The sequence below is a fragment of the Oncorhynchus keta genome, chromosome 26 (assembly GCF_023373465.1).
Source record: "Oncorhynchus keta strain PuntledgeMale-10-30-2019 chromosome 26, Oket_V2, whole genome shotgun sequence".
Taxonomy (NCBI): domain Eukaryota; kingdom Metazoa; phylum Chordata; class Actinopteri; order Salmoniformes; family Salmonidae; genus Oncorhynchus; species Oncorhynchus keta.
The window spans coordinates 11073056-11187751 of record NC_068446.1 but is presented as its reverse complement, the minus strand read 5'-3'; the positions used below and the strand labels follow the sequence as shown (position 1 = coordinate 11187751).

At 43.3% G+C, this 114696-nt stretch overlaps 5 protein-coding genes across 10 annotated transcripts; all 5 read right to left on the bottom strand.

Annotated features, from left to right (window-relative positions):
- Window positions 1–5931: 5931 nt before the first annotated feature.
- On the bottom strand, window positions 5932–20195 carry LOC118358919 (trafficking regulator of GLUT4 1-like). 4 transcript variants are annotated; one of them, XM_052480227.1, is made up of 6 exons: window positions 19850–20108; window positions 10848–10921; window positions 9603–9852; window positions 7615–7901; window positions 7193–7325; window positions 5932–6279 (listed from the first exon to the last, which is right to left on the bottom strand). In XM_052480227.1, exons 3-6 carry the CDS (start codon window positions 9769–9771, stop codon window positions 6263–6265), a joined length of 606 nt encoding a protein of 201 aa, XP_052336187.1. In that variant the 5' UTR covers window positions 9772–9852; window positions 10848–10921; window positions 19850–20108; the 3' UTR covers window positions 5932–6262. The 4 variants fall into 4 exon arrangements, with proteins under 4 accessions (XP_052336187.1, XP_035592824.1, XP_035592822.1 ...); XM_035736931.2 differs by lacking the exons at window positions 10848–10921; window positions 19850–20108 and adding an exon at window positions 20115–20195; XM_035736929.2 differs by lacking the exon at window positions 10848–10921.
- A 1133-nt stretch (window positions 20196–21328) lies between these two features.
- On the bottom strand, window positions 21329–42395 carry LOC118358918 (major vault protein). 2 transcript variants are annotated; one of them, XM_035736928.2, is made up of 17 exons: window positions 42230–42395; window positions 38858–39027; window positions 38333–38528; window positions 36469–36592; window positions 35551–35682; window positions 35307–35401; window positions 34043–34279; window positions 33720–33845; window positions 33302–33502; window positions 30719–30954; window positions 30284–30481; window positions 30005–30149; window positions 29590–29801; window positions 28759–28875; window positions 22617–22743; window positions 22241–22429; window positions 21329–21878 (listed from the first exon to the last, which is right to left on the bottom strand). In XM_035736928.2, the coding sequence occupies exons 2-17, from the start codon at window positions 39025–39027 to the stop codon at window positions 21756–21758; spliced, it is 2628 nt and encodes an 875-aa protein (XP_035592821.1). In that variant the 5' UTR covers window positions 42230–42395; the 3' UTR covers window positions 21329–21755. The 2 variants fall into 2 exon arrangements, with proteins under 2 accessions (XP_035592821.1, XP_035592820.1); XM_035736927.2 differs by lacking the exon at window positions 42230–42395 and adding an exon at window positions 41767–41933.
- Window positions 42396–48346: 5951 nt separating this feature from the next.
- Window positions 48347–62708, bottom strand: LOC118358917 (ceramide synthase-like). Of its 2 annotated transcripts, none has more exons than XM_035736925.2 (7): window positions 61918–62708; window positions 59609–60260; window positions 59279–59362; window positions 55644–55869; window positions 55126–55221; window positions 54619–54728; window positions 48347–51971 (listed from the first exon to the last, which is right to left on the bottom strand). In XM_035736925.2, the coding sequence occupies exons 2-7, from the start codon at window positions 59731–59733 to the stop codon at window positions 51695–51697; spliced, it is 918 nt and encodes a 305-aa protein (XP_035592818.1). In that variant the 5' UTR covers window positions 59734–60260; window positions 61918–62708; the 3' UTR covers window positions 48347–51694. The 2 variants fall into 2 exon arrangements, with proteins under 2 accessions (XP_035592818.1, XP_035592819.1); XM_035736926.2 differs by having other exon boundaries at window positions 62008–62708.
- A 720-nt stretch (window positions 62709–63428) lies between these two features.
- Window positions 63429–88828, bottom strand: LOC118358915 (serine/threonine-protein kinase NLK2-like). The gene is made up of 11 exons (XM_035736922.2): window positions 87259–88828; window positions 86948–87077; window positions 86376–86431; window positions 85964–86070; window positions 80928–81013; window positions 79480–79689; window positions 74037–74138; window positions 66950–67036; window positions 66600–66798; window positions 66362–66455; window positions 63429–66246 (listed from the first exon to the last, which is right to left on the bottom strand). Exons 1-11 carry the CDS (start codon window positions 87567–87569, stop codon window positions 66198–66200), a joined length of 1431 nt encoding a protein of 476 aa, XP_035592815.1. The 5' UTR covers window positions 87570–88828; the 3' UTR covers window positions 63429–66197.
- A 199-nt stretch (window positions 88829–89027) lies between these two features.
- Window positions 89028–99936, bottom strand: LOC118358916 (myc-associated zinc finger protein-like). The gene is made up of 7 exons (XM_035736923.2): window positions 98810–99936; window positions 98093–98243; window positions 93941–94308; window positions 93510–93778; window positions 91316–91379; window positions 90465–90636; window positions 89028–90285 (listed from the first exon to the last, which is right to left on the bottom strand). Exons 1-7 carry the CDS (start codon window positions 98840–98842, stop codon window positions 89960–89962), a joined length of 1383 nt encoding a protein of 460 aa, XP_035592816.1. The 5' UTR covers window positions 98843–99936; the 3' UTR covers window positions 89028–89959.
- Window positions 99937–114696: the final 14760 nt, after the last annotated feature.

Below are 114696 nucleotides of genomic sequence, written 5' to 3'. Positions count from 1 at the left end.
CTAGATTAGACTATTGCAATGCTCTACTTTCCAGCTACTCGGATAAAGCACTAAATACACTTCAGTTAGTGCTAAACACAGCTGCTAGAATCTTGGCTAGAACCCAAAAATGTGATCATATTACTCCAGTGCTAGCATCTCTACACTGGCCTGCTGTTAAGGATAGGGCTTATTTAAAGGTTTTACTGCTAACCTACAAAGCATTACATGGGCTTGCTCCTATCTATCTTTCCGATTCGGTCCAGCCGTACATACCTACATGTACGCTATGGTCACAAGATGCAGGCCTCCTAATTGTCCCTAGAATTTCTAAGCAAACAGCTGGAGGCAGAGCTTTCTCCTGTAGAGCTCCATTTTTATGGAATGGTCTGCCTCTCCATGTGAGAGACGCAGACTTGGTCGCAACCTTCAAGTCTTTATTGAAGATTCATCTCTTCAGTAGGTCCTACGTTTGAGTGTAGTCTGGCCCAGCGGTGTTTTATTTAAATTTTATATTACCTTTATTAGGCAAGTCAGTTAAGAACAAATGATTATTTTCAATGACAGCCTAAGAACAGTGGGTGAACTGCCTTGTTCAGGGGCAGAACGACTACCTGGCCTGGTGACTCCTTGCTGTCTCCAGTCCACCTTGTCGTGCTGCTGCTCCAGTGTCATCTGTTCTGCCTGCGGCTATGGAACCCTGACCTGTTCACCAGACGTGCTACCTTGTCCCGGACCTGCTGTTTCGATTATTATTTGACCCTGCTGGTCATCTACGAACATTTGAACATCTTGGCCATGTACTGTTATAATCAGAAGAGGACTGGCCACCCCTCCGAGCCTGGTTTCTCTCTAGGTTTCTTCCTAGGTTCCTGACTTTCTAGGAAGTTTTTCCTAGCCACCGTGCTTCTACATCTGCATTGCTTGCTGTTTGGGTTTTTAGGCTGAGTTTCTGTATAGCACTTTGTGACATCGGCTGATGTAAAAAGGGCTTTATAAATACTTTTTGATTGATTGATTCACAAGGTTCCTTTCAAACTTCATCATTAATCATACACAATCAGAATAGGATCAAGATCAATACAGAGTTCTTTATCAATATCTTGGATTAACATAGTAGTGTACATACATACTCATACTGTATGTTTGTAAAGCAGTCAATTAAGGCATGCACAGTCAGGCAAGTCAGCACAGATGTCTGATTCAGGATTATAGTATAGATCCGTAACCAACGACAATAAGAAGAACAACACTGATTAACTAAGTGGGCCAATGGTCTGGAACCACCGGTGCTGCAGTCTGTGGATACCTCCCAAATGGCACCATATTCCCTATATAGTGCACTACTTTTGACTAGAGCCCTGGGAGTAGGGTGCCATTTGGGAGTTACCCAAGATCCCTTCTCCAAAGAGATAACATATCAAACAGGATATAGATTATATTGGACAGGAAGTAGCACATAACAAACGTGAAACGGGAGCAAATAGATAATTGTAAAGTGATCCTGTATGGCTCAGTTGGTAGAGCATAACACTTGCAATGCCAGGAATGTGGGTTCGATTCCCAACCATATATAGAAACGTATGCACGCATGCCTGTAAAAAACACTTGAAATAAAAATGTCTGCTAAATAGAATATAACAATATAATAATAAACCTATAGAAAATAAAAAGGCGAAGAAGAACATTCATTGGTTGGGAATAATTCTGAATGAATGAATTAGTAGGAGAAAGAAAGACCTGAGAGATGAATAGGAAATGACTAAGAAGACATGAAGAAAAGGTGGAGATTACTCACCTGGTGGCTTGAAAGACTATTTATGTCTGCATATAAATTATCTCATGAACTGGTTGGTCATGATCGTTGTAATCACACAAGGTATCTACCGTCGAAGCATATGAATTGTGTAAATAGCTAACTGTAAACATGCTTTTTTTTTTGAGCAGTTTTCTTGTCAAGGAAGCTCACAATCAACCGGTTGAATAACAGCGAAGGCCATTATCGAACATTGTTTCCTGCTGTTCTCGTGTAATGTCATCAAGAGAACAACAACACTAGTAGAAATAACAGTGAAAATAAAAATAGTAACCATAACAATGACAATAGTAACACTAGTGAAATAACTAGTGCTACAAACAATAGCACTAATAGCTCAATAACAGTCCATATCAAACCAAAGGCATAACCAGGTATATAAATAAATATATACATACATCTACAATATAGTGCAAGCAGGTTAAATATCCATAGTTGTGCACAACCACTGAGAAATGGAAATAAAAGAAGCCAAAAGTCAGCATTCACTTTCAGCTGAAAACATTTTTGCATATGTGGTTAGTACAAACAGACATGCAACACTTTTGGCGTGAATGGGGTTACAGGAGACTTCGACAATATCTTCTCCTTCCTCCCAAAGTGTGCACTTGTTAAGTTCCCTTCACTGATTTGAAAATAACTGGTACAATAAATACTGTAGAAACTGCCTCTAGCCAATGCCTTCAGGGTGGGGGAAAAAAACAGCCACCAGATTTTGGCATTGGCTGGTAGAATGTCTATTGTTACCAGCCACATTGGTGGCTGATCACACAGAGCATTTGGGAGAAGTTTTGTTTTTGCTCAACAAAGCGCACATGTAAAAAATTATTTTGAAATTGTGTGTGTGTGTTTATCTATTCTTGTGGGGACTTCTGGTCTAAACAAACAAAAACTGGGGACATTTTGTTAGTCCCAATGAGGTCAAATGCTATTTCTAGGGGGTTTAATGTTAAGGTTAGGGTTAGTGTAAGAGTACAGGTTAGGGTTAGGTTTAGAAGTTAGGGAAAATAGGATTTTGAATGGGACTGAATTGTGTGTCCCCACATGGTTAGCTGTAGAAGACATTGTGTGTGTGTGTGTGTGTGTGTGTGTGTGTGTGTGCGTGCGTGTGCGTGTGTGTGCGCGTGTTTTCTGTGGCTGGTGGACGAAAAGCTTTATTTCCAACCCTGCATGCCTCCACTAATCCAATGCTTTTATATTTTTTGGAAGTAGTGAACGAGTGTACACTTCAGTAGAAATGCAATATTATTGGGACACACCCCCTCACTACCCCTCCAAACCTCAAACCCTGGCACTGTCAGAGTGGAACATCCTCACTCGTCATTCCCAATGGGAAACCTTCTTTGGTTTTCAACCTTATTGTTGCCTTTCTATGGTAGCTAGTCTAGCCTTCACGGGTGGTTCGGAGGAAGTGCTTACAAAACGGTCGGGTGGAGCAGAGTCACAAAATAACAAATTGACATGGATTATTCTTGACTACTCAAACAAATCTAAGTGAAAAAGTCAACTTTGGACGTGAATATCATGTGTCATCATGGCAAATAAATATGCATATTATTTATTTACAATGCGCTGCACAAGTCAACAAGTCTCTCAGCTACATAAAGATGTCCTTGGTGTAAAAGCATTAGAGTTAACCTATCCTCCATTAAACTCCTAAGTATAACACACTGTAAACGATACTGTAAACATGCACAGGGGACTGGGCTCGGGAAGTGAAGGGAATGTGTGTGCCAAGTAGAATATGATACCTTTAAACTGAGTGGGAGGGGACTGACTCACCTGCTTCTCCATAAAAACAGCATCCAGGGGCAGACACACACGCACACTCTTAAAGACTATCTTTAACACACACACACACACACACACACACACACACACACACACACACACACACACACACACACACACACACACACACACACACACACACACACACACACACACACACACACACACACACACACACACACACACACACACACACACACACACTGCATTTCTCTCTCACACTCTTTCGCTCTCTCTCACACACACCGACAGAGCACTTAGCCGGAGTCAAGCCAAAGACTGCCTGGCCCCTACTGTACGTGGCTTGGCTCACATTCCAGGCTTTGGCACAGTGACACACTGACTGACTTCCAAAGGGAGAAGAGGTCATTCTGCTTTGTGAATAACAACCAGACAAGGGCAAACACTAAGCACATAGGAGCTGATACTGACCACGGTGGAGAAGGAGTACCAACTGACCAAATACCCCAGCAAGGTATTTGCATAGAATTTTAACAAAAGAGGCAACCATTAAAGATAATTACATATTAGATAGGTGAAAGGTAAAGTGGGCAATATATTTGCAATACTGAAGGGAGAGGAATGGATTACAACTGACCAGAGATGGTAGACTATGTTTAGAACTGTGTAAATACTGTCAAGCAGGCTGTCATAACATTGTTGTTGTGTAATTGTGAGATTACATGGCTCCCTTGCAAAAGAGACCTTGGTCTCAATAGGACACCCTGTTAAAATAAAGGTAGAATTAATAAATAACGTTACCAATAAATGGTAGATAATATGGTGGTAGATACTGGACAGAAGAGGGGGAAATGAAGAGTAAGCAACAAAATTAAAATTACCGCTTGTCTTTTGTGTTTATTCTGTAACCAGCTCTGCTCTGTTCGTTTTTCCAGTCTAGTATCCTCAGACTTTTTATCCAGCATCAGTAACAAGCACCACACCATCTCTCTCTCTCACACACACACACACACACACACACACACACACACACACACACACACACACACACACACACACACACACACACACACACACACACACACACACACACACACACACACACACACACACTCTCTGTGCCGCCATCTGTGCCAAACAAAGGACTGCAGCCCATGCAGCTATCCCTAATCCTCCCCTCCCTCTCTCCCTCTTCTTCTCTCCTGTTCTTTATCTCCCTCTTTCTCTCAGCCAATGAGAATCAGTCATTCTGACACTATGTGTATGGATGATTGTGTGTGTGTCCGTGTGTGTGCATGTGCTCGTGTGGGGAGGGGTGTAAGATAGTGTGTTTGAGAGTGCATATGAGTTACCAGCCCAGCCTCAATCCCAAACCCAGAGTGGCTCATTCTCCCCAGATTCCAGTTATTTTTAAACGAAAATGACGAAGCAAAGAGATGGAGACCCCAGGTTTGTCCCTAAATTAAAGTACAGATGGTACCATCTGTCTCTAACTCCTCCTCCTCCCTCCCTTCACAGAAAATAACAATCTGGAACAAATTCAGAACTAAAAAGAACCCCCCCCCATCAACATCATCCCTCTCCCTCACCATCCCTCTCCCTCCCTAACTCTTCCTTTGCCATCTTTAACATGATCCTATAGGGTGGGCTGGTTTTGGCGTCACAGTTAAAAGGATCCCTTGGTTGTGTTACAGAGGTGTGGACTGACTGGAGATTAATGATTCAGTGGAAGGAAATAATAACATTACAGAGAAAACCAGATGTCCTTTCCGGCAACAATAGAGACACTTTGTGTTTTGTCACATTGGAACAGCCTGGGAGGAGCAGCCTGGGAGGAGCAGCCTGGGAGGAACAGCCTGGGAAGAACAGCCTGGGAGGAACAGCCTGGGAGGAGCAGCCTGGGAGGAGCAGCCTGGGAGGAACAGCCTGGGAGGAACAGCCTGGGAGGAGCAGCCTGGGAGGAACAGCTTGGGAGGAGCAGCCTGGGAGGAACAGCCTGGGAGGAACAGCCTGGGAGGAACAGCCTGGGAGGAGCAGCCTGGGAGGAGCAGCCTGGGAGGAGCAGCCTGGGAGGAACAGCCTGGGAGGAACAGCCTGTGAGGAGCAGCCTGATCCCGGAAAATCATGCAGAGACTTTAAATACATTCTGAGACTCAGGCAAGCAGGAGATCATGGCATCGTTGACCAGAGTTAGACTCGTTAGACGCATCTCTCTCATTCAGAGGAACCAGTCTGTTTGTCGCTGTCTATCCCACCTCAGTGTTGTTCTACCTGAAGCCTTCGACCTTCTGAGTGATGGTGGCAGCCAGTGACGAGTGGTCAAAAAATAGATGGGTACTGTAACTCCTGATCACCGTTGACGGTCAATAAAGTAACGCCCCCTATACTTTCAATGCATTTGTCTGCAAAAGGTGGATAAACACAGGAGCAAAATGTGTGTAAACGACGTTTACGTACGTTTACCCTGCACTACACCACTGGTGGAAGGTGTAGGAGGTGTAGGAGGTAGAGGTGACGGACTTGTCTATCTGTTTCAGAGAACATATTACAGGCCATACATGATAGTGCAGCAAAAAAGGGGTCCAAGGGGTATGCTGTAGGTTGCAGGTGCTTTTGTAGAATAGTGTTTTGATCGTAGGAGAGGGGAAAAGTCTGGTTGGGATGGTTGTTGGTGTGCTTGTCTTGTGATCTTGCTCCTGGTTTCCATGGTGACCCTCAGGATTTTATTATACCTAATAATAAAGAGAAAGCACAAGGGTGTTTGCAAAAATGTCATCAATAATGTTATACAGTACAAACACTGAAAACGGTCTAACTCAAACCAACCACAGATGGACGCAAATTAGGAACCAGACACATCAAACGCAGGTTGGCATTTATTGGGATGAATCTTGTCCTGGAGGCAGCTCTGCAGGGTAGCTGGCCAAGCCACAAAGTCATAAACTCAGATTTTAAACCCACACCCAGGCACCGACCTCCTGGGGCCCCCCACCCCTCCCAATTATCTTTTTGGCCCCCAAACCCAAAATAAAATAACAAATAATAATAATTTGGTTGGGGGCCCCTTAGAGGTCGGGGGCCCAGGGGCACGTGCCCTGTGTTCCCATTCTGTAAACTGGCACTGCCCTAACTTTAACCCTAACCTTAACCTCATGCCTAAGACTAACCTTACATTTTTTTCATTGCTTTTTTACAATATAGCCATTTTGACTTTTTGGCCCATCTAGTGGAAACCGCTCAGCTCTGCCTCCTGGACAAGATTCCTCCCAATAAATTTCAACCTGCACAAAAATAAAATCTGGGATTGAATCCGATCGCATTTGTAGACAATGCAGCTTTTAAAGGCAATGATCCATCGATTGCATTAACGGTAAACTCGGCATATGTCGACTCAATAGGAAATTACCTTTAAATGGAGCGTTGTTGACACAATCAGATTGAATCCCGGGCCAATATGTGGGGGAAAAAACTAAACAAAGGTACAACAATGGGCACTAACCTAACCAACCACCAAAAATCAAGCACAAACATGACCAAAAGCAAGACAGAACACACACAAACAAACAGACAAAAGCTGCAAGTAACGACAGACACAAAATGGCACCACAACAAGAACTTGAGAGCTCAGCCACTTTGACCACTCACTTCCCCAGTTTAAGACGATGGCTGCGATGATGATGATGACCCCGCCAACTAGTGAAACGATGGACAGCACCATTGCGTTCCGGCCCAGACGCCGCGCCCCGTCTATGTTCCCCAGCTGCAGGCTGTTCCTCGACTGGAGAATAGGGTGAAATGTTATTGATTAGGTTACAAAATGCTGGTTAAAACACACTGTGAAGACAATAGATTAAAAGCAGTGGGTGGCAATCCCATCTCTTCTGACCAGAACATTGGCCATCATTTTCTGTTCATTTCCCAGCAGGTGATCACTAACACACAAGCGGCCAACCACTGTTTTTAGCTGTTCTTCTTTGTGGTGTTTCTTAGATATCACACGCACGCACGCATTCCTTCACAGACAACACTTACAAACCACATGTCAACTACTTAAAAGTTCCACTCGCCATAACAGAGAAGACGAGAGCCACAATGTTGATCGGCCACAAGGGGCAGAAGCAGGACAGGATGGCCAAAATTAGGTAGTCTCTAGGGGGCTTGCCGTCGTCCTCCTCTGTCACGGTGCTGGGCTGACGGCTGATGGAAGGCCTGGGAGACCCTGCCCCATGACCCAGCAGGGACCCAGAGCGGCTTCCTTTCCGCGCCCGGCCGTTGGTTGGTTTGGCGTGTTGCAGTCGCTTTGGGGACGAGATGGAAGATGTGGGCGAGAAGTCGGCAGCACACATTCCATTACCTGTAGTAGGGTGGGTATAGGGAGGCAAGGAGAGGGAAGGAGGGTGAAAAGGAGGGAGGAAGAAGGAACGAGAGAATGTCCTCATTGTTTCGTCACCAAAATCGGGAATCCTGACATTATTCAACGTTTATAGATGGGTTGGCTGGAAGGTGTGTGTTGTTATGATTCTGAACGGTCAGATAACCAGCAACAGTGCCAAGAAGCTGCCATTAGCAACGTACATGGCCCGCTCACCTGAGGATCTGTCTTTTTCAGCCATCTATTTCCTGTGTTTTGAGTGGTGCAAAATCTACTTGTCACTTAAAATCTCACTGGATTGATTGCTTTCATATTACTAGTGACTGTACACTGTAACGTTACTGCAAAATTGTAGCTGGCTTACAAACGCGTTAGTTATATTAGCTATGTTGACTATGATGTTACTTTAGCTAATATGGTGACAATGATGTAGGCTGTGTGTAGCGTTTATAGTATGGTTTGGCTTGGAAAGGTTTTTTCGCCTGGTAAGGCGAAGGGAAAAGGTCAGAGGAGGAGAGCAAATAGCTGCGAGAAGGAATGTTATGGCTGTTGGCTGTTATGATATATGGCTGTTATGAAAGTGAACTGTGTTTACGCGTGATCAGGGGTGTATTCATTCTGCAAATTCTGTTAGAAAACGTTTCTTAAACGGAATAAAATGGGGATAAACATACTCTGGTTTGCAACTGTTGGACTAATGATTACACCCTATATCAGCTCGATGCAGGCAAGAGTGTGCAAGGCGGTATTGAATGGTTCACTGTCTGTCCATGTGATACGGTCTATCTCCTCAAACGTTTCTCTCAACCTGTGTGCACCTACATTGTAAACTGTCATTCATAGACGAGGTTGTAGCAACCTCATGATGGGTATTGGAAAAATTAGAGTATCATATAGTAGCCTAAACCTATCGCTGTTACATTGAACTGGGTGAATGGAATATGAATGACAATAGAATGTAATAGAAATAAGGCCATGCTCATGATGACACTGATCGCCATTGATGTATAGATAGGTGTAATCTAGAGCTCTCTCTCTTGCTTCTCCTTCATTTAGGAGGAAATGAATTAGTTCAAAATTGTTCTAGAGCGTGTTGATTTTTAATCTGAAGGTATCCCGTTATTGACACACTTGTTGAACTATGCTGCACAACAACAGTAATTAATCAATATATTTGTACAATTCTCAAAAGGCTCTGAAACCCCTTACAAAAACATACTGCAGTCAGAGTGTAAAGTATCACAGTTGATTGCAGTTACTGCACTTTCTTTTTTTTAAGGGCACAAGGGATTGACGTATTGTCTGGTCAAGCCAATAACCTAAATTGACTTTTAGTTTGGGGGGGGGGGTGTAATTGAAAGACTAGAGAAGGGAGGTGGGGATTGAGCCATTGAAAAAATAAAGGGTGCTGAAGAGAAGGCAGCTATCTGTAGATCATGCATCTGTCTTAAGTGATTCCTGGACAGACAGGGCCAGACACTCAGGGAAATGAGAAGGGGAAGTGAGGGGACAGCTCTAGAACATAAACATTCGTAGAGTTGTAGATCACAACAACAGAGATGAGCTCAACGTGTTGAGAGGGATGTTAATTGTAAGTTGGGATGGATAGGGTTGAGAAGAAGGAGAGGGTGGAAGGGGGAGGGTGGAGGACGATATGGGGGAGGTTGTCGAATATTTATTTACTGGTCTCCATCTTCTCGCTGATTACTGCCAAGTGGTCTTTGGATTCCGATTGGCTGGAGTCAGGGGCTGTCTCTTGGTGCTCAGCGCTGGTTGGCTGGGAGGTGATGGTCTGCTCTGGCTGCTGTTCTCCCTCCGCTCCACTGGGGGCAGCACTGGTGTTGGAAGACATGGCGGAATGCGGACAGTTGTTTCACTGGTAGTTTGGGCCTTTTTGATGATTGGTCTTGATTGGACTTTTGATCTTCTTCAACTGAAATGAATGGGGGAAATCGGGAACATAATACATTTTACTGTTACTTGCATTGTGGTGTTATCAAATGACCAGTTTGTTAGCATGGAAGTCTTACAGATCATGCAATGTTCTGATCAACCATACCATATACTATAGTCTATTGTTTATAAAATGTTTATACAGGTATACCAGGAACCAGCCAGGAAGCTATGGCTTTCTTCATTGGGGGACTGCTTAGATCAATCTTGACATTTTACCAAATCGTAGTCAGCTAATCATCTGAGGGGCGGGTCAGCAACATCCAGGGACCATATTGGAAGGAAACTGCTCAGGAAACTGCTCAGCCAATGGTGACTTTAAAACAGTGTAAAACTCAGGCTGCATTAACATTGTAGTTACTCCACAACACTAACCTAATTGACAGTGTGAAAAGTCAGAAGCCTGTAAAGAATACATTTTTTTAAATGTATGCATCCTGTTTGCAACAAGACACTAAATTAATACTACAAAAATTTGGCAAAGCAATTCACTTTTTGTACTGAAGACAAAGTGTTATGTTTGGGGCAAATCCAATATAACACATTGCTGAGTACCACTCTCCATATTTTCAAGCACAGTGGTGGCTGCATCATGTTATGGGTATGCTTGTAATTGTCAAGGACTAGGGAGTTTTTCAGGATAAAAAAAATGTACAGAATGGAGCTAAGCACAGGAAAAATCCTAGAGGAAAACATGGTTCAGTCTGCTTTCCACCAGACACTGGGAGATTCACTTGTCAGTGGGACAATAACCTAAAACACAAGGCAAATATACACTGGAGTTGCTTACCAAGAAGACAGTGAATGTTCCTGAATGGCTGAGTTACAGTTTTGACTTAAATATACTTGAAAATCTATGGCAAGTCCTGAAAATGGTGGTCTAGCAATGATGAACAACCAGAGCTTGAATAATTCTGAAAAAAATTATGGGCAAATGGTGCAAAATCCAGGTGTGGAAAGCTCTTAGAGACTTACCCAGAAAGACTCACAGCTGTAATCACTGTCAAAGGTGCTTCTACAAAGTATTGACTCAAGGGTATGAATTCAGGCTGTAACACAACAAAATGTGTAATATGTCAAGGGGTATGAATACTTTCTGAAGGCATATACTGTAAGGAATAAGGTACCTTTTGGGATGTAACCAGTATGGTCCATAGAGACTACTGCCAATAAACATTGTACCTGCTCTGTTAATAATACACTGTTGCCGGTAGCAACCGACTGACAGATGAGAATATCTTTCCACATAGGTATGACAGCCTCTGGGAATGTGATAGATGTTCTTCAAAGAGAGGACATTTTTTGAAGAGAACATGTTTGTTACAACTATGCAATACAATAAAGCAATAACACAGCAAGGAGTTGGCTATGACTGAAGACCCACAATGTTAAATTATTGGAGGAACAAAACCCAAACCAAAAACGAAAGTGATATATACTATTCCGTAACAGAACCATTATTTTAAATGCATGGTAAATGGTTAATAACTTTCTATTAAGCTCCGGGATTTTTGTTTCCAGTCCCACAAAAATCGCAACAAACTGCCTATGAAAAGCCCTCACTCTGTCACTTAGAAACATATTCCAGCATGTGCCTGCCAGCTGTAAATGGCAGACTACAACCCCAAAAGGTGTATTGCCGCTGCCAACTGGACGGGTTGAAAAAACAGGGTAAAAAGAAAATCTGATCTATGTGGTTCCAACCCCTGGTTATAATGCCACAATATCTAGGTGTTGACCATGACAGGAATTGTAAAAATATGAGCTCCCTTGTAGGATGTCATGAAGTATCTGACTCCTCAAGATAAGCCACACCCACCAAGCCCCACCCCCTCGAACCTTTATGCCACACCCCTCCTATCTGCATACCTCTCTCAGTCATTGTTTCCAGGTCTAACTACACAACGCCTTGATAGGTGTTTTAAATATCTGCTAACCACATCATATAATAGAACAATCTAATGCCTGAATGCCCAGTCGATGACATGGCACGCAGCCATTGATTGGTATAACGCAACTTCTGCAATGTAGTCGGCCTGGAATGCGACCAAAGTCTTCCGACAGGTGACATCACACCTACGTAGCCTTATTCCCTTACATAAGTTACACAACCTAAGTTAGCTAAGTTAGACAACCACATATCACAGTCACTTGACTGACCAAATCTGACATAAGACAATTCTGTCAACCCTCTTGTCGTTCTGAATAAGGGTTAGAGTGAGGATTAGACGTAATAAGGATCAGTCCGTATCGAACAGAAAAATATCAAAAAATATCTAGTTAACAGAAGAAAGGAAGACAAAATAAGGACAAAAGAAGGACAGAAGAAAAGGAAAAGAAAGAGGACAACAAAGTGAAACAGTCAGCACTTCTATTGCAACTTCGTATTTCGTCGTCCTAACGTAGTCTACACTGCTATCTGCCCAGCAGCTAGCCAGCTAGCAAACGTCCACCGTCTACCGAATAGCAGCACTGTAGAAACTATTACACTCAACTGAACGACTTGATTAGTGTAGTGTTAGCTCGCTACATAGTTGTCTTTGCTGTCTTCGTATCCAAGATAATTGTGTAGTTTAGAGCGTGTAGTCTTAGAGTGATTATCTTAATTTACCGAGGTTAGCTAGCCAGCTATTTGTCGTCCTTAACGTAGGAGACACTGCTAGCTAGCCAACAGCTAGCCAACGTCTACTGAATAGAACTTCCGCACTCAACAACCCGGTCGCATTCCGCTTCGCTCCACAGGTAGTATCACATTTTCATTTAATTTCATTACAGCACAACGGTTTGATTTGTTTGATCGTAGCTAGCTACATAGCTAGCTACATAGCCGTCTGTGTATCAAAGATAATTGTGTAGTCTAGAGCGATTTTCTAGGTTAGCTAGCCAGCTATTGTCGTTCTTTTAACGCAACGTAACGTAATCAACACTGCTAGCTAGCCAGCTAGCCCCGAATAGCAGCACTGTAGAAACTATTACACTCAACGGAACGACTTGATTAGTGTAGTGTCAACAACGCAGCCACTGCCAGCTAGCCGACAAAGTCAACAACGCAGCCACTGCCAGCTACCCTACTTCAGCAGTACTGTATCATTTTAATCATTTTAGTCAATAAGATTCTTGCTACGTAAGCTTAACTTTCTGAACATTCGAGACGTGTAGTCCACTTGTCATTCCAATCTCCTTGCATTAGCGTAGCCTCTTCTGTAGCCTGTCAACTATGTGTCTGTCTATCCCTGTTCTCTCCTCTCTGCACAGACCATACAAACGCTCCACACCGCGTGGCCGCGACCACCCTAATCTGGTGGTCCCAGCGCGCACGACCCACGTGGAGTTCCAGGTCTCCGGTAGCCTCTGGAACTGCCGATCTGCGGCCAACAAGGCAGAGTTCATCTCAGCCTATGCCTCCCTCCAGTCCCTCGACTTCTTGGCACTGACGGAAACATGGATCACCACAGATAACACTGCTACTCCTATTGCTCTCTCTTCGTCCGCCCACGTGTTCTCGCACACCCCGAGAGCTTCTGGTCAGCGGGGTGGTGGCACCGGGATCCTCATCTCTCCCAAGTGGTCATACTCTCTTTCTCCCCTTACACATCTGACTATCGCCTCCTTTGAATTCCATGCTGTCACAGTTACCAGCCCTTTCAAGCTTAACATCCTTATCATTTATCGCCCTCCAGGTCCCCTCGGAGAGTTCATCAATGAGCTTGATGCCTTGATAAGCTCCTTTCCTGAGGACGGCTCACCTCTCACAGTTCTGGGCGACTTTAACCTCCCCATGTCTACCTTTGACTCATTCCTATCTGCCTCCTTCTTTCCACTCCTCTCCTCTTTTGACCTCACCCTCTCACCTCCCCCCCCTACTCACAAGGCAGGCAATACGCTCGACCTCATCTTTACTAGATGCTGTTCTTCCACTAACCTCATTGCAACTCCCCTCCAAGTCTCCGACCACTACCTTGTATCCTTTTCCCTCTCATCCAACACTTCCCACACTGCCCCTACTCGGATGGTATCGCGCCGTCCCAACCTTCGCTCTCTCTCCCCCGCTACTCTCTCCTCTTCCATCCTATCATCTCTTCCCTCTGCTCAAACCTTCTCCAACCTATCTCCTGATTCTGCCTCCTCAACCCTCCTTTCCTCCCTTTCTGCATCCTTTGACTCTCTATGTCACCTATCCTCCAGGCCGGCTCGGTCCTCCCCTCCCGCTCCGTGGCTCGACGACTCATTGCGAGCTCACAGAACAGGGCTCCGGGCAGCCGAGCGGAAATGGAGGAAAACTCGCCTCCCTGCGGACGTGGCATTCTTTCACTCCCTCCTCTCTACATTTTCCTCCTCTGTCTCTGCTGCTAAAGCCACTTTCTACCACTCTAAATTCCAAGCATCTGCCTCTAACCCTAGGAAGCTCTTTGCCACCTTCTCCTCCCTCCCGAATCCTCCTCCCCCTCCCCCTCCCTCCTCCCTCTCTGCAGATGACTTCGTCAACCATTTTGAAAAGAAGGTCGACGACATCCGATCCTCGTTTGCTAAGTCAAACGACACCGCTGGTTCTGCTCACACTGCCCTACCCTGTGCTCTGACCTCTTTCTCCCCTCTCTCTCCAGATGAAATCTCGCGTCTTGTGACGGCCGGCCGCCCAACAACCTGCCCGCTTGACCCTATCCCCTCCTCTCTTCTCCAGACCATTTCCGGAGACCTTCTCCCTTACCTCACCTCGCTCATCAACTCATCCCTGACCGCTGGCTACGTCCCTTCCGTCTTCAAGAGAGCGAGAGTTGCACCCCTTCTGAAAAAACCTACACTCGATCCCTCCGATGTCATCAACTACAGACCAGTATCCCTTCTTTCTTTTCTCTCCAAAACTCTTGAACGTGCCGTCCTTGGCCAGCTCTCCCGCTATCTCTCTCAGAATGACCTTCTTGATCCAAATGAGTCAGGTTTCAAGACTAGTCATTCAACTGAGACTGCTCTTCTCTGTATCATGGAGGCGCTCCACACTGCTAAAGCTAACTCTCTCTCCTCTGCTCTCATCCTTCTAGACCTATCGGCTGCCTTCGATACTGTGAACCATCAGATCCTCCTCTCCACCCTCTCCGAGTTGGGCATCTCCGGCGCGGCCCACGCTTGGATTGCGTCCTACCTGACAGGTCGCTCCTACCAGGTGGCGTGGCGAGAATCTGTCTCCTCACCACGCGCTCTCACCACTGGTGTCCCTCAGGGCTCTGTTCTAGGCCCTCTCCTATTCTCGCTATACACCAAGTCACTTGGCTCTGTCATAACCTCACATGGTCTCTCCTATCATTGCTATGCAGACGACACACAATTAATCTTCTCCTTTCCCCCTTCTGATGACCAGGTGGCGAATCGCATCTCTGCATGTCTGGCAGACATATCAGTGTGGATGACGGATCACCACCTCAAGCTGAACCTCGGCAAGACGGAGCTGCTCTTCCTCCCGGGGAAGGACTGCCCGTTCCATGATCTCGCCATCACGGTTGACAACTCCATTGTGTCCTCCTCCCAGAGCGCTAAGAACCTTGGCGTGATCCTGGACAACACCCTGTCGTTCTCAACTAACATCAAGGCGGTGGCCCGTTCCTGTAGGTTCATGCTCTACAACATCCGTAGAGTACGACCCTGCCTCACACAGGAAGCGGCGCAGGTCCTAATCCAGGCACTTGTCATCTCCCGTCTGGATTACTGCAACTCGCTGTTGGATGGGCTCCCTGCCTGTGCCATTAAACCCCTACAACTCATCCAGAACGCCGCAGCCCGTCTGGTGTTCAACCTTCCCAAGTTCTCTCACGTCACCCCGCTCCTCCGCTCTCTCCACTGGCTTCCAGTTGAAGCTCGCATCCGCTACAAGACCATGGTGCTTGCCTACGGAGCTGTGAGGGGAACGGCACCTCAGTACCTCCAAGCTCTGATCAGGCCCTACACCCAAACAAGGGCACTGCGTTCATCCACCTCTGGCCTGCTCGCCTCCCTACCACTGAGGAAGTACAGTTCCCGCTCAGCCCAGTCAAAACTGTTCGCTGCTCTGGCCCCCCAATGGTGGAACAAACTCCCCCACGACGCCAGGACAGCGGAGTCAATCACCACCTTCTGGAGACACCTGAAACCCCACCTCTTTAAGGAATACCTAAATAAATAAAATAAAATAAATAAAGTAATCCTTCTCACCCCCCTTAAAAGATTTAGATGCACTATTGTAAAGTGGCTGTTCCACTGGATGTCATAAGGTGAATGCACCAATTTGTAAGTCGCTCTGGATAAGAGCGTCTGCTAAATGACTTAAATGTAAATGTAAATGAACAGACAAAGGCTGGGATTCATTCAAACCCGCCATAGAGACAGAATCATTGCATCACTTGTTTCGGTTTTTGGTCGCAGGTTCAGGAATGGCTGAAGAATTGCAACATTTACTTCGAGCTAACTCTTTAGATAGCATTGCTGGGTGATTTGAAAAGTCATAGATCAAACAAAAATATAAATGTAAAGCGTTGGTCCCAAGTTTCATGAGCTGAAAAAAAAGATCCCAGAAATGTTCCATATGCACAAAAAGCTTATTTCTCTCATGTTTTGTGCACAAATTTGTTAACACCCCTATTAGTGAGCATTGAGTGTCTGCGTTACCAGGAGCTAAAATAGAAGTTGCTTCTATTTGTGACTCTGAAGTTGATGCAAGTCCTGCCTCTCCCATAGGCTTTTAGAAGCATATACCCACGTACCCTCGATTGTGGTAATACACCTTGTTATGAAAGTCCAAAGAAAAAGCATGGAAGGAGAGATGACTGGAAACGATTCGGTTGACCGTTTTATGTGTGGATTAATTGTCGGGAGTAGAGGACCCTGTGCATTTCAGGTAAAATAGCCACGTTTAAATCCCAGGACAAATGAGCTAGCAACAGCAAGCCAGCTAGCTAAATAGGACAGGGTAGCTAGCGACTGCAATCTAGCTAGCTAAATTGTCATACATATTTAATGTTTTTCGGCCTGTCCCCAGATTAATATAGTTGGTTCAGAGTTTGTTTTGATATTTCAGCCTGCGTGCAATGATCGCGTTTGGTGGGGGACAAAATAGAATTGCGCATGCGCGGTTTGAGCATGGTGTAACATTGTCTCGCTGCTCCCAAAAACAAGCCAAGTTCCCCGTAATAATTTTGTTGCACATCTGCAGAGCTGATATAATCACTATTTTAGTAGTTCATCGAAGTAGGTATGGCATACTTTCAAGACTGCTACAACTATCAATTAGGGTAGTATAACTATGCCTCCCGAACTTCTCTCTCCCTCTCATTGCTGTGTTGACTACATTCCTCTCCCCTGCGGTCTGTGCGGGTCTGCCAGGAAGAATATGCGCAATGGATTCTGGTCATTGTAGTTAATTACCACATTTTCTGCGCTGAACTTGGCTTAATATTTGCCTATTGAAAACTAAATTCCCTGCAGTGTTTTTGATTTGATATCTCGTGCTTGATATGATTTCTCTCTAGAGAAACAGCGCGTTGAGCTCACAAAAAAAGGAACGATTTAATTGAACCTACGTTGGTCAATTAGTTGTTTAATAATCTGAGAAAAAAAACGAAATTTCAGTTAATTGCTCGGCACTACGTGACGTTGTCCATTATATTAGGTTTAGGCTACCAGTATTATTGGGCTATATCAGCCAATAGGCTAGACATAGTTTGAAAGAGAGCCAGAGTTGGGGTTAAATAGAATAGGAGACTGGACACTTGCACTTCACTTGAACTACGTTTTGCATAACATTTAGCAGGCAGAGACAAATACATGTGTTACCAATACTTCATATCTAGACAAAGTAGAAGCCTAAACTATAGCCTGTCATACTTCGGAAGTTTATTTCCTTGAAAAGACAACTGCCCGGGTTTATCCGTCCATGCACATAGCCTACAGGCTATTTAATTGAGACAACACATATTAGGCACACTTGATCTCGCAAGCCCAACAAAAGGGGAATGCAGCTATCTAGCGTCAATTACCTTTAAAAGTTAAGTGCAGTGCGCTTGCCGACAAGGTACCTTTGACTCCCGGCCTTACTTCTACACCCTGCCATCTCAATATTCATTATCTTGTAAATACTTTCATTTAATTTACTGGGTTGTTAGCAGTGGCAGATTTAGGTATAGGCCACAAGCAGCCCAGGGCGTCATCTTGCCGGTTTTCTATCGCTCGTTTGCAAGTCACGTCAATGATATCATGTCACCGTGTGGGTCAATTAACCTTATCGGAGTAGGCGCCCTGATTCTAGTTTGTGAGCTCGGCAGGCTACTGGCTGGGAAGGTCTCCCACTCAGAAATAGGAGATGGGGAGGGGATAGGTTGACCTCAGGTCTCCCCACTGGAAGCCCAAGGTAGGGGGAGCGGGGAATCTATCAAATAGTCCACTTTGTACAGTACTAATGCAATTAGTAAAATCAGTCACACTACGAAATTATTCCAAATAAACCACAATTCATTGATAATACGGCGAATATACAGTTTCATAGACATACTGTTACATTTTTTTTGGTTTGTGCGAAATCGTTAAGAATAATATTAAACCAGTCTGCACACCACCAAGGTGAATTGGTTTAGTCTCGACTCTTTGTTGACAGTGTTGGGGGATGGGTAATGTATTGAAGCTTGAGTGCCAAATCAACACAATATTGTTTCTATTTGTCTTTGGTTACTTATTTTGATATTTGAGTCTTATTTCTATATTTTTATAGTTTTAAATGTTATAATTATTTATTTGTGTTGTTCCAAATGTCTGAATAAAAATGCCAGTTAGTGCAGAATGGCACAAGTCATACAAGCTAGAACCACCACTGGTTGTTAGAGTATACTGTGTGTATCCATTTGGGCTCAACATAGCTCCATCTAAGAATTTGTTCTTAACTGACTTGCCTAGTTAAATAAAGGTAAATAAAAATCTGAGAGCTGTTACATTTCTCCAGCTCCATCCCTCAGCTTTATCGAAAAACCAAATGGCTGGTCTGCAGCTTGGCTGAAAACTAATTAAGGATGTACATGTCATTTGTAAAAAGGGTTCGGCCTCGCTAAAAGGAGTTGTTGAGTCATCAAATCTAATCTAAGTACCACCCAACCCACTTTACAAAGATGAATGTTGTGAAAATATGAACTTCTACAGGAAATGTAATGGGTATTATAATAAATATTGTACATTATGATGACATTTAAATATAAAGATCTGCCATTCATGCAGGTAGTGAGACTGACATAGTAGAGGAGATGTGGTTAGAATGAAGAGGGGATGGAGGAGAGAAGAGAGTGGAGGAAAGGGGGATGAGCACATCACGGAAAAGGTGATCTTGGCACACCTAGACCTGTGTGTGAGAGTGTGTGTGTGTGTGCGCGAGAGGGATGGAGTGGAATATGGAGAAGGACTTGCGGTGAATTGCACATATAATTCAACAAAAAAATCAGGAACACTGTATATTCCAGCAAATTCTATGTAAAGATGATACATTATGTATTACAATGCTACGTGACTTATGCAGACTAACATAGATCTGTTTGGAAAACAACTGAATGCATAATAAAGATGCCTACAGACATACATGCATGGCTGCCTTACACACACACACACACACACACGCACGCACGCACGCACACACACACACACACACACACACACACACACACACACACACACACACACACACACACACAGAGCGAGAGATAAATACACATGCACCCTCTCCCTGGCCTCGCTTGGTCTTTCTCTCATGTACAGGAGTAAAATACAGAATGAACAAATTATTGGTGCATTCTCTCTCACACAAAGACACATGCACGCGCGCTATTGTCTGCATGCACACACAATGATGACACACCCACTTCAAACCACACATGCAGTGCATACTGTACACTACAGATAGGTTACTGTACACCACAGAGAGCAAAATATGAACTAAATCACATAGAAACCGCATGCTATCCACCTAGGCCTACCTGATCTTATTGAGTGACATGAAACATTATCCTTAACATTTTGCTTTTCTTGATCACAATTCCAAATATTACTGTAAATGCAACGTGTAGTAAAAAAGAGAAAATATGACAAGTGTTCAGTAGGCTACGATTAAAATCTCCACCAGAATTCCTCGAATTGTCTTTTTCTTTTGATACAGGCTATGGTAAACGGTAACGGTCAAATTAGGCTACAGACCACACCGGGGGATGTCAAATTGCGCTCTTGTGCTTGCTATGTTGCTACCTCATCATCTCGCTCTCGCTCTCTCTCTCTTTTGTTCAACGGCGCTGCAGGATTGAGGAGAGGGAGGGGGAGACAGGAAACTCCTATGCCCGGAGGCGGGTAGAAAGGAGGGGAGAGAGGGAGAAGTCGGCGCAGCACATGCAATAGGATGCTTTCGCTCGCTTTTCTCTCTCACCCCGCGTAACCTTACTTTTTTTTCTCTCAGGGTCTATTTTGCTGATGGGGAAATAGTAGACCAACGCGCCACTTGCGCCGTTCACATACCAATTTAGCTATGCATACTGCCTCAAGCATTCCTTTGTCGCTGGTTCACTGACCAATTTATGTAGGTTTATGTTTATTCCTAGGGGTCATGTGAACCAACCGTCATGTGGTCAATATTGTTGACAGTATTCACCAGCAATTGAAAATACAGTGCATGCTTGGTTATTATTTGGTCATTTCTGGCCCAACTTTGCTCATCGCACCTGAAGTGGAGTTATACAGTACCAGTCAGGCCGAGTCATGAGGGATACTTTAAACGAAGTGTTGCACGCTAGCGACGTCCTATGGACAGAAATTGTACACACACGCACCCAACAAACAGAAAATAAGAGTAAAATTACACAAATGACCTCTCCTGTATGTAGGCCAAGTTATAGTGAGTCTTGTTGCTCTTTGGACAAACGAAACATTTGATTACGTTATCAGCTACCTGCAACTAAACCACATTTTGTTCTACGTATTATACATGCCCAAATATGCATTGGGATGGTCGGGAATATACCAAATGGAGTACAAATCTGTGCCAAAATATCCAGTGGTCTTCTAATAAAATGTAATCACTATAAAATCATTGATCAAAAGGTGCAATCAGTAATATTTGTAATGCTCTCCAAAGGTCATTTCAATTTACGATATACATTGATATGATAACTCAAATTGTCATATTTCTCAAGCTCTGGCCATCCCTCAGCTTTATAGCAAACCAAGTGGCTTGGCTGCCATTTGGCTGAGAAGCCAATAGAATACGTAATAAATAAGTCAGACCAGAGCATGTAGCTTAATGTTGTTTATTAGTCACTACTGCATGAGCTACAGACATAAGAGGTAGATGAAGAGTGGTGGTTATTGCAAAAATATGGTGTGTTGAAATGGATTGAGACACTTCCTCCAGTGTGTGTGTGTGTGTACAGACAGACCATGGATACAAACTGAAGCCTTGACATTTAAGGTGTCGGGGAAAAGCCATGCTTTAATTTTTGATAAATGGATCAACAAATGAATTCAATAAATTTGCATAAACCTCAGAAGCAGAACAAGGAAAGATTCCTTATTGTCCCCAATTATGGTTAGTATAGACATGCAACACATGGAGTGGGCAGCACTTTATAGAGCATTGACAGCACCAAACAGATGAGTAAAAAAAGCCATGGAAACCAAGGGGAATGTTCACTTGGACGTCTTTAGTCAGACACATCTATGTACACACACACTCACATCAGAATAATCGCCACCGTACACTCATACAGATCATATCCCTAATTGTCAGTTACTACATCAGACAAAAAACAACCAGAAATCCTACATCTGTAGGGGATGTTATCAGACTGGACATTATTCTCTTTTTGTCAACGTTCTCCTCCCTTTCTCTACCCCCGCTCACTGGCCCTGGCTCTGAGAAAGAGCTCCCAGAAGGCCGTTGGCCGTGCTGAAGAGGTTGATGGGAGAAGAGCCGTCTGTGATCAGGGTTGACTTCAAACCCAGAGACTGGAGCAGCTTGACCTGGGAGAGGGTGGGGGAGAAAGGGAGGGAGTGGGAAAAAGAGGGGAGCGAGGGACAGAAACAGAGAGATTGAGGTAATATGATCATTTCTTCTTTACGTTATAACTGATTGAATAAGATCCTGTGTTCCAGTATCCTAAATGGTATTTTATAATGTCTTGTCACGCCAATATAGCTAATTTAATTAAATTCAGATTGGGTGGGAGAAAGTAAACCCTGCTCAGTAAAACATTACTGTAAAATAAAACATTAGATTGATTCTGACCCCGAGCTTAAAGATTCTCCAGGTGCCATTTTTATTCAGACAAATGTATTGTGTAGCACAAATATGACGGCATTATGGTATGTAAGGAATTACGTACCTGTAGCTCGGGGCCGGCTCTGGCCATCTCCTTCAGGGTGTCGGCGCCGATACTGTCCACCAGCTTTTTAAAGCGGTTGCTCTCTATCTCAGCCAGCTTCTGCTGTTTCTCCACTTCCAAACGATCCATTGCTGACTTATAGTTTAGCTCCTGCTCCCTCGCCTTGGACAGACGGTCCAGCTCGCCCTCCTGCACACAGAATTATAGGTCAGCTACACATAGTATGTGAACCTTTCAGCATTACACAATGTAGAACACCTTCACACACACACACACACACACACACACACGTGAACTACTTTTTGTGTACCTTAAGAATTATACAATGTACAACACTGTCGACCATACACACGCAGCATAGTGAGAGGATACCTACAGCCTCAATCCGCTGGGCCTCAGCCTTCAGTTTAGCCTCGTTGACTGCCGCCTCTCCCTGGATACGGGCTGCCTCTGCTCTGGACTGGGCCTCTGCCTTGGCTGCCCCTGTACTCTCCACCGCCGCACTGCAACACAACGACACACCTTTAGATTTGGTATTGTGTCAGGATCCCCATTAGCTGTTGCAAAAGCAGCAGATACTCTTCCTAGGCTCCACACAAAACATGACATAACAGAGCATTAGACAATAGCTTAAGGACAGAACTACATACAAAAAAAAAAGTATTACAAAAAGGCACACAGCCTACATATCAATACACACAAACCAGGTCAAATAGGGGAGAGGCGTTGTGCCGTGAGATGTTGCTTTAGCGTTTTTTTTTAAACCAGGTTTGCTTTTCACTTGAGCAATATGAGATGGAACAGAGATCCATGCAAAAATGGCTCGATATAATACTGTATGAATTCTTGAATTTGGGGACAGTGAAAAGACCCCTGGTGGCATGTCTGGTGGGGTAAGTGTGGGTGTCAGAGCTGTATGTAAGTTGACTATGCAAACAACTTGGGATTTCCGACATTAACATTTCTTATAAAAATAAGTAGTGATGCAGGCAGTCTCTCCTCAACGCTTAGGCAAGAGAGACTGGCATGCATAGTATTTATATTAGCCCTCTGATTACAATGAATAGTAAAATGTGCTGCTCTGTTCTTGGCCAGCTGCAGCTTAACTACGTCTTTCCTTGCAGCACTCGACTGGACAATAATCAAGAGAAGACTAAACTAGAGCCTACAGGACTTGCTTTTTGGAGTGTGGTATCAAAAAAAGCAGAGAAACTCCATTACAGACAGACCTCTCCCCATCTTTACAACCATTGAACCTATATGTTTTGACCATGACCATTTACAATCTAAGGTAACGCCAAGTAATTTAGTCTCCTCAACTTCTTCAAGAGCCACACCATTCATTACCAGATTCAGCTGAGGTCTAGAACTTAGGGAATGATTTGTACCAAATACAATGCTCTTAGTTTTAGAGATGGCCACCCATTCCAAAACAGACTGCAACTCTTTGTTAAGGGTTTCAGTAACTTAATTAGCTGTGGTTGCTGATGCGCATATGGTTGAATCAGCATACATGGACACACATGCTTTGTTTAATGCTAGTGGCAGGTCATTGGTAAAAAATAGAAAAGAGTAGAGGGCCTAGAGAGCTGCCCTGCGGTACACAACACTTTACAAGTTTGACATTAGAGAAGCTTCCATTAAAGAAAACCCTCTATAACTCTGAATCCATGATATGGATTGAAAAGCCATTCACAAATTTAACAGGTCATGGTCAATAATATCAAAGGCTACACTTAAATCTAACAGTACAGCTACCACAATCTTATTATCCATTTCTTTCAACCAGTCAGTCATTTGTGTCAGTGCAGTATATGTTGAGTGCCCTTCTCTATAAGCATCCTGAATGTCTGTTGTTAATCGTTTATAGAGAAACAGCATTGCATTTGGTCAAACAGTTTGCTAAGAGCTGGCAGCACGCTTATAGGTCTGATGTTAGAAACAGTAAAGGCCGCTGTACCACTCTTGGGACTTTGGCTTCCCTCCAGCCCTGAGGACAAAAACATTCCTCTAAACTCAGATTAAAGATGACAGATAGCTAGTGGCTATAGAGTTTTCAACCACAGTTTTTCAATTCCAGCAATCCATAGAGCTGTAAAAGTTCTACAGTCAGTTTCTTAACAGGTGCATTTTTAACAATAAATTGGAAGAAGCAATTTCATCAAGTGCAGTGTCCGGATGCTCCTCATTAATCACAATCAGACAAACAAATATTTTTAACATCATCCACATAAGAGTCACAGCAAAACCTTTTGTATGATACACTATTTTAGTCCCAGCTGTTGGAACTTTGGCTTTCCTGGTTATAGCCACGATATTGTGATCACCTCATTTGATGGGTATACAGCTTTAGAACAAAGTTCTACAGTATTAGTAAAAACAATGTGATCGATACATGTGGATGATCTTGTTCCTGTAGTGTTTGTAAACACCCAGGTAGGTTGATTAATAACCTGAACCAGATTACAGGCACTGGTTACAGTGAGAAGCTTCCTCTTGAGCAGACATCTTGACAAAAACCAGACAATATTCAGGTCAAAGGTAGACCTCTCTGTTTACAACACATACACATTCGAGCATTTCACACACATAATTTAGATACTGACTGTTAGCACTTGGTGGCCTGTAGCAACACCCCAAAAGAAAAGGCTTAAGATGTGCCAAGTGAACCTGCAACCACCACAACACTTCAATTACACTAGGACATAGGAGAAGGCCGTCATTATAAAGACTTTGTTCTTAACTGACTTGCCTAGTTACACACACACACGAAATCAGAAGTTTACAAACACTTAGGTTGGAGTCATTAAAACTTGTTTTTCAACCACTCCACAAATTTCTTAACAAATTATAGTTTTGGAAAGTAGGTTAGGACATCTACTTTGTGCATGACACAAGTCATTTTTCCAACAATTGTTAACAAATTACAATTAAATAAGATTATTTCACTGTATCACAATTCCAGTGGGTCAGAAGTTTACATTACATTACATTTAAGTTTACATACACTAAGTTGACTGTGCCTTTAAAATTCCAGTAAATTATGTCACGGCTTTAGAAGCTTCTGAGAGGCTAATTGACATCATTTGAGTCAATTGGAGGTGTACCTGTGGATGTATTTCAAGGCATACCGTCAAACTCAGTGCCTCTTTGCTTGACATCATGGGAAAATCAAAAGAAATGAGCCAAGACCTCAGTTATTGACCAAATACTTATTTTCCACCATAATTTGCAAATAAATTCATTACAAATCCTACGATGTGATTTTTTCCCCCCTTTTTTTCTCATTTTGTCTGTCATAGTTGAAGTGATGGAAATTACAGGCCTCTCAACTTAAGTGGGAGAGCTTGCACAATTGGTGGCCGACTAAATACTAAGCACCCCCCCCCACTGTATATGTATATATCTTGCAGCCTGCTGGCTCCACCCCAGAGCCTTATATGGACTTCTTGCCCCCAACGAGTGGATCATTAAGCCAGGGAGTACTGGGGGATAAAAGAGGGAGCGGCCTGCACAAAGGGGCAGAGAATGGAGAGTGAAGTGTGCATGTGTGTTACGGAGAGTGAAGTGTGTGTTACGGAGAGTGAAGGATGTGTTGTGGAGAGTGTGAGAAGAAAGATTTACACCCCCCCCCACTCCCCTCGTGTACCGAACCGGATTGGCTGAGGACCTGAGTTCTTAGATTACTCCTGCAGAACGGAACAGACAACGAGAACAGATTGTGGACTGAAATAGTTGGTGAATTCCACCCAATGTGCAAAACTCCCTAATAAACTCCCCATTTGCATTATAATTATGCTACTTGTGTGTTTTGTTATTGAACTTGGTGATGTGGAAAACCCACACCCTTGAGCCTGCTACATATGGTGGAGAATGCGGCCACACCAAACCAAGCTCAATAACTAAAAACAGACAGAACACAATGGAAGCATTGGTGAAACAGCTGGTGGAGGCGAACATAGCACAGCAGGCTATGCATCGGGAACTGCTGGAGGAACAGCGTCAGCAGACAGCTCTCCTGCGATCTGAAGTCAGCCAGGTGCCACCCAGGCCGGCATAGTGGCAGGCGCAGCAGTCTCTCGTCCCAAACCCAGTAGGTTTATACTGAAGTTGGCAGAGGCTGACGACATCGCGGCTTACCGCCAAGCCTTCGAGAGGACGGCGGCTAGGATGAAAAGGCCCCGTGAGAAATGCGCCAGCCTGCAAGCACCCTTCCTGTCAGGAGCGGCACAGAAGAGCTATCAGGATCTGACGGCTGACCAGTCGACGCATTACGAGTGGCTGAAAAAGTCAATCCCGCGCTGGTATAGTTACACCCTGATTAGCAGGGCACAAAGATTCCATGATTGGGCGTATAATCCTACAGCGTCCACCCTGATCGTAAATGCATGATCTAATTAGCCAACTCTTGGCCAGCCCACCTGCTGAACCACTGACACCCATCGAGAAAGTGGTCATAGATCAATTTCTACGCTCTCTCCAATGTGTGTTGGTGTTGGTCCCCACCTCAGAATGTACGTTTTTGGCACGATGGAATGGGCCATACGAAGTCCTTGAGAAAGTGGCTGAAGTTACCTATAGGGTCAGACAGCCGGGACGTAAGCATCTGACCCAGATTTACCATGTGAATTTTCTAAAGAAATGGGAACACAAATGATGTACTCTATTTCCCCGAAGAAGGCTACCACAGAGACCAAGCCGGCGGAGGTGTCACTGGGGGAGCAGCTGAGCACAGAAGCAGGAGCTGAGAGAGTTGGTCGGCCGGAACCAGGAAGTGTTCTCCAGTGAACCAGGACACACCGATCTGGTACAGCACAGAATCATCACCGAACCCGGGAAAAAGGTGAAGTTGAGACCCTACCGCATACCGGAAGCAAGGGGAGTAGCCGTCAGGACGGAGGTAAAAACGATGTTGAAAGCTGATACAATCGAAGAGTCAAATAGTGAGTGGTGCAGCCCCATAGCGTTGGTGCCAAAACCAGATGGCACCATTCACTTCTGTAATGATTTTAGACAGGTAAATGAAATCTCGAAGTTCGACGCCGACCCCATGCCCCAAACTGATGAATTAATAGAACAACTCAGGACCGCCCGATTTATCAGCACGCTCGACCTGACAAAGGGTTATTGGTATGTGCCCTTAACTCCCGAGGCCCCTGGCGGGCTGTTCCATTACAAGAAGCTTCCCTTTGGGTTGCACGGGGCCCGGGCCACCTTCCAGAGGTTGATGGACCGAATTCTCCATCCCCATCGTGAGTACGCGGTGGCCTACATCGATGATATTGTGATCCATGGGAGCGAGTGGGAGACTCATCTAAACCAGGTGAGTGCGGTACTGCAGGCCTTACGGGAGGCGGAGCGAACAGCAAACCCAAAGAAATGTTGGCTCGGCCTGCTAGAGGCTGAGTAACCTGGGGGTACACGACCGGGAGGGGATGTGTCAAATGCCAGGTGAAGAAAATGGAGGCAATTCAGGACTGGCCCCTCCCCCTCACCAAGAAGAGATACACACGTTTGTGGGGTTGACTAGTTACAACCGGAGATTTATTCCTCACTTTGCCTCCTTAGCCAGCCTGACCAGGGGCCGTCAGGCCGCCCTGATGACATGGACAGAGGAGACAGAGAAAGCCTTCCAGAACCTAAAGGGAGCATTGTGTTCTGGACCCATGCTGGTGACCCCGGACTTCTCCAAACCAGACTGATGTGTCCAAAACAGGGGTGGGTGCCGTCCTATCACAGCTACAAGAAGGTGAGGAACACCCAGTCATGTACATTAGCCGGAAGCTGTTGCCACGGGAACAAACACGGGAGTGGTTATTGAAGGGAGATGTCTTGTGGCCACAGCTCCACCCTAATCTTCCTGTGGTTGATCTTCAATTTCTCAGAGATCATTTCCCTCACTTTGTCCTCAGACTCAATCCAGGTCTCATGTGGAGATTTGGCAATTCCGTCCCGAACCATGTTATTCCACCTTGATTGTCCCTCCCTTATCAATCATTGTTATCATGGATTCACACACAGAACTGATGTAGTCTCGCAATGACTTACAGATTGCGGTCATCTTGCCTTTCTCCTGTTTCAACTCATCGAGCTGACCCTGGGAAAACGGCAAACTGTTCTTCAGGTCCTGGACCTCTCTGGTCAGGTTGTCCATTCTTTTATTAGTTGAATCCACCAATATTTGGACAAAACACATGAAGCGGGGGGAGGGAAAACTGATCCTAGATCTGTACCTCGGGGAAACTTCACCATAGCGCCACAGATCTAACCTTGGCATTCACACAAAAGCTACATTATGTTAGGAACTCTGATCTAAATGTTACACGGTACAGCTTCGCATTCACACTACTAAGAACAGCATGATGCTAACGCTAGCCATGCCAATTCTAGCTCCTTGCCATAAAATTGTTCCATCGGCAAAGCTAATGTGTTAGCGTTATGCTAATGATATCCCTCTGCCATTATATTTACCAAAAGCGATGCTAACATGCATTAGTTTTAACAGCATCAATGGTCACCTGAGGGCCTCCAGCTCCAACAGCTCTTTCCTGGTCCTCTCTGCCTCCGCCTGGTCTGTGATCCTCTGCCTCTCCAGACGACCACGCGCCTCCTGCTCCAGACGCTCTGCCTCATGGCTGCAGGGAGGGAGGGAAGAGAGAAATACAAAGAGGGAGAAGAGAGAGGAACGGGGGGTTAACGCTTACCAAACAGGCAAAAACACCTCGGTGTTTGTGTCTGGTGGAAGATAGCCTAGCAATTGAGAGTGTTGGGCCAGTAACTGAAAGGTCACAAGTTCAAATCCCTGAGCCGAACTAGGTGAAAAATAAATAAGTCAATGTGCCCTTGAGCAAGGCACTTAACCCTAATTGCTGCTGTAAGCGTGCATATATACACGCCATCGATCACGTGACACCATTCATTCCTATGTGAAGACTCAATAGCGCATTGAAGCCAAATTAAGTCTTAAGATAGCGTCTCATGTGCAGCTTGAGCTACTCCAGGAAGTGAGTTGCAGGCTAGCTCAATGCTGCCCAGTCCCATTAAATAACTCAAATTGAAGGCAGACAGTGGTACTGCAGGCTGCCATTAGTAAATAAATTATTCTAACTTTTTCTGTAATGAGATTTATATCTGTGGTATTAGAAGCAATTATTGGTACCATGATTGTCTTCAAATTATTAAAAACAAATTCAAAGATTGACATTTTTCCATTCACTAGAATGGGGGGGACCCTGTTTTGGGCTTACAATGCCTGCAGTACCACGGTTGGCCTTGAACATCGATGGCTTCAGAGGTGGCATTCGTTCTCCCCTGGTGCGCGTGTGTGTGTCATGTGTCATGTGTCCTACCGTGCGGCAGCCTCCTGGGAGTTGGTGGTGATCTCGATGGCCAGCTGGACACTCTTCTGCAGGGCATCTCTGGTTCTCTGGTCCACCGGCTCCACTGACTGAATGTCCACACTGCTGATGACCAGACTGTTCTGGTGGAAGCGCAGGCTGGGACGCACTGCCAGCTTGTCATCAAAGCCAAACACAGAGGAGCAGATGATCCGGTTGGAGTTCTGTAGAGTGGAGGGCGTTAAAGAGGTTAAAGCGTGGTGGTGTTATTGTAGTCTTTGAATCAATTGGCTTACGGTCTCCAAAGCGACGTATAGGCCAACCTAACTACGATCGCCAAGGGCTGGAGGCCATGTAGAATTAAAAAGTGTATTAAAAAAAAAAAGCCAGAAAAGTGCCGATTTAGACGATTAAAGTGTGGACGGACCTTGTGAAAGTCGTCAAACTGCACGGAGGCGACGGCTCCTCTGACGCGGGAGGCGATGGCTTTACAGGCGTCGCCCACAAAGTCAGGCACCGAGAACAGAGCCGCAGCCTGGGACGGGTCCGCGGGAGACTTCAGGTCAAAGTGCCTGAGTGAGTGAGAGAAAGAGAGGAGGTAGAGATATTAAATACATCAGCTGGCCTACAGACTAGACTAAGGACACCAAATTGCAGAGGATCCTCAAACAAGCACACGTCGTCGTCCCCCACCCACAAACCCTACCAGTTGTAGCTGAGCTGCAGCTGCAGGCGTGCGTGGTCGGCCGTCTCTATGGTGATGATGTCAGTGAAGAAGTCCGGCCCCAGCAGCAGACACACGGCCTTGATGACGTTGGCCCTCTTGGGCTTGTCCCCTGACAGGGAAAGCACGGTGAACTGCTCATCAGGACCCAACATTACCATCTCTGGCCCAAACACCACCCTGAGAGAGGGGAGGGAGAAAAGTAGGGAGGGAGGACAAGACAGGAGAGGGGGTGGGGAGAGAGAGGGAGGGCGAAAGGGAAAATGTAACACTAGGGACCCAATGTTGCTCTGGTCAAAAGTAGTGCACTATATAGGGAATAGGGTGCCATTTGGAATGCAGACCTGGGCTAGTATACGGGTTATTTCTGGACAGGGCCAGTGCCTCCACATCCGGCTGTCTGTCAGCCATGTTTACCTGGCCTTCTTCTCCCTGTAGTCGTAGACCTGCACGGCAGCGTTGTGGGGCACCCTGTAGGACACCACCTTGGTCTTGTCCCGGTCCTTCATCTCCACTTCCTTGCTGCGGTCCGAGCGGTCAGCCAGGGGGTCCTTTGTGGAGGCCAGGAGGGTCTCAACATTCTGAGGCAGATTCTTCGCCCACAGCTCCTCGTCCTGCGTCAGCATGTAGGTGTGGCCAATCACAGCACGGACCTAGAACCAGGCAGCCAATGGGGGAGAGGGATGATGAGGTGGGTGGGGATTTAAGGCTGAGAAATAAACAGGTGAATGGATTCTCTGGATCACTCGAATCAGGTGTTTTAGTGTACGTCCCAAATGGCCCCCCTACAGTACATGGTGCACTAGTTTTGACCAGAGTCCTATGGGCCCTGGTCAATAGTGTACTATATCATAGGCACCCGAGCAATGGAGCAGGTGCAATCCCACTTTTTTTTAAACCAGAAAATTATTAATTGGGAATGTCATTTTCAATGATTAATAATGTTTCGAGCTATTCTATATTAAAATACATATGTCGATGTTATATAATAATTAAAGCTGCAATATGTAACTTTTTGGGCGACCTGACCAAATTCACATAGAAGTGAGAGTTACAGATAGATCTGTCATTCTCACTGAAAGCAAGTCGAAGGGGTAGATCTGTTCCATGTGCACTACTTCTATGCTTCCTGTTAAGTTTTGTTTTTGAGTCTTTGACTTTCGATTTTGTACAACAGCTTCAAACAGAAAAATGTAATATTTTTGGTTACTGAAAATACATATTTCACAAACAAAAATTAGGCAAACTATTAGAATTTTAGCAGCCAGGAAACAGTGGAGTGATTTCTACATACTGCATTTCGCACACCCTCCCCTGTCGCCTCGAGATGAAAGTTTTGCTTCCCTCCCGCATGCCACTGTTTTGGTTCAGTGCCGTTAGAAAACACTAGTTGCACCACTGGTGTTTAAAATTAATCAAATGTATTGTGTCGTACAGCAGGTCAGCCACCAGGGGGAGACTCGTCGATACATCGAGGCGATGGCTCCATCTGCTGGACGTGCCATGTCTCGACGGGTGCTCCGGCCAGGACTAATTGGGGCTGATTGGGAGTTTGTGAGTAATCACATTCTGCATTTGCATCATATTTTTCCCACATTAAAAATAAATAAAATAAAAATCGGTTAAAATGTTTTCATTCGGTTACAAAAGTAACAGTAACTGAGCCCCATATGCATGCAGAACGTAGCCACTTTGCAGTTATAACCTGGAAGCCAGTGCAGCTGGTTGTTTTAATCTTTTGCAGTAATTTATTTCAGGTTGGCATTTATTGAGATGGCTCATGTAATGGAAGCAGCTCTGCAGAATGGTCAATAGCTGGCAAAGCCACAAAGTCATGAAATCAGATTTTAAACCTAACTCTAACCACACTGCTAACCCAAACACCTTAATGAAGACTAAAAAGCACATTTTTGTTCTAATGAATTTTAACGATAATAGTCCATTTTGACTATGCAGCTGACCCATCTAGCGGAAATCACTCAGTTCTGCTTCCAGGGCCAGACTCATTACAAAAATATCAAAAAATGAATCTGGCAAAGGACTGTGTCAAAATGGTTGCGGAGCTGTCAGCAGAACATTGACTTCCCCCCCAACCTAAACATGGACTTACAGAAGCGTACAGTAGGCCTACTTCAATGCAAAAGATTAACCGTTTACCTGTTAAATTTGACTGTATATTATAAACCGCGGTGCCTATGGGATTGCAAAACATGACATAAGCTTGACTAAAACTTGACTAGGTCCAATTAAGTGAGTGATGCACATGGTAATGTGTTGTATGGCTACTTCAGGAATATGAACTCGTCACAAGCCAGAAAAGGTGAGGAATTTATTCTGCAATGCTTATGAAAATAAATAGGAAGATTCCCATGTCTTATTTTAGATTAAAAACATGTTTAAAATATTTTTGCTCTTCTCACTAACAGCAAAATGGCTGAATTCTTGTTTATGCTTTCCTGCTTTTAATTTTCATAACCCCCCCCATTTTCACTTACTTGCCAGCTTTCAGTACAATATTTCAACCACTAGTCGATGTGCATGCACATGGTCTAAAGTTTCCAGAGAGGTGAGCACATTCTCACATCGAAATTGTTTTAATATAAATGCCAACTTTTGTGTGACAACTGGAGCACGCACATGTCGGGGTATATTTTGTACATAAGCACAGTTTATAAATGGAGGCCCCTGGTCCCCAAGACATGGAGAGATACTGTCCACTAGAAGGAATGTGAGCGCCTTTTACCATCTAGTTCAACCGTGAGCTACGGCTCTTAAGATGGTGGGTTCAATCCCAGTGCTAGGCACTTGTTTACATTTTTTCTGTTTTAACAGCCCATCTCAAACCTCAACCAGTCGGAATTAATGTAAAAAAATGTACTGTCAAGTTCTGTTTAACCTAGCCCTAACCTTATCAGTCAAAATGACTGGCTAAACTTAACGGTTGAGTTGCCATTTGGGACGTAGCCCGTCTTCAAATCATTCAGCTGGGTAAAAACTCACCTTTCCTGTCTTGATGTCTCGGACATAGATCCCTTCGTTCTCGTCCAATGGGATGGCCTGTCGCCGTAGCATCACCTCCACGGCAGCCGGGGGGACGTACTCGATTGGTCCACGTAGCATCCAGCGGTCACCGGGGCGACGTTGGACTCCACCCCTCCGGGAGAGCTTGGCCCTCTCCTCCTCCTCTTCCTCCTCTTCTTGCTGGCAGAGAGGAGAGGAGGAGGGAAAGAGAGAATGAAGGAGAGAGGAGGAGAGTGGGGGAAAATGAGAGAGAGAAAGGTCTATATTGAATGGATTGTGTACCTGCCAAACCAGTCAGTCCTGTTAAGGATTGTTGTTGTATTTGACTAAGGTCCATTTGTTTCCCCTCCCATCTGCATTTAAATTCTTCCACCATTCCCCCTCCCTCTTCCCTCACCTCCTGTGTATCTTTGAAGGCCTCTACGGCCCTCAGCAGCAGGCCCTCCTCCTCAGAGAGAATGTAAACATCCTGGGTGCCCTCCTCTAAGTGCTCCCCTGGTTGCAGGAAGAACGAACGCTCCCCCTGGGAGGAGGAGAGGAGCGAGAGCAGTGTTAAATTAAAGCTAATTGGGGAAGTGACTAAAAACTACAAAGGGCAAATGAATAAACAAATGAAGTCACTGAACTTTACTCGCCAGTGTGTAAAACAGCAATGAGTGACTAAACAAACAGATGACCAAACAAAGGAGTGTAAGACAGCGCTCTCTTTCCCAGTCTCACCTTGCACACCCTCTTCTGACCCAGCTGTGGTTTACCGTCTGGTCCCACCGGGTCCAGGATCACACAGTACTGACGGCTGCTCAGCGTGGTCACGTCGACCACTCCCACCACTTCCTCGGCAACAGACGGGATGTGTGCCTCCCGCTCCGCCATGGTAACAAGCCACTCTTCCCCAGTGCGCCGGTCCCGCCCCCCGGCGTCACGGAATGGCCGTATTGCTCGCACGTGCAGTGCTTTCTGAGAGTGAAAAGAAAAACCTGAATTTGTTTAGGCAGGTCCTACAAAACATCACAAGACTAATAACATGTATTTTCTAATGAATAGAAGAGCATATGGAGTTTAATTAGGCCTATGTTACGGGTCAGTGAAGGCCTGGCTGCGCCATTCAAATGAAATCAATAGTTCGTTATTTTGCTTATTTAAAAACAGACAAGACACCTATCCGATCACAGTCAGACATTTTATAGTAAGAATATAATGGAATATAACAGAATAAAATACAAATAATATTTTTCCCACTGAGATGTGGAACCGCTATTAATAAAAATAAAAACATTTTAAGACACATTTTGAAACATGCATTTTAATTTTTTTTTTAAATCAACGTTTCATCCCTTTCCTAACCTCACTCCACCTCGTTAGAAGCAGGCGTAGGTACTTATCTTCATGATACAGATAGAAAATAATATCCAATCCCATTTTCAAAAACACGCGAGTCTCATATTCATATTTCACAACCTCCGTGGGTTTTTGGAGTTGCTAATACGCAAGCAAAATAATAGGCCTAATCTTGATTTAGACTACATTGCATGCAACAAAAAAAAAAAAAAAAAAAAAGATATACCACCTCCACTTATTTGCCCAGCCAGAAAAACAATTAAACAAATAGCCTATACAGATGGACATTCAGTGAAACAAAATCACATTGATTTATTATCAGTCAGTGAAATAACAGGCTGTTGGTCAGGAATAGGCTTAGGCTACTAAACAACTGCGAGTGAAGAGCAAAATAATCCAACAGTTCAACTATTGGAGACCGCCAATCAAGAGGGAGGGGGAGAACAAGAGATGGTGGATGAATAAAAAATAAAGGGCAGGAGAGAGGGGAAAAGAAAAGAGAGGGAGAGAAAGGGAGGGGGAGTAAATGGTGGAGAGAGCGAGAGAGAGAAGGAGGAATGAGGAGTGATTGGTAAAGAGGGAGAGAGTGAAGGAGGGAGGGGAGTGATAGATAAAGTGAGGGTGAGAGAGAGAAGGGAGTTGTTACCTTGTCAGTGAGGATGAAAGCGTTGACAATGTCGAGGACCTCCTCATGAGCCCCTGGTAGATACGCCCCCACCTTTCTCACCTGCCACTCCTCACCTGGACAAAACACACAGGGAATCACTCAGCTAGGTAGGTGTGTGTGTGTGTGTGTGTGTGCAAATCTGTGTATGATAGCGATACGACATCTGCTACTTTTGTGTACATACATTATATGCACAATAAAAAATACAATATATGCGTCTCACCAGTGACCCTGCGGACGCCGCTCCTGTCCACGCCCTCCTTGCGCGCTCGGAGGCGGATGGCCTGGTTCTCTTTGATCACCGTGGCCTTGATGGTCTCCAGCACTGCCACCTCCTTCCTGGGGATGTACGTCCCTATGGGGAGGGTAGAGGTTAGGGGTCGGGGGTTAGAGAAGCATTATTAGGCAATCAGGCTGTGTTTTGAATCGGGTACTATATACTGTTTGGAATGTTTAAAAAAATGTATATTTGTCACATGCGCCAAATACAACAGGTGAAATGCCTTTACCCAGCAATGCAGTTAAGAAAAAAAAAAGATTAAAAAAAAGGATAAGAAATAAAAGTAACAAATAATTAAAGAGCAGCAGTATATACAAGGGGTACCGGTACAGAGGCAATGTGTACATGTAGGTAGAGTTATTAATGTGACGATGCATAGATAATAACAGAGTAGCACCAGCAATGCAAATAGTCTGGGTAGCCATTTGATTAGATGTTCAGGAGTCTTATGGCTTGGGGGTAAAAGCTGTTTAGAAGCCTCTTGGACCTAGACTTGGCGCGCCTGTACCACTTGCCATGCGGTAGCAGAGAGAACAGTCTGACTAGGGTGGAATGCACTACGTTTCTTGCATACTACTTTCTTCTACTACTTGTTATTTTTTATTGATATTTGTACTGCATTGTTGAGGGAGTATTTCACTGCACCCTTTATACCTGCTGTAAACTGTGTACGCGATTAATCAAATTGGATTAGACTTCAACAAGTCAAATTAGAAAAATTGAAAGAGCACTAGTCATCTTGTTAAATCAATGCTCTGATTTGGTAAAAAAAAAAATATATACACATTTATCAATATGACCCCTGTAAGGGCCGAAGTAAATTGTAATGGATGTGTTAGGAGTAGTACCCAGAGAACTCACCTGGCCCTTCGAACAGCCACTCGTCTCCAGCCACCCTCTTCTCTCCCCCCACCTCCTCAAAGTCGAGCAGAGCCTGAAGTCGCAGGGCGGTGTCTGGGTAGACGATCTGCAGCACTGTCACGTGCTGGGAGATATATAGATATATTATATAAATACATACATACATACTTGAAGTCAGAAGTTTGCATACACTTTGTTTGAAGTCATTAAAACCTGTTTTTCAACCACTCCACAAAATTCTTGGTAATAACAAACTATAGTTTTGGCAAGTCCGTTAGGACATCTACTTTGTGCATGACAAGTCATTTTTCCAACAATTGTTAAGACAGATTATTTCACTGTATCACAATGGGTGGGTCAGAAGTTTATATACACTAAGTTGACTGTTCCTTTAAACAGCTTGGAAAATTCCAGAAAATTATGTCATGGCTTTAGAAGCTTCTGACAGGCTAATTGACATCATTCGAGTCAATTGGAGGTGTATCTGTGGATGCATTTCAAGGCCTACAAACTCAGTGCCTCTTTGCTTGACATCATGGGAAAAATCAAAAGAAATCAGCAAAGACCTCAGAAAAAAAATTGTAGACCTTCACAAGTCTGGTTCATCTTTGGGAGCAATTTCATAACCTGAAAGGCCACTCAGCAAGGAAGAAGCCACTGCTCCAAAACCGCCATAAAAAAGCCAGACTACGGTTTGCAACTGCACATGGGGACAAAGATTCCACTTTTTGGAGAAATGTCCTCTGGTCTGACGAAACAAAAATAGAACTATTTGGCCATAATGACCATTGTTACGTTTGGAGGAAAAAGCGGGAGGCTTGCAAGCCGAAGAACACCCTCCCAACCGTGAAGCACGGGAGTGGCAGCATCATGTTGTGGGGGTGCTTTGATGCAGGAGGACCTGGTGCACTTCACAAAATAGATGGCATCATGAGAAACAAATTATGTGGATATATTGAAGCAACATCAAGACATCAGTCAGGAAGTTAAAGCTTGGTCTTCCAAATGAACAATGACCCCAAGCACACTTCCAAAGTTGTGGCTTAAGTTGTGGCCAATGGCTTAAGGACAACAAAGTCAAGGTATTGGAGTGGCCATCACAAAGCCCTGACCTCAAACCTCTAAAAAAAAAAAAATTGTGGGCAGAACTGAAAAAGCATGTGCGAGCAAGGAGGCCGACACACCTGACTCAGTTACTCCAGCTCTGTCAGGAGGAATGGGCCAACATTCACCCAACTTATTGTGGGAAGCTTGTGGAAGGCTACCCGAAACATTTGACCCAAGTTAAACAATTTAAAGGAAATGCTACCAAGTACTAATTGAGTGTATGTAAACTTCTGACCCACTGGGAATGTGATGAAATAAATTAAAGCTGAAATAAATAATTCTCTCTACTATTATTCTGACATTTCACATTCTGGAAAGAAAGCGGTGATCCTAACTGACCTAAAACAGGATTTTTACTAGGATTAAATGTCAGGAATTGTGAAAAACTGAGTTTAAATGTATACGGCTAAGGTGTATGTAAACTTCCAAATTAAACTATATATATATAAATAGATTAACACCCATGTAATAAGAATGGCTTCAACTCTCCAAACGTCTAATGCCTTGGCTTTAACTCTGCAGGCTAACACAGTGTAGCATGCAGGAGAACCAGGTTAGCACCCAGGTCCCAGACAGTTATATTATATTTCAAAGTGAATACCTACACTTTAGCTCAATGGGATTGTAATGGAGGTGGTTCAGTGAACCACACCTGTGTGCTGAGCAATCCCTGCACAGAGACCTGAAGACTTGCATTAGCTCCCTGCACTGCTAACACCTAGGCGTTTAGCGCTGACGTCTAACAAACAGACCGTACCTGCTGGATCTCCTCTCCAGGGTAGAGGGGGAAGGGGTCCTGGGTGAGGCGGATCTCCAGGTCCGCATGGCGAAGCTTTGCCTGTCCTGATTGGTCGAAGAGCACCTGTCCGTGGTCGTCGCGAGCAACGGGGTTGAGAACCACGCAGTAGTGGCGAGGAGGGACCATGGTCATTCGCACAGGGGAGAACAGTACTCTGGGAAGGAGGACACAATAGTCACCTATGGACTGAAATACTAGTCTACACAGATACTGTACATACTGAGTGTAAACGTGTTTGTACATGGCATATGTTTACTAACCTAAACCTGTAAACAAACATCTAGAATGCACCACCTACTTCCACTCTAGCAATGTAATAAACCTCTATGCACCTGTTCATGTGTATGCATGTGTGAGTAATCATATGTTTAAACCAGCCACAGAGGAGCACATATGGATTTAATCTGGGTAAATGTGATATTTGGCAACATTCAAAGTGTCAGATAAATGACAGATAAACGCACCAACACACACACTCCTCACCTCTCATTGTCCTGTCTGATGTAGGTGAGCGGTCCAATCTCCACACGGGCGATATTGGTGTTTTGGTCCAGGACATGGATGTAGTGGTGGGGCGGAACACGGATGATTGACGCATCTACCAGCCCCTCAAATTTCATCCCGCCTGAGCTCCCGCCATTCATGGATATCATCTGGAATGGCCGGAGTGGAGAGGGTTAATGGGTATATTCAGTGATGTGAAACGTTCCGAAATATAATTAATAGAGCTGGCACGATTTCCTATTCTATCTGTTCTACACGATACTTGTCTATCTGAAAAGTTCTGTAATGTTATGTCCTCCAGAACAGGCCCCTGAAGTAGCCTGCGCTACTACCTAAAGGAGGCACTGGCCATATTCGAGAGCATCAAACCCGTGATGGATCATAGGTCAATTGTGACAGACTGACCGACAAATAATATTGAGCAGTTAATTATGATGCAAGGTTAGTCCGTTTCGACCCACCTTTAATGTCAACTGCAATGTCGAACACGCCCACTGACACGCCCACTCATTGGGTGGATCTCAATCTCTCCCGCCGACTGTAGCCATCTTACCATAAGTGGAATGCACTGACTGCAAGTTCCTCTGGATGAGTCTGTTAAATGCCCAAAATGTAAAACGTTTCTCCCTTTCTTGCCTCTCGTCTTTCGGTGATTCTGATCTGAAGGGAGTCGACCAGGTGAAAGCTGATCCCCCATTAGGAATCCATTATCTAGCTCTCCTCTCAAGCAGCTTCTCGCTCTGCTATTTTGAAACACTTGTGTAAGAACACGTGCCAAGAATTTGATTGGCTCCAAGCCTACTTCTGGACTAAAAATATATATATGTACACAATGGGGGCTAAAGAGAACAAAAACTGAAGTACTACATGTCTCTTTTTATATGACAAACCTATGGACACTCCCACCATGTACACACACACCTGTCATTTACACAAATCTGAGCCAAACATGACAAATCGGTCATACAGGCACACCTTTCACAAACCGGCACGCCCAATACTATTTCTCTATACATTCCAGTGCCTCCACCCACTAAAGAACTATCAAGCAAGAGGGACAGTACACATACAGTGGGGCAAAAAAGTATTTAGTCAGCCACCAATTGTGCAAGTTCCATGACACCAAAAGCACATATTGTACACACAATGTCAAGCGTAAGTGTTGGTTCAGGAAAGTTAGTGGCAGTGGACGCATAAATTCTGGCCTAATGGCAATGGCTAAATGTCATTACACTTTTTTGTTGTTGTGTAACACATGTCTCTTTCCATTCACCACTGTTTGGAGGCTGGAAATATGTTTTGAGAGGACGAATGTGTGCGTGTAGTAAAGGAGCTCATCGACGTGATTGTTTGACAATCGGGTGACAACATCATGACTGGTTGTGTTTGTGTCACACTCAAAGGTAATACATTTTAAAAGTTAAATGACAAAGCTTTACGACTAGGCCCACAGAGATCCTATTGAACTAATCGGGATTCTATATGTAACTCTGACTCGGCACATACGCCAGCTTGTGCACACATACTGTAGGACGGTGTGTCAAACTTTGTGTGCTGCTTTTTTTGACCAGGTCTTTCTTGTTAAAGGGATTCTTTGGATCCCAATGAGACTAACCTTGGTGCTCCCGAGTGGCACAGCAGTCTAAGGCACTGCATCGCAGTGCAAGAGGTGTCACCACAGACCCTGGTTCAATTCCAGGCTGTATCACAACCAGCTGTGATTGGGAGTCCCATAAGTCAGCACACAATTGGCCCAGCATCGTCTGGGTTTGGCCGGGGTAGGCCGTAATTGTAAATAAGAATGTGTTCTTAACTGACTAGCCTAGTTAAATAAAATAAAACTGCTAAAATAAATATGTCCTAGTTATTGGATTGTAGGGGGGTGTGGTTATGTTTGTGCATTCTTGAGAGTAAGAGATAGTGCTTCCTATTGAAGTGGCTTTAACAAAACAAAAATCTAGAAAAAAATAAATTGCAATTATTGCTTATGCTCCAAACCTCATCTGCCATGTGAAGTTTGCGGTCTCCACAGCAACATGTCTGGCATTGATAATGCCCTGTGTTTGAGAGGCAGAAATACATAAGTAAGTGTGTGTACAAAATAAATCTCCCTTTTAAACTGAGATTTTACCTAAGCCAGACATTCAACTTCCAGACCACAGAAAAGTTAGCCTGCCCTGTCCTACATTGAACACCACAAGGTTCCAGAAAGAGTCACAGAGCATAATGTTCATCTCTGTTGCTTATAGGCAGGGAGGAACCAAATAGATATAGTCTTTACTATCAGTGGTGTAGGAGATATGGACATAATAAAGTTTCTTTGAGGGGGCAAAGTGCATCCGTTTTACAGTGAGCTCAGTACCAGGTGATTTAGGTGTTCCCATATAGAATTAGGAAATAGAACACAAAACATTCTAGTAAAGGCTAGTTCCAATACTTTAACAGTACATTATTCAGTCCTCACTGATCCAGGCCAGGTTTCCCAAAATCATCTTAAGGCTAAATGTATCGATGAACATAGCCTTAAGATGTTTTTTGAAAACCCGGGCTCTGTGTTTCCTCGTATTGCTGTGACTAATCAACGCCAAGGAAGGATGATGCATTTCCATTTGGAAGAGTAGTCACGTTCTAGGCGTTTTATTAGCAACTTTTTAAATGTCTTGGAGAAGATTCCAGAAGTTTAGAATGTAAACCATCGACCAAATTGAGGTGTAAATGTTATTTTTTTTTAAGTTGAAAGAGCAATCTGTGAACATTCTTTGTTACTTACGCACTACCGGAGCTTTAAGGCAATCTACATTTATTAGGTCTACTTTATTGCCACTATTCAATGCACTTTAGAATGGCAACCAACTAATCTAGAGTTGGTAGCTATGATAATTTCTTACCTTTGTTGAATAATTGGGCAGATTCTTCTCCGAGCTTGGCAGAATCAAATGGTCAATGCGCTTCTCTTTTATTTTGCTTTTAATACGCTTCTGTGTGGTTGGTGGGCGTGCCGTCATTAGTTACTACAGCCACAAAGTAATAAACCCCACCTATTTCTACAATTTATCTTCATTAAAATATGATTTGAACCTAACTCCTAATAGTATAATCTTCAAGTTCATACGTTTATGCCGAAGGCAAGCCAAAAATATTTTTTTGATATAGACAGTCTGACTTTGTGTCTGGGCTATCTAATGGAAACCATGCGGAAGCAATCCCGGAAGAACGATTACAAGTGACGTGGTTTACTGGACGACAGCTGTTATTTGATCTTAATTTAACTAGGCAAGTCAGTTAAGAACAAATTCTTAATAACAACGACGATCTACCAGGGAACAGTGGGTTATGTGGACATTTTCTTACCTTGTCAGCTCGGACATTCGATCCAGCAACCTTTCAGTTTCTGGGCCAACGTTCTAACCACGAGACTACCTGCCGCCCCATTCATATATGTTCTAGATACACTTGACCATTGTAGTGTTTAGTTCCTTTTCTCTAGGAGCCTATTGGCGCAGTACTGCCACAATTTTTTTTTTAAATATAAAAACCGCGTTCAAGTGCTCGTCGGAACCAGGAAAGTCAGAAATGTCGCAGTACGTGTATAACTAGAAACAGTTAACAAATCTGAAATATCCGAAGTTCCGACTGGCAAATGAACGCAGCATAACCCTGTGGTACTACTGCAGTTTCTTTCTTACGTCATCCGTGGAGGATTTCCTCTAACGCGCCACCAATGCACTCAGTTTAAAATGCATCACTGTCAACAATTTGCTGCATCTTCGATATGGTTTGTTTTGTTTGATTTAGGCTATTCGGTTTTTTTCTATTTCTCAAAACGTCTTAACTTTCCAGTCAATCTGCAAATCTGTGGCCTATAAACATCAGATATATGCAATGCAATCTAAATGATATCAAAAACAAAAGAGCTGCTTAAAAACAATAATTGAAAACGCATAAAAAATAACTACATTTGTAGCTACACATTTACAGGTGCTCTCTGCTTAGGCTGCTAATGAAGGCGCCATGGCAACTACAATGCTGTGGAAAAGTATTTGTCCCTTCCTGATTTCTTGTTTTTTTGCACATTTGTCACACTTAAATGTTTCAGATCATCAAACAAATGTTAATATTACACAAAGATAACCCAAGTAAACTAAATGCAGTTTTTAAGTGATGATTTGATTTATTAATGGAAAAAAGCTTATCGAACCTTCATGGCCCTATGTGACAAAGTAATTGCCCCTAAACCTAATAAATAACTGGTTGTAGCGATAACTGGCAATGAGTTTTTAACATGGCTGTGGAGGAATTTGGCCCACTCTTCTTTGCAGAATTGTTTAAATTCAGCCACATTGGAGGGTTTTCGAGCATGAACCGCCTTTTTAAGGTCACACCACAGCACTGTATATAATTGTGTGATGGTGTCTATTCCACAAATGACCACCTGCTAAATCTATGACATTAAAATGTCCAATTTACTCTTTTCCATCTGACTGCCTCGTCAGCCCAGACAGGGAAGTTATACATTTGATCTCCATCATAAAAATCATCTAGACAGTATCTCACATTTCTTTTAGACTAACTCATTTGTTTAAATATTCAAATTCGATCTCCAATTGTCCCATAGTAATGAACATGAAGGGGTTGGGATAAGAGAGGTATTTGTGTTTCTCAGCCAGTCAAAATCATGAATCAGCTGGCATACATTGTATGGATATATACAAATAAATGGCAATTGAAAAAAGGTCAAACGAAAAGAAGCGCAGCTAAACTCAGCAAAAAAGAAACGTCCCTTTTTTAGGACGTTCTTGTCTTTCAAAGATAATTTGTAAAAATCCAAATAACTTCAAAGATCTTCATTGTAAAGGGTTTAAACACTGTTTTCCATGCTTGTTCAATGAACCATAAACAATTAATGAACATGCATCTGTGTAACGGTTGTTAAGACACTAACAGCTTACAGACGGTAGACAATTAAAGTCACAGTTATGAAAACTTAGGACCCTAAAGAGGCCTTTCTACTGACTCTGAAAAACTCATCTGCGTGAACGTGCCTTAGGCATGCTGCAAGGAGGCATGAGAACTGCAGATGTGGCCAGGGCAATAAATTGCAATGTCCGTACTGTGAGATGCCTAAGACAGCGCTACAGGGAGACAGGACGGACAGCTGATAGTCCTCGCAGTGGCAGACCACGTGTAACAACACCTGCACAGGATCGGTACATCCGAACATCACACCTGCGGGACAGGTACAGGATGGCAACAACTTCCCGAGTTACACCAGGAACGCACAATCCCTCCATCAGTGCTCAGACTGTCTGCAATAGGCTGAGAGAGGCTGGACTGAGGGCTTGTAGGCAGCTCCTCACCAGACATCACCGGCAACAACGTCGCCTATGGGAACAAACTCACCATCTCTGGACCAGACAAGACTAGCAAAAAGTGCTCTTCATTGACGAGTCGTGGTTTTGTCTCACCTGGCGTGATGGTCGGATTCGCGTTTATTGTCAAAGGAATGAGCGTTACACCGAGGCCTGTACTCTGGAGCGGGATCAATTTGGAGGTGGAGGGTCCGTCATGGTCTGGGGCGGTGTGTGACAGCATCATCGGACTGAGCTTGTTGTCATTGCAGGAAATCTCAACGCTGTGTGTTACAGGGAAGACACCCTTCTCCCTCATGTGGTACCCTTTCTGCAGGCTCATCCTTGTTCTGTGCGTGATTTCCTGCAAGACAGGAATGTCAGTGTTCTGCCATGGCCAACGAAGAGCCCGGATCTCAATCCCATTGAGCACGTCTGGGACTTGTTGGATCAGAGGGTGAGGGCTTGGGCCATTTCTCAGAGAAATGTCTGGGAACTTGCAGATGCCTTGGTGGAAGAGTGGGTAACATCTCACAATAAGTACTGGCAAATCTGGTGCAGTTCATGAGCAGGAGATGCACTGCCGTACTTAATGCAGCTGGTGGCCACACCAGATACTGACTGTTACTTTTGATTTTGACCCACTTTTGTTCAGGGACACATTCCATTTCTGTTAGTCACATGTCTGTGGAACTTGTTAAGTTTATGTCTTATTTGTTGAATCTTGTTATGCTCATACAAATATTTATACGTTAAGTTTGCTGAAAATGAACACAGTTCACAGTGAGAGGACGTTTCTTCTTTGGCTGAGTTTAGTTTGCAGTCTTTCAAGCAGTGGTGTGAAGTATTTAAGTAAAAATACTTTAAAGTACCACTTCAGTAGTTTTTTGGAGTATCTGTACTTTACTATACATATGTTTGACTACTTCTACTTTTACTTCACCACATTACTTAAGAAAATATAGTACTTTTTACTCCATACATTTCCCTTGACACCCAAAAGTACTCGTTACATTTTGAATGCTTAGCAGGACAGGAAAATAGTCCAATTCACACACTTATCAACCGAACATCCCTGGTCATCCCTGCTGCCTCTGATCTGGTAGACTCACTAAATGCACATGCTTCGTTTGTAAATGATGTCAATGTTGGAGTGTGCTCGTTTACTGTGTGACTTTTACTTGAGTCATTTTCTATTCAGGTATCTTTACTTTTACTTAACAGTTGGGTACTTTTTCCACCACTGCTTTCCAGCATCAGTTCGAAGTTATTGTGTTGGCTGTGTTGTTGGCTAGCTCCTCTGAACAACAGTGTCCTAAACGAGAGAGTACATTTTCGATTCCAGGCGAAATCGTGGCTTATTAGCTCATTGTTATGAATGTATCCAAATAAATGTCACTTGAAAACAGCTTAACAAATTCAGCTACTTTGCTGTTATTTGGATAACTAGCAAGTAAGGGATAAGAACGGTCAGTATGTAAATGGCACAGTTAGAATGAACGACTGGGATATCGTGTCTATAGATACAGAACAAAAAGAACGAACAACGGGGTCACGTCTCTAGCAACCCTAGATGTGTGTCGGGACTATATATTGTGGAAGGATGAAATAGTACAAATACATTAATCAAAATAACGTTTTTAATTAAAATATGTCTATCATTATTTGAACATGATGGTAACCTGTTGTATAAAAGTGATAATACCCTTGAAGCCGGTGTTTGCTGGATATATTGGCACGGTTTGCCGGCCCTCGACTTTGTCTGGGGCCTAACAACACCCGTGCCAATATATCCAACAAACACCGGCTTCGAGGGCATTATCACTTGAGGATCGTACCTTTTTTTAAATTTTCGCCTAAAATGACATATCCAAATATAAATGCCTGTAGCTCAGGACCTGAAGCAAAGGATATGCATATTCTTGATACCATTTGAGAGGAAAGTTTGTGGAAATGTGAAATTAATGTAGGAGAATATAACATATTAGATCTGGTAAAAGATAATACATACAAAAAAACCTTTCTATTACATTTCATAATCTTTGAAATGCAAGAGGAAGGCCATAATATAATATTAGTTTAGGCGTAATTTAGATTTTAGCCTCTAGATGGCAGCAGTGTGTGTGCAAAGTTTCAGATTGATCCAGTGATGCCTTACAATACCGGACAATATTTTGTATCAAGTCTGCCCAAATGTGCCGAATTGGTCAATTGATACATTTTCAAGTACATAACTATAGAGAACATACAAAATGATATGGTAATACAAAATGTAAGTTTACACACTCCCAGGAATGTCATACATGATGGATCATTAGCTTATACCCTAACTTTCACACATCTAGATGGCCGAGCAGGGTGGGTGTGGAGCCAGAGACAGCAGGGGTTAAAACTGTAGAACCCAGTTCCTACATTTGAATATAAAAATGGATTTCATCAAACAAAACTATGCTACATTTTATCTCTGGGACCCTCAGGATGACAAATCAGAGCAAGATTACTGAATGTAAAGTACATTGTTTACCTTCACAGGTGAATGTATCAACCCAGTTTCTGTGATAAGTTTTTTGTTGTTGTGCACTCTCCTCAAACAAAAGCATGGCATTTTTGTTTACTGTAATAGCTACTGTAAAGTGGACAGTGCAGTTATATTAACAAGAATTTAAGCTTTCTGAACATATAAGACATATCTATGTCCTGGAAAGTTTGCTGTTACTTACAACTGTCAGGATCAAAATAAATATGAAAGGAGCAAAGCCCAGGTAAAACGTTAGAGGAAAACTGCCTCCGTCTTCTGAAAACCTAACCCTGGGAATAGAGGTTTATTTTTCAGAGAGACAATTACACAAAATGCAATGCCAAAGACACACGAGAATTGCTTTCCAATAGGTGTTAGCTGTTCCTGAGTGGTCTAGTCTCAGCCCTGCTTTAAAAAATCAGCAAGGTTTAAATATCGCTGTCCATCAATGACCCCCCTCCAAATTTACTGAGCCTTGACAAAAACGATCGATATATAATGCCCTAAGAGTTGTGAAAAGTTGGTCAAATCCACCAAGTATTAACTCAGGGGGATGGAGACTTATCCAATTATATATTTTTTCTTAATTTGGAAAATGTCTATAACTTTCTTTCCCTTTGAAAATGTGTAGAAGAAAATATAATTGAATCCCTTTTAGATTGGATTTTAAGGCAGCAAAATGTGAAATAAGTTCAAGGGGGAGGAGACTTTATTGGCACCGTAAACAATTCTCTACAAACGAATGTGTTATCATAGCTAAAAGGAATTAGTCTATGTTAACTAAAATATATATTATAAATATAATACAGTATATATGTTTTTAATTTATAGAATCCCACTCAAGTTTAAAAATGAAATCATTATTTTCTAAATTGAGGTACAGGCATGACATGCATTTCAGACAGTATTGGCAGTATTTTATATTTTACAACCAGCAGTAGTCCTACTTTGACCCTTCAGAAACAGAATTGCAGAGCCCTGGGTACATACTCATAAAGCGTCTCAGAGAAAGAGTGCTGATCTATGATCCGTTTAGCTTTTCAGATCATAATGAATACGATTCCATGGACATGGGGGACCTGATCCTTGATCAGCACTCATACTCCATGAATTTGGGCCATGGACTGTAAGAAGGATACCAAACAGCAGCCTTTGAGATAATTGATCAATGAACACCATTTAAAGTGACATCATTGTTCAAAGTCCAGTGATTATTGAATGAAATAAATGGACTCAACCAGGAATCTTCTTTATGCACAAACAAACAAAGGGGAGGACTTTATTGGTCAATCTGTTGCATGTAAAGCAAAACGTCACTCAAAGTTCATGGTGCTTATTTTGAAAAGCAGTGCAGTGGTGCTAGAACGGTATAACCATGATGTCATGTTGGTCGTCAGAGCAGAAGACGAGAGCAGAGTATGTCAGCCAACAGAACAGGTCTTCGTCTGAAACGGCACCCCAGTGTTCCCGACATACTGTAGTGTACTACTTTAACCAGACCCTGGTCAAAAGTAGAGCACTATGTAGGGAACAGGGTGCCATTTCAGATACAGAGCCCACGATTAGTCAGGCAGCAGTCAACAGACAGAACACAAGCCCATATGTACAGGAAATATATCATTTATATATGTATTCGTATGTACATTCAAACCATTTCAATAAATAACAGAGATACATTAAAATAAATGTATAAAACAAACAAACAAACAAACAAACAATATGGAAGATGCAGTCGATTTTTTTGTAATACTTTCCATGACAGAGGACTTAGGAACTGGTAAAATGGATGATGTTTTCTTTTGGGAGGTAACGCTACCTATTGAGCAAAATTGGTCGAAATACATCTTTTTTTGCTCAAAGGGTTTAACATGAAGGCATCATTTAATGGACTTAGAGGGGTCAATTACAAAAGTAAACACTAGAAGATATCACATTTTTGGCTTAAATCATCACTAACTTGTCTTAATGTCTTAACTCCAACACCGATCTCTCTCACTCAAAGCGCATCTTCTCGAACAAAACTTTGTAATCGAGTGCAAATTATATTTAGTGCCAGTTTCAGTGACCTCTGTCAGATGAGGAACAGAAAAAAATTGCTCTGGTGTGGAGTACGCAGAAAAATAATCATAGGGCTCTATTCAATCTGTAAGGCTGAAGCGTTACAGATTCCGCTACAGAAATGTGTAGGCAATTTCCGATTGAGTCGACACATGCAGCCTCTGATAAAGCGTGAACATTGCCTTTAAATTTCAATCACGCTGAAAAGTTGAACTTCCGTGATGCGGTGCCCCCGCACATTGATACTGTACCGGTATATAGCCTCGCTATTGTTATTCTACTGCTGCTCTTTAATGATGTTACATTTATTTCTTATTTTTCTTTCGGTATTTTTCTTAAAACTGCATTGTTGTTTAAGGGCTTGTAAGTAAGCATTTCACTGTAAGATCTACCTACACCTGTTGTATTGGGCGCATGTGACAAATACAATTAGATTTGAAACGACATTTGTGAACATAATTATTTTTTTTGGAATGACGTTTGATTTGTACGATCAACTCTACAGTTTATATCCCTTGTCGGACGCTTAAGGTTTACTTTTTGGCATGGAAAATAATGTTGATCATACAATTTCCTCAATCAATGTACTTTTAAATCAGTGCCTTTAAATCAGTTATAAAGCAATGAATGAAAAAAAAACATCTATCATAACAAAACGTTTCAAAATGTTAAAAATCGAGTAGCTGATTCGGTTCTGGGTGCAGAGATTAACAAGTCCTCAATAAGCCATTTTAAATAGTACCATAACTGACCATTGTAAATAGTAACTCTAAGTGTTACAGTGTTCCCAGGTTAATATCGGCCAATTGTCAAAAAGCCATTCTCTCATTCCTATCATGCAGCTATTCAGCAGAAAAACGGCCTGATGCAATAAGTATAGTCCAGCATATTATACAGTAGTCCCTCTATGTGTTCACTTTTCGTCGATGAACCAGTAGAGAGATCTGAGACCAGGCTAGTAGAGTTACAACCCAAGGCAGTGGTCAAGTGTTCAAGGTCCGCTCACCTTGGGATTGAGTTTCAAGGACCACATTTCAACCCTCTTGACTTGGGCTTCGTCCCAAATGGCAGTTATGACGCAAACTTAGATACAGTAGACAGCTACATTGGTGCCATTGCACAGTGTCAACATGAGTAAACGGCACCAAAACATCATTAAAATCACAAGTAAAACAAACACACAAAAAAATTAAAAATAAAGTGGTTGAAATAGTGGTCGGAAAATTTGAAAATTACTACCCCCCCCAATCCAACCTCGTCAGTTCCTTCTCTCAGTGCATTGTCAATATGTTCCTTCTTCGTCCCTATCGCACAAATTCCTCAATGCATAAAGGGAGTACCACAGTTGCCAGTGCAATCTATTTCAAATTCCCCCCATTCGGTCGAACACACTGCAACAACTTACTCTGTCTAAATCCTTCATAATCCTGCTTTAGATCATCTAGGAATCCCTTACATCCGCAGACTCTAGAACGCCTGTAGGTTCTAAAATGTGGTTGCCCCGTTTAGCCTGCAGGAGACCCAATTCCACAACAGCCTTCCCTAACATTACAAAACCATGGCGATGATAGCAGTGTTCCTGATCATTATATCATGTTGATGGGGTTTCTGAGACATTAAACACCTCTCCAGGCATGGTAAAGCTCTGGTAAACTGCACAGACCCACCCAGTCGTGTACTGAAGACTGCCTGCCAGCATTACTCAATTTGGGTGGGTGACTGGGACAGCACAGCTGCATCATTGTCCCATTTGAGTCGACTACTCCCCCCCCCCCTTCTCTCTCTCCCTTTATTAATCTTGCCAACATTCCATCTCTCTTTCTCTCCTCTTTTGATTGAAGTGGGGAGTGAGTACAACAGATGGCGGGAGTAATAATAATGTGCTACCAATACTAAGTCACAATACATAAAAATCAACATTAATAAATAAATAAATGCTTTGAATGAGAGCAATATAAAAACCTAAAATGACATCTACTCGTCTACTAGTATAAACTTGTCACATTTTGGGGTTTAACCCCCTTCCTCTCCTCCCACATTCGATTTCTAACAGGAGAAAAGGGAGCGAGAGAGAATTTCAGAGTGGAGAGAAGGCAGAACGAAGCAATTACCAGAGGCGCCGGTGTGTGTTCCTCTGTCCTTTCCCAAGACAAGACCCACTCAGTCGATCCAGAGTGGATCATCTTGATGGACAAACAATACAGTACCAGGATCACAAGTTGAAATACTGGTATTTGTCTTCATCCCCCTTTTTGCAGTCACCAAAATCAACTGGTCACCAAATAATAATTTACTACATCATTTCCATACATTATGATATATTCATTTGTATCCTTCCCTAATCTAGAATAGCAGTTGCATTTCCCTTTCAAGAGAAGAATACTTTTTTATCTATCCCTTTTAACTCAGTCAAACTCAGCTCATGCTTCGTCTATTCTTCTCTGCCTCCCTCTATCACTATTGCTCTTCAATGTGTTCTCTCACCCGATCATCCTTTTGCTTTTCAATCCATTCATTTTCCCCCATTCAGTTTGAAATCAGTGTGTACAGACACGTAATATTTAAATACTTGCCAAGTCTTTCTCCTGTCTATACTTCTCTCTCTCCCTTATTCATTTCTTTCTTTCTTTACCCTCTCCTCTTTCAATCTGCCTCTCTCTTCTTCCAGAGGTCCATCTAACTAAAGGAGCAATAGAATGAGGGAAGGAGTGGTAGAGGATTAGAAACTATTTCTCTCTCCCTCTCTTCTCTTTCCTAGGTTATAGTGTCATTGCAATACAGTACAATAGATTCCCTTGACAGACCTCAGTCTTCCCGGCCTGGTCTGGCTGGCCCCGTCCCCACAGTGATCCTTCTTCCTCTCCATCTTTCCCTCCCTCTTTCTTTTGTTTCTCAGTGTGTGTCGGTCTCTCTGTCTGCCTTGTGGGGGACTGGACTGTAGCCGTTGGCCGGGGGAGGTAATGGGGATCCCTGGCCGGGGCAGCATCCCCTATCAGGCTTGTTGAGGGTGGCCGGGGGTCGGGAGCGTGAAGCCCCGGTGAAGAGGCGGAAGGCACCCCTGCAGATGAGGGTGAACCAGTAGACCTGTGGGGCCATCAGGCAGAAGGCCCCCACGTTGCACTGCCAGGGAGCCACAAGGGGCACTGTGTAGAGGGGGATGGAGGCATACCTGCAACACGGGGAGGAGGATGTGAGGCGTAGGGGGGAAATGAGGGTTAATGTTTGCTTAATGTTGCTAGCTAACAAGCTTACCCAGACTTAAAACTTACTTAGAGCAAACTTGTTCATTTGAACACATTCTAAAACAAGACACCTTGTCTCAAGCTAGCTATTGTCAAGGATTTTGGTTTATGGCTAATGACTTTAAACTGAACAATCTGATTTAATACAAACAATCAAGGAATGAATTTCACATTGTGATCACGTCCTTTTATGTTAAGTTGTGATAACATGCAACTACACATGATAACATTTCACATGTCAAAACGTGTTTTTGGATCAATTCACATGTGAAATCATTTGCAAACATGTTTTTGGAACACTTTACATGAGATCATGATTTCACAGAGTCTGACGTGTTGTCACGTGTAGTTTCAGATTTGTATCCCCATGTGTCCCATTTATTTCACAAGATCATGTTTTCAAGTGCCCACATGTTGTAAAATACATAATTTAATGTTATCACATGTTCCTTTACATGTTGTCACATAATCACATTAACTTCACATAAGATCACGTGAAATTAAAGTTGTTTTTCCGTAAGGGATCATGTTAAGGTGTTTATAAGGCATTTGTTTTACCAGTCGTCACGACGTCATGTGATGGTCCCAGATTGTCCCAAACCATCACGGATCCCTCCGGAACTTTCATTACACACACCTGGCCCCTATTCCCTCTGATTGTATTTATATATGTGTGCCCTTTGGTTCCATTGGGCAGTCGATTATTGTTACAATGTCCGTTGGTGCGTGTGAGTACCTGTGCTGTGTGTTTTGGGCTTTCGTGCCCTTGTGGATTGCGCAGAAGATTACGGGTCTCGTCCCATGTGTTAATAATTGTGCGAGTGCGTAATTTATTCTAGGTACTCCTCGCTCTTTTGTTTTGGGTTTTTACCCTGTGTTTTGTTACGTGTTTGTTTGGTCTTCGTCCCTGTGCCTTTACACGGCACACAGTAATTTGGGCTTAATAAAAACCCTTATTACGCAATCCTGCGCCTGTCTCCCGAATCTCTTCATACCAACGTGACAGAATAATCTTCCATTAAGCGAGACCGTGGGAATGCTCCGTCCGCCGCAACTTCGGCAGTGGCAAAAGGCCCATCCGTAATTTGTGATTAATAAAAATCCCTACTGCGCATTCCTGCGTCTGTCTCTCAATCCTTCATGCCAACATCTCTGCACTTAGCTAGAGTGCCATCTGCACTGCTATTTTAGTTATAATTTAATCTGGCTATTCTCTCATCATTGATTTAATTTACTTATATCAGTAATTTGAGGATTTTCTGTATAGTTGTCTAATGTTGGTGGGGAATATTATTCAGTTATGTTATTCCTGAATAACAATGATAAATAGCTTTTCTTTAGTGTACTTTTTAGCAAATCTGAGATTCACTTTGATGTCCCAAGTGTAGAAATACAAGTGAAATCAGTTATTGACACCAACGTAATGACGTAGCAGAAAGATTGGAATGTTGTGAACCAAGAGGTTGTGAGTTCAAATCCCAGGTTAGGACACATTGAATAATAATTACTGTATCAACAAACATACACAATGTAGTCCTGTACACCGGGTGTACAAAACAGAAGGAACACCTGCTCTTTCCATGACAGAGTGACCAGGGGGAATCCAGGTGAAAGCTATGATCTCTTATTGATGTCACTTGTTAAATCCACTTCACTTACTGTAGATGAAGGGGAGGAGACAGGTTAAAGAAGGATTTTTAAGCCTTGAGACAATTGAGACATAGAACTGGCCCGTCCGACGCCACTGTGTGTGTCTGCCATTCAGAGGGTGAACGGGCAAGAAAAAATATTTAAGTGCCTTTGAACAAGGTATGATATTAGGTACCAAGTACACCGGTTTGAGTGTGTCAAGAACTGCAATGCTGCTGGATTTTTCACGCATAACATTTTTCCGTGTGTATCAAGAATGATCCACCACCCAAAGGACATCCAGCCAACTTGACAACAGTGGGAAGCATTGGAGTCAACATGGAGCAGCATCCCTGTAGAACGCTTGACACCTTGTAGAGTCCATGCCCCAACAAATTTAGTCTGTTCTGAGGACAAAAAGGGGGGCAACTTAATATTAGGAAGGTGTTCCTAATATTTTGAACACCGAGTATGTCAAAGTGTCAAATTTGTAAGTTGTAAACACTATGTTACAAGCACTGTGTGAAATATAACGAATCATGTCCCAAAAACACATGTTTTTACATGTTTTCATGTGTGATTTTCCACATGTGAAATCAAGGTTGATAGAACTAGGTAACAAAACAAAATGGTGACATGGTGCTTAGTGGCTAGATAGCTACACATACAAGCAAGCAAGATATTTTCAATCAGACAATGAGAAAGATATTGCTTATATATATGAATGATATTATCTGCTAGCTTAGTAGCTAGGCCAGAAGCCTACAAACTTAAACTTGTAACCTACCATCGTAGATCTTAAGAACGCGAGATAAAAAAACAATACGCATAGATGAAGTTGGGGACAGACAGACAAGCGCACAGACAGAAAGACACAGCTAGACAGAGACCGAAAGACAGGCAGAAAGAGAGACAGAGACAGGCAGACAGTGGTCAGTATGTTACCTGCTGTAGGCGTAGTAGAGGTAGGGGAAGAGCAGAACTCGACAGACGAAGAAAGTGACCAGCATGAGAGCGCCATTCAATTTATGAAGAAGAGTGTGCTGCTTCTTGTACTGAGGGGGACAAAGAGAGATAGAGAGAGGGCAGGAGCCAGGGGAAGGGGGAAAATGAGAGCAGGGTGAAGGACCCGAGAAAGAGAGCTTGGGTAAATGTTAACCCAAAAATAACAGGAGACAAGAATGTTAACATGAACGCTGGTAAGTGAGCACTTCAGAATCAGATTGACTTGAGTTCTTAGACTGCTGCACGGAGAGTAAGAGACTGAGGAAGGAAGGTAGGAAGGAAGAAGAGGAGGAGAGAGAGAAAGCAGGAGGAGAGAGAGAGAGAAAGCAGGTGGAGAGAGAGAGAGAAAGCAGGTGGAGAGAGAGAGAGAGAGAGAAAGCAGGTGGAGAGAGAGAGAAAGCAGGTGGAGAGAGAGAGAAAGCAGGTGGAGAGAGGAGTGAGTATTACCCGGATGAGGATTTTCCCCAGGCAGACGGATGGAGTGCTGAGTTCAGCCATAAACATGACACCCTGGAAGTAATCGCCCTTTCCCTGCCTCCAGAACTAAGAGAGAGAGGAGAGAGAGATGAGATGGAGGGCCATGATATGGCTGATAAAGTATATAGACAGACCATTGAAAGAAAAGCTCACAAACAAGCACACCTCATCTCCCCTTAAAAGCACATGTCCATAGAAGGGATGTTAACATTGGCTGCCAGTAGCAACAGGAGGCAGATGGGGTTTGGAGCAGGAGAGTCTAGTCTGCAGATGTCAGCCAGTTAGGAACAATTTTAGGGATCAGAAACCAAATCACCATCAGATCATCTCTATCTGACAAGACTTAAAGGGTTAGTGTGTGTGTGTGTGTGTGTGTGTGTGTGTGTGTGTGTGTGTACATATTTATCATTTGCTCCCCCCACCCTTTAGACATAAGACAGACTAATAAAATAGTCCGCTAGAGCCACCCTAGTTACAGCGATAGTTACCACGGAGACGGGGAAGCAGATGGTCACCATGACGACGTGGTGCAGCACCATGAGGAACTCTCTGCGCAGGTAGCTGGCCACTTCCGAGCCCATTGGCTTTGGCCTGCCGCCCTCCTCCTCGTGCCCTTTAACCTGCAGCTTGTGCCAGTAGCACAGGAACATGGCGTAGATGTCGTACGCAAAGTAGGGCACCGCAAACAGGATGTAGGTACTGGTAAGCCAGTGTCTGGAGAGGTGTGGCGCAAGAAGGGGTGGGGGACGGACAGAAAGTGAGAAAGGAGAGAGCGAGAGAGAGAAAGAGAAGGTGTAATAGTTTAAGTTCTATGTAACAATGTGTGCCAACGTGTACACTGTAGCTGCCTATGTGACTACCTATTGCCTGTTTCAGTGCGATGCATCCTGTATGTGAGGCTCTAGCCTAGACGTCAGGGGGTTAAGTGACTGGCCAGGATGCACTGCTCTGGGGCACGTGCGTGATTTGGACAGGTACGTGATTTGGTATTCAAATGAGCCGGCACTCACGCGAGCGCCTCCCTACTTTGACTGGCAAATGAGGGCAAGGGTGAGGGAGGTGACTGGCAGTATCTCTCACCCCCTCTCCCTTTTTTCCTCTCCCTTTTCCTCCCCCACCTCCTAATTGATGGAAAGACGAGGGGGAAGAGGTGCAGCTGTGTCACATTGCGAGTTATCTTAGGACACCAGTGTCTGACTCACAGCATCTCACTAGTCTAAAGTATCTTCCATTCTTCCTCTCTTCCTTCAACCACAAACAAACCGTCCACTTTCAGTGTGTATTTTATATAGTTTTATGTAGTCCACTGTTAACAGAGTTGCAGTTGTAAAACCAGTGGAGACCTGTTTGAGTAGCTGCTCCTACAGTTCCATAGCAGCATGCTGCAGTCTAGGTTTCTGGCTTCTGTGTGACTGCATTACAGATACTAAAATAGTGCTGCTGGCTTTGGGACAAATAGAGGTTAATTGGGTTGAAATACTAATTAGGTTAACAGGGACAAGGTGAACAGGGAGAGAATGACAGATTATTATGCACACACTTGAATACTTTATTTGGATCGAAAGTTAAACATACACAGCAAATTGGCCAGTGTTAACTTTTGTTGATTTTTCAATGTCACATTTCTAGTGTTGATTCAGGAGTTAAATTAACTCTGTAAGAGTGAAATTAACACTCAGTCGTGTAAAATAGCCCCAATGTGGGGGTTAATAACAAGTGTTGAGTGTGATTGTGTCAGTTTTACTCTGTGGAGAGTCAAACATTCCCATCAAAACCACACCCATCATCAGATTTCCCAGCATGCTCTACTACCATGTAAACCTTTTTAGGATTGTTTTTTAATATCTGTATTTTTGCATCTACATTGACTGATTAATCTCATGCTACACAAAGATAAATAACATACATTCTTCTAAACTAATCCAATTAGATGTATTGCACCATTTACTGAAATAGTTGTTCCAGTTGAAAATGGTTTAGGTCACGAAAGAAACTCTGGGGGGGACAAAATGTGCGCTTGGTTCATAGAACAGGGGTTACGTGAGTGACCTCCGGTAGCCACTAAATGTGGCTGTAAGTTTCCGTTTTCTTCCAAGAAATGTTGCTCTAACTTCTAAACATTAGAAGCCACAAAATATTAATGAAAACGTTAAGACTTTCAGAAACACAAGTGTCTTCTGTTTCCCTCAGAACAGAGTGGACAGGACCAGGCAGTAAATCAGAAAAAAAACATGACATGATCAATTGTGGTTCTTTTCTACACAGAAAAACATACACAATTATTGCCTGTTGTTTTCCTAAATCCTGAACTTCCCAAATCCTTTCTGATGTATTTCAAACCATACTTCTGACTGAAATAGTATTACAAATCAGTCTAAAACAATGTTTGACATGCTGTCATAGCGCCAATTAAAAAAGTAAAAACATTGTTCGTTGATTACGTCACTTTTTTTACATGGTGGGGTTACGAAACATTTTTTATAACAAAATGGGGTCACGGACCAAAAAAGTGAATTCCAATAAGAATCCTACATCACTTTGCAAGCCAGCAGAATGTGACTTGCGGGCCTGATGCGGCCTGTAAACTAGGAGGTTTCTAACACCACTGTGGTAGGGTAAAACTTGGCCATCAAACTAAGGCCTTATGATATATTACATGTATTGCCCTAAATAGATTAATTTTAATGATAACATTTGTCTACAGTAGGAAGTCATTTGGTGAAGTCCACAGGGCTGAAAATGAACGAATTCAACAACCATGTCTCTGTCACCAACAAATACAGTCATGGGTTGTAACTCTACAATTTACTCGAAAAAGCAAGACACACTGGGAAATTATATTGGAGGAGTGGCTTAGTGGGGGTGTGGCTTTCAATTAGTTGTTTTTGGCGGGTTAATTCATACCATATAAAAAATGTAAAATCACGATAGCTGTGATGGAAATAGGTAGTTTAGGTACAATTTTATAAATGCCAACAGATAATTGGTGATTTTTTTGTGTTGGTAAAATTAATTGTGAGAGAAATAGTGGTGGAAACGCCTTTATGTGCAAATATTTATATAATAACCATCACAGCATAGTAAACTTGGAGTCACGAGATGATATGGTGTGCGGTCCTCCCACTATGACTCGGGGAAACCATGCAGTTAATTAAGATTCAGATTAAATAAATTAAAGATTCATTTCACAGGGTGGTGAAAGTGCATGGTGATTTTGATTCTCCTTTCCAATAAATATCCTGGGTCTTATTCTGGTGACATGACACCGTTTGACAAATAAAAATACTTATTATATTTATTATCAATAATAACCCACCCATAGCCTACCCACACTGTATCCACAAGCTGTTGGCTAGAGGGCACATGCCAAGACCAGAGTAGTTTGTGGCAAAACTATCCGTAGAGTTTAAAATGCAAAAACATTGAACTTTAGACTTTTATTCACAACATGAAAAATGTTGTGAAAAAGCACATTGTGTGCACTACGTATTCGCACACAGACTTTTATCTGCAACGAGGCCATTTAGTGGGAACCCACCGCTGGTGGGAAAATATGCAGATTTTAGAATATGCACATGAAAATCTGTCGCCAATTGGATGGAAACCTAGCTGGTGTTGATTTAACGCTGGAAAATGTGCTGTGTAGTTAAGGACCCAAATCATTTTTAGACGTCACACCTCTTTCGACGCACACACACACACACACTTTTTGAGGGGCATGTGCTCAAACAAAAAAACATTTGTAACTGCGGTTAATGACTTGTTGAGCAATTATGACTGATGATTTAGTTACATAAAAGCAATAGATGGCCATGTCTTAATGGCTAATTACATTTCACATATTTAACGACGACTTGCGGGCAGTGGGTTCAGAACAACAATGACAAAAACTGTATACCCAAAACAAAGGGCACTTTAGAGGCTGGAAGAACAGAGGCATGTGCTCAGCACATATAGAGCCTATCTGTGCAGGTGCCACACAACACACACACACACACACACACACACACACACACACACACACACACACACACACACACACACACACACACACACACACACACACACACACACACAAAACTTTACAGCAACTACTACTGCATTATCATTCATCTGTACTTACTGATCCTCGATGACGTCCTCACAGGAGGATGCGATGATGTAGCCAGCTAAGGAAGCCATGATGGCTTGGATGGATGACACCAGCCTAGTGGGGAGAGAGAGGGCAGAGAGTGGGATTTCAATTGACATATTTATACCCATAACTCCATAGAAAAAAAAGCATTGACATTCAACAATGTAAACCATAGCAGAATAGTATAAAATGTCACGCAAAGCAGAATAGCATAAGATAAATGTACGATAGGTCTGCATAGTCCTCACATTGACTCATCTGACTTGTGTGTGTGTGTGTGTCTGACTTGTAAGTGTGTGTGTGTGTGTGTGTGTGTACCTGGCAGACACGATGGTGGCATCTCCCTCGCTCAGAGCCAGGCCTGGGGTGTGTTTCAGGCATCTCTTAGACAGCAGGAACAGGCCCGGGAAGAAGATGGAGCCAGCAGCCAGGATGCTCAGCATGGTCCCTGAGTGTGTGTGTGTGTCAATGAATGTGTGTGTGTGTGTGTCTCAACAGGTACTTCACCACTGCCCTCAAACCACTTGACAAGTGGGAAAGGTTGAATGATTGATCTATGCAGGGTACTCTCAAAGCTATGGTAGCAGTTTCCGATTATCATTTGCTGCTGGTGTTTGAAGGTATTGATAGGTATATCATCAGAATGCGTGGCAGCGTGTAAGTACTGTCAATAGAACACTAGTAAGGAATTTTAGTAATGTTATCCTAGTAATGTTATGCTAGTAGTAATGCTATGCTAGTGTTATGCTAATGCAGTATGTAGTCAAATGCTGTATTTGTTATTAGTAGGGATGTTTTGGGGCTATTTGGGGAATGAAAATGGACTTGCTAGTGGTTACGGTCAATGTTAATGAAATAGATCAGGAAAGAGAGGGCTACGATAAAGCTGTGGGTGGTATGTTTGTTAACTCCCCACACCTCCCTCCCAACCCCCTGCTCATAACCAGCAGAGGCCTGGTGGCTTCTGGGTCTACACAAAAAGACAGACAGAGAGACAACAAACAGAAGATGGGGGGTGGGGGGAACAAAGAGAGAAAAAAAAAATCAAATCTATTTCACACACCTTGATTAAGAGTTCAGTAAATGTACAATAAAATAGTTATATGCACGCAAAACTGTTCAACTGTCATCATATAGTTTCAACAAATGTCACATTTATTCAGTGTCATCATGCAGCCTTTTAAAACATGATCAAAATCGTATCCACTCAAGCAATTACCTTGTGTGTAGACAGCCCCTACACTACACTCTAATCTCACAAATGCTGACAAATCCATTGACTACACTGTAGGCGTCATGTATCGCTGGCTGTACCACTTGTGCTACATGACTCCGGTGGGGAATGAATTAATTTGAGGTTTTCCACTGTCATTGCTCTCTAGGTAAATGCATGTACTCAGTGGGACCAGAGAGACAGGATGAATAGGTGGAGAGAGAAAGGTGGCTGAAAATAGATTTAGAAAGGGATTAGAAAAGCAGGAGATTTAGACAGAGTACAGCTGGGAGAGAGGGAATTAGAGAGACAGAGAGAGAGAGAGAGAGAGGAGATGGGGTGACAGTTGACAAAGAGGAGTACCTACAGTACAGATGGGATATGATGAGGGGTATGAGGGGTGGGGTGGAGGAGGGTGTTGTTGGGGCGGGGCCTATTGTTCCATCCTAGGCTATGTTGGACAATAGCGGTTAGGTGATGCACCATCACAATAAAACAACAGGTTCATCCCATAACCAACAAACACATGCATGTGGTTTTGATTGACGGGATAAAGTCCTATCTGGATATAATATAAATACTTTCAGATTTATCTTGGCTCGCTGATTTTTGTTGGTCAGCACAGCAGTACATAGCCTACAGTCCGGAGGTGTAGCCTATCAACAATTTTCAGGGTGGGATATTAATAATATATTTTTTTAAATAGTCCCCTCCATAACCCTGTCACCCAATGATGCCAAGCATATCTTGACGTTGCTATATCGCTAACTTGGTAGAAAACACAGGCTCATTTCACTCAAAACCTAGCTGACAAGCCCGTGCAACAACGTGGCTCAGACTCAATTATCAAAATACGCAATGCGAGTAAGTAACGTAAGTAAACACGGTCCTCCTCTATTACAAAAATAAACGGGACAAGTCTGTTGCACTAAATAGCAGTTATCAGGATTAAGTCATTAATCAACATTAAGTCAACTCAACACATTATTTTGAAAATGGCAGACTTGTGCCTGTCTTGGAACGGCTCCAAATCTGCATGGGCTAACCTTTGTCATATGTTTGACTGCTAGCCACTGTCGTCTACTGTAATCCAGTGTAAGACTACAAACTGGACAAATCAATGTAACTATTTGAGTGTGACTGCGAGCTCGCTAATATTTGCATTCAATACATTTGTACCTGGAGCCATTTCATGCACAAGAGTGATTGAAGCTTGTAACAGGTAGTGTGTGCACGCGGTTTGCCTAGTATGAACACACGCAAAGGGATACATTGTCTCGTCTGCTTTCAGTTTTTACAGACAATGAATACATGCTTGCTAAGGGTGACAGATTATTCAGGCCTGTATAAACTAAAGCGTGACTGTTTGCGACAGACAACATTTATTACAGACATATTGAGTTTCTTGCCTAACCTCGGAGCAGGATGGTGAGAACGAAGAAGAGTTGGGTGTTGGGGTAATAAAGGGAGAGTAAAAAAAAATAGATGGATAGGCTAAATGTACATTTGGGTGGTGCGGCGTCCCGTTCTGCGGCCCGGTCAGTCGGATCAGTGTGTTGGGTCCTGGTTGTAGCCCACACGTCGAGAATTGTTCAACATTATTGTGTTTTGTTAATTTATTCCGTGTTCTGGATATCTGCAAGAAATCAGAACGTGCGTCAAGCAAGACAAATTGATGTGTGTGTGTGTTCTCCCCGCTTCTGCCTTGTGGTTCCCGTCTTGGTCCGAATCAGAATGACTCCCTCTCCGACGTGTTTGCCTTCGGATCGTTGCTTCAGTAATTGTATTTCTGAGCGGCAAAATGATTCTGAAGTCGATGGCTCTCTCGAGTGTTTTGATTTATATTGCGAGGGCACAGCTCTTCTCCCGTTTGGCCGCCGTACTAGCCTACTGACATCTGAACAGTTATGCCATATCGACCGACCTTATTGCTTGCCCGACACATTCACTGTGAAGTCTTCAGCTGTTTATTTGATGACCTGTCGCACTGGATCCGTGGACGTAGAACTAATTTCAGCAAACATTAGTCTAGAAAAAAAAATCCTAGTGTATGCATGATGCAGTCCCGCTGTGGATAAAGTGTAGCCATTAGCCGGTTACATAGCCAGTTCGCTGTCACCTCCCCCTTGCTCCCGGGTATGGTAAGCTATGACTCCTAGGACTCGCCGTGCTGTGACAGCCTTCTGCTGTCCCTGGATAAAGTCTTTTTTTTTTCAAGGGCAACGGACTTTAATAGCCTACCAGAAGTCATTTTCAGATAAAGCTGGCTAGGAAAAAACTCCTTCGTTTGACAAGACATCAAACTGCAAGATGACAAACCGTTGGTTGAATTATTAATGTGACTATTTTGAGAATAAACGCATCTATCCTCAAATAAAGTCAGATAAGATTGTGAAAGTTCCACAAACAGTGGGGTCCGCTAAACTACCCAGCCTACAGTGGTTAATTAGGTCTGTAGGCCTACAGCTCTAAACACTTTGGATCTTGGAAATGAAGATGTTTAGCACATGGATAGAACATATAGAAGCAATCTAATGTGCACAACCTCTGCAGGCAACCTGATAACCTGTACAATAATGTGATAAATTGGGTAACACTTTACTGAAAGACACTTGTCAAATGTATAAACGGACTATATCTCAGTAACATATATAGGATATAATGCAATAGGCATAATAACCAGAGTTATCAGACATGTTGAAATTGAACAGGTTGAATTATCGCCATATAGAAAGAGAACATAAACAAAACTTTCTGAACACAAGAAAAAGTATACAACCAAAAAATCAAACATTGTATGGGGGGGCAAAAAATAACTTGCAATTTGAGGGAGCAGCCCTTAAGTCAACAACCTGACACAGTACAATGTAAGGTTGCCCTTTGAGCCCCCTCCCCATTGATAAGCGGACAGACACCACACAGGAATAGTATCCAGTGACTATCCATTTATTCATTCACTACTTTACTCTAGTCGTTTTCTTAAGAAATTCAAGTATTTGTTGGGAGCACAAGTCCAAAACGTTTCCTAAAACATGACAAAAAAAACAAACCAACCAACAGAATTTTAACATTTTCAAAACAGCAGTATTCAACATCGGTTTCATATTCAGAATAATCCCCAAAAAACAACACAAGTATCACTTTTTTTTCTTCTTGTCATCAGAAACATTTCTAACATCAACATCCCCAGGTGTAGTCTTCTCTCCAGTGCCTATTGAGCTCATGAACAAAGGATCGCTTCCTTTTCCTTCAGTAGATGAGTCCCAAATGGCACCCTATTCCCTATATAGTGCACTACCTTTGACCAGACCCTCAATAGTAGTGCACTACAAAGGGAATAGGGTGTCATTTGGGATGGACCATAGATCTGAAGAGAACTGGACATCTGAAAGCAAATCCCTAACAGTGCTTCTCTCCGTTAGGGATTTGACCAGTCTTCTCTTCTCCTATCAGCACCAATGAACGAAAGAAGGGGAGGATAAGAAGCTGCTTTAAGCTACTGAACTGCCAGAGGAGGCTCCTCCAGTGAGGAACGGGATGTCCTTATTGGCTTCTACATTAAGCATAGCTGAGTCATACTCCTTAGTGCACACTGTAGGAAAACATTTTGCAACAAGTTTCTTATTGAACAAGTTCAAGTAGTCCCTCCCAGTTTTAGTCTGTTTGATTTTTTTGGTGCCTAATGAAAAAGACTCTGCTATAAAAGGCTAACAGAGACGAGAGGACAGTGTGAGGGGGATAGAGAGAAGAAAGGAGGGTGTGAGGGAAAGAGACGTACCCTTGTGAGCTCTTCTAAAACTCAGCCTGCTTGGGCTTTCTACTAAAGACAATAGCAAAGTTGTGAAACCAAAAAATAAATCTTAAATGGATCACATCACAAAACATAAAAATATGAATCATATTTCCTAAAATCTAATTAATTAACATCACCACAAGGTAGGTATGTCCACGGCGACAACTCCCATTGCACTGCATTCAAATCCAAAAGCCTCTTCCTTTAAAAAAAATCTTTATATATCATAAATACAGACATGCATGTTTAAGTGAAACATTCTGGCAATCCCGTCAACCACTTAGCCTACACTTCCAATAGCACCATCAGGTGGCGGGACAAGGGCCTGACCACTGCCATGACGGCAATGCCAACTAGCACAGTGCAGCGTCTTCAGGAGCCTCATTTTAGTTAGTACTAGCTCCAGTCAAAGAGCTTCAGCGCACAGAGCTTTGCGGTTCCTCTTTGTGGATTTTTTTTTTTTTTTTGAGGCACACTGTTATTGGTGAATAATATCGGTGTGTTTTTGTGTGGTCGGATCCACAGTCTTTGCAACGGAACACCTGAGCCGTGAACTCAACTGGAAATAAACCAACAACCAATAAAGGAAAAACAAAACAACAACACATTTCAACAAGCTGTTCTTCCTGCCATCTGTCCCTCATCTTCCATCCCTCTCTCCAAGAGGGAGCGACAGAGGTTAAGGACAGCGATTTAGTACAAAGGAATGACATCACGTTACAGTGCGTAGCAGTTGAGTTGGGTCTATGTACACTTCACCCAGTAGACTCTCTCTGGGTTCCCTTTTTGACTCCAACTGTTTTTGAGGTAATGAAATCATTGAAGCAGAAAACTGCACTTTACCTTAAATTCTACACGGACACATGTGAGCGTGCGCACACACACACACGCACACACACACACATACTGAAAGGGCTGACTACTCAGTACATGGGCACAACACGTGCTCAAGCTCAAACCGCCACTCACAGAGAAGCTAAAAATAAACACAAATTAAAATATAAAATAATATGATTTTAAAAACATGGGCGAGGCTCCATCTGCCTCAGAAGCCGTGGCCCCAACCAATCAAAGAACCAGGTCAATTTGTTGTCTTGGAAATGGTTTGATCTTATGGACGAGGGCAGATTGGGAGGGAAGATTCAAAAGTAGCACGGGGTGAACCTCAAGGCCAGAGGTTGCATTGTGGCGCAGATCTAAAACCAGTTTACCGAAGATATTGAGAATGGGCCCAGTGAAACTATCAAACCAAATCAATGGAATCAATGATAAAGGTAGGGTCATCAATGTGACATTAACATGACTAAGTCACTAAAAGCACAGGTAAGAAAGTATGGTATCGCCAGGAGCACGTTGCTTAGACGCCTTTCATCATATTGCACGAGGCTGGAATGACTTAAAAATTAACAGAGCAGAACAATTATTCAACATAAATTAATTAAACAGCTATTCCTTTGTCTCCACCTTAAACCAGATTGGAGCACAACACAACACAACCAACTTCAACTCTTCTAGTAATAAATGTTTCCAATAATTTCCCTATTCTACCACTTTTCCTCTTTATTCCTTTTTTTAAAATTCAGCAGCACATTTTAGTTTTCAGCATTGGGGAAATGCCTATAGCCTTGGTGTAGTCAAGTCTTCACCAGTGTCAATAGTAGTTTTCATAGTTGGGAACTGTAGTTGTCATTGAAGGGAAATGTAGTCTTTAGTAAAAGTGAGCATTTCCTCCAACAGACACGGTTCTTCTCTCTGAGAGGCTGGCGTACTGTTTCATTCACACCTCCCCTCCATCCAGAGAAACCCAAACCTATCTCTATTATATTGACCAAAGCAAGTCTTGTTCTTTTTATCAAACTGAATTTCCCATGATTCTTCTTGTACTTGAACGATACTCCCCTTCATCTTTCCTCCTTCCTGGAGACTTTGGAGGAATGCCACGCAGTAGACCTGAGAGATCAAGAAAGATAGACAAAGAAAGAGAGATGAAGATAGAGCATGGAGAAGTAGTATTTTAAGCTGCATGTATATTAGTTGTGTTCCTCCCTCCCTTGGTGTTCCTCACCTGATGAAGGTCTTGAAGGCGGCACTCTGGGGGTTGATGCACAGCGGCACTCGTTTCCCCTGCTGGTGCTCTGTTATGAAGCGATGAATGAGCTCTGATAGAGCGAGAGAGGAGAGATTGCGAGAACGAGATCGCAACAGGCCATCAATTTCAATAACAAGCGGGGTTGGAAAAAAGTCAAAGAGAAGAGAATTGAAGAGAAAGAGGAGTAGAGGGAAGAGCACCAGATAGCTCATACCTTTTCCCTGCCAGACAGAGAGCAGGCTGTTATCGTAGCTGTGGCTGAAGTTCCGGTCGGCGGGCGGTTCAAAGTCACGCGTGTACACACGCCCGCTGGGCACGGAGTAGCAGCACTGACACATGCACGTGTGGTAGCGCAGACGGCCCTCGTCCAGGTAGGGGTGGGAGAGGGCGTCGCTGCCCGAGATCCGTTTGGCCTGAGTCACACACATGGAGAGAAAGTTGGTCCCTCTCTAATCTTGTATTTTCTCCCTTACTGTAGCTAGCTACATTTTCAGCTCTTGTTGCTTAAACTTCCCTATAAAGAGGTAGACAATTGTGTGACAATAGACTCCTGTCTGCACTCACCGGATCAAACACCAGCATACGACACAACAGGTGCACGGCCTCGTGGGTCGCCCCGTCCGACAGCATATATAACACAGAGAGCGACGGCTGAGGGGGAGGGGGGGGGGGCGAGAGATTTTACATCATGAACTGCTGCACCTGGTTTTAGAAAAGGATTGTGTGTGGGGTATAGATTCGATATTATCTGGGCCCGGTTTCCCAAAAGCATCTTAAGGCTAAATTCACCAATTAACTTAGTCTTCCTTTTGGGAAACTGGGCCATGAGCAGTAATATTTTAGCACCCTTGCACGATTCTCTATTTCTTCAAAAATATTTTGGGGGGGGTTTTAACATAAACACACACACATTTGTCAGGAGATGACAAACGTGTATGTTTGTGTTTATGTTAATACCCCCCCCCCCCTTTTTTTTTTAAGAAATAGAGAATCGTGCAAGGGTGCCAAAATACTGTGTCCATCTTCCATGCATAGCCTACAATCCAAGTATAAAAAGTATAAGAAATTAATTTTATATAGCATACACCATCACAATAAATCCATTATTAACATAATGAAGAAAATGTAGCCTATTTCATAAAAACAGAATAGCATATTCTGAGTTGTCCTTATGTTAGGCCCTGATCTGGCTATGCCATATGGCTGTGGGCTACACTAATTCATTTACAGACAAGATTTGCTTAGAATTACGTGGCATTATTTTATAGTATGAAGAATAGAATTGAACATAGCTGAATAAAATAGAAAGCATATTTTCCACCAAACGATTTCCGAAGGACACATGCAGCTATTCAGTGTTGAGCGGTTATTGACAAAGAAACAGAGGGTACCAATATACTTAATTTGGAGTTATTTATGCAATGTTCGTTGTGATACAAACTTAGAATGTATTAAAAATCAAAACATATAGCCTAAGACTGCATGATGTGACAAATTATTAGAAAAAAGTCACATGAAAGACATGAGCTCTTCTCCTTGTGCAGGCTCCACATACTTCATCATTCTCTCATTCACAATTTGACAAGCAAATCAAATCAAAATTGATTTGTCAGATACGCATGGCTAGCAGATGTTAATGCGAGTGTAGCGAAATGCTTGTGCTTCGAGTTCCAACCATGCAGTAATATCTAACAAGTAATCTAACAATTACACAACAACTACCTTATACACACAAGTGTAAAGGAATTAATAAGAATATGCACATAAAAATATATGAGCGATGGCCAAACGGCATAGGCAAGATGCAGTAGATGGTATAGAGTACAGTATATACAGTGGGGCAAAAAAGTATTTAGTCAGCCACCAATTGTGCAAGTTCTCCCACTTAAGTATATGAGACAGGCCTGTAAATTTCATCATAGGTACACTTCAACTATGACAGACAAAATGAGAAGAAAAAAAATGAATATATTTGCAAATTATGGTGGAAAATAAGTATTTCGTCAATTACAAAAGTTTATCTCAATACTTTGATATATACCCTATGTTGGCAATGACAGAGGTCAAACATTTTCTGTAAGTGTTCACAAGGTTTTCACACACTGTTGCTGGTATTTTGGCCCATTCCTCCATGCAGATCTCCTCTAGAGCAGTGATGTTTTGGGGCTGTTGCTGGGCAACACAGACTTTCAACTCCCTCCAAAGATTTTCTATGGGGTTGAGATCTGGAGACTGGATAGGCCACTCCAGGACCTTGAAATGCTTCTTACGAAGCCACTCCTTCGTTGCCCGGGCGTTGTGTTTGGGATCATTGTCATGCTGAAAGACCCAGCCACGTTTCATCTTCAATGCCCTTGCTGATGGAAGGAGGTTTTCACTCAAAATCTCACGATACATGGCCCCATTCATTCTTTCCTGTTGTGGACAGGTGTCATTTATACTGATAACAAGTTCAAACAGGTGCCATTAACACAGGTAACGAGTGGAGGACAGAGGAGCTTCTTAAAGAAGAAGTTACAGGTATATGAGAGCCAGAAATCTTGCTTGTTTGTAGGTGACCAAATACTTATTTTCCACCATAATTTGCAAATAAATTCATTAAAAATCCTACAATGTGATTTTCTGGATTTTTTCTCTCATTTTGTTTGTCATAGTTGAAGTGTACCTATGGTGAAAATTACAGGCCTCTCATCTTTTTAAGTAGGAGAACTTGCACAATTGGTGGCTGACTAAATACTTTTTTGCCCCACTGTACATATGAGATGAGTAATGTAGGGTATGTAAACATTATATAAAATGGCATTGTTTAAAGTGGCTAGTGATACATTTATTACGTACATTTTTATCATTATTAAAGTGGCTAGAGATGAGTCAGTATGTTGGCAGCAGCCACTCAATATTAGTGGTGGCTGATTAACAGTCTGATGGCCTTGAGATAGAAGCTGTTTTTCCAGTCTCTCGGTCCCAGCTTTGATGCCCCTTATACCGACCTCGCCTTCTGGATGATAGCGGGATGAACAGGCAGTGGCTCAGGTGGTTGTTGTCCTTGGGGCCCCAGTGTTGAGGATCAGCGGGATGGAGATGTTGTTACCTACCCTCACCACCTGGGGGCGGCCCATCAGGAAGTCCAGGATCCAGTTGCACAGGTCGGGGTCGAGACCCAGGGTAAGCAAAATGGAGTGGGTCTAGGGAGTCAGGTAGGGTGGAGGTGATATGGTCCTTGACTAGTCTCTCAAAGCACTTCATGATGACGGAAGTGAGTGCTACGGGGCGGTAGTCATTTAGCTCAGTTACCTTCGCTTTCTTGGGAATAGGAACAATGGTGGCCCTCTTGAAGCATGTGGGAACAGCAGACTGGGATAATAATTGATTGAATATGTCCATAAACACACCAGGGAGCTGGTCTGCGCATGCTCTGAGGACGTGGCTGGGGATGCCGTCTGGGCCGGCAGCCTTGCGAGGCTTAACACGTTTAAATGTTTTACTCACCTTGGCTGCAGTGAAGGAGAGCCTGCAGGTTTTGGTAGCGGGCCGTGTCAGTGGCACTGTATTGTCCTCAAAGCGAGCAAAAAAGTTGTTTAGTTTGTCTGGGAGCAAGACATCGTGGTCCGCGACGGGGCTGGTTTTCCTTTTGTAGTCCGTGATTGACTGTAGACCCTGCCACATACCTCTCGTGTCTGAGCCGTTGAATTGCGACTCTACTTTGTCTCTATACTGACGCTGAGCTTGTTTGATTGCCTTGTGGAGGGAATAGCTTCAATGTTTGTATTTGGTCATGTTTCCGGTCACCTTGCCCTGATTAAAAGCAGTGGTTCGCGCCTTCAGTTTTGCACAAATGCTGCCATCAATCCACGGTTTCTGGTTGGGGAAGGTTTTAATAGTTGCTGTGGGTACAACATCAACAATGCACTTGCTAATAAACTCACTCACCCAATCAGCGTATTCATCAATGTCATTGTCTGACGCTATGCGGAACATATCCCAGTCCACGTGATCGAAGCAATCTTGAAGCGTGGAATCCGATTGGTTGGACCAGCGTTGAACAGACCTGAGCACGGGTGTTTCCTGTGTTAGTTTCAGTCTATAGGCTGGGAGCAACAAAATGGAGTCGTGGTCAGATTCCGAAAGGAGGGCAGGGAAGGCTTTATATGTGTTGAAGTTAGAATAACAATGATCCAGGGTTTTTCCCGCCCGGGTCGCGCATTCGATATGCTGATAAAATTTAGGGAGCCTTGTTAAAATCCCCAGCTACAATGAATGCAGCCTCAGGATATGTGGTTTCCAGTTAACATAGAGTAAAATGAATCTCTTTCAGGGCCGTCGAGGCGTCTGCTTGGGGGAGGGGGGTATTACAAGACTGTGATTATGATCAAAGAGAATTCTCTTGGTAGATAATGTGGTCGGCATTTGATTGTAAGGAATTCTTGGTCAGGTGAACAAAAGGACTTGAGTTCCTGTATGTTGGTATGATCACACCACGTCTCGTTATTCATAATGAGTGAAGAAGCCAGGTGGCTGTACCGACTCTGATGACGTATCCAGAGGGAGCCATATTTCCGTGAAACAAAGAACGTTACAATCTCTGATGTCTCTCTGGAAGGCAACCCTTGCTCGGATTTCGTCTACCTTGTTTTCAAGAGACTGGACATTGGCGAGTAGTGAACTCGGGAGAGGTGCGCGATGTGCCCACCTACGGAGCCTGACCAGAAGACCACTCCGTCTGCGGCACCGTTTTCTGGGTCGCCGACTGGGATCCAATCCATTGTCCTGGGTGGTGGACCAAAGTCGTATTCCTGGTCGAAATGTTGGTGAGTTGACGTTGCTCTAATATCCAATAGTGTCTCCCGACTGTATGTAATAAAACCTAAGATTTCTTGGGTAACAATGTAAGAAATAACACATAAAACTAAAAAAACTAAAATACTGCATAGTTTCCTTAGAACGCGAAGCGAGGCGGCCAACTCTGTCGGTGCAGGAAGTAATATTCTGACCCATCAGACTAATCTTAATTTAAATATTGTCTTTACATATGGCAATATACACTACAAAACCAAAAATATGTGGACACCTGTTCGTCGAACATCTCATTCCAAAACCATGGGCATTAAGAATGAGTTGGTCCCCCCTTTGCTGCTATAACAGCCTCAACTCTTCTGGGAAGGCATTCCACTAGATGTTGGAACATTGCTGGGGGGACTTGCTTCCATTCAGCCACAAGAGCATTAGTGAGGTCGGGCACGGATGTTGGATGATTAGGCCTGGCTCGCAGTCGGCATTCCAATTCATCCCAAAGGTGTTCGATGGGGTTGAAGTTCTTCCACACTGATCTCGACAAACCATTTCTGTATGGACCTCGCTTTGTGGCATTGTCATGCTGAAACAGGAAAGGGCCTTCCCCCAAACTGTTGCCACAAAGTTGGAAGCACAGAATCGTCAAGAATGTCATTGTACGCTGTCGCGTTAGATTCGTCCATCCGACTGCCAGATGGTGAAGCGTGATTCATGACTCCAGAGTACGCATTTCCACTGTTCGAGTCCAATGGCAGTCACTCCAGCCGACGCTTGGCATTGGTGATTTTAGGCTTGTGTGCGGCTGCTTGGCCATGGAAACCCATGTCATTAAGCTCCCGAAGAACAGTTCTTGTGCTGACGTTGCTTCCAGAGTTTGGAACTTGGTAGTGAGTGTTGCAACCGAGGACAGATGATTTTTACACGCTTCAGCACTAGGCAGCCCGCCCAGTTCTGTGAGCTTGTGTAGCCAACCACTTCGCGGCTGAGCCGTTGTTGCTCCTAGACATTTCCACTTTACAATAACAGCATTTACAGTTGAAAGACGTTGAAAGACACTGAACACTTTAGTAAGGCCATTCTATTACCGATGTTTGTCTATGTGTGCTTGATTTTAGACACCTATCAGCAACAGGTGGCTGAAATAGCCAAATCCACTAATTTGAAAGGGTGTCCACATACTTTTGCATATACAGTGTATCTGTGGAATTATTTTTGATTTAGAATGGCCCACAAAAAAAATACATGTAATCCGTAGCCTGCACTCGAATAGAAAATGGAGGTTACGTTTTTTAATATGCAAGCATATACGGCACGTCCATTAAGCTAGGAGAAGCTTTCCCGAAAGTAAATTGAATTAAATTGCCAAAATTATATAGAGAAATAAATAAAATCATTCAAAATAGAATACTAAAGCACGATTTAGCCATGGAAGATCATTAGCTTCTTAAAAAAAAAAAAAAAAAGTTGTGGATGGTTTTAAAATCACATTTTCTACAGTCAGAAGGAAAGGCAGCGTGCGCAATTTGGGCAGATTCATTGTCGAGTTGCGACGGCCTGTGAAAAGTGGGGAGACCAAGCCAGGCATATCGCAATTTAAAAATACAATCGCGGGGAAAAAAGGCAAAGAAAGAAGAAACATATCTGATATAGCTTATAGACTCGACCTACTCTAGGTTATACTCACTCAGCCATGCATTGATTGTTATTTTTTGATAACACTGATTGAGTTATATCATGACTATCCAACCTATTCATCACACTACGAATAGTAGGCTCTGACATAAGTCAGGAAATGCGATTATACATGTAATGTTTTTATTATAAAAAGGTGCATTTTTATGGGGGAAATTATCTTCCCCAAAACAACTCACGCGCTGTCGATGTATGCCAGGTAGGCTTCACTGCTTGTAAAGCGGATTAATGTGCTTCATTTTAAGAAGTGAGCAAGAAATATAGCAGCACAAGAAAGCTGGGATCCTCTTTCAAACAGTGGCCAGTGTTTGCACACGCGATGACACAATGGCGCAATGGCTGGGCTTTTAAGAACACGTTTCACTCGGATCTGTAAACTATGTGCTCTCCAACCGTGTTCCAGGGGTCCTATGCCTAGGCTACGTTTGGAATGATTTGGCCACTTTAATTGTGATACAAACCTTATTAAAAAAATATAGGCCTATGGACTAGGCTACATAGTGTGAGACTATGATTCTCATGCATCTGTCGGAACAGGGGCAGAAACAAATCTATAATACATGTCATCACATACACAAATAGCAAATGGAGGACACTTTTCCTGCGGTTCATCTTCATACCAGCCAGGTAGGCTACTCCTGTTGTAAAGTGAATGTGCTTAATATTAGGAGAGTTGAGAAATAAATAGTAGGCCTAGCCTACAGAAATCGGATGGGATCCTCCCTCCTCGTTTCAATAGAGACCTTTCTCAACACAAATGCATAGCCTATAGAAATGTTCATGGGCTCTCACGAAGTGTTCAATTTGATTTTCGATTACATTTGCATTGATGACAGAGTAATTTGAGGGACAATAAGTACCAGACCATTAGCTACTGGCAGTTAGCAAGTTTGATAGGATACTAATGGCCATCAGTGGCATCAGAGCGCAGTTTTGGAGAAGTCTAGTTACCGTGACTAAACGGTCAGATGGAATTTGATTGCGGTCATGACTCGTGACCGCAGGTGTGGTGGTAAAACGGCCACTGTAACAACCCTAGTCTGAAGTACGGTATTTACATTTGTAAAGTGCAAGGGGGACAATATTTGACCACAAGTGTCTCATAGTAATACAAAGGAAGGTCAGATCAGTTAGTGAGTAGTTCATAGGTTCAGTGAGGAGGAAGTACCGGTTTGTGAGGTCCTCTCAGGATGTGAGCTCTGGCCCCCTCACAGGCAGATGCCATGGCAGAGAGAGGAGGGGTACCCAGCAGATCAGTGATCAGATCCAACTGAGGGGTAGAGGGAGAGAGAGAGAGAGAGAGAGAGAGAGAGAGAGAGAGAGAGAGAGAGAGAGAGAGAATATAGAGAGTGAGGGTGGGAGAGAGAGAGAGAGATTTAATTTGACAAACAAATCTACATTTTAAAAATGACCATCCACAAGTGCCAAAAATTCGATACATTTGATTATTATTAGATAAAAGTTTAAATTATTGCCCAGACAGATTACACCTTCCCCTCTTTCCTTTGCTTTCCCTCTTTCCTCCCTCACAACCTGTTGAATATGGTTCTGTGCCTCCCACCCCTCAACTAGAGCTGTGGCGGGCACAACATTTCGTCAGTATGTGATTGTCAAGCAAATAACTGTCGGTCTCACGGTAATTGACCGTTAATTAACAAACACATTTAGCATCTCCTGGCTTCCACACATGATGCAGACCTTTGGAACATCTACATTTTAAAAAGTCTAATAAATCCATGTAATATAGCCTACACCTTGACAATAAATCCATGTAATATAGCCTACACCTTGACAATAAATCAGTTATTTATTTTAGACAAGTCTAAAGAAACATGATATGAAGAAAATGTAGTCTATTTCCGAAGAACAGAAAAGCATACTCTGAGTTGTCCTTATGTTGGGTCCTGATCTGGCTATGCCAAATGGAAGTGTGCTACACTAGTTCATTTAGCAGACAAGATTTACTTAGAATTTCATGGCATTATTTTATATTATGAAGAATACAATTGAACAAAGCTGAATAAAATAGGAAGGATATTTTCTCCAAAAGATTTGAGGGAGTGCGCACATGCGGCTATTCTGTGTTGAGCGGTTAACAAATAAATAAGTATTCCTATATGTTTAATTTAGAGTTATTAACGTAACTTTAGTTGTCATACAAACATTGGGCTATATATTTAGATTTTTAATCCATTATAAGGCTGCACGATACGACTAATGGTGATTTTTTTAAATTAACTTGAAAGGCAAGCTATAAATACTACATCAGTCTCTCATTCACAATCTAACAAGCACCTTAATAATGCCTCGAATTTCATAGCGGCATCCCCTTTGTGTGGCTGTAATGCAGCCTAAAAAAATCCATGCCCTTGGCCCTAAGTGCTGCGATGTGCCCTTCTCCCTGAGTGCTGCTTCCTCCGAAGCAACTCTCACTCACATGGCTCTCCATCACAGGCTACAAGTGAAGACAGACATATTGGGGACGCAACAGCGCAAGTCCTTATCCAATTCCGAGGTGCATATTAAGGATATTGGAAGAACTGTCCAGATTTACTTATTTAGCCAACAAGATGAGTAGGCCTTATGAACAGAAAAAGTACTTATTCTATGTGAGAAATACATATCCCCCACAAAAATGTTTTACGTAATGTGGCTAACGCAACAGAGCAGAACGTTTAGCTTAAAATGTTGATAAACTATTTGGTTATTTCTCCACATTATAAGCGCAGCAATACACACACAGCAGTAGGCTATAAGAGCGAATGTTCCATTAGCGGGAAAACGAGAGACTAAAAAACAGCTTCTATCTCAAGGCCATCAGACTGTTAAATAGCCATCACCAGCAGAGAGGCTGCTGCCTACACAGAATTTAAATCATTGGTCACTTCAATAAATGGAACACGAGTCATTTTAATAATGTTTACATATCTTACATTACTCAACTCATATGTATATACTGTATTCTATACTATCTACTGTATCTTAGTCTATGCCGCTGACATTGCTCATCCATACATTTATATATTCTTAATTCCATTCCTTTAATTAGATTTGTGTGTATTAGGTATTTGTTGTGAAATTGTTAGATATTACTTGTTAGTTATTGCTGCACTGTTGGAACTAGAAGCACAAGCATTTCACTACACCAGCAATAACATCTGCTAAACACGTGTATGTTTTTATTTATTTTATTTTACCTTTATTTAACCAGGCAAGTCAGTTAAGAACATATTCTTATTTTCAATGACGGACTGGGAACAGTGGGTTAACTGCCTGTTCAGGGGCAGAACGACAGATTTGTACCTTGTCAGCTCGGGGGTTTGAACTCGCAACCTTCCGGTTACTAGTCCAACGCTCTAACCACTAGGCTACGCTGCCGCGTGTGACAAATACATTTGATTTGAACACCATTATCAAGTGACCGCAAATGTGATTACGCATGTAATGCTTTTATGTATGCCAGTTAGGCTCTTCACCCCTTGTAAGAAGTTATTTGGCCACTTTAGTTGTGATGCAAACCTCAAAACATGAAGGCCTATGGGCTACGCTATATATATATCAGAAAAAAAATCGCTGAAGTTGGAGACTTTTATCTCCCTCACCAACTTTAAACATCTGCTATCTGAGCAGCTAACTGATCGCTGCTCAGATAGCCCACCCAATTTACCTACCTCATCCCCATACTGTTTTTATTTATTTACTTTTCTGCTCTTTTGCACACCAATATCTCTATCTGCACATGACCATCTGATCATTTATCACTCCAGTGTTAATCTGCTAAATTGTAATTATTCACCTACCTCCTCATGCCTTTTGCACACATGTATATAGACTCTTTTTTCCCCCTACTGTGTTATTGACTTGTTTATTGTTTACTCCATGTGTAACTCTGTGTTGTTGTCTGTTCACACTGCTATGCTTTATCTTGGCCAGGTCGCAGTTGTAAATGAGAACTTGTTCTCAACTAGCCTACCTGGTTAAATAAAGGTTAAATAAAAAAATAAAAAATAAAAAATATGGAGGTGTGCGACTATTATTCGTAAAAAATGCACCCAAAAAAGGCGTTATTTCTTGCATTACGCTGGGCATCAGTGATAATATATAATTCACAAGTGATAGGCTAATATTGTCACCCATCAGACTATTCTTGATTAAATCTGATCTTTACATATACTAAATAATATACAGTACCAGTCAAAAGTTAGAACACCTACTCATTCCAGGGTTTTTCTTTATTTGGACTATTTTCTACATTGTAGAATAATAGTGAAGACATCAAAGCTACAAGCCTCCCGGGTGGCGCAGTGGTTAAGGCCGCTGTACTGTTCCATCAGAGACTCTGGGTTCGCGCCCAGGCTCTGTCGCAACTGGCCACGACCGGGAGGTCCGTGGGGCCACGCACAATTGGCCTGGCGTCGTCCGGTTTAGGGAGGGCTATGATGAGTCAATCCAGAAAATGTCAGGAACTTTTGAAGTTTCTTCAAGTGCAGTTGCAAAAACCATCAAGCACTACGATGAAACTGTATTCTCATGAGGACCGCAACAGGAAAGGAAGACCCAGAGTTAGCTCTGCAGCAGAGGATAAGTTCATTAGAGTTAACTGAACCACAGATTGCAGCACAAATAAATGCTTCAGAGTTCAAGTAACAGACATCTCAACATCAACTGTTCAGAGGAGATTGCTTGAATCAGGCCGTCATGGTCAAATTGCTACAAAGAAACCACTACTAAAGGACACCAATAAGAAGAAGAGACTTGCTTGGGCCAAGAAATATGAGCAATGGACATTAGACCGGTGGAAATCTGTCCTTTGGTCTGATTTTTGCTTCCAACCGCCCTGCTTTTCTGGTGACACTGTCAGTGATTTATTTAGAATTCAAGGCACACTTAACCAGCATGGCTACCACAGCATTCTGCAGTAATACGCCATCCCATCTGGTTTGCGCTTAGTGGGACTATCATTTGTTTTTCAACAGGACAATGACCCAAGACACACCTCCAGGCTGTGTAAGGGCTATTTGACCAAGGAGAGTGATAATGCTGCATCAGATGACCTGGCCTCCACAATCACCCGACCTCAACCCAATTGAGATGGTTTGGGATGAGTTAGACCGCAGAGTGAAGGAAAAGCAGCTAACAAGTGCTCAGCATATGTGGGAACTGTTGGAAAAGCATTCCTCACGAAGCTGGTTGAGAGAATGCCAAGAGTGTGCAAAACTGTCATCAAGGCAAAGGGTGGCTACTTTGAAGAATCTAAAATAGAAAATCTATTTTGATTTGTTTAACACTTTTTGGGTTACTACATGATTCCATGTGTTATTTCATAGTTGATGTTTTCACTATTATTCTACAATGTAGAAAATAGTTTAAAAAAAGTTATATATATATATATATTATTTTTTTTTAAACCTTGAATGTGTAGCAGTGGTCAACAGGTGAAGATGCAGATCCCATCCTCGTCGCCAAAAATGTTTTCGAAATTCAGTACTGAGATAGACCTGGTCATTTCTCCAAACAACCATCTTCACTTAATATCAAATAATTATTGCAATAATGAAGCCGACGACCCCACACTCCGAAGTGTGTTGCCGAGTGCTTAACTGATAATGAAAAAAAAACAGATCTTATATAGGACCTAAAAAATGCTTAGTCAGGCTGGTTCCAACCTCTCCCATGCAGAGTGGGGGCATCATAAGCTACTTTGGGTTCATCCCGTGGTCATCTCCATGGTAGTTGTTCTATCCCTCCAGGCTATGTTTCCCAGGTGCCGGGATGATGAGACAATGAGGGTTTTGTTCTATTCCTCCAGGCTCCCTTTATCTCTGTCACACCCACAACATCTTATCTATGGAATGCCAGCTGTAGGTTTTTACCTAGCCATCACTTAATCAGTTGCCAGACCAAGCTTCAAAAGTCTCCTCTTAGTTCACTCAAAATGAAGAGAGAGAAATGTCTTACTATTAGTTATGTATATAATCATTAACTATTAATATCAAACAAATCAGGTGAATATGAAAATGTTCAATCACAGTAGGTGTGTGCAACCTGTTGACTGGTATTGTATGTGCGAAATTTGTTTTGATTTAGGATGGATCGTTATCACGCACCTGTATCGAAACAGGGACAGGGGGAAAAAATACCTGTCATCTATGCACTTAAATAGCAAATGGAAGACGCTTTTCCCGTGGTTCATTTTCATGCCAGACAGGCTATATTCCCGTTGCAAAGATAACCAATGTGCTTAATATTAGGAAAGTTTAGAAATAAATATAGTAGGCCTAGCCTATAGAAAGCTGATGGGATCCTCCTATTTTTAATAGAGACCATGACCCTGTTTTATTGCGCAATTGCATAGCCTATAGAAATGCTTCGCAACATGAGCTCATTAAATGTTTAATTTGATTTTTGATTACATTTGCATTGATGTCAGAGTGATTAGGGGGACAATTGAGTACCAGGCAGTTAGCAAGTTTGGTAGGCTACTAATGACCATCAGCAGCATCAGAGCATGGAGAAGCCTAATTAACATGACCGTGGAATTTGACTGCCTTCATGACTTGTGAACACCGATGTGATGGTAATACGGTCACCGCAACAGCCCTACCCTCTACCTGTTGTATGGGGCTCTGGGCCTGGAACAGGATGCGTCGACCCAGTAGTTCAGCAAAGATGCAGCCCACCGACCAGACGTCTATGGCAGAGCCGTAATGGCGGCTGCCCATCAGCACCTCAGGAGCCCGGTAGTACTGAGTCACCACCTCCTGGGTCATGTGACGAGATGGGTCCGGCTCCTCCACACGTGCAAGCCCAAAGTCACAGATCTGAGAGAGAGAGAGGAGAGGGAAGAGAGAGAAAGTAGTGAGTGGAAGAGGGGGAATTTAGTTACATGATAATAACACTTAGTATACAAAACATTAATAACACCTGCTCTTTCCATGACAGACTGACCAGGTGAAAGCTACCTTTTTGATGTCACTTGTTAAATTCACTTCAATCAGTGTAGATGGAGGGCTTTTTTAAGCTTTGAGACAGTTGTGACATGGATTGTGTATGTGTGCCATTCAGAGGCTGAAAATGGGCAAGACAAAATATTTAAGTGCCTTTGAACAGAGTATGGGAGTAGGGGCCAGGTGCACCAGTTTCACTGTGTCAAGAACTGCAACGATGCTGTTTTTTTTAAACGCTCAACAGTGATGGGTTCGGATTTCTAAACTTTAAATATTGTTAATCATCAGTTATACTAGAGACATGAGGGGTGCCATAGTCTAGGGTCTACACTAGAAGTTAAGGGTTATCTGTAGGAGGAATGTATATGGTGGATGCAATTAAGCGTGGAATGTACTGACTGGAGGAAAGAATGGGTGGAGAGCCGTGGATTAGTGAGGAAGAGGGTCAAGGTCAGGTCACATTAAGGGAGAAGGAACAGTTTATTGCCCATATCATTTAACTTCCTGCCTAGCAATAAAGATGTAATGTTTAGAGAAGGAGGAGACTTCATCCAAATTAGGGTATATATATACTACCACTGGTGGAAATATGTTTTTGTCTTATGCAGCTGTATGACCCAATAGGTGAATAAACTTGGTCTAAGCTTTACTAATCGTCCATGAGTTTTAATAAGTTCATTTAGAACCTAACAACAGTTTCCCAATGTGTATCAACAATGGCCGACCACCCAAAGGACATCCAGCCAACTTGACACAACTGTGGGAAGCATTGGAGTCAACATGGTCCAGCATCCCTGTGGAATGCTTTCGACACGTTGTAGAGTCCATGCCCCAACGAATTGAGGCTGTTCTGGGGGCAAAAGGTGTGCGGGGGTAGAACTCAATATTAGGAAAGTGTTTGTAATGTTTGGTATAATCAGTGTAGGTTGACCAGTGTAATTACAGCATAATACACATGTATGTTTGTCAAAAGGTGTATAGACAAAATTCTTCAGCCCATATTGACCTCTACTAAGTTATTTTTTTCTTGACTAGCATAATGCTTCCTTGTATGTCTTTTGAGGAAGTTCACACACAGATTCACACGCCAAAACAAACGTGTACACCGTTACCTTGAGCAGGCAGTTGCTGTTGACTAACAGGTTCCCAGGTTTGATGTCCCTGTGCAGGATGCCAGCAGAATGCAGGTACTTCAGCCCTGAGAGAAAGAGAGTCACTGTTACTCATAATGGTTCAAATACAGCCCCTAGCCAAATCAAATCAAATTGTATTTGTCACATACACATGGTTAGCAGATGTTAATGCGAGTGTAGCGAAATGCTTGTGCTTCTAGTTCCGACAATGCAGTAATAACCAACGAGTAATCGAGCTAACAATTCCAAAACTACTACCTTATACACACAAGTGTAAAGGGATAAAGAATATGTACATAAAGATATATGAATGAGTGATGGTACAGAGGGGCATAGGCAAGATGCAGTAGATGGTATCGAGTGCAGTATATACATATGAGATGAGTATGTAAACAAAGTGGCATAGTTTAAAGTGGCTAGTGATACATGTATGTCACGCCTTGGTCTTAGTATTTTGTGTTTTCTTTATTATTTTGTTCAGGCCAGGGTGTGACATGGGTTTATTGTGGTATTTCGTATTGGGGTTTTGTGTTATTGGGCTTGGCTGCCTGAGGCGGTTCTCAATCAGAGTCAGGTGATTCTCGTTGTCTCTGATTGGGAACCGTATTTAGGTAGCCTGGTTTCGCTTTGTATTTTGTGGGTGATTGTTCCTGTCTCTGTGTAGTTTCACCAGATAGGCTGTAATAGGTTTCACGTTCCGTTTGTTGTTTTTGTATATGTATAAGTTTTCATGTATCGCGATCTCTTTATTAAAGACATGAGTAACCACCACGCTGCATTTCGGTCCGACTCTCTTTCTACAAACGAAGAACGCCGTTACAATGTATTACATAAAGATGCAGTAGATGATATAGAGTGCAGTATATACGTATACATGAGATAAATAATGTAGGGTATGTAAACATTATATTAAGTAGCATTGTTTAAAGTGGCTAGTGATATATTTTACATCAATTCCCATAAATTCCCATTATTAAAGTGGCTGGAGTTGAGTCAGTGTTGGCAGCAGCCACTCAATGTTAGTGGTGGCTGTTTAACAGTCTGATGGCCTTGAGATAGAAGCTGTTTTTCAGTCTCTCGGTCCCAGCTTTGATGCACCTGTACTGATCTCGCCTTCTGGATGATAGCGGGGTGAACAGGCAGTGGCTCGGGTGGTTGTTGTCCTTGATGATCTTTATGGCCTTCCTGTGACATCGGGTGGTGTGGGTGTCCTGGAGGGCAGGTAGTTTGCCCCCGGTGATGCGTTGTGCAGACCTCACTACACTCTGGAGGGCCTTACGGTTGTGGGCGGAGCAGTTGCCGTACCAGGCGGTGATACAGCCCGACAGGATGCTCTCGATTGTGCATCTGTAGAAGTTTGTGAGTGCTTTTGGTGACAAGCCGAATTTCTTCAGCCTCCTGAGGTTGAAGAGGTGCTTGCTGCGCCTTCTTCACGATGCTGTCTGTGTGGGTGGACCAATTCAGTTTGTCTGTGATGTGTACGCAGAGGAACTTAAAACTTACTACCCTCTCCACTACTGTTCCATCGATGTGGATAGGGGGGTGTTCCCTCTGCTGTTTCCTGAAGTCCACAATCATCTCCTTAGTTTTGTTGACGTTGAGTGTGAGGTTATTTTCCTGATACCACACTCCGAGGGCCCTCACCTCCTCCCTGTAGGGCGTCTCGTTGTTGTTGGTAATCAAGCCTACCACTGTTGTGTCGTCCGCAAACTTGATGATTGAGTTGGAGGCATGCGTGGCCACGCAGTCGTGGGTGAACAGGGAGTACAGGAGAGGGCTCAGAACGCACCCTTGTGGGGCCCCAGTGTTGAGGATCAGCGGGGTGGAGATGTTGTTACCTACCCTCACCACCTGGGGGCGGCCTGTCAGGAAGTCCAGTACCCAGTTGCACAGGGCGGGGTCGAGACCCAGGGTCTCAAACTTGATGACGAGTTTGGAGGGTACTATGGTGTTAAATGCTGAGCTGTAGTCGATGAACAGCATTCTAACATAGGTATTCCTCTTGTCCAGATGGGTTAGGGCAGTGTGCAGTGTGGTTGAGATTGCATCGTCTGTGGACCTATTTGGGCGGTAAGCAAATTGGAGTGGGTCTAGGGTGTACGGTAGGGTGGAGGTGATATGGTCCTTGACTAGTCTCTCAAAGCACTTCATGATGACGGAGGTGAGTGCTACGGGGCGGTAGTCGTTTAGCTCAGTTACCTTAGCTTTCTTGGGAACAAGAACAATGGTGGCCCTCTTGAAGCATGTGGGAACAGCAGACTGGGATAGGGATCGATTGAATATGTCCGTAAACACACCAGCCAGCTGGTCTGCGCATGCTCTGAGGGCGCGGCTGGGGATGCCGTCTGGGCCTGCAGCCTTGCGAGGGTTAACACGTTTAAATGTTTTACTCACCTCGGCTGCAGTGAAGGAGAGTCCGCATGTTTTGGTTGCGGGCCGTGTCAGTGGCACTGTATTGTCCTCAAAGCGGGCAAAAAAGTTATTTAGTCTGCCTGGGAGCAAGACATCCTGGTCCATGACTGGGCTGGTTTTCTTTTTGTAATCCGTGATTGACTGTAGACCCTGCCACATACCTCTTGTGTCTGAGCCGTTGAATTGCGATTCTACTTTGTCTCTATACTGACGCTTATCTTGTTTGATTGCCTTGCGGAGGGAATAGCTACACTGTTTGTATTCGGTCATGTTTCCGGTCACCTTGCTTGCCCTGATTAAAAGCAGTGGTTCAGTTTCACGCGAATGCTGCCATCAATCCACGGTTTCTGGTTTGGGAATGTTTTAATCGTTGCTATGGGAACGACATCTTCAACGCACGTTCCAATGAACTCGCTCACCGAATCAGCGTATTCGTCAATGTTGTTGTCTGACGCAATACGAAACATATCCCAGGCCACGTGATGGAAGCAGTCTTGGAGCGTGGAATCAGGACCAGCGTTGAACAGACCTCAGCGTGGGAGCTTCTTGTTTTAGCTTCTGTCTGTAGGCAGGGAGCAACAAAATGGAGTCGCGGTCAGCTTTTCCGAAAGGATGGCGGGGGAGGGCCTTATATGCATCGCGGAAGTTAGAATAGCAATGATCCAAGGTTTTACCAGCCCTGGTTGCGCAATAGATATGCTGATACAATTTAGGGTGTCTTTTTTTTTCAGATTAGCCTTGTTAAAATCCCCAGCTCCAATGAATGCAGCCTCAGCATATATGGATTCCAGTTTGCAAATAGTCAAATAAAGTTTGTTCAGAGCCATCGATGTGTCTGCTGTGATTATAATCGAAGAGAATTCCCTTGGTAGATAATGTGGTCGACATTTGATTGTGAGGAATTCTAAATCAGGTGAGCAGAAGGACTTGAGTTCCTGTATGTTGTTGTGACCACACCACGTCTCGTTAACCATAAAGCATACGCCCCCGCCCCTCTTCTTACCAGAAATCAAATCAAATCAAATGTATTTATATAGCCCTTCGTACATCAGCTGATATCTCAAAGTGCTGTACAGAAACCCAGCCTAAAACCCCAAACAGCAAGCAATGCAGGTGTAGAAGCACGGTGGCTCGGAAAAACTCCCTAGAAAGGCCAAAACCTAGGAAGAAACCTAGAGAGGAACCAGGCTATGTGGGGTGGCCAGTCCTCTTCTGGCTGTGCCGGGTGGAGATTATAACAGAACATGGCCAAGATGTTCAAATCTTCATAAATGACCAGCATGGTCGAATAACTGAAACTGGAGCAGCAGCACGGTCAGGTGGACTGGGGACAGCAAGGAGTCATCATGTCAGGTAGTCCTGGGGCACGGTCCTAGGGCTCAGGTCCTCCGAGAGAGAGAATTAGAGAGAGCATATGTGGGGTGGCCAGTCCTCTTCTGGCTGTGCCGGGTGGAGATTATAACAGAACATGGCCAAGATGTTCAAATGTTCATAAATGACCAGCATGGTCGAATAATAATAAGGCAGAACAGTTGAAACTGGAGCAGCAGCACGGCCAGGTGGACTGGGGACAGCAAGGAGTCATCATGTCAGGTAGTCCTGGGGCATGGTCCTAGGGCTCAGGTCCTCCGAGAGAGAGAGAGAAAGAGAGAAGGAGAGAATTAGAGAATGCACACTTAGATTCACACAGGACACCGAATAGGACAGGAGAAATACTCCAGATATAACAAACTGACCCTAGCCCCTCGACACATAAACTACTGCAGCATACATACTGGAGGCTGAGACAGGAGGGGTCAGGAGACACTGTGGCACCATCCGAGGACACCCCCAGACAGGGCCAAACAGGAAGGATGTTTGTTTCTGTCGGCGCGATGCGTGCATGGAGAAACCAGCTGGCTGCACCGACTCCGATAGCGTCTCTCGAGTGAGCCATGTTTCCGTGAAGCAAAGAACGTTACAGTCCTTGATGTCCCTCTGGAATGCTACCCTTGCTCGGATTTCATCAACCTTGTTGTCAAGAGACTGGACGTTGGCGAGAAGTATGCTAGAGAGTGGCGCGTGGTGCCCGTCTCCGGAGCCTGACCAGAAGACCGCTTCTTTTGCCTCTTTTACGACGTCGTTGTTTTGGGTCGCAGGCTGGGATCCATTCCGTTGTCCTGGGTGAAAGGCAGAACACAGGATCCGCTCCGGGAAAGTCATATTCTTGGTCGTACTGATGGTGAGTTGACGCTGCTCTTATATTCAGTAGTTCTTCTCGACTGTATGTAATGAAACCTAAGATGACCTGGGGTACCAATGTAAGAAATAACACGTAAAAAAAACTAAAAACTGCATAGTTTCCTAGGAACGCGAAGCGGCCATCTCTGTCGGCGCCGGAAGTAAAAGCCAATTCTCCTTCAGTGTTTGCAGTCAATGACAACATGAATCTATCAATATGGCTCCATCACATGAAACAAGCTTGCTCCTTTAAACCTACAATTCCAGAAAGGCTAGGGGGCAAACTCACAAATGGGTAATTTTTGGACTCAGGAGTCAACTTTTGACTTCCACCTCCTTTTCAACTTTGCACCTTTCCCTACTCCTCCCTCCGTTTCACTCACCTCTGAGGATCTGGTAGAGGAACACCTTGATGTGGTCGGTGGTGAGGGGCTGGGGAGACACAATGACTTTGTGGAGGTCACTCTGCATCAGCTCAGTGATCACGTAGCTATAGTCAGGCATGGCCCCACAGTCAAGGAAACAACAGACAACTATAGGATGTGGATGGACCACATAGAATAAAGCGTAATACTCCATCTATCTATATTAAAGTTAAATGTATCTATCATAACACAAGACTATCACTAAATGGTATCATCTCTGTTTAGGTTTATCTTGATTTAGATTGTACTATGTAGATTCAGACTGTTTTGAAAGGAGGAGGGCATGATAATGGAGAGAGAAAGTGCAGGAGTGAACGATGGCTGACACATAACAGTCATGTGTGCACATGGATGTGCGTGTGAAGGATACATTTCCTCGAAGCAGTCGATCTGTGGAGGCTGCAGAATGTCCAGCGCTGACAACACCTGTAAACACACATCATCATCATCACCTTTCTCGTTGTTTTAATGATTAGCGATCTAAAAGGACAAAACAGACAGACGAACGGTTAAAAGCAGTGAGTGGCCATCCTATCGCCCCTGATCACAGAACATTGGCCGTCATTTGGTGTTCATTTTCTGACGATTGTACATCGCCACCATTCATCAACACTCAGCAAGTGATCTGCCGTTCACAGCCAACATTTGTTATGGCACTTCTTGTCCTTAAGTGTCTAAACTATAACAAACCTCTAACTTCAGTGATATTTGTAAAGCAAGCCTCTATATGGAAACATATCAATGAGCAGTGTGAAGATGCATCGCTATGTCTTGTGTTATGGATGCAATAGTGTATGAAAATGTCTCAAATGGCACCTTTTTCCTATAGTAAGTACACATTATTTATTTTTTACCAGAGTATAGGAAATAGGGTGCCATCTAGGATGCATCCTATGCGGGTTGTGCAGTCCTGTGTATAGATGTATAGCTATCCATTCTTACGTTGTCGTGCTTGAAGAAGCAGAGCATCCTCAGCTCTCTGAAGACCCTCTTACAGGAGACTAGGTTCTGGAAGACATTGGGCATCTTCTTCAGGGCTACCTTACGCCCGTCACGAGGGTCTGTCACTGACCTGCAGGAGCAATATGAAGAGAGGCATCTGTTTGCACTGGTCACCAATGGGGAGGGCACGTGCACACCATGTCTATCTCATTCCCTTGTCAGATACACACCCTTTTTTTTGGAAAGGAAAAACACCATGCAAAAACTCACTTGGAAATCAGTCAATTCTTATTTGAAATTGCACAACTTACCAGACCACACCAAATGCGCCATAACCGATAGGTCGATCAGGCTCCATCTCTGCAGGGCTTGGTACTTCACTGGCAGGACTACTGTGAGGCTGTGGTACAGCGGCCCCGCCGCCGGTGCTTCCCCCAAGAGATGTTGGATGTCGTGGCGTCCCCGCCGGGGCAGTGGGTCCAGTTAGACTCGGAGTTGCAGTGAGGCCCGTGGAAGTGGCTCCAGTTGAGGTGTTGACGCAAAAATACTTATGGCCTAACTCGGATCCGGGGAACAGGTTACCACATACTGTCTGCTGCCGGCCTGTACCATGGAATGCCATTCTATTTCAAACCCCTATCAGAAGAATTCATTTGGGAGCTATGTCTAACACTGTACTCACTTTGAGCGTTGCATACATTACATATACATGATGCTAGAGTCTCACTTCAATGTTCTATGCAGGCATGATTGACTATGTTTCTTGCGTGTAGAACATGCAACGGAGAATGTAAATAATGTCTGATATGGTTGGCAGCTATCTTGCAAGATATGTAATAACAGGAGCAGTGTTGTTTAGCTTGCTATTAGACTCGCCGTGGAATCACCAGTATTGGCTTCAGTGAGGTAGGTAGGTCACGACAAAAACATATATAATTAGCAATGCGTGTTCCTGAGCTAACGTCATATAGACAGACACAATCGCTATCTAACTGGCCAGTAATCACACAATCAATGCAAGTCTGGTTGGGGGAAACAATGCCTGTCACTGTCAATACATTTGTACTTTGTTTTGTGGCCTAATTTTACGACGAGAAAGAAGTCTCCCCTTAGCTAACAATGTTGTTACATTACCTGGCTACCAGCTCGCGCTACATTAGTTTATTGCCCGGGCTCAGCTAGCTACTGTAGCTACCTTTGTCTGGTTGAAGTTAACTAACGAACTAGCTAGCTAAACCTTAAAAGTAGACACACCTGTGTTTGCATATAGTTAGCCGAGTAATTACACTAGCTTATTATATAGCTAACCAGTTGCACTGTGTTGCGGAGGTAGCTAAATAGAGGTAGCAAACGCCCATTCCATCCACTTCAGATGTCGGTCAATGAAATTAAGAGTCGTAGAACGTTAGCTAGCTGGCATCAGCCCGATTGCTAACCAGCTGTTCCATGCCCCTTATAGATAGCCGGTATTTAGCAAGTAGACTATCGTGACCCTATATATTTGCTTTGAGCAAAAACACTTTCAGTAGACGAAACGATTCCAGGAAAATGAACGAAAAAACAAGCCAGCAAACGTTGTTCGCAGCGCGAGGAAATCCTATTGGATTTTACACAACGAAAGTCAGGTTTGCATCGCTAGCTGCGTTAGCCGGGGTTGTCAGCTAGCTAAATTGCTAACAAACTAGCCATATCATACCCAAAGCTAAAAGTGCCAAAGAGATTAAACGAGCTGCTATGTGATAGATTCCATCGCTCTTCTCTATATCATCTGCTAAACATGTCTTCCGAATGATCCCTTTCTTTCTTGGAAATCAGCTGTTTGAAAGAGTGGGATAGTGAGTGAGTTGGGGGATGGATGGCAAAGGATGAGAAAAGGTGGGGGAGGGTTAGACCACTGGTGTAAACAATGCCATGGACAATAGATCAACGGCTCATATAATCACTATTCAGATTATCATAAAATAAATATTAATAGTTCAATAATAATTACATTTTTCTCCATTCAGAGAAATACTCATTTTCTATTCTACTGCATCTCTGATATCAGATGCTGTACATGTTCACAGATCAAGTGCATATAGGTTATACATACTACGGCTTTAATACAGTGACGTTAATAACAGAGGAGATTCTACACCAACAGATGAACAGTCAAGAATACAGTCTCACAAAAACGTGTCACAAAAGTACAAATACTTTCCAGACCAATGCATTTTTGAGAGAATAAAAAAAATCAGAGCATCCAGAGTAATAACAAGATCATAAAAGCAAAGAAAGATGAGCATTCAGTGGCCAAATATACAAATAAATACCCATATTTGATGCCACCTGTCTATCAGTCATAGGGTAAAGTTACATGGTGATGACATATTTCTGATGAAAAGGCAACAGTCCTTTCTTGGAGACAGTTCATTTGAAAAAGCTAAAAGCCATTGTAGGATCACAGCTCATACTGTGTCTGGGTGAACATATATTGTATAATCAATATTTCCAAGGAAAATAAATGTCAATGTATTTGTAAAATCCCAAACATTGTTATGGGAGTTTGTGTTCTGTGTGAATGGAAAAGTGGCATTTTGCACCGGAAAACGTTATATTTCGTTCAGTAGAATTTAATTGAAAAAAAAAAAAAAGGGGATTCCATGGTCTCTCCTTTCCTCCCCTTTCACGTGTCCACCAATGGCAGTTGAGAAAGTGACTGTTGCATAAACAGCAACATTTTAAATAGGATCAAATACAAAGGGGACCTGGTTTGCAGCATACGTTGGCCTTCATAACATACATAGACATCCACTGGAGGGTAAATGCCCCTATATGCTGATCCTGGGTCAGTTTTTCAGTTTCCCCACTAATGGTTAAGGTTAGGATTGGGGGAGGGGAAGCTGATCCTACATCTGTACTAAGGGGAAACTTCACCCCAGAGCCCCATCCACTCCTCTCTCCTGACTGCAGTTTCCACGAAACCCCTCTACCTCCATCCCCTCTCCCCCTTCCCTCCAATGGGCCTGGCTGCTAGCTGAGAGAATGGGGGGCGATGCTGGAGCAGTCAGTGACCAGCAGGCCCACGGTTGAGCTGCCTGACAGAGACACGGCCACAGCCATGGTACCGGTCCCCGCGAGGCTACTGCTGGGCTCGCCCTGGACCTGGGTGACGGCGTGGGTGCCCATGTGGCCCTGGAGCTGGGTGGGTGTCTTGCACTGCACCCCACACAGTTGGCACAGCAGCACACCGCCGGCACCGGCCCCGCCAAACATGCCCCGTGTCCCGCCGCTCTCCTTCCACTCCTGGCCATGGTGTTTCTGAGCGTGGACACGCAGGTAGGTGAGGGTGGTGAAGCCTGGAGGGAGATGAGAGGGAGGAAGAGAGAGGGAGGGAGAGCATTGAGAAATAAGAAAAGTTGAGGAACAAAAGATAAGGACATGAGGAATGAGAGAGTGATAACTGTAACCACCTCCGTTACACAGGTATTCTACTCTCCTTTCACACATTTATAAAATAACATGGAAGTCCACTCACTGCGGTTGCAGAGGTGGCAGGCATGGTGCTGTGATTGGTTGTGGACCCTCATGTGATCGGTGATGTAGGCGGCAGAGAGGAGCTTGCCACAGATGTGGCACGGCACCTTCTCCTCATGGCGAATCAGGTGGGCACGGAGACGGTCCCTCGTGGCGAAGGCAGACGTGCAGGTCTGTGTAGTGCGTGCGCACACACACACACACACACACACACACACACACACACACACACAAAACCATTAGTGTATCTTGGGCATTTGGAAATGTTGCTTTGCCATTATATTTTAGAAGTTAGGGAGATCAATGTCATTACATTGCCTATAAAACAATTCATACAGTGTATACAGAGAAGCAAGGGACATACAACAGGAAACAAGGTTGAAAATAGGGAGAAAGGACAAGGCAAGAGATAAAATGTCGTCCCCCACGAATTATGCAGTTTCGCGCAGATAGGTCATTCGGTGCCAGAGGAGTTAAGTTTTTCACAAAATAGTGTAAAATCCATAAAATTGTGTCAAATCCATCATGGCGGACCTTATGGGTCCCTGAGTAAAATGTGATCCTTGTGAGGAAGGACCTATGTACCGAATGTCATGACTTTAGGTCAAACAGGTTGAGGGGAGTGACCTTTCAAAGTTAGCTGGTTATAGTGCCACCATCTGGCCATTCAGTGTAATTTTGTAAATTACTGATCTTTATGGCAAGACCCATCTGAGATATCGCGTGTGACTGACTTACTAACTAACAGACAAACGGACCGAGAGCGATTCATCGTGGGGGTCAAAAATACATGCAGAGAGTAGAAAAATAGAGAGTGATAGAGTTAAAGTGAGTTAGAAAAAAGAGGATTACCGGGCACTTGAAGGGTCTCTCAGTGGAGTGCACCTGTCTGACGTGACTGTTGAGGTGGTCGGGTCTGGAACAGACAGGAGAAGGGATTAAGACCCCACGTGTGTTTTATCTGTGTTTTATCGGTAATTTCTCGTCGATAGTGCTACCCATGCACTACAGACGTCAGTTAGAACTGAATTCTATTAGAACTCCAGACTAGTTTCACAAAAATGTGCATGTACATATACAGTACCAGTCAAAAGTTTGGACACACCTACTAATTTAAGTTTTTTACATTTTTTATTATGTTTTCTACATTGTAGAATAATAGTGAAGACAAACTATGAACACATATGGAATCATGTAGTAACCGAAAAAAAGTGCTCAACAAATCTGTATATTTTAGATTCTTCAAAGTAGCCACCCTTTGCCTTGATGACAGCTTTGTACACTCTTGGCATTCTCTCAACCAGCTTCACCTGGAATGCCTTTCCAACAGTCTTGAAGAAGTTCCCACATATGCTGAGCATTTGTTGGCTGATTTTCCTTGACTCTGCGGTCCAAGTCATCCCAAACCATTGAGGTTGTGTGATTGTAGAGGCCAGGTCATCTGATGCAGCACTCCATCACTCTCCTTCTTGGTCAAATGACCCTTACACAGCCTGGAGGTGTGTTGGGTCATTGTCCTGTTGAAAAACAAATGATAGTGCCACTAAGCACAAACCAGATGGGTTGGCTTATCGCTGCAGAATGCTGCGGTAGCCATGCTTGTCAAGTCTGCCTTGAAATCAAATAAATCACAGTGTCACCAGCAAAGCATCCTCACACCATCACACCACCTCCATGCTTCACAGTGGGAACCACACATTGCGGAGATCATCCGTTCACCTACTCTGCGTCTCACAAAGGCACGGTGGTTGGAACCAAAAATCTCAAATGTGGACTCAGATCAAAGGACAGATTTCCACTGGTCTAATGTCCATTGCTCATGTTTCTTGGCCCAAGCAAGTCTCTTATTCTTATTGGTGTACTTTAGTAGTGGTTTCTTTGCAGCAATTTGACCACAAAAGCCTGATTCATGCAGATGTTGAGATGTGTCTGTTACTTGAACTCTGAAGCATTTATTTGGGCTGCAATTTCTGAGGATGGTAAATTTAATAAATATATGTATATGTATATTAATAAATATATACATTTAATGAACTTATCCTCTGCAGCAGAGGTAACTCTGGTTCTTCCTTTCCTGTGGCGGTCTTCATGAGAGCCAGTTTCATAATTGCACTTGATGGTTTTTGCGACTGCACTTGAAGAAACTTTCAAAGTTCTTTAAATTTTCCCGATTGACTGACATTCATGTCTTAAAGTAATGATGGATTGTCATTTCTTGCCATAATATGGACTTTGTCTTTTACCAAATAGGGCCATCTTCTGTTATACACCCCTACCTTGTAACAAAAGAATTGACTGGCTCAAACACATTGAGGAAAGAAATTCCACAAAGTAACTTTTAACAAGGCACACTTGTTAATTGAGATGCATTCCAGGTGACTACCTCATGAATCAAATCAAAGTTTAGTTGTCACGTGCGGCGAATACAACAGGTGTAGTAGACCTTACAGTGAAATGCTTACTTACAGGCTCTAACCAATGGTGAGACAAAAAAGGTATGTGTGTGTATGTGTGTGTGTAGGTAGGTAAGTAAAGAAATAAAACAGTAAAAAGACATTTGAAAAAAGAGTAGCAAGGCTATATACCTGTTAGTCAGGCTTATTGAGGTAGTATGTACATGTAGGTATCGTTAAAGTGACTATGCATATATGATGAACAGAGAGTAGCAGAAGCGTAAAAAGAGGGGTTGGCAGGTGGTGGGACACAATGCAGATAGCCCGGTTAGCCAATATGCAGGAAGCTGGTTGAGAGAATGCCAAGTGTTCAAAGCTGTCAACAATGCAAGGAGTGCTACTTTGAAGAATCTCAAATATATTTTGATTTGTTTAACACTTTTTTGCTTACTACATGATTCCATATGTGTTACTTAATAGTTTTGATGTCTTCACTATTATTCTACAATGTAGAAAATAGTAAAAATAAAGAAAAACTCTGGAATGAGTAGGTGTGTCCAAACTTTTGACTGGAACTGTATGTGCATGTGTGTATACTTGTCTCACAATTGAACCCCCCACCCCCAACCCCACCCAGTCATACCCCTTCTCACCGTGAGAATCCCTTGGCGCAATGGGGGCAGACATAAGGTTTCTCCACCCCTCCTTGGTGTGAGCGTACATGGTAGCTCATGCGGTCTTTCCTCTTGAAGCGCTGTTGGCAGATGGGGCAGTGGTAGGGCTTTTCGTCCGAGTGGGAAAGCCGGTGGCGGTTCAGGTGGTACACATCTCGGAAGGCCTTCCCACAGGCCTCACACGCATGGTTCTTCCTCACCTGGTTGGGGCTAGGGTTGGGGTTGGGTTGAGGCCCCAGGTTCTGGTTCTAGGTTTGATGAGAAGAAAGGGACAGTTGGCTAGTGCTGGCTGTGGGGTCAGTGTAGCTACTCTGTTACATTGCACAATAAAGTAGACGAGGAAAGAGAGAAAGGCAAAGGGAGCAACAAATTATTCTTCAATAATTATGACAAAACAGGCACCAACCAACCTGTACCATTGTCCCAGCAACCACAACTGCAGCTTGGAGCACCTGGGGCGCAGCCATGGTGACGGTAGCTGGGGCAATGGACACCGCAACAGGTTGGCCCTCCTGGTTTCCAAGTGGGGAGGGTTGGGGGAGGGATTCTGCGGGAAGAGGATAAGAGGGCAGAGAAAGGTGGAGGAGGGAGAGAGGGATTGTTTGCCGCCCCCCTCCTCCTCCCTTGCTCCCGTCCTCCCTCTCTCTGGCTGCTCGGTCCTTCATTTTGATGCCAGTGTGCACTGACTGATGGCGCCGGAGGTTGTAGTTGTTTTTAAACTGCTTGTTACATGTGTTGCAGATGTGTGTCGGCCGGCCAGGCTTGGAGACGGCCTTCTCTAAAGGAGAGAGGGAAGAGAGAGAGAGAGAGAAAGAGAGAGGTGAAAGGGAAAGAGGGAAAACAAAAGTGTGAGAGAAGGGAACTCATGAAAGGGAACTAAGGGTAGAGTTTGTGGGTTGGATTCCTACATGGGCCCCACATACTGAATAAGTAAGCTATTGGGCTCCTCTAGGTCCAAGAGGCCTCTAAACAGCTTCTACCCCCAAGCCATAAGACTCCTGAACATCTAATGGCTACCCAGACTATTTGCATTGCCCCCCCCATCTTTTTTACACTGCTGCTACTCTCTGTTGTTATCTATGCATAGCCACTTATAACTCTACCTCCATGTACATATTACCTCAATTACCTTGACTAACACGTTGCCCCCGCACATTAACTCTGTACTGGTATATAGCCTCTCTATTGATATTTTACTCCTGCTCTTTAATTATTTGTTACTTTTATTTCTTTTTTTTGTAGTTATTTTACTTAAAACTGCATTGCTGGTTAAGGGATTGTAAGTAAGCATTTCACTGAAGGGTCTACATTCGGCGCATGTGACAAATAAAATCTGATTTGAAATGTTTTGTAGCCTTTTTGTCCCATTTCAACAGAAGTACATGAACTTAGCTAGCTTTCGCCAGTTGATGTACCATCAGAGAGCTAGCTTGTCAAAAATAGGTATTATTTTTGCCTCATTCACATTAGACCTGAATCAAACTATGAAACCAGCGGCCAAATGATTGAAGACTGATAATGCTGATTTTTTTTTTTGTAGAATGTGAGTTTTTATTAGAGTCAGTATAGCAATGTAATGTTTTTGATTTGTCAGTTTCCCTAGCTATTTCCCTACTTTTAAAACTGACACCGTAATAAACAGCTCTACAGGCTTTACTGTCATGGTGCACCGTCAGAACAGAACACTATGATCATCATGTCTTAGCAGGATCAGATGGTGATAGCTGTCCCAGTAGGGTCAGACCGCCAGGAAAGACCAGTCTACAGAGCTCAGGTGAATTTTGCAGTATATTAACAACATCAGCGAATGATACAAAGTTCCATCTTGAGTTGATGGATAGACCTACAGGAGCTACAGGGCAGCATTTTAAGATTAAGGTTACAGTCTGGGATCTGGGAATAATGGTCATTTCAATTATTGAACCATTGATACTATTCTTGGATAATATAAAGTATAAATGTACGCCAAGGTAATTCAATGTCATGCCTCATTTTAGGAGGATCAGATGGTGACAGGTCTCAGCGGGGTCAGGCAGTCAGAGAAGACCCGTGTGTGACGGAGCTGAGGTGAATTTTAGCAGATACAACACTTGATTCTCTCTGTGCAGCAAACCCTGGACAAGCCAGAAGCTTCAAAGATCGAAACTGTTTTAAGGCAGTCTGACAAACCTCCAAAGTTGATTTCCAAACTGTAACAAGGGTTGATTGAGGCTTTTCCTGACGACACAAAGCATGTAAAAACAAAAAATGTGAGAAAGACCTGGTAGAAGATATTGATAATGATGAATGGATACAGATGTGTTTGAATGCACGGTCATGTTCATATCATCTTAGACATAAATTATTGCAGAGTAAGACCATCCATAGAACATACTAGATGCCAGTGTAACTGAATAACATGCACTCAGAAATGTCCTTCCTCAGTAGGATGTGTAAAACACAAAAGGGGACATATCTGCATATGTTCTGGTCTTGTGAAGACTGGCTGAATTCCGGCAGAGTATGTATTTTATCTCAGCATGTCTACAGATTCTCCCTTCTCTCTGTTTTTGTTTGCTTGGAAATGTTGATACTGGAGACTGTTATCAAATGAAACTGTATAACTAAGCATCTAAGAAATACATTTCCATTAATAAAGTTATTAAAATGTTCCTTTATTGAATATTTAAAACATGCAGTGAAGCCGCTCAACAACTACATCACATTAGTCATCTAACAGACTCCCACCCAGAGCGACACACAGAAGCAACCAGGGTCAACGTCCTGCTCAAGGGCACGTGGACAGATCTCCCACAAGGTCAAAAACGGGAATCCCAACCAGTGACCCATCAGTAACCGGCCAAAGCTCCCAATTTCCAGTCCACCAGCCCTCCAAGATCCCCCTCCCCCTCAGTTCCCCAAGAGCTGCCCCTCAACCATTCGAGACCCCCCCCCCAACAGTCCCCAGAGAAAAAGTATAATAATAAGAAGAAGAAACACTCCCCACCCCCAAGACCCCCCATGCACCTACAACCAACAAAATGAACAAACGACAAAGACAAAGGAAAACAGAAAATAACAATGTAAAAAACAAAAGAAATCAAGGACAACAAAAATCATAACAGCAAAGCCAACTGAATATGTTTGAGTGCATGTATGGCACTATTTATTTAATGATCTATTTATGTGTGTGTGTCCATGTGTGCATTTGAATGAGAGTGTGCTCATATGCACGTGTACAAACACCTGCACGTCATTGCTATTCATTGGAAGGTTGGTTATCCACAATGTCACAATGGATGGCAGAAATGTCAAGTTTGTATCACTAGATTTATTCCAATTTTAATGGTATACTGGGCAACTTTCATAAGGTCTGCATGCCATATATGGAATACAGTATGGCAAAACGAGACTATTGAAAACATGCCCACGTCAGGGGAGATACCTATTTAGGCCATTTTTAGCTGCTGGACGGCTCAGTCCTGGCCCTAGGGGTCGACCGTCCAGTGGGTTGCCACTCTGGGCTTGGCATAACACACCCAAAACCAATAATGAATGGGTCATATTGTATTGTATAGAAATTCAGGAAATTAGCTTTTGATGCTCCCGAAAAATATGGGGGAGGACCTTCAGACCCTCCGCCGGGTTTTGCCCCCCCACTTCTAAAACTAAAGTCGTGCCCCTGGTTAAAGTAATGGAATACCAAGAAAATTGTCAAGTTCCTTAAATGTGCTAAGAATGTTCCAAAGCCAAGCAACTATCCTGCACCATTCCCAGAAAGCTGTGGGAAGGTTACATGCAAAATAACCACAGGCCAAAAAATATATGGTTCTCAGAACATTATGTGCGTGCTGGGCAGAAACTAGAATCTAGCATTGTTGTACTGCTCTCACCATCACAGATGTAGACGATTCACTCATTTTTTAAAATTACATTTCTTTATCTTTTTATCTCTCTCACAACTTCTCTCTTTAGTCCTTCTCTCTCTCCCTCTCTCTCTCCACCCCTCTGTCTGTCACAAACATATGCAACAGACAGAGTTAGTGTGAAAAGGACATTGTTTCCTGAGGTAAGAAATCCCATGGTTCAGGGTGGGGCTGGAGAGATATCGGATTGTGTGTGTTTTCAGCTTTGATATGTAAAAAGAGGACATCAAGGTGCAGCAGCTGTGACTCTTGACAACAAGAAAACCTCTCTCTGCCCCTCCACCCCCCTCCTATCTAGTTGTTTATTGGGGATTCCATGTGTTTATTGAATTGGAATAATATTGAATAAACATAGTGGTCCTCTGTGGCTCAGTCAGTAGAGCATGTAGCTTGCAATGCCAGGATTCGATTTCCGCTGGGACCACGCAGACACAAAATGTATGTATGTCGCTTTGGTTAAACGTGTCTCATAAATAGCATATATTATTATTCTAATATTATTATAGACTGTGTAGAATTGATCAATTGAGTAAATTGTACCTGATCCTGGCTGTGTCTCAAATGGCACCCCCCACCCTATTCCAAACACAATGCACCACTTTAGTTGTGTACTATATAAGGATTGTGCCTTTTGGGACACAAGACCTGCATTCTCACCAGGCAATGGCTCTTCATTCAGGGCGGCTGTGTCCACTGTGGATGGGGGAGGGGCTATATGCTCTGTAGGGGGGCTCTGGGCAGAGCCAGTCATGTCCGGAAGCAGCTCTGATTGGAGGGCTGTCTCAGACTGGGTGTGTGAGAGAGGAGTCTGGGGAAATGAGAGCAATAATTAGCTGCTGAGAACTTGAAAGTGGGATACCTAGTCAGTTGTACAACTAAATACATTCAAATGAAATGTGTCTTCTGAATTTAACCCCTCTGAATCAACATTTACATCTTCCACGCCCAGGGTGTGTGAGAGAGGAGTCTGGGGAAATGGGTTAACTGCCTTGCTCAGGGGCAGAACAACAGATTTTTACCTTGTCAGCTCTGGGATTAGATCCAGCAACCTTTCGGTTACTGGCCCAATGTGCTAACCACTAGGCTACCTGAAATACACATCAATGGGGGATCATGCCACCTTTGACCCCAGTCAGCACACACACACACACAAGCTCTTACTCTTGCCCTCATAAGCAGTACTACAACAAATCTGTAAGGGGCACAGTTGACAAGCTGTCAGTTTAAAAATTATATGACATCACAAACATAATAAGCATGTGTATGATCCCAGGATCCCAAGTGCATTCACTTCTGCAGCCATAGCACTCTGATGAGAGAGACACTAAACAGAATGTGTATCTATTTCTCTGACACATACACAAACAAACTTACCTGAAACAGAAAATTACTCCAAGAAGAATCCATTTTGAAGCAAGATGATGTCAGATACTTTTATTCCAGGTGTCAAAACTAGAAATGTATATCCCCCTGAGACTCGGGGCCAACCAACCATAGGCTGGGGCCAACTGATGAATCACTCCACCTGCTGTAATAGCCTACCTCGTTCCTCTCTGCAGTTTTAAATATCAAAAGGTTAATATTTGTGTGGAAGTTTAAATCGCGGTGCATTCAATAAAATAAATTATTATTGGAGATGAATGATCAATTTTGAAAGGCTGTCAGTTATATGCCAATATTATATGACAGTAATTAGTTAGACTAAAATGTTGTTATATGGTGTGGGGACGAAAGGATGCAACATGACTAAAATGCGACAAAATGGTTGATGCATGCTTTTAATGATGCATTTACAATGCAATTTACATTGTATATTTATATTATAGCCCAAGGAAAAATTATATTCTCAAATCGATGCATAAATTACGTTATTGAAAATAAGGAAAAATATATCAAAAGTAATAATAAGTCCGCAGTTGTTTGTAAATGCGTGGAGGAAGAGTCATTTATTTCGATAGCTCCGAGAGGCCAAAGCGGTGGTGGATTCCAAAGCCTCGGTGTTGCGTAAAATCGTGTCCCTAGCGAGAGAGTCCCTGATCGGCCGCAATCCAAGCTTCGCCTCGGCTTTTCAAACGAGAGGATGACATCTTTCTTTTTTTCTATTTCTCTCTCCCTCCCACCCTCGCTGTCTTTCTTCCTTTTATTTATTTTTTTAAATATCTTCCCTCTCCCCTCTCTATCTATCTATCCCCCGCCGCCGTGTCCCCTGTTTAAAGGGAAAGTATTTTGTGTAGCCTATGCACCCTCCTCTCTGTTCTCGTCTCCTCCGTTGCGTAAGCTGTTTTCAATAGATCCGTGCATCCGCCTTTTTGCCTCCGTCAGTTCGGCCGACAGAAATACCTATTTAATTAACAGCTAGTAATGCAATAGAATTGCCCAACTCCAAACTTACATATCACAACATCCCTATAGTGAGATAATATTGAGAATACCCAACTAGCTGACATCAAGAGAAACGTATGAGCGCAATAAAACAAGACCGCACGCATCTTAAAGGTAAATATACACCCTGCAGGTGCAACAGCTTCATAGCAATATGAATATATACAGTTGAAGTCGGAAGTTTACATACACCTTAGCCAAATACATTTACACTCAGTTTTTCACAATTCCTGACATTTAATCCTAGTAAAAATTACCCGTCTTAGGTCAGTTAGGATCACCACTGTATTTTAAGAATGTGAAATGTCAGAATAATCGTAGAGAGAATTATTTATTTCAGCTTTTATTTCTTTCATCACATTCCCAGTGGGTCAGAAGTTTACATACACTCAATTAGTATTTGGTAGCATTTCCTTTAAATTGTTTAACTTGGGTCAAACTTTTCGGGTAGCCTTCCACAAGCTGAATTTTGGTCCATTCCTCCTGATAGAGTTGGTGTAACTGAGTCAGGTGTGTAGGCCTCCATGCTCGCACACACTTTTTCAGTTCTGCCGATAAATGTTCTATAGGATTAAGGTCAGGGCTTTGTGATGGCCACTCCAATACCTTGACTGTGTTGTCCTTAAGCCATTTTGCCACAACTTTGGAAGTATGCTTGGGGTCATTGTCCATTTGGAAGACCCATTGGAGACCAAGCTTTAACTTCCTGACGGATGTCTTGAGATGTTGCTTCAATATAGCCACAATTTTCCTACCTCATGATGCCATCTATTTTGCGAAGTGCACCAGTCCCTCCTTCAGCAAAGCACTCCCACAACATGATGCTGCCACCCCTGTGCTTCATGGTGGGATTGTGTTCTTGGGCTTGCAAGCCTCCCCCTTTTTCCTCCAAACATAACAATGGTCATTATGGCCAAACAATTATATTTTTGTTTCATCAGACCAGAGGACATTTCTCCAAAAAGTACAATCTTTGTCCCCATGTGCAGCTGCAAACCGTAGTCTGGCTTTTTTATGGCAGTTTTGGAGCAGTGGCTCCTTCCTTGCTGAGCGGCCTTTCAGGTTATGTCAATATAGGACTCGTTTTACTGTGGATACAGATAATTTTGTACCTGTTTCCTCCAGCTTCTTCACAAGGTCCTTTGCTGTTGTTCTGGGATTGATTTTGACTTTTCGCACCAAAGTACGTTCATCTCTAGAAGACAGAACGCGTCTCCTTCCTGAGCGGTATAACGGCTACGTGGTCCCATGGTGTTTATACTTTCATATCTTTTTTTGTACAGATGAACGTGGTACCTTCAGGCGTTTCGAAATTGCTCCCAAGGATGAACCAGACTTGTGGAGGTCTACAATTTTGGCTGATTTAATTTGATTTTCCCATGATGTCAAGCAAAGAGGCACTGAGTTTGAAGGTAGGCCTTGAAATACATCCACAGGTACTCCTCCAATTGACTCAAATGATGTAAATTAGCGTATCAGAAGCTTCTAAAGCCATTACATAATTTTCTGGAATTTTCCAAGCTGTTTAAAGGCACAGTCAACTTAGTGTATGTAAAACTTCTGACCCACTGGAATTGTGATAGATTGTTTCACTTATAATTCACTATCTGTACACAATTTTTGGAAAAATGACTTGTGTCATTTAGTTAATGACTCCAACCTAAGTGTATGTAAACTTCTGACTTCAACTGTACATCAAAATAACAAAAATGTTGTTGTTTTCAATAGATTGTTACGGCTAGAATAAACCACATTGAGGTTGGCTAATGCTCCAGAGATAGATTTCTTACTCCTCTCTGCATCTTTCTTTTTTTGCATCTCTTTCTTTCTCTCTCTCGGAGGACCTGAGCCCTAGGACCATGCCCCAGGACTACCTGACATGATGACTCCTTGCTGTCCCCAGTCCACCTGACCGTGCTGCTGCTCCAGTTTCAACTGTTCTGCCTTATTATTATTATTCGACCATGCTGGTCATTTATGAGGATTTGAACATCTTGGCCATGTTCTGTTATAATCTCCACCCGGTACAGCCAGAAGAGGACAGGCCACCCCACATAGCCTGGTTCCTCTCTAGGTTTCTTTCTAGGTTTTGGCCTTTCTAGGGAGCTTTTCCTAGCCACCGTGCTTCTACACCTGCATTGCTTGCTGTTTGGGGTTTTAGGCTGGGTTTCTGAACAGCACTTTGAGATATCAGCTGATGTACAAAGGGCTATATAAATAAATTTGATTTGATTTGAATGTATTTTATTTAATCTGGGTGCTTACATCACCTGCTAGCACCATGGTACTACTCGTAGCCCCCTTTCTTCTCAGTCCCTGAAAACACTGAGCGAGAAAGAACAACTTGTGCATTGGAGACTGATGTGCTCCTGTTCTGTCTTTTCATAATATCATTGCAGAGTTACATAAAAGCCCCAAAAGACAGCCTTGGTGTCGCTCTTCATTTCTTGGTGGTTCTGTGATAAATCCAATGAGTGTACAAAACAATAGGAACAATGTTCTTTCCATGACATAGACTGACCAGGTGAAAGCTATGATAACTTATAGATGTCACTTGTTAAATCCAGTTCAATCAGTGTAGATCAAGGGCAGGAGGCAGGTTATATAAGGATTTTAAACCTTTCTAGGGCAGGCGTTCCGCTAGCGGAACTCCTTGACAACATTCCACTGAAAAGGAAATACATTTTTTTTTAAATATGTAACTTTCATACATTAACACGTCCAATACAGCAAATGAAAGATAAACAAAAATGCTTTACAGCGAAAGCACAACATATGATTATGTTAGGTCAGAGCCAAGTCAAAAAAACACAGCCATTTTTCCAGACAAAGATAGGAGTCACAAAAAGCAGAAATATAGATCAAATTAAACACTAACCTTTGATGATCGACATCAGATGACACTCATAGGACATCATGTTACACAATAAATGTATGTTTTGTTCGATAATGTGCATATTTATATCCAAGATTCTCAGTTTACATTGGCGCCTTACGTGCAGTAACGTTTTGATTCCAAAACATCCGGCGATTTTGCAGAAATACTCATAATAAACATTGATAAAAGATACAACTGTTATTCACAGAATTAAAGATAGACTTCTCCTTAATGCAACCGCTGTGCCAGATTTCAAAACAACATTACAGAAAAAGCATAATCTGAGAACGGCGCTCAGAACCCAATCCAGCCAGAGAAATATCTGCCATTTTGGAGTCAACAGAAGTTAGAAATAACACCATAAATATTCACTTACCTTTGATGATCTTCATCAGAAGGCACTCCCAGGAATCCCAGTTTGACAATAAATGACTGATTTGTTCCATAAAGTCAATCATTTATGTACAAATAGCCACTTGTTGTTAGCATGTTCAGCCCAGTAATCCATCTTCATGAGGCGCAGGCACTTCGTCCAGACAAAAACTCGAAAAGTTCCATTACAGTCCTTTAGAAACATGTCAAACAATGTATTGAATCAATCTTTAGGATGTTTTTAACTGAAAACATCAATATTGTTCCAACCGGAGAATTCCTATGTCTGAAGAAAAGCACTGGAACGAGAGGTAACTCTGTCGGGAGCGTGCGTCATGAGACCAAGGCACTCTGCAAGACCACTCACTCAGAGGTCTCATGAGCCCCTCCTTTATAGTAGAATCCTCATTCAAGTTTCTAAAGACTGTTGACATCTAGTGGAAGCCGTAGGAAGGGCAACTTTATTCATATCCCACTGTGTATTCCGTAGGCCAAGCTTTGAAAAACTACAAACCTCAGATTTCCCACTTCCTGGTTGGATCTTTCTCAGGTTTTTGCCTGCCATATGAGTTCTGTTATACTCACAGACAAACAGTTTTAGAAACTTCAGAGTGTTTTCTATCCAATACTACTAATAATATGCATATATTAGCATCTGGGACAGAGTAGGAGGCAGTTCACTCTGGGCACGCTATTCATCCAAAAGTGAAAATGCTGCACCCTATCCCAAAAGAGATTTAAGCCTTGAGACAATTGAGACATGGATTGTGTATGTGTGAATAATGGGCAAGAGAAAATATTTAAGTTCCTTTGAACGGGGTGCCAGGTGCACCGGTTTGTGGCAAAACCTGCAACTCTGCTGGGTTTTTCACGCTCAACAGTTTCCAGTGTGTATAAAGAAGGGCCCACCATCCAAAAGACATCCAGCCAACTTGACACAACAGTGGAGTCAACATGGACCAGCAGCCCTGGGGAACGCTTTCGTCACTTTGTAGAGTCCATGCCCCGACGAATTGAGGCTGGTCTGCTGTGCGAATTTGCTGGATATTGGCGGGAACTGGAACATGCTGTCGTGCACGTCGACCCAGAGCATCCCAAACATGCTCAATTGGTAACATGTCTGGTGAGTATGCAGGCCGTGAAAGAACAGACGATTTCAGTTTCCAGGAATTGTGTACTGATCCTTGTGACATGGGGCCGTGCATTATCATGCTGAAACATGAACTGATGGCGGTGGATGAATGGCACGACAATGGGTGTCAGGATCTCATCACAGTATCTCTGTGCAGTTAAATTGTAATCGTGTTCTTTTTACATAGTTTAAACCTGTCCATACCATAACCCCACCGCCACTATGGGGCACTCTGTACACAACGCCATACATGTGTTCTGCGATTGTGAGGCCAGTTGGACCTACTGCCAAATTCTCTAAAACAACATTGGAGAAAGAAATGAACATTGCATTTCTCTGGCAACAGCTCTGGTGGACATTCCTGCAGTTGGCATGCCAATTGCACGCTCCCTGAAAATTTGAGACATCTGGTGCACCTGTGTAATGATCATGCTGTTTAACCAGCTTCTTGATATTCCACACCTGTCAGGTGATCTCAGACCAGTCCTGGACCTGGGGGGGGCAGGAATGGTAAGTTCTGTAGGAGGTGGTCCCCAGTGTGAACTGTTCCAGCTCAGTGCGTCTCCTCTGTAGCTCAGTGATTTCAAGCTTCAGCTCTTCGATACACTCTAGTCTACCTCTCTGCACTTTTCTTCTTCTCATTTATAAAATGTAGTTAGCCTGGCTTCTCTCAATGGAGCACACGAGAGCAGTTAAGACCTGCACGCCATCTGCTATGTCAAATTAAATCAAGTTTTATGTATCACTTTTCCCCAAAACAACAGTGAAATGCTTACTTACAAGCCTTTAACCAACAATGCAGCTTTAAGAAAATACCTAAAAGAAGTAAGAAAATAACAATAGCGAGGCTATATACAGTGGGTACAGGTACAGAGTCAATGTGCAGGGGCACCGGTTAGTCGAGGTAATATGTACATGTTGGTAGAGTTATTAAAGTGACTATGCATAGATAATAACAGAGAGTCGCAGCAGCGTAGAAGGGGGGCAATGGTCTGGGTAGTCATTTGATTGGATGTTCAGGAGTCTTATGGCTTGGGGGTAGAAGCTATTTAGAAGCCTCTTGGACCTAGACTTGGTACCGGTTGCCACGCGGTAGCAGAGAGAACAGTCTATGACTAGGGTGTCTAGAGTCTGACAATTTCTAGGTCCTTCCTCTGACACCGCCTGGTATAGAGGTCCTGGATGGCAGGAAGTTTGGCCCCGGTGATGTACTGGGGCTGTACGCACTACCCTCTGTAGTGCCTTGCAGTCGGAGGCCGAGCATTTGCCATACCAGGCCGTGATGAAACCCGTCAGGATGCTCTCGATGGTGCAGCTGTAGAACCTTTTGAGGATCTGAGGACCCAAGCCAAATCTTTCCAGTCTCCTGAGGAGGAATAGGTTGTGTTATGCCCGATTCACAACTGTGTTGGTGTGCTTGGACTATGTTAGTTTGTTGGTGATGTGGACACCAAGGAGCTTGAAGCTCTCAACCTGCTCCACTACAGCCCGTCGATGAGAATGGGGGCGTGCTCGGTCCTCCTTTTCCTGTAGTCCACAATCATCTCCTTTGTCTTGATCACGTTGAGGGAATGGTTGTTGTCCTTGCACCACATGGTCAGGTCTCTGACATCCTCAATATAGGCCGTCTTGTCATTGATCAGGCCTACCACTGTTGTGTCATCGGCAAACAATGATGTTGGAGTCGTGCCTGGCCGTGCAGTCATGAGTGAACAGGTGGGCAGGCCCGTCAAGAAGTCCAGGATCCAGTTGCAAAAGGAGGTGTTTAGTCCCATGGTCCTTAGCTTAGTGATGAGCTTTGAGGGCACTATGGTGTTGAACGCTAAGCTGTAGTCAATGCAATAGCATTCTCACATAGGTGTTCCTTTTGTCCAGGTGTGAAAGGGCAGTGTGGAGTGCAATAGAGATTGCATCATCAGTGGATCTGTTGGGGTGGTATGCAAATTGGAGTGGGTCTAGGGTTATTGGGATAATGTTGTTGATGTGAGCCATGACCAGCCTTTCAAAGCACTTCATGGTTACAGATGTGAGTGCTACGGGGTCGGTAGTCATTTAGGAAGGTTACCTTAATGTTCTTGGGCAGAGGGACTTTGGTAGTCTGCTTGAAACATGTTGGTATTTCAGACTCAAACAGGCAAATGTTGAAAATGTCAGTGAAGACACTTGCCAGTTGGTCAGCACATGCGCAGAGTACCTGACCTGGTAATCCATCTGGCTCTGCGGCCTTGTGAATGTGGACCTGTTTAAAGGTCTTGCTCACATTGGCTGCGGTGAGCGTGATCACACAGTTGTCTGGAACAGCTGATGCTCTCATGCATGTTTCAGTGTTACTTGCTTCAAAGTGAGCATAGAAGTTATTTTGCTCATCTGGTAGGCTTGTGTCACTGGGCAGCTCTCGGCTGTGCTTCCCTTTGTAGTCTGTAATAGTTTGCAAGCCCTACCACACCCAACGAGCGCCAGAGCCGGTATGGTACGATTTGATCTTATGTTTGTATTGACGCTTTGCTTGTTTGATGGTTTGTCGGAGGCCATTGCGGGATTTCTTATAAGCTTCCGGGTTAGAGTCCCCCGCCTTGAAAGGGGCAGCTCTACCCTTTAGCTCAGTGCGGATGTTGCCTGTAATCCATAGCTTCTGGTTGGGGTATGTATGTACGGTCACTGTGGGGACGACGACATCAATGCATTTATTAATGAAGCCAGTGACTGATGTGGTGTACTCCTCAATGCCATCGGAAGAATCCCATGAACATATTCCAGTCTGTGCTAGCAAAACAGTCCTGTAGTTTAGCATTTACTTCATCTGACCATTTTTTTTTTTTTGTAAGCAGGAATCAGGAGGATAGAATTATGGTCAGATTTGCCAAATGGAGGGCAGAGGAGAGCTTTGTAAGCATCTCTGCGTGTGGAGTAAAGGTGGTCTAGAGTTTTTTTCCCTTTGGTTGCACATTTAACATGCTGATAGAAATGAGGTCAAACTGATTTAAGGTTCCCTGCATTAAAGTCCCCGGCCACTAGGAGCTCCTCCTCTGGATGAACGTTCTCCTGTTTTCTTTTGGTGGTATACAGTTCATTGAGTGCGGTCTTAGTGCCAGCATTGGTCTGTGGTGGTTTGTAGACAGCTATGAAAAATACAGAGGAAAAACTCTAGGTAGATAGTGTGGTCTACAGCTTTTCGTAAGACTCTACCTCAGGCGAGCAAAACCTCGAGACTTGCTTAGATATCGTGCACCAGCTGTTGTTTACAAATATACATAGACCGCCACCCGTTGTAGTACCAGTGAATGCTGTTCTGTCCTTCCGATAGAGTGTAACCCGCCAGCTGTATGTTATTCATGTCGTCGTTCAGCCACGACTATGAAATATAAGTTGGTAGGATATACCTGCTTGTAGTTCGTCCAATTTATTTTCCAGCGATTGTACGTTGGCCAATAGTATGGATGGCAAAGGCAGATTAACCACTCGTCGCCTGATCCTCACAAGGCACCCCGATATCCTTCCGCTAAATCGCCGTCTCTTTCTCCTGCGAATGACGGGGACGAGGGCCTGTTCAGGTGTCTGGAATAAATCCCTCTCGTCCGACTCATTAAAGAAAAATTCTTCATCCAATTCAAGGTGAGTAATCGCTGTTCTGATGTCCAGAAGCTCTTTTCAGTCAAGAGACGGTAGCAGCAACATTATATACAAAATAAGGTACAAACAACGCGAAAAAACTAACAAAATAGCACGGTTGGTTAAGAGCTAATAAAATGGCAGCCATCCTCTCCGGCGCCATTATAGTTCTGTGTCTCTGTTGCTGAGCTCTACAGAGTGTTTGAGCTCCTCAAACCTTCAGCTGTCGCTCCTGGGTCATCTTCTGCACCTGTGCTTCAAGCTGAGCCCTCCTTTCTCCATACTTTTCCTAGAGGGACGGTGTGTTAAGCCTTGTAGTGTGTCTCAGTGCAGAACTGACTCACATATGCCTACAGAACATCTCCAGGAGTCGGTCATGCTTCTTACACATCCTGTCATCCAGGCTCTCCATGGGGTCGATCAGCATGTGCCTCTTCAGAGCTGAGGCTGCAGTTGAGTCACACAGAAAGAGGTTAGACACACCAGGAAAGAAATAAGTGCCTTGCGCTTTGTCCCAGTGCAGACATTACAGGCCACTTCTCCAGACTTAATAGGGTGCTGGCCTGGGCTGCTGGTAGCTTTCCCTGAAATAAAACTAATCAACACAACACTCCTATCAAAAGTAATTTTACACAGTGGACACTGGCACATGTAATTGCTATCCCAGTACTTTCTGATGCAGGTCTTGCAGAAGTTGTGGTGACTGGCTCAGTGAACACATCCAGATAGATAGAGCACTGGAACTGCTCTTCAGACAGCAGACTGCTGCAGGAAGCCATGTCTAGACAGAGACCAAAGATGAAATTATAAAGCTATATTACACAATTATAATTCATTTACTGGAATTATTGGTATAACTTGTGATAATACTTTATGAATAAACACATCCAGCCTAGTTGAAGTGATTAATACATTAAAGTGGATACCAGTGGAGGCTGCTGAGAGGAGGACGGCTCATAATAATGGCTGAAATGGAGTGTAATGGCAGGAATGGAGTGAATGGACCCCCCCCCTTCTTGTTTCTTGATACCATTCCTCCCCTCAGCAGTCTCCACTGCTGGATACCAACATTTCGGTGAAGTTTGTTTAGTAAAACATTTTGCCTGCTTGACATTTCAAACTGAATAGGGACCTAAACTTGAAATGTAATTTTATATTCAACACTCCTTGGCTACATTAAAGTTTTTGATGTTACTGAAAAAATAAATAAACACAACATGCAACCATTTCAAAGATTTTTCTGAGTTACAGTTCATATAAGGATATCAGTCAATTTAAATAAATCCATTCGGCCCTAATGTATGGATTTCACATGACTGGGCAGGGGTGCAGCCTTGGGTGGGCCTTGGAGGGCATAGGCCCACCCACTTGGCAGCCAGGCCCAGCCAATAAGGAGGTGGAAGTCCTGGGCTGGCGTGGTTACACATGGTCTGCGGTTGCGAGACTGGTTGGATGTACTACCAAATTCTCTAAAATGACGTTGGAGACAGCTTACAGTGCATTTGGAAAGTATTCAGACCCCTAGACTTTTTCCACATTTTGTTACAGCTTTATTTTACCCCTCATTAATCTACACACAATAACACAATGACAAAGCAAAAACAGGTTTTTAGAAATGTTTGCAAGTGTATTAAAAATAAAGAACAGAAAAATCACATTTACGTAAGTATTCAGACCCTTTACTCAGTACTTACTGTTGAAACACAATTAGCAGTGATTACAACCTAGAGTCTTCTTGGGTATGAAGCTACAAGCTTGGCACACCTGCATTTGGGGAGTTGACACCAGTCTCAACGTCAACAGTGAAGAGGTGACTCCAGGATGATGGCCTTCTAGGCAGAGTTGCAAAGAAAAAGCCATATCTTAGACTGGCCTATATAAAAAAAAAAGATTAAGATGGGCAAAAGAACACAGACACTGGATCGAGGAACTCTGCCTAGAAAGCCAGCATCCTGGAGTCGCTTCTTTGCTGTTGACGTTGAGACTGGTGTTTTGCTGGTACTATTTAATGAAGCTGCCAGTTGAAGCCTTGTGAGGCGTCTGTTTCTCAAACTAGACACTCTAATGTACTTGTCCTCTTGCTCAGTTGTGCACCGGGGCCTCCCACTCTTTCTATTCTGGTTAGAGCCAGTTTTGCGCTGTTCTGTGAAGGGAGTAGTACACAGCATTGTACGAGCTCTTCAGTTTCTTGCCAATTTCTCACAATGAATAGCCTTCATTTCTCAAAACAAGAATAGACTGACAAGTTTCAGAAGAAAGTCTTTGTTTCTGGCCATTTTGAGCCTGTAATCAAACCTCAAAATGCTGATGCTCCAGATACTCAACTAGTCTAAAGAAGGCCCGTTTTAATTGCTTCTTTAATCAGAACAACAGTTTTCACCTGTGCTCACATCATTTCAATAGAGTTTTCTAATGATCAATTAGCCTTTTAAAATAATAAACTTGGATTAGCTAACACAATGTGCCATTGGAACACAGGAGTGATGGTTGATGATAATGGGCCTCTGTACGCCTATGTAGATATTCCATAAAGAAAAATCTGCCGTTTCCAGCTATAGTAGTCAATTACAACATTAACAATGTTTACACTGTATTTCTGATCAATTTGATGTTATTTTAATGGACACAAAATGTGAATTTCTAAGAGACCCCAAACTTTTGAACGGTAGTACAATTATTTTTATTATATTATGAAAGCTACCATTTAAGTTACCATTCACCAGCTCTGTCAAAATAAGTTTCTTACTCACCAAATATGCCTGCAACTAGTCACATACTGCCACTATGCCCGGTATGTACTTCCAAAAAACTAAATAAAAATTGACAAGCAACTCAAAAATGATCCAAATATTGTTTTTGACCGAAAGAGTCAAAACGTACGTAAAGTGACTAAGGTACGTAAAGTTGATTACTATAGGCCCCTTGGCCAAAGTATAATTTAGTAAATGGCACATCAAAATTGGGCCAGTGGTATCAGATATCGCATGGGTTAGCTAGACTGATATACCTGAGAATGTCTTCCAAATTGTATCACTCCGAGTCAAACAGATATAAACATGTGCCTGTTTTAGCACCACCTTGTGGTCAATATGATTTTTCTTGCATATGTGGAGTATTGACAGTGTTTTCAACGTGTACCAAACTTTGTTACATTACAAATATCCTGAACGGATTTATGTGCCAGACCACACCCAAGTGTCTAAAAATTTGAGAGACCTTAGTTACTAGATGCCACATATCAAGTTTCGTGCAGATTGGTCATTCGGTGCCGGAGGAGTAGCGTTTAAGAGTCATTCACAAAATCCCAAATAGCAGAAAATCCATCTTGACTGACCTTATGGGTCCCTGAGGCAAATTTGTTCTATGTGAGGGACCTATGTACCGAATTTCATGACTTTAGATTCAAAGGGCGGGACCTTTCATAGTTTCAAATAGCTTGTTATAGCGCCACCATCTGGCAAATTTTGTAAATGCCGGATCTCTATGGTGTGCCACCTCATTCACCAAAGTCGTCAAAATCAGGCCAGTGGGGTCAGATATCACGTGTGACATAGTATGTAAGCTCGGAACAGATACAGTCCCCTCCCAGATTGCATCGTGGAGGACAATGACGACGAGTTGTCTTCAAAGCAGCATCAGAACTCAGAGTGAGTCATAAGAAGCCACACATCAGAAGCCCAGACCTGGCTGTTATGTTTGTTACTTATATAATGACAAACCAGGGCGTAGGTTTAACTACTTTTCTAATGAACATATACTTCAGCTAGAAAATTCCTTGTTTAGCCATCTTCAACCACCTGCCCCCCTCCCCCGCATAGGCTGCTGGGTAACGTAGTCGAAATGTTATTAACATAACACATCTTTCTTCCTTTAAAATAAAACTACACGTCACATCACATTTGTTTAACCTGCATACCACGCAATTTTCAATAACACACATTTTTCCCCCCAATTTTTACATTGCTCTCATCACTTAAGAGGCAATAAACATATTCTGAAGTATTATTTTTTCCCCCAACTAAATACAGTCTGTCCATCAATACTCTATTGTGGCTCTATTTCTTTTCACATAAAAACATTCAGTCCAGGTGCCCCTTTTTTTTATTTTTTAAAGCAATTCTCTGACAGTCCTTTTTGGTCGTTCTGCTGAGGTGCTTCCTGAAACAGTTGGACAGCGTTCGTTGTTAGTCAGGGTGTTCTGACTGAATGTTCAATTGCTTAAAGGCATTTGAAGCTTCAGCAGTATCCTCCCGATGATCCTCAGTCCCTTGACGGAATAGCTGAAGCCTTAGATCCACTCTGTTTCATCTCAGTTGTGATCCATGCTCCGTTTGGATCCCATAGGATCACGGTGCAACTTCTCTCTGCACACACCCTCTCTGCATCCAGGTTCCTGTAGTGATGTCTCGGAGTCGTACATGATCTCCAGGTTTCAGTTCAGGTAAGTGTCTTGGACTTTTGTCGTGTCGCTGTTTTTGTTTGTCTTTCTGTTTTTCCCTTGGGAGTTTGACTTTGTGAGCACCTCTGGGTGTTAGCAAGTCCTCGTGGATGTGTAGGTTGGTTCTGATGCGACCTCCCATCAACATTTGTGCAGGTTTCTGCAGCGGTGCACTGTGGTAGATCAGATTTGATAGGAAATCCTCCTTTCCATCGTGTGCCTTTTTTCATCAGACCTTTGACAATTTTGACTGAACTCTCTGCCAAGCCATTGGACCTTGGGTAGTTGGAGGTGTTGTGTCAGAAACCCCAGTCATTAGCGGAATTCGGAACTTGAGAACTGCATGCCATTTTCTGAGTACAGTTCAGACAACCCCATGTCTTGCAAATACTGATTTCAGGTAGGTGATTACAGCTTTGTGGAGGTAGTTGGCAGTGTTGCTACTTCAGGGTAGTTTGAGTAGTAGTCGGTAACAACGTGACTTTTGCCATTGAAGTCAAAAAGGTAATCTCCAACTTTGTGGTAGAATCTGTTGGGTAGTGGATGAGGCATTAGCGGCTCTGCTTGCTGCTTTGGCCTGTATGTCAAACACAGTTCACATGAATCAGTGGTCTTGCTGATTTCCTGGTTCATTCTTGGCTCATCATTTGCATTTTTCCTCACCCAACTGGCACTCGTGTGTATTTTCTGTAGCATTTCTTTGCGTAATGGGAATGACAATCTTGTTGCCTTTGAACACTGTCATGCACAACGGTGAGCTCTGCTCTGCACATCCAGTAATCCTGTATTCTCCTTGGACAGTTGTTTTTCTGTGCGGGCCATCCTATCAGTGTTGTTTCTTTCAACTCTGTCATTGTTTGGTCAGCTGTGGTCTCTTTTGATCTGCTCCATTCTCTCAGAAGACACAAGAAGTGATGCTACGATCATCTCGCCGTAGGCCTGAATCTCAGTGTTTCTCTGAGTGTCAAAGCTCGTCGACTGCTTGAGAAAGAGTGTCGGCGGCGAACAGGAACTTTCCCAGGGTATATAGATCATCTTCACATAATACTTTTGCAGTCTGATCAACATTCTCTGGATTCTCATTGGACAATCATTCAGTGACTTCGACATGATTGACACCAATGGTTTGAGGTCGGTTTCTACTTCGAAGTCTCGTCCGTAGACGTATTGGTGAAACCTTTCGCACGCGTGTGTGCTCGCCAGTAGTTCTCTCTATTTGTGCATACCTTGTCTCTGCGCCTGTCAAGGCTCTGTACGCATAAGCGACGGGTTGCCATGTGTCGTCATGCTGTTGCAGAAGAACTGCTCCCAGGCCAAACTTTGACGCGTCTGCAGAAATCCTTGTGCTTTTCTCTGGATCATAGAACCTGAGCACTGGCTCTTCTGTGATTGTCTTCTTTAGGTTTTTGAAGCAGTTTTCCTGTTCATGGGACCATTCCCATTCATTTTTCTGTTCCAGAAGACATCTGAGTGGAGCGGACTGTGCTGACAGTTGAGGTATGAACTTTGCAAGGTAGGTGATCATGCACATGAAGAGTCTCACGTCCTCCTTGTTCTTCCGGCGCTCCATGTTGTTGATGGCTGATGTTTTCCTCGTGTCTGGTTTGACTCCATCCTCTGAAAGTACGTCTCCCACGAAGGTAAGTGTTTACACACCAAACTCGCATTTATCCTTGTTTAGTTTTAGGTTGACTTTCCATGTCAGATCAAGCACTCGTCTCACTCTCGCGTCTTGTTCTCCTTAGTGGACCCCCAGCCGATGATGTCATCCATCATGGTCTCCACTCCTGGAATGTGCTCAAAGACCATGTAGATTGTCTTGTGGTAGACCTCTGGCGCTGAGAGAATCCCATATAGTAGACAAAGAAATCTGTACCTGCCTTCAGGTGTGTTGGATGTGCATAGCCCTGAGCTTGCATCATCTAGCTTCCTTTGCCAGAATTCTGATGAGGCATCAAGCTTACTGAACCATGTTGCGCCAGCAAACTGCGACATGCTCTCTTCTCTGGTTGACAACTTAATGCTCTCTCTTGATTGCTTTGTTGAGATCTCTCGGGTCTAGACATATTCTGAGATCGCCGTTCTTTTTCACCACAATGACCAGTGAGTTTTACCCAGTCTAGGTTCATCCATTTTTGTGATGACGTCCACCTTTTCTATGCTTCCAAGTTCCTCTTTGAGCTTTTTCCTCAGTGCAAATAGAATTTTTCTGCATGCATGCACAACTGGAGTAATTTTGTCATCGGTACATATTTTGTGTTCTCCTGGTAAACATCCAAGACCCTCAAACACATCCTCATGCTCAGCCAGTAGTGATTCTTGGTCATTTACAGTCTGTGATGCCACTACATACGCTTTTCAACAAATTGAGCTTTTCACATGCATTAATTCCTAGAATAGGCTGTACACTATTCAATGATCAGCAGCTGTGCTTTGAACTGTTTTCATTT

Coding starts and splice junctions, on each gene's coding strand:
- LOC118358919 (XM_035736931.2), bottom strand. CDS start 9,771: ATGTCTTCCAACACCAGTGCTGCCCCCAGTGGAGCGGAGGGAGAACAG. Junction 7,902..9,602: donor CAGCGAGAAGATGGAGACCA/GTAAATAAATAT, acceptor ACCCTACTACAG/GTAATGGAATGTGTGCTGCC. Junction 7,326..7,614: donor CTCTCGTCTTCTCTGTTATG/GCGAGTGGAACT, acceptor CCTATTCTCCAG/TCGAGGAACAGCCTGCAGCT.
- LOC118358918 (XM_035736927.2), bottom strand. CDS start 41,883: ATGACGGCACGCCCACCAACCACACAGAAGCGTATTAAAAGCAAAATA. Junction 35,683..36,468: donor GTGGCTGTTCGAAGGGCCAG/GTGAGTTCTCTG, acceptor CCCTCCCCATAG/GGACGTACATCCCCAGGAAG. Junction 21,879..22,240: donor GAGCCGGCCCCGAGCTACAG/GTACGTAATTCC, acceptor ACCCTCTCCCAG/GTCAAGCTGCTCCAGTCTCT.
- LOC118358917 (XM_035736925.2), bottom strand. CDS start 59,733: ATGCTGAGCATCCTGGCTGCTGGCTCCATCTTCTTCCCGGGCCTGTTC. Junction 55,222..55,643: donor TCTGCTTCCCCGTCTCCGTG/GTAACTATCGCT, acceptor TCTCTCTCTTAG/TTCTGGAGGCAGGGAAAGGG. Junction 54,729..55,125: donor TGGGGAAAATCCTCATCCGG/GTAATACTCACT, acceptor TGTCCCCCTCAG/TACAAGAAGCAGCACACTCT.
- LOC118358915 (XM_035736922.2), bottom strand. CDS start 87,569: ATGGCATTCCATGGTACAGGCCGGCAGCAGACAGTATGTGGTAACCTG. Junction 87,078..87,258: donor GGCGCATTTGGTGTGGTCTG/GTAAGTTGTGCA, acceptor TTGCTCCTGCAG/GTCAGTGACAGACCCTCGTG. Junction 86,432..86,947: donor GCTTCTTCAAGCACGACAAC/GTAAGAATGGAT, acceptor GTGTGTTTACAG/GTGTTGTCAGCGCTGGACAT.
- LOC118358916 (XM_035736923.2), bottom strand. CDS start 98,842: ATGGATTCTTCTTGGAGTAATTTTCTGTTTCAG. Junction 93,779..93,940: donor TTGCTGGGACAATGGTACAG/GTTGGTTGGTGC, acceptor CATCAAACCTAG/AACCAGAACCTGGGGCCTCA. Junction 91,380..93,509: donor TGCGCCAAGGGATTCTCACG/GTGAGAAGGGGT, acceptor TGTCTGTTCCAG/ACCCGACCACCTCAACAGTC.